Genomic DNA, 144,179 nt, shown 5'->3' on the forward strand with positions numbered 1-144,179 from the left:
ATTTCGACCAGCAGGGGTCCTTTAACGTGCACTCACATCGCACAGTACACAGGCCTCTAGAATTTCGCCTCCATCGAAATAGCTGTTGACATAAATGTCAGGCAGAACACTATACTCCTCAGGCCAATAAAAGATGGTAGCATGAGCATACATTTTATATTCTGTGAATGAAATAAATCAGACTGGCACCTATGTATATGCCTTGTGGGGGTGACCACAAAGAAGTAGTTGCAAAGGAGTAGGCAGCACATGCAGTGTAACTGCGCTTGAGTTTCACATAATAATTAGTGCAAGGCATGGGGAGGACTGCACAATATGTGCAACACAACAAAGTGGGTTATTTAATTTGAATTCACCAAGAAAGCTCTTCAACATTCGTTATTAGAATGGATGTATGAATAGCACGTAAATGCATGGTGGTTGAGAAAATGAGAGGTTCAAACTTTTCTACAAAGCAACCAAGAAAACTACCTGACATTGTCGTGCCACTGGTAATGCTATGCCATCAGAGAACAGCACTGAGTGCTGAAGAGAGTGATGATAGAAATTCTTCGCTGGATGAAAAACATAATGCTGTCTGTGCATGCTCGAAGAAAAATTACGGTAAAAGAGAGAAACTGCAGCTTTTTGAAGAACCGCACAGCAATTCAATTTTAATCCACGTCATGTCAAAGAAGTGAGTCTTACAAACAGCCAGAATGCATGTAACATTTTGCAAAGGCTACTGTAATAAAATACTCATGTGCACTGAGCAATTTCACGCAATTAATCAAATTACGAGCTTTACAGTACACTGCAAGATGACAATGTTTCTCGCAGACACCAATCAAGGTATGACAGTTGTGACCATCCAACGCAAAAATCTCATTTCTCATAACGCGGGGTGGTTTCCTTTTATGACAATGCAAAAATGTTGTCTTCATTGCAGCATTGCAATGTAGTCAGTGAGGCCGAATTTCAAAACTGGCCTCCAGACAAGAGTGCGCAATCTTTCTGAATGCATACACCGCACAATACATAACCAAAGCAATGCGATCCCTATATAGAAAAAATTTAGACCCTCTTGAATCTATGTTAGCAGGCACAAGCGTTTACAGAATAAATTTTGAGTTTCTGAACAAACAAAAAGCGGTGTTCTACATATAGGACGCGAGGCGTATATGCGTTAACTGTGCCTGACCTTCAAAGAATGCGAATGCAAGATATGGAAAGGACTTACTGCCGTGCAACGAAGAAAAGCGGGGGCTATTTAATTTGAATTCCCCAGAAGGTTGCTCAATGTTTCTTATCGGAATGGATGCATGTAACGGCATGAAAATGCAGAGTGGCTGAGAAAAAGAGAGGTTCATTGTTTTCTCCAAAGTAAGCGACAAAACTACCGCCCATTGTCGTGCCACAGGAAATGCAATGCTATTAGACAGAATAGACTTGCTGTGGGAACCAGAACCAAGTGCTGAAGCAAGTGGCAATAAAAATTCTTTCCTGGATGCAAGGCACAATGATGTATGTGGAAGCTCGAAGCAAAATGCTAAAAAAAGAAAACCAGCTACTCGAAGAAAAAGGTAACCAAAGAACTGCACTGCTTTTGAATTTAGTGCACAACATGTCAAGCAAGTTTTACAAACAGCCAGAAGATATTCAACATTTTGTAATCGCAAATGTAATAAAATAATCATCTGCAATTTCACACAACAAACCTAAATTACTAACTTTACAATACACTACAAAATAACAATGTTTTTCATAGGCACCAATCAAAGCACTTTTTCTTTCAGCAGCCACGACCCTTGCAACTAGTTATCATGAACACCTTACAAACAGCCAGAACGTATTCAACAATGTGTAATGGAAACTGGAATAAAATACTTATGTGCACTAAGCAACCTCACAAAAATGACCCAAATTACGTGCGTTACAATACACTACAAGATTACAATGTTTGTCTTAGGCACTAATCACAGTATTTTTGTTTCAGCAGCCATGATCCCTGCAGCTTGTTATCAAGAACACCTTATGTAAAAAAACAAGGCTTGTTCAAGTAACACCAACACAACAAAGAAGCTAGCACAAAATGAAATGGTGACAAACACCTGATATTCTGACAACCACAACAGATAAAAATCGTGTGAATATAATGCTCCACAAATATTATGCCATTTATATCCAGCAGAGATAGTGGCCTGAGAAATGGTGATGTAGATGCTCGTAAACTCTTTATGTTGGCTTTGATACCAAAGTACAGAGAACTGTTCTAAAACGTGCACACTAACACAAGACACATCAATACGAGGTCGGACACTTGCCGTTCGCCAATCATTCCAGCCACTAGCACTGCCAGAATAAACACACTAAGATGAACACAAGAGCAGGTTTTCCTGTCTTGGCACACAAACAGAAATCGGTTCAATGATATTAGTGAGTGAATTTATAATGACGATCACAAAAATACGCCCACTCAGACTGCACGAATAAAAAGAATGGTTGTGCATGTTTTACCCCCTTGAATCTTTTCACTGAAGCAGGCAGATAAATGGCATTAGCAATAGAAATTTAGCGCAGTGGAGACGAAGTAGCGTAGATGTAGACTGGTGTACTGAACGCCGGCTCCGAATGCGCAGTGCCCTGCCTGATTGTAACCATGCCACAACGCGTGCGTAGTCAATTTGCGGTAAACTGGCATACGTCTATGCTATTACGTCTCTGGTATGCTACATCTCTTTGTAATATTGGGAACAATGTTTTTAAAATCTCTCTCCAACGAGAAGTGATGCCATCCACGTATGACCGAGATTTCATTTCCATTCATGCGAGTTTACAAGCATAGCAGGATTACTCTGTGTTCAGGAAATACTTATCGCGAGTGTGTGTCTAGCCTAACGGAACAACAAATGTATTTTCCTGAAAAAACATTAAACGTGAACAAAACATACAAATGTAAAGAAAGACGAAGGTTAGATACCACCACCCATCATAGAGCATTCTGCTAGGATCTCATTAGATCGCACATAAAAAGGTAAATAGGAAAACATATCGACTAAGGGCATTTGAAATCGCTGCTATTCTTTGTGAATCGTCTTTTTGTGGAGTTTTAAATGTTTTCCCTGAGCGAATGTCTTATGGCACAAATCTCATTGGAAGGGCTTTTCGCCCGTATGGGATCTCACATGCCTCGCAAGAATTGAATGTTGTACAAAGGCCATGGGGCACAGCTGGCACTGATACGGCTTTTCACCCGTGTGGGTACGGATGTGTGCCACCAGGCTGCTTCTCTGTGTAAAGCTGCTACCACAGTGGTCACAACGGTAAGGACGCTCACCTGTGTGAGTTCGCTGGTGTTTCACTAAGTTGCTCTGGTGTGCAAAACTGCTATCACAATAGTCACAATGGTAAGGACGCTCGCCTGTGTGAGTGCGCTGGTGTTGCACTAAGGTGCTCTGGCGTGCAAAGCTCCTACCACAGTGCTCACAATGGTAAGAACGTTCACCAGTGTGAGTGCGCTGGTGTGTCTCCAGGTGGGCCTTTTGTGCAAAGCGCTTTCCACAGTCATCACAATGGTATGGGCGGTCCCCAGTATGGACTCGGAGATGCACCACCAGCTGAGATCTTTTTTTGAATCCCTTGCTGCAGTGGGTGCATTCGTGCACCTTCTTTACTGCACGTTTACCCCGGTGGTTACCACTGCCAGAAGGAGTAGATTCCATGCAGTGGCTCACTGGGCGCCTTTGACCAGTTGAATCTTGCACAGGAGGTGCACCATGGTCGCTGTGTGTGACGACTGAACCTGTGTGGTAAAGGAAGAATACTTTCAATCAACAGCAGGAACCAACATTGCAGAGCTCACCTGGAGCTAGGGAAATGAAGATCAATGTACAGGACATAATTAGCAACAGCTGTGGATGTTTATGAAAAGTTTTATTGAATAGGTCGGCCTTAAGAAGAATTCAGGTCTGAAGAAAGATATCCCTAGAATGAATTCTACAAGCAGCTGAAACCATTTCAGCTGCAAAAAATGTCATCCTTGCCAACAAAATAGGGTAGCATTTGAAATTCATTCTAAGCACTTGCATTACTGCCATCATGATAGACGCTGTGCTAAGCCCACCCAAGTGGGCCTAATACCCAACAAATGACAATTAGCTAAGTTTAGCACACTGCCACTTTTGTTTTCTTTATTTGCTCCTTAGGCAGGGTACAAGAGTAAGCAAAAGCTAAAGGTTAAAAACCTGATGAGGCCTTGGACGCCTGCGCAAGTCCTAACATCAATGCATAGAACTCACAGGGGTGACAGTTTGGTCAACAGTTCACATATTCTGGAAAACAACTTTCCAGAATATCAAAGGCAAATATCATCATAATTCACCAGAGCTCTATGAACTGAAGCTTCTGTATCCTTCACACTGCTCTTTGAAAGACAACATTCAGGAACAGATTAATGAAGAAAAAGTGAAGATTATAACCTGATGAGTTTTGTCCAGAAAATACACCGTATTTGCTTCCTCTAATGGTCAAGCCTGCAAGTGAAAGACAGGTTACATCCATAAGACACAGGATTACATGTGAAACAACTCACATGGTGTTATGTGGATGGGACGGTGAAAATAGCATACCATCTCATACAAGTGTTGTGCAAGGTCAGGTAAAATGAGTAGGACAGGCTTAAAAACAATCAAGTTCCAAAGCAAACATTCCAAACTTTTAATTCTGCCTCCAGACGAGAACTATAATTATGCTCATGAAAGGATCAGTTACCTAAAAATATCAGAAAGCTGTTGCAAGCAAACCAACAGCCACATTATAGACCTGTTCGCAAGTACAGTAACTGGCTTCATGGGAAGGACTGTACAAGTCTGCCTACGTAGGCTTAAAAACTAACGAGTGTGAGTTATGGTTACAGACAAAACACATTGGGACAGGATTCCTCCTGTTTTTATAACACCCGTTATACCCTTTGTACAGCACGTAGGAAAAAAAAATTCAGAGCTTGACAACTGGTAAAAAATCGTCAGGAGGCTTGCTTGCAGCCAAGATTACAGCCGCCCACAAGTGTGGCCAACATGCCCAACACGGTGTTTCCCCTGCAGCAGCTCCAAGAGAGGCATTAACCAAACCAGTAGAAGCACATCTGAAACAGCACACTACTGTGTGTCAAGTGCAGTTAGTGCGTGACATATTTACTCGTGTAAGGCCCACGCCTCGAATGTGGGATGAAAAATTGTAATGAGAATGAAAGCTGATGACAACAATAGGTGAGATGGTGAAAGGAAAGCTTTGGCTAAAGAGGGCCATGGCTCAAGGCACTTTCTTCGACACAGGTTGGGGTTAAAGGCCCATTTCCAAGCACTGCACCCAGCACAAGCTAGGGGGAAAACTTGCTTATTGCATCAGTGGTGGGTACCCAGTTCTAGTACTGAGATTACAACCCTGCACTGGCCCGAAAGACGCGGGTTCGATCCCGGCCGCGGCGGCTGAATTTCTTTGGAGGAGAAATTCGAGGCCCGTGTACTGTGCGATGTCAGTGCACGTTAAAGAACCCCAGGTGGTCGAAATTTCCGGTGCCCTCCACTATGGCGTCTCTCATAGCCTTAGTCGCTTTGGGACGTTAAACCCCATAAACGAACGACAACGCTGCACATCCCACATGCGTGGTGCATGCTCCAATGACTATGCCACTGATGCGGGGAGAGTGAACGCAGCAAGACATAAAGAATTAAAGTACAACTTGTCATCACTTATCAGAATCTCAGCAACACTAAATAAGTTTTACAGGCATTTTGTGAGGCATTAAGACCTGCCACGTGTCAGGAACTCACTCCGGCAAAATCAGAAAAAAAGGACAGAAACAGTGTGGTTCTTAGACGAGTAAGTCTGCTACAGCTTGCATTGCCTTGGGCAACACGGCAAAGAGCACTGCATCAATAGGTCAGCACCGCACAAGGTAAACAGGGTCAACAGAGCACAGAGCTATACAGAAACACTGGGGAGGCAAATTTTTTCAAATGGCTTCACATCATAACAAAAGAATTTCCTCCTCAAAGATAATTCAAGGTACATACAATCATCTCGAAATGAAGTCCAGACCTGATAAATTACAAATGCGCACAACAGCACTGAGCACTAGAAAACTAAAATGAACATTGTCACCCCATACAGCCAAATGTCGCCTGCTCTAAAAAGAGCCTCAAAACAGAACGGAAGACGTCAGAATGCAGGCTAAATGCACACAGCAACAAACATAGCTTGGAAAGAGTCAGGAATGCTTCGCACATGACGAAGTGAGGTCAGTCACCTGTGACCAACCACAAGGAATCATAGCGTACTCTTCAGCAAAGCCATAAAAATGCCCATAAATCAGTGAACGGCAGCAGATACGATACCATCTAGAATTCACCACACAATACTGACAGCAGGGTTTCTGCAGAGCCCCAATGTTCATAAGCCCCACCTAGCGGACAGAGCAAAGTGAAACCTGGCGGAGTCACACCGAATGACGACAGCAAGCATTTTGAAAATATGTGTCGCTGTACAGAACAAGAGTCAATATAAAAATTGATGTGTCAATCACACATTCATCAAAAGGGAAATTATTTCATTGCATGCAATATTCACACGATGTTTCTGCTTTAAGTGAAAAACACGAAATAATTTGGTATAAATGAAATAACCAATTTGCACACTTATCACAGCAACCACAATGTCCAGCACAATTACATTGTTTTCTTTCGTGTGATCTCGCACACCGTCTTGCGCAATGACCGTCTCTTCAGTTCCAGAGATCCTGCTTTGATCTCTGAATAATAGAATGGAGTCAGACTCACCCCACTTTGCACCAAAAGTAAAGGCGTCATTTTCTGCCGTTTGTATGTTTAACCGAGCATAATGTCTTGGAACCAATGCCTCTCGTTTATTTAAGATGAGCACCAGCTGCTTATTTTTTTTCGACTCTCCACATCCCAAATGTTAATTGACAAACTGACATGCAACACCCTACAGACACCGGCCCGGCACAGGCCATCTTCCAAAAATATGCGAAATCACCTGAATATAATAACTGCCCTGAAACATACCCCAGTTTCACTCACTGTGTTGTGGAATGCAGGACGACCACTCAGTATCCTCCCATCTCCTATCCAACCCTTTTTATGTGGAGTGCCTGGCTTGGCTAAGATAGCTGGAAGACCAATGTCCTTTGCATGACAGGCATAATCCTCTCTTGGTGCTTGGTTCTGACCGACCAAATATCATGATCCTAATACTTCTACTACTGAGTGCACACCGCAAGAGTACATAGGTAATAGGCTGCGTTCAACTTCAGGTGTTCTCTTCATACCACGACAGAAATGGGAATCTCACCGAGAGCTTAATTTAAACTGGTCAACCATTACACAGCAGTGATTTCTGCTCAACCACTATCGAGTCAAAACGAACAAAAAGAACCTTGTGCCTCGTCAACAACAGGAACAACTGTTAGCGACAACTATGCTGCCACTCGTTATTCCCTCCTTCCTTCTCCTTTAAGCGAGCCTGTTGTGATTACAGGGGAAGGAACCATATTGCTTACGAAACAAGTTCACTAAACAAAATTTTTGTTTTCACGGTAATGCCCACTTTCCTCATTATTAAGATCCCTGTAATTGAAGCAATTACATCGAAACTATTTCCAATCCACTTTGTGATAGACACAAGGTCTCGAAAGCCTTGAAACTCGCCGTCGCGTCGTCTGCATGTGTTTGCTCCACAAATTTTTCCATAGCACTCTGAATCAAACACCTTACATTTCTCATCCGACCCGCATATCTCACCGCACTGCACACCCGTTTCAGATCGCCCGGCCTCTATCGCGCACTGCAACTTTTTCAGGTTCCTTCTTTCCCCGCACCATTGTGGCCTGGAATGCCCTCCCCGCCGATGTTGCCGCCATCACGTGCCCATCTTCATTCTTATCCGCTGTAACCACTTGTATCATAGTGCAATGACATGTATTTATTATTGTTGAATATATTAACCCACCCCTTATGTAATACCCCCTGAAGGGGGTCTTTAAGGTGAATAAAGTGAAGTGAAGTGAAGAATGCACTGAGATCACTGCACATGGATTTTCCAGGTTATAAGCATGAAGCAATGGAGTCATGAAAGGGTGGCAGGCGTGGAACCTTGTACGCATTGGCTTTTCTGTCATGGCCTGCAAAATAACAGAGCAAAGGAGTGTCACTTTGGAATGAACACAAACGCCACAGGCATCGGAACATGTGCGCTTTTGTGTAAACGGCAATGCACAAAAAGCACATTTAACAACACTTTCTGTAGCCTTTCTTCTCTAGACACAAAATGTGAAAGGATATGGATAGGAAATAGAAGAGCAACTTGCAATGTGCTGTTAACTGCGAGTGAAAAAAATTGAAACTGATGTTTTCCACCAGCTGAAATGCAATGTCAGTTACGGTATCTTTAACAATGCTTGTCACTTCGGCCCAGCTGGTCAGGCTAGTTCTCTTGGCAGATCCAGGTGGATTCTCATGAACCTAACTTTGCAGATGCAAATAAGTGAAAGTAAGGTTCTGCCCGTATTCGCAGCAGAGCATTGCTTTCGAAGGTTCATCCTGAGGCACATTTTACCCTGGCCTCGTAATACTGGTCCTCATGTCTGAAAATCGAAACAGAGCACAGTAGACTAAGCAGGAGTCTCCAAAGCCACAACAGCATTGTTGATACGCTTTGTATATAGAGCACATATCATGTAGCAGGCACCTGCCTATTTTAAATGCATCTGCTTGTGTGTGTGGCATGATGCACGTGCAATACAGTAGAGCTCACGTATAACTGCCACAGACACAACAAACAATTGATTGACATGAACAAATGTGGTGCCACCATCAAAGTATGTCTTGGGCAATGGCAATATGTTTCAGATACAACTACGGCCGCATCAGTCGGTTATAGCAAACAAGGAGGTGCCGTTAATACCCCCAAATATGAAGGGGTTGCGCTTCCAGTAAGCGCGCAGATCGAAGAGCATCTCAGCCCTCGCGAGACCGCCCCGGAAAGAGCATGTCGACCTTACAGAGAAATAAAAACGCAGCTTTGAAACCGTAAGTGGACGGCCTACAAGTGCCTGTGCGCTCACCAAATGGGCAGCATCCAAAGTCGAAAAAGAAGAGAGAGAAAGGGAAATTGTTGAAAGCGAACCGTCTCCCCATGGCTACAGCCTCCATGAGGGAACCCAGATAACCACATACAGCCTTTTGACGTATCTAATACAGCACTTGCTGGACATTGTGTATGCCCGATAGATCACCAAATATGTCTGCATAACACTGAGGGGATATCCACAGGATTATCAGAAATGCATCCGTACCTCTAAAATAGTATGTTGTACAGATGTTACGGCTGGACATTTGTCGCATTTAATGGATGTGCACATAGGGCAGTAAGACACCTATAGTGCTTCCTATGCATTGCAACAGATGCCTCATTGGCAGTATATAGATCTTTCCAAAAAGGGCTCCCTGTGCGCTGCCATATTGTTCCCTGGACTGCAGTGGGCACATCGCGCTAGCATGGTGGAAGCGGCGAAACACCTCCTCTCTGGATTGCTGGAAACCGGTTCCCCCGTCGCTTCCACCCTGTTAGCGCGAGGTGCCCACTGCAGTCCAGGGAACATTATGGCAGCGCCCAGGGAGCCCTTTTTGGAAAGGTGTATAGCACCTGGTATCTACCTGAAGCCTGTGTATAAACTGTATTTAGGCTAGCTAATACAGATAGCATGTAGGTTGACTGACAATCGCTGTAGTAAATGTAAACTATAAGATTTGAATAATGTGCAATAATTAGGATCTCAATCCGCTAGTCTAGCTAAGGTAAAGAAAAAATTTACAACAGATATTCATTGTACATCAAGCTTTCCAGAATCTTCGCAGCCGCGTTAAATTAGCATCAATATCTTCATTGTTTAGTAAAATGTCTTACAACAGCATATAACACATTTTAACAGTAAGCAGCAAAACACTCGAAGAAAACCCAAATGGAAAGGGATTGTCTTTAGTGTTTATAAAATGAGCATACGAAATACAGCTACTACACTACAGAAGAACTAAACATCAAAATGGTCACTTAAGTCAGTCAGGTCAATAACTGTGCCTATTGTGTTTGGTAGGTGAGTATATAGAGCACAGCTCTCAGCAAAACACTACTAAAACATGCTAACAGTGGCTACTCTTCCTGTCACAATTAAGACACATAGCACTGTAATAAAAAAGGCATACTCAAAAAGAATACAAAAAGCAAGCAGAGTGCTACTTGAGTTCACTGTGAAATGTGCATACAGCCACTGCAAAAGACTGAACACAGCGATGAGTACTTATATCGGCTGCCGATTAAAAACAAGTCATAATAATAACACAGAAAATGAAACTAAAATGAATATGCACACAGTAGCTTGTAGACCAAAAAAAAACAAATTGCTGTCCCAAAAATACAGCATGAATGAGCAAACAGAAGCTTGGTTAGTAGTTACTTCTTTCAAAATGAATAGCCAAGGAAGTAATGTATATGACAACATCGATGTTAAATGATAAGAGCCGAAACGAAAAGAAACACAAAAATTCAAGTAAATGCGGACAGGCTAGCTTTCCTCCTAGCCAAATGAATAGAAAACAAATGTGTGAAAAGTAACAAATTCACTGTTTACTGTAAGTACAAAACAATCACTTAAGACAAATGCCAAAAGAAATCCAAAGAAACATAATAGCTGTTACTGCTATTTGCAGACAAGGCGCCGCACTGTACAGAAAGGACTAAAACTACTTAAGTGAGTGGAACAGTGACAACTTATGGTAGATAGAAATTGCAGTAAAAAAGCACATTTTCAAAAAAAGAAAAGATGACATGAAATGCTATTCAAGTTAGTTGTGAGGTGTACATAACAGAACCATTGTACACTCGCCGTCAAAAGTAAATCGAACGCGACTTTGTCAAAAAATTTAATTTCTTTAAATCTAAAGCATAATGGTCCATGCTTGTTTGGGCACAGTGCAATTCGCACAATCACAATTGGGCTGCGCATATGTATTCAAGGATGCATGAACTGGGGGCCAATGATTAATTTTTTCCTGAATATTGCCTTCCATTTACTTTTGACGGCACCTGTACATATAAAAGTCCAAATTAATGAGGACTGTATGGCATATTGCTTTGCTCTCTACCATAAGAAATAAATGCTGCGTTGAAGAAAAGAAAGCTGAAATGAATATGCAAGCAGGAGCTTGCAGAGACTAGCAACAGGAGTTGTCATAAATAACTCTAGCATAACACTTCATAAGCAACTTTAGCTGTGTTGGTGGATATTCAATTACCAGCTTATTCAATAACATTTTGTTCTCAGTCCCTGCCAGCCCATTCACTGTGATTTGAATTGTGATGCTAGATTTTTTTGTGACAAGTCCTGTTTCTAGTCTGCCTACAAGCTTTTGCTTGCATACTGTTTCCAGTTTGTTTTTTCACGCATTTATAACTTTTAAAAATATGCAGTCCCGTAAAGACCCCTTGGCGGCTCTTGCTTCAGCAGGTCCTCACAGTACAGCTATACATGGGCCACTCCAATGGGCAACAAAACAGACGAGGCCTTGCAGCTCTTGTTCTGGCTTGAAGTTAGTAGGTTCACTGTTCAGCTGTGCATAGGCCACTCCGCTGGGCAGCAAAAGCGACAAAGAAACTTCAGCGCTGTGCCCAAAATAAATAAAATACCTTAAACTTCTAGCATGCTAAAAATTTAGTTTCCTGAAACTAGCTGTGTGCATCCTATACTGATTACAAATGAACAGAGTCCATGGGCATGCTTGGACTATCTATACAGCATCAACGCTAACTTTTACGCTTTTAGAAATGAACACTGGAGCCTGTTTCCTCTTGTGATATTTCTGTCCTGCTTCCTTTTACAGTTTCCGAATGCCAAATTAATAGTAAAAAATGAGAACACACCACCACTGGTTTCGAATTTTTCAGAATGTCCATTCTCCAGACATCACAAATACAAGACAATCTTTACATCTATGTGGCACTACAGTAGAAAGAAGGTGGGGAAGATTAGATTCTCGACAGCATAAAACGAATTAGCCAATCCAAAAGGAGCCTTAATCTGCTCTAGCAGACACAAACAGCTATCCTCTCCTCCAGCTTGCTCCTTGTTCATTTTATGCCTTAACTCTGAACTTCGCTATAAAATAAAACAGGCAAAATATCTCGCACCAGTTTATAAGCCAGCTATTTTGTAATGGCAGTTTGGCTGAAGTGAATAAACAAATTTTCCACATGGTTATCTGTCACGTAGGCACTCCAACTCATAAAACACTGCAGTAGACTCCAGAAAAGTTGTGCTTCAAAATCAACTCAGTCATGACATAAAACCTTTTTTTTGTTTTAAATTTGCCCGCTTAAATGCAACTGTATTTCAGTTGGGACAGACACTGCAATCATCTAATAAACTGAATGGCTTGCCTTCTGGACTGTCGCAACACATGTAGGCAATCATATGCTTGCACCTAAACAGAATGTTCCAGCAGCTTAAATTTTCAGGTATAAGAGTAAGAGGTATGTGAAAAATTAGGGTGATGGCTAAGCTTCACCTTAACAGTACACAAGATAGCGTCCACACTAGTAGACACTAAGAGCGCCATCACAAGTGCTCCCCCAGTGACCAGTCGTACTAACTGTTTATACCTCATGTGATATGTCATCGCTCCGCAGTACCCCCAGCTGCAAGCACATCTGATGGAAACTTCACACACCATAACAGCCTACTCTCTCCCTGATGGCCTCTGTGAAAAATTTACACTTTCTGAATTTATCAATTTTCAATGTTGAATCCCACCATTGATTAAAATTATTGATGAACAATCTCTATAATCAAACAACGCATACGCCAGCTGGTCGCTCCTGTAACACGCTCAACCGACACCTCTTCATTGCCTTTGTGTGGCATGCCCACCTGGCACACAAAGGGCCTGGGTTTGAGCTGCATTACACGAATTTAACAAACTACCTCTATTTTACGAAATACTCCCAAGAGCAACCTCCTGGCTAATTGAAGTTACATTTGGACCCTCCCCTAACTTCATTTGAAATTTGAGATTTTTTCCAGAGTGATGGAGGGGTTTGCCGGGTTTTCAGCCGAACGAGCTCGTTAACTATAGTGTAAAAAGGCGGATTCTCTACATGTTGAGGCAAAAGTTTTGTAGTCTTAGGTAAGAGACTCCAAGTTCTGACAATAAAAATTGGTTATCACAGTTGCACTAGTACAAAATTCATGGGACACTATCGAAAACTTCCAAGTGGAATCTTCACTGCTATAAAATCAGCACAATAGCAACAGACTGGCGTATGCCCCTTGCATGCAAACTGCATGCTCTGCTAATTTTCGGTTTTTGTTAGAACAGCTGAATGCTCCCTTGCCTAGGCACTAAAATGTTTCCAAAGTTCTATCAGAAAATATCACGCGCCATGTGAAATAGTTGCACTACTTCAGCCCATGCAAAAATATAGCACAAATTTGGCAATAAAATGATAATACACAATGAAAATTTCGAAGCATAGGAAAACAGTGAAATACCTTCCCAAATGCATCTCGATCCCTCGCAGGAGCATGGCGAAGCCAATGCCTGAGGGCAGTCTCAACCACGAATTCACTGCAGTTGTGCACAGCACTCGTGGCAGCTACCAAAGACCACATGAAAATTAATGAGCATACCAAGAATGTCTGCTTCATGTCTGTACATTCAAAAACAGCCACACGTCAATGCTGAGCATTCAATTACAAATTACAAAAACGAAAAGCAAAACGAAACTTTCTAGCGTCAGCCAGAGGTCTACATAGAAAGAGTGGCTGCTTTCGCAGCCCACATCGCAGCCCACATTTCCTGCATTTACGGAGTAACATAAGAAGGCAAGGCAGTATAACATATGTAAAAGACGGCAAAATAAGGGCGCACATAACGGGGAAGAAATAAACTGCAATGAATCGACTGATTACAGATATTGTCACGGCTATACAGTCGGGACAGCCAGGTCACGTTTTACTGAACAGCGCCAGGTAGCAGCGAACTCCCGAGCGGAAGCCGAAGAAGAGACGACGAAGAAGCCCCGCCCGCCACCATGGCTAAGGCTAGCCAGGATGGCGGTTAAGACAGTTCGGCCAGGAGACGGCGCCACGAGAATGTCCAAGAATGTGGCAATATGTACCCTGTTGCAGTCAGAAGGTGTGTGTCCCTTGCAACGGGTCGACGCAAACTGTGCGACTTTCCATAGCTGTAGAAAGAATAATCAAATGAGATTTCCAGGATAAAAAAAGACAGCGTTAGACATCTTATTTCATGGATTACAAAAAGGTGGTTCCTTCTGCATCTGCACTCGACGTTTGGGGGGCACAATTAAAGTGTCCACCAAACATCCGTCTGTGCAGAAAATTATCTTATAAATTTATTTTATGACTAAGTTGTACCTTGCAGCAGTTAGGCGGCACTTCGTTTTCGCAACACACCGATCGAAAATATATGTGGCAAATCACACTTCAATTGAGGTAAAAGAGAATCCAGCATCAAATGGCGGGCTACTTAATCCTCTGCGTGAATTACGGACCGGTGGCTATTTAAGCTGCTAATATTTCCCGCCTTTTCGAGTAATCACGACAAAAGCAAGGAAGGTAATGTGGCTGGCTTCGCGTACGTGATACAGGTTACAATTAAAGACATCCACTCCAAACGGCACCTTCTCTGGAGAGAATATCCTGATATAACACTCGTTGTTTGATGTCTGAGTACCAATCGCTGCAATTGACCATACGACAGAGCAATTAAGCAGCTATCGATTCATTAATTTTGCAAGACTACGCAAACCGTGGCACTTCGATATGGCTCTGGGTATAACAAAGAGCAGTAAAACTTACTGCATCAAACGGGGGGTGACAGAAACTTCCCGCCTTTTCCTCACACGAAGCCAACCTGCACAAAAAAAAATTACCGGGAACTCAGAAGTGCCTTGGAGCAGCTAAACGGCAGTTCGCGTAGCCACGTCCCGTACGACGCACCTCAGGGTGCTCCGGCTGCCAGAGCTGCCACACACACAACCGCCACTACCAGCACAGATTCGCAACAAAGAACGACGGCGTAACGCCAGTGCTACCGCATATCCTCGTCGCTAGCCCTAAATCGACCCGCCGTTACTATGGTTACGAGCTAAAGCCAATAAGCCCCTCTCGCCCCTCGTTACGAGTGTGTTAACTTAACCTACACAAAAACAATTACGCACGACCCCAGATGTAGTTGTACATACACTACTTACCCATAGAGAAAGATATTGGTAAAGAGCGGACACTCCCATAGGGCCCTGCGGCCCATTTGACTGCAGCGCACCAAGCGGGCGGTGCTACTCAGTGCAAAGCAGGAAGCAGTAGGAGTTGTGAAACGACAACCCTATGCTCATTTCTTCAACCTGCAGAGCAACGAGGGTCACTACAAAAAGCGCTTATGTGTAAAAACATAATGGAACACATTGAATGCACTCGATAAATTAGGCGGAACCTAGAGCAATCCTGCAGAGGCTTGCACATTGCTTGTGCACTTAAATCCAGTCCCCCCCACCCTTCAAGTCCTGTGGGCTGACCTTCCATCCTGTGTACTTCTCTGAAAGATTATGTTGAGGCACGTTGGTTCCAAGTTCACCGTATGCTTCAACGCAACATTAACTTTTAAATTTATCAAGTTGTACACCAGAAACTGACGACTGAAAGCGAACTTTGTCTAAATTTCTGTTCACAAATCTCATATGCCAGCATAGACGAATTCTACAATGCATTTTCACAAACTTCTGCCGGCACTCAAGAGAACAAAAATCAAAATCCCCATTGCATTGGAGATGTCGCAGCAAAAAAGCACAAAACCCTTTCTAGATGTGCAGTATCCTCAACCAAAGCAAGAAAGTGGGTCCCAAGTGCTTGCACAAATGTGCATGCCCTTTGCGATGGTACAGTTAAATTTGCAAACACTCTGCCTGGTACATATGCTTTCAGCACCGTAAAATATTGATGAGAACCACTCAATGTATTGTCTTCATCTTTCAACAACTGAGGGCAAATGCAATTCTTTGCATATTTACCAACAAAATATTTTACCGAGAAGCCTGCCACGTAATAGACAACAGAATCCTCAATAACATGAGAGTGCTTATCCACGGATAGCTCTGAAACCTCTTGCAAGGACGGAAAGTCGTCAGCAGGAGCCTGCCCAACATTATCCACTAGAGATGGCCTGCTAACAGAGAATGGTGAACATTCCAGTAGAAGTTCACATCTATCCTCCTCAGATATCCTTGTTTAGAAAGTTTAAACAGTTTCTGAATGCAAATATGCTTTAAACCAGAGATAAACTGGAAAACATTCGGATTCATGTTGCAGCCTTGCTTCTGCCTAATGTGCCTAAACATTCTCCAGCAAATCCTGCCGCAGCCGTCGGGCTAGGAGGTACAAAAAAGTATGATTTTGAGAAAGATCACTCCAAAGAAGCAAAACAGCCTGGATAGTTATCTGCCAGCCCATGATTGTTTGTGGCTGACGCTTGACAGCAAACTTCCACGTTTTTATCCAGTGAAGTTGATCTGGAAGGCAGTGAACAAGTTCGTCATCACCTCTTTTAATCGCATAGCGATATCTTTGCGCTATTGTTTTAGGAGTTGAGCTGTTCAGTGCATCAATAAGTTTATCCATTCTTTTGCAAAACTGCGCTGTAGCCATTCCTGCTGCGGGCAGCTCCCCTGCATATATTAAAGCCATAATGGCCACACTCACTGAAGCACTCAGTACTTGTGCTGCTCTGCTTACTTTCATATTAGAAAACGATTTTTGAAAAATGTGCCGCTCGGTCAGCTTTGGGGCTAAACGCAAGCGCAACTCGTGGGACAAATTGCAGAGGCGCTCAATGTAAGCCCAGTCCGCAACTTCTTCCCCAATTAGCAACTTGTGAGCTTGCACATTATTACGAGTAGTTTTAATGAGATGGGGCAAGTCAAAAGTAAAATATATCCGCTCACCCCTTCTTTCAAAGAAAGGCCTGTCAACCGACACGCCCAGCTGATAACACAAGCTGATGTTTGACGCCCCTTGGTCGCAAACAAGTGCTTTCATTGTCAGTTTCGCTATTTCTTTAAGTTTATGAATAAGGGACATGAGCAATTTACGCATAATAGGTGCTGGTGTTGACAATTGTAAATGCTATTGGCTGAACTCACCTCTTGGAGATTCCATCCACCAGAACAATCAAAGCCGTGTCTGCAATGGTCGATGTCCGCAGATTACCATCATCCACAAAGCCATGAATAACATCCTGACTGGAATCGTAGCACAAGTTTTTTTTCTGTACTATTTCATCGAAGATCAAAGTGCATGCTTGATCTCTTTTATTCCATGTCTGACTTGTCGCTGAGAGCGACTCAATGACCCCAGGAATCACACCTGGTTTCATGTTAACGTTAGCCAACCATCCTCTCAGCGAATGCTGGGTTGGGAAGGTGAAAATGGATGCTAAAAATCTATACGCCCGTGGTCCACAAAAGTTTAGGTGCAACGCAAACTTCTTTAGCCACAAAGGAAATCGTTTGCCTTTGCCCCGTGGCTTTGAACGCACGTGTGCAGTGAGAAGTTTGAACACTTCGTCAGTGACAAATGGCCGGATGACACCTAGTGCCCTCGAAATAGTTGGCGGCAAGCTGTGTTGTGTTGTGCGCAACCTTGCGATGGTCTTGCGGCAGCTCTTCACCTTCGCCTGCAGCCTCCTTATAGTTGCTGTGGCCCTGAACTTGGAATACTGCAGACAATTTGTGTATGCTGAGCCCATTGCAGGATCGCTCCCAAGAACTATAATACAAGAAAAAGGGTAGCAATAAAGTCAGTCTTGGCACAATGCTTTTTAATGGTTCCGTCACAGTAAACATTGCTTGCAGTAAGTGCAACGTATTGCATTACGGTTATTTTTCTATGCGCATAATGCACTCTGCGCGATTCATTCATACAACCCATGTGACTGTCCCGAATATAACTTGTCCCAGAGTAAGATTCCTGCATGTGAAGTAAACGCTTCGAGTGCCACATTATGCATTAAATGCTATTGTTAACACCCCTAGTTTCCTGTGAATGCACAAAAAGACGTTCACTTAAGCACTTGCCGCACATTTGTGTAAAGAGCCGCCTTTTCTTTTTGGATGATGCTGTTACCGACATCAGTAGGAACACGTCAGACAAATGATTTTACCTTATCTGGATGAATACAATGATGGGAGCTTGACGGTTGAAGAGCTATTTAAATTGAACAAAAAAAGGCATTGCTTCAGACGCATGTACCAAAACAGTGAGGGCAAACCTCCGACACTTTAATGCATGCAGCTCCCCACACAGCACCAGCAGCAGTCGCTTCTGTTTCCAGCCACCCAGTTCTTTGCTGTTCTTTGCTGCACTAAATCCTGCCTGCGTCTTCTCTTTCTGACCAAAAGGTACTATGGGAATAAACTTTTTTTATGTACACAGCCACCTTCCTTCCACTTGCGCCCCAAGTCGCAAGCTCACTGAAAACATGGCCTCTCTTACCAGCTTATGAGCCTAATGGCAAAGGTTTGTTTGCCTACCGCGGATAGGTGGGGAAAAAATGAAACTAATAGTTCTCATTATTACATGAGGGGCATTGAAGCGCATTTTGACGTTTTCTGCAGAATACTGCGGCTTGTTTGTCCTTAACGCATGAAATTTAAGATTTTATACAGTGGAAAGTTATGTTTCTGAGGTCTAAAGGGAACACAAGAGCCGAAGACAACGTCATGGAATACACAAATTTGCATTGGCGCATGCAATTCAGGTAGTAACAGTGGTGCTGAGGCAAGCACACATTCCTCTCTGTTCTTGTTTGCAATGCCTCTGTAAGGCATTTCCTGTCATCTCTTGTCATTTGCAGTTAGTGTCCTCCATATTGCAGTTTCACTGAGCGATGGCTGTACTCAGCGTGCCAACCAGCTTGCGGGTCACGGGACCTTGTCCGGCGCATGCCAATTACCTACAGCCTAGGCAAGGTCCAACTCTACTTAGTGACAGGCCAACCATATTAGTACAGAATATTGATGACTTGTCGAAACTACGAAATAGTCGTCTAGCCTAATTTCAGCATGGGAAACACGATGGCGAAAACCAAACTTTACCCAGGCCACCTGAAATATAAACTTTATACATAACAAATATACTATAAAAATTTACTCGAACTGCATATACGAAACATTAAGGAGCATGTGCAAGTACAGAAGTGAGGAACTATGTTTATGTTTACAACAGTTCACAAATCTATCGAGTGAGCTGTACCAGCACTTAAACCATAACTTGAAAACTTTAACATCAGCGCAAAAACGGTGAACAGACAGACGTTCCGTATGATGCAACAAGACACGATAAACATTCAATTCAAAAGTCACACAAAATCAACGCTTCCCTAACTAATTTTAGACTGTCTGTTCTTACAATGGGCAAAAATGATACAGTGTACACTATCCGAAGAATATGTTGCATATGCTACTGAACACTACTACTGAAAATGCTACTAAGCAGCTTTAAAGGAACCAGCACTAACCAACGCAGCTGCTTTCTTGAGGGCTTGCACCGCTTTCAGCCAAGTCAGGAAAGCGGCTGCTGCTTGGGGGATGAAAGCACCCATGATCTGCTACGTCCGTTGTGGTATGGCCATGGTCCACGAGCAGATGCAGCGCTGCAGGCAATGGCAGAAAACATGAGCAAATGTCTCATTTGTACTGCTTTGTCTCAAAGCGAATCAGGCTACGAGAGACATGCTGGTGAATGACTCCGGAAATTCGGACCACCCGTGTGCATTCATGCGTGCTGACATCACACAGTACACAGGGCCTCAAGCATTTTGCCTGCATCGAAATCTGAATGGGATCGAACCCACTCCTTTGAGATCACCAGCCAGGCACCACCAGCCCTGAGCTACCATGGCAACTAATCAATGTTCAGAATGAGTACGGCAGTCATATGAGCGCACATCTGTGAATGCAGAGCCCCTTGCTTGAAAAACAGTGTGGAAAGGCTCAGCAGAAGAGTGAAATTATTGACCACGAAGCAAAACAAAAACTCTCAAGCCAACTGAAGTGAACTGCAGCATAAGGAAAGATACGAACTAGGCACGTATACATTATCTGCTGTATAGCACGTCAGCTTAATTCTTGATTACCTGCTACAATATTTATTTCAGAAATATATATGCTGTGACCAGCTGTCCTTGCAAACCTGGACACACAGAAGGCACAGCCAATTTAGTGAGTCGCGTGTGCCCGGGATCCATAAAGTCCTTTGCTGTGAAGTGGTCAGTGCACATCCGGTACCTGGTGTACACTGAACTGGGCGGTTTTTCCGAAAGGTCACTTCTTCCACTGTATGACACCCATGCTGTCGACCTGCGTACGTGCTTAAGGCACTCCATTACTTCATTGCTGAAACTCTGCTTTGATTTCTATGGGGTTTAACGTCCCAAAACAACTGAGGCTATGAGGGACGCCGTAGCGGAGGTCTCCGGGTAATTTAAACCACCTTGGGTTCTTTAACTTCACTTACATCGCACAGTACACGGGCCTGCAGCATTTCGTCTCCATTTAAATGTCACCGCCATGACCGGGATTGAACCCACGTGTTTCGAGTCAGTAGCCGAGCACCATAACCACTGAGCCACCGCGGTGGCGTCATTGTTTAATGTATAAGCATGAAGTGCTTCACTAGCATCCAAACAAGTCGCCGCAAGTGTTCTTCATAACAGACCATGAGACATTTGGGGAATTTGTACATTGCCCGATTCTAGAAAAGCGCGTCACGGTCATTTATTTTACGCTTATAAACACATTCACAGTTACATCGCTGTGGAAGTAGACGATTGTCTGTATATTAAACTATGACAAATGGCAAGCTGAAAACCCAAAGCACGAAAGACCTGCTGTCCCGTGGGGGCGGAAAAACATGGTTCCTGGCCTCCTGCTCAAGGTGGTCCTGTTGCGGCACCACGGCACTCAGCAGGTGTTGCCGACGGGTGGCATCACCAGAAAAATTCGCAAGTATGGCCATTCACAGTCTCCTTATATCCCAGGTGAATATTTCTTGTTAGGAATCTGCTGGTTTGTGTTGGTTTTAGTTGGTCCCAATAGAAACCTTGCTGGTTTTGTGCTGATCATGTTGGTCCCAACAGCAACACTTGCTGGTTTCAGTTGGTCCCAACTGGGAATCTGCTGCTTTTGTGCTGGGCTAGCTGGTCCCAACCGCAACACTTGCTGGTTTCAGTTGGTCCCAAATGGCAATCTGCTGGTTTGGTGCTCGGCCAGTTGGTACCAACACTTGTTGGTTTCTTTCTGGACCAACTGGGAATTCGATGGTTTCAGCTGGTCGCATAAGCCTTACTGCATTTAGACTAACTCATCCCAGCAACATTTTGTAATGAGCCAAATTATACAAGCTTTAATATAACTGGCATGAAGCTAGCTAACCCTGTGGAACATGTGCTCAGATACACTTAAAATTTTTGCTATTGGCTTGCATGCATTCCCAAGCAACCACAGATATCCGTCGGACGTACGAGCTAGATCCGAACGTCCTTTGCCGAGATCGGACGTCCATCAAACCTACGAACACAATCCGATTTCGGGTATCCATATTCGTACATCCGCCGGACGTACGGACAGTATCCGCTTTTGTATATCCGCATTAGAGACAAGGTGTACGTCCGAGGGATGTACGGTGGAGTATATTCTCAGGATATGAGTATAGAGTTTTTTTTCTAATTTTTTCACACAGCAAATTCGCGCCGTTCGAGTATGTATATGTACAGTTCGCTTTTTTAACCTAAAAAAATTTATTCGCGAAGGAAATTTTGTTAGTTTTATTGACTAGTGTGCGCGAAATTGCGTTAATATCTGCATATCTGTTTTGGAGAAATTTTCATGAGCTGCAGGGTTTGGCTTGAGGACTTTTGTAAATTAGCGCAATTGCCTAGTCATATACTTGCAGTGCAAGGGCCACTGCTGGCAGCAGCAGTGGCAGCTGCTGGCAGTTGGCAGCAGCAGTTGCGGCCGCTTGCACGCATATTGAGCCGTTCCTTTCCGCCTACGCAGGTAACGGAATACAGCTACAAGAAGCTGCCGGCAAGAGAACTTTCGAATGAACCCTGACTGCACCTGTTATCACCAGAGCAAAGCATCAAGTTTCCGCAGCTTCTCCAGCAACGCGCCTGCGCGGGATCCCAAGCCTCACGGTTAAAAGCCCAGCAGGAAGCCCCTTCGCATCAGTTGGCAGCAGCAGTTGCGGCCGCTTGCACGCATATTGAGCCGTTCCTTTCCGCCTACGCAGGTTCGTAATTTTTATATGCTTGTTTTATATACTGTGATAGACATTCTACCTTAGCTGCTGCTGCTGCTGCTGCTGCCACATTTGTGTTGCACAAGCGTTTATCCTATTGTACTTCGGTGCTTCTAAACGTCTATCGCTTGCTATCACGTTCGCTTATCGTTTCGTTTGGCTCCCATTTTGTTGGCAATGTCAGGCAAGCAAGAGCTTGCCAAATTGTTCGAAGAACTTAAGCGTGAATTGAAGAATGAATTTAAAGAACTGCGTGAATGTCTTGAAAGAGACATAAGAAAAGAAATCAGAGAAATGAAGGGGTTCTTGGAACTCGCGAACGAGAATTACGAGGAAATGAAAACGTCAGTCAGTAAGCTGGAAAACGAGAACTCAGAGCTAAAGAACACAGTAGCGGCTCTGCAAAAGGACAGAGAGGCCCTGTTTGTACAACTCAAAGATCATGAAATAAGACTTTTTGTAAAATGAACAGCATACGAGGTGTTTCAACGCAGAAATCAAAGGTGTATCTCTTGTGCCCAAAGAAAACCCTCTAGAAATAACAAGAAAACTTGCAGTGGCCCTAGATGCCCCCTTTGAGGAGGGTGATGTTGAAGCTTGCCACCGGGTTAGGACTGCCAGCAACGACCAAAGCCCTAATATTGTGGTACAGTTCACACACAGGGCTAAGCGTGACTGTTTTCTTGAAAAAGCTAGAAAGAAACGACTGACAACCGAGGACATTGACATAGAATTGCAGCCCAGCACTCCCATTTACATCAATGAGCACTTATGTCCAGCCATGAAACGTTTGTTTGGTGCTGCAAACAGCAAAAAGAAGGAACTCGGCTGGAAATTTGCATGGTGCCGAAATGTCAAGATCTTCACCCGAAAATCTGAAGGCAGCGCCATTGTTCCCATTGCCCACTATGACGATCTGCAAAAGATGACGTAGCAAAAACAAATGTGAAAACTTTGTTGCACTTCGTTGTTTGAGATATGGGTTATCTGCCTTCTGAACTAAAACACCTTATATCAGACAAAAAGCCAGCAATGACCTTCTTCCATCAAAATGTGCGATCTCTAGCAAATAAGACAGATGATTTGGAAATGTTAATCCACAGCTTCGGAATACCAATTACTGCTATAATGTTAACCGAAACTTGGCTAACGCCCACATCGCATAGGTTCCAGCTTTCTGGTTATCAATCCTTTTTCTGTATCCGTCGAGATAAGCGAGGGGGAGGCGTCGCACTTATGCTCAAAGAAGATATAGTTGCTGAACTTATTCACGATTTCACTGACACAACTCCTGATTATGAGGTGCTTACTTTGCAAAACCGGACAAATGTGTTCGGTGTTGTGTACAGACCGCCGTCAGGTGATCCTACCCGCTTTTTTGCTTTTCTTGAAAGGCTCTTTATTTATGTAACGGAAGAAAAAATGAACCTTGTTTTAGGAGGCGACGTCAATTAAACATGCTATCATCATCCCAGGTACAAAAAGATTTCCAGTCTCTAATTACAAGCTCAGGTTTCTTAAACACCATATCTACCGCAACGCGTGTGACTGTTGATAGCGCCTCTTTATTAGATGTGTTCATTTCAAACATTAGTACCGATTCTTTGGAGGCTGATGCCGTTTACACTGACATTAGTGACCATCTGGGTATCATCTTGCTAGTGAATAAAACCTCTCGTGTAACACAGAAAACTAAGAAACCGGTTTATGTTCAGTCTATTACTTCACCACATCTTGAGGCTTTTCGCTGTGCAATCGCCCAGAAAACATGGGAAAGCGTTTACGGAGCACTAGATAGTGACTCTGCCTATTCATCTTTTATAAACATTTTCAAAACTTTATATAATACACACTTCCCACTGAAGAAACTTGCAAGCACATCTAAGGCGCGGAAACCTTGGCTAACTACCGAGCTTCTTGACATGATTAAACATAAACATGCCCTGTATGCACGTTTTGTGAAAAGTCGAGATGCAACGCTTTTTACTGAGTTTAAAAAATTTAGGAACAGCCTGACAAATAAGCTTAGGGCAGCAAAATATTCTTATTTTTTAGGTATATTTAGTAGCCCTGACAATCAACGAAGGGATGTAATTTGGCGAAAATTGAATACGTTATTGCATCCCACCTCGAGTTCAGGTATTCCAGATGTTTTATATTACAATGGACAGCAACTTTCCGGAAACGCATTCCACAAATGTTTAATGAAGTTTTTACCATAGAGCCCTACCACTACGACGATCCCAACCTGAACAACTGTTTGCAGTTTCTCCCAGTTAAAAGGAATGCAACATCACTTTTCCTTGCTCCAACTAGATCACTTGAAGTTTTTTCCTGCATCAGTGCCACAAATAATAGCACGTCACTGGATGCCGATGGTATCCAGATTGGCCCTGTAAAGTATGTGCTCGATATTATCAGCCCGGTCCTTACCCGTATCTATAACATAATATTGTCTACGGGTGTATTCCCCAAGAAAATGCAAATTGCCCGCGTTGTTCCTGTCTTTAAGCGCGGCGATAAGACTGAACTAACTAATTATCGGCCTATTTCAGTCATTCCAGTATTTTCAAAAGGTATCGAGAAAATCATGCACGAAAGATTACTATCATTTTTTAATCGCCACAACCTGCTTCATGACTTTCAGCATGGTTTTAGACAGCACCGCTCTACCGAAACAGCCCTCCTCACTCAAAAAGAAATTATTATAGATGCATTCAGTCGTAAGCACATGGCATTAGGTATATACATTGATTTCTCTAAGGCATTTGATTTGATTAATCATTCTATCCTTCTCAACAAATTCGAAAATTACGGTGTGCGGGGAATAGCGCATGCGCTTTTTAAATCTTACATTTCTTTCAGAGAGCAATTTGTAGATGCCAACAATGCCACTTCCGCAATGAAATCGGTTAATGTTGGTGTGCCGCAAGGAAGCATTTTAGGGCCGCTTTTATTTTTAATCTACGTAAATGACATTATACGCTGCACAGAAAATTCTTCCGTTATTTCTTATGCTGATGACACAACAGTGTTTACCACAGGCAGTTTGTGCAGAGATATTGAAAGCAAGGCCAACAAGACGCTGGCTGATTTAATGGTCTGGGCTGAGGTGAATTGTTTGAAAATAAATCCCACTAAAACAAAAGTAATTTTGTATACGCCTAGAGGTAAATTGTTGACAGAACAGATGGATTTGTTTCTTTGCTCCCAACAGCTAGAGATAGTGGACTCTGTAAATAGTCTTGGAGTACATTTTTCAAAGCATCTTACCTGGAATGAGCATATCGACTACCTCGAATCCAAACTGTCACCTGCCATTGGGGCCATTGCGCGTGTGCGGCGCTTTATCCCTGCTAGAGTGAAACTTGTGCTTTACAATGTTTTAGTGCTATCTCTCATGCAGTACAGTAACATGGTGTGGGGCACAACTGGTGTGACCAATTTGCGCAGGCTACATTTACTGCAGTAAAGAGCCGTGCGTTATATTGCTGATGTACATTACACTTTCTCCCCGAAGCCTCTTTTTTCAAAGTTTGATATTCTTCCTGTGTTTTGTTTATACAATTTTAGGTTGATTGTACGCTATAAAGCTTTCGTTAAATTTTATATGGATTATGCCATTCGTCTTGCAAGACTACAGGTGAACACAAGTGATCGTCAAACCAGATACAAAGAAATATGGTCCGTGCCCACCCCTAGGACATCATACGATGAACAATCTTTATCTCACACGCTGCCCTCATTGCTAAATTTACTAAACCGTGTGGAGTTTGATCCCACCTGTAACCAAAACGACATCGTCAAACACTTTTGCCAACTTGTTTTTTTGCAGGACTAAAATAATTTCATTTTCTTCGCGACAGCTTCTGTTTATACTGTTAATTATTTGTACTGGCATTTTTGTTTGTCTTTCTTTTGTGTTTGCCACTTTCAGTGTGCCTTTGATACTTGTATGTTTTTGTAACTTTGATGTATGACTGGCCGTCATCTTGCTGTTTGCCAACTTGTAAGGGGTCGGGACCTCGTCAAGCTCTCCGAGCTTTTAGTCCCGTACTCCTCCTTGTCAAAGTAAATAAAGGCGATTGATTGATTGATTGATTGAACTTTATTTAATGGTAGGAACCAGTGCTGCGCAATTTTACAGTACATCAATTACTAATTTACATCTAGAAAAGATAAAAATCAGTAGCGACATCGTGTCCGCCGTGGTCAAACGCGATTGAAACCACTAGTAAATTCAAAACTCCCGCCGAACTCCGCTATCATCAGCATCATCATAAATGCAACTTGTAGTCAGCCCAATCCAATCCATCAGCCAGAGAGTGCAGCGGCGTAATCGAAATAGGTCGCGAAGCCGGAGCTCGAATGCGGTCCAGAACCAACTGCTAGCGACATCAAATTAGGGGTGGAACTAAAGCGCCAAAATGAAATGAGTGGACAAACACGACTAGAAGAGGAAAATAATTAGGACATATTTTGTGTTTCAAAAGCATTCAAAAACAATTGCAGTGATTCCTTTTTAAAATGTTTTAGTTATGTGCATTTTGTTAGAAAGTATAGCGCTTCTTTTGTAAAAATTTTATGAGAGCGTTCGCTCAGAGCAGCGGCAATGGCAGAGGGACGATGCCAAGGTTGACGGTGCTCTGATGTCATGCTCTTGTCATATCTTTTGACCATTCTGCTTGCTTTTGTTCGAAACTCGATTCTGCTAGCCCTACTTTTTCCTCGCTGCTTGTTGTTCGAGTTCTTGGTGTGCATCGTTCGTGTACAGTTTCCGCTTTTCCCTTTTGCCAGCGCTTCTGTTTAGTTTCGTTCCGTTGAGTGCGGTTCTGACGCTTTTGCCCCAAAAGGGCATCGGCTGTGGCCATGGCGCCCCCGTACGCAAAAAAGAGGTGTGCGGTTGCACGATGTGCGAGCGATAACCTGTCTGGCGGCGTCACATTTCATCGCTTCAGCGCGACACCATCGACATTCAGCGCGACACCTGAGGTGAGGACGAAGGAAAAAGGCGACACGAGAACTGACTGCCTAAAAATAGCGTTGGTGGTCGGCAGTCATCGTGTCTTCTTTCTTCGTTCTTGTGTCGGGTGTCGCGCTGAAGCGTCGCGGCGTTCAGCAGTTTATTTTTCCCGCCAAGCAGCACGTGACGCTGACGTCACGAATATGACGTCACAAACACGTGACTGACGTCGCGTTTTAGAGCGCAGCTCTTTGGCGTCCGTTCCTGGGTTTCGCGTCGTCGTCGGCGTCGGCCTCGTAACCAGCTCCGCCCCCCTTTTCATCCCCCCAGCGCTATCGGCGTCAGCGGCATCAGTCAGTCGCTGCTATCTCTTCCCTCCTCCCTTTATCGTGTTGTCCGCTTGCTGCGCGCGCTTCTGCCCCCATCGTTTGCCGCTGGGTGTACACGCCGCCCCCCTCCCCCCTCTTCCTGCGAGTCTCCGGTTGTCAAAGCGCCGGCTCGAACTTAATTCCTTTCTTCGCTCCTCCTCCAATGCAACCCCTGTGCGGTGGCAATGAGAGAGCCAGATCGGTGGCCGCGGATCTGTATATGTGCACCGCCCGAGCCGAAATTGCGAATACGTGTGAAAAATAAAAAAAAATTCTGTGATAGCGCATACATGTGTTGCTCGATTTCTTTGCCTCAATCTATCGAAAAGGTGAAACAGCTTATTTGCTGCGCTCAAATTTCGCATTAGGAAGTAACGCAATCGTCGGTAATTTTTCTTTTAATTATGACGTCACTTTTTAGTTGTCCACGCATTTCGAAGACGGCTCTGGCGCGCACCACAAGCCGCCATGTTTTGAACGTATGGGCTTCTATGCAGCCTACGCTACCATAGTACATCTACCTTGGCGTAACGGCGGCGTTGTCAGTTTGCTGCGAAGCGTGGTGCCCCTTTTGAGCTCTGTCACTAGAATGTGTGGCTTTTTTTAGTCTCCGGACGAAAGTGGTGTGTAACTTTAACAATTCGAAGGATGCAGCAAGCGCCTGAAGCCCTCCTGGAACGCTGGAATATCGTACTACACAGACTTCGAATGAAAGAAGGCCTAGTGTGATTGCCTACGGCATGGTCTAGGAGGTAAGTACAGTACACTGCTTGGGAATTACTTTTATGACAATTGAGCAGGATCTGTAACATTCTCTCGCGGGAGAGTTGGAGTCATGTTATGGCTATACTGTGGTGTGGGCTACAGATAGGTTGAGACTTGTGCTACGTCTCTTGCCTCTTTGTGCTGTTGTGGTCTTCGTTAACCTGAATAGCATTGACAAAGTTGCCGAACATTCTTGAAGTTATCATGATCTCTTGCAATTTGGCGCAGGCATAATCTTTTTGTCAGCAGTCCTGACACTGGTTCTTGCTTGAGTCTAGGGAAAGGAGGGCAGAACTTCTCTGAAATTAGAGACTGCATGTAACAGGTGGATTGTAAGGCGGGTGCCATCATGAAAAATGCTCAATTTCCTAGCTCTTGGCCTCTTGCAAGCATAGAATACCTTCTGGTGTCAAGCATGATGACTATGTCGGTGCATCTCTCACCTCTGTGTTATTTTGGGCTTCATTAACGTGAATAATAACAAAGTTGCCAAGCATTTTTGAATGTATCATGGTCTCCTTAGATTTGGTGTGGGCTTGAGTACTAACCTTTTTCTTTTCATTTTTTCCAGAAAGCTGTTCGCTTCCGCTTTATCATGGAAGCAGGAAGATGGGTGTGCGCTCGAAGTTTTACGTCTTATTGAGGAGTTACACACTTCACAGTAAGTCAGGCCTGTGCTGATGTGCAATCACAATAAAATATTCTTGCTGTACTTTCAGTTGCTTTTTCATTTTATTGTCCCGCGGACACGAAGAAAGTATGCATGTGCCATATATGCAAACATCCGAGAAAGATCCGGGAACGGACGTCCGAAATCGATGTCCGTTGGCCAGACAAACATGTCCCTTAGGACGCCTATAGGACGGCCGACGGACGTCCACCGGATGTTCGCGCACGTCCGTCGGCCGTCCGGAACATCCGAAACGGACGGCCATCGGCCGGCTGATGGCTATCTGGTTGCTTGAACCATCCTGTAGGCTAGGGGTTCTGAGCACTAGAACTACCGCTTCAAGCATTTCAAATAGCAATGCTTTTAACACATTGCACCCTTTCCCCTTTCATGGCCAAACTAATATCTGTGTAGCCTTTTTCAACAGTTTTTAAAAATTTTACAGCCACTCTCAACCACTGGAGCCAGGAAAAGGGCGTGGATGTGCAACCAGTGGCAAAAAACATCAATCGAATATTGGCTGAGAAGATACAAGGCGATATAAAATCAGCACAGAAATGTGGGCAAAGAGGCCACGAAGTATGAAGTGATCGCAATGATGAAACACCACAAACGACACAAGATGGAGGGAGGCAACAGCATCGGGCAGTCTTGTGTTGTTGCCGCGCTCCATCTTGTGCCTTTTACGGTTTTTTATGATTACAAAATGCCTTGCCGACTGGCCTGCATGCAGCCTTGCCCTCCACAGTCAAGAAGTGATAAACCATGAGGCAAATAAACAGTCAAATCTGAAGAGTCCCTATTGCTGTCCTGTCCTGCTCCTGAGGAACACGGAATGCATAAATATGCCTCAAAGCAGCAAGTGGCATTCAGTGAGCTGTGTTTGCTTGGCAAAATTCAAAATGGTCAGAGCTAACAAGTGTTTTTGGTACAGCCTATATTCCTCGAACTCTGCACAAAAAAAACTAGCACCGTAAAATGAACAAAAATACCTGAGGCACAACACTGTCTGGAATTTTTCTACTGATCTTGTTTTTCATGCAGATTTGGAGATATATGAGCTGGTTCCATGGCCTGCTGCTGTGCCCAGCAGCAGCTGGTCCCAACTGCTCTTGGGACCATCTGTTCCTGGTCCCAACTGTTGCTGGTCCCAGCTGTATTGGTTCCAACTGTGTTGGGATTCTGCTAAAAAAAACCAGCAGTGTTGGGTCCAGCAGACTCCCAACCAGAAATTTTCAGCCTGGATTGTAACTCTGTAAACAGTGAAAAGGTGCGAAAGCGGCGAGCGAATGAAATTACAAGCGGAGTCAACATGTTTTTGCGAACCTCGCGTGCTGAACGCCGTTGCGCAAAGTACAATACACATACACTACTACACGGCAGATACCAATAAACTTTTTTCAAGCATTTCTACATTCCCGGACATTTTTGTCTACCTTCTAAAACCTAGGTGGACAGCAGAGTACGCGTTTTGTTCGAAAAAAATATTTCGTATACGAACGGCCACAACATGGACTACGAACCACAAGTACACAATGTGTTAGGAGCTCTGAGAAATACTCGGGTGCAACGTATGGTTTAAGAAGCATAGAAAATTAAAATATCGGCGCAACAGTTCTTGGTTTTCAAGCCCTTTAGAGTTTAGAAAGGCCGACGCGTTGCCTTTTTTCGCCGGTTTTCAAAAGCGCATTCCTGTGTTGTCAATGCACGGGTGAAATGTGCGTCTCCACGAGCGCAGATAACGGAGTCTTTCACACGTATACATACATACGTACAAGAGTCAGGTTTTTGAGCTTTTCTTGTGTTATCTCTTTTTTTTCCACCAGTCTTGAAAACTACAGTCCCGTACTTGCTGCGCGGGAACAATCGTCTTCGCCGTTCGCCCACTTTCAAAAAAGTACATTTTATCCTTACACCGACAAATGGCACCCAAAAGAAGTCACATATTGTCGGGGGGCATACAAAAACGTCACGTCCCGAGAAACTCAGCACGAAACCAAGCAAAACTAACCGCTAGGCACAGCGCGTCGGGCCACAGGCCGTGGGCAGGTTTTTTTTTTCTACGCATTGACCGGCGAAGCTGCATCATGCACCATCATTCCTCCCGCCGCTCCCGCCCACGGTGTAGCATGACACAGCGTGCGCGCCCCCTTCACAACTGCGCCGGCGTACTAAGCTAGAGTGCTTGAAATGCAGCGTAATTTTGCATGAAGTGCTTGAAATGTAGCGTACTTTTGCAAAAACAAAACATTCCTTCCTTGACTTTGTCACAAACTGCAATGCCGTGAACAACAGCCGGCAGGCCACAGAGCGAGCGCGCCGCTTCACGAACTGCACCGGCGGCCGGCGCGGCCGCCTAAATTGCTTGCAATGCAGCGTACTTCCACAAATAAACATTACTCACCTTGCCGCCGTCATAAACAGGGGGAGTTCTGCGTCGAAGGGCAAGAGAGACGAAAAAAATTGCGGCCTGCCAGCACGAACGAATACGCCGCACGCTTTCACGCGCACAAAACTGCCCCCACGATGCTCCGTCGTCTGCTGCTCGGATGGGTCTGCCGCCAAGGTAGATGTACTATGGTAGCGTAGGCTCCATAGAAGCCCATACGTTCAAAACATGGCGGCTTGTGGTGCGCAGCCAGCGCCGTCTTCGAAATGCGTGGACAACTAAAAACTGACGTCATAATTAAAAAAAAAACGCGACGTCAAAGTCACGTGTTTTAGTGACGTCATATACGTGACGTCAGCGTCAGGTGCTGCTTGGGGGGAAACAAACTGCTGAACGCCGCGACGCTTCAGCGCGACAGCCGACACGAGAACGAAGAAAGAAGACATGAGTGCCGACCACCAACGCTATTTTTAGGTAGTCAGTTCTCGTTGTGCCCTTTTCCTTCGTCCTCACCTCAGGTGTCGCGCTGAATGTCGCAGGTGTCGCGCTGAAGCGATGAAATGTGACGCCGCCAGACAGGTTATCGCTCGCACATCGTGCAACCGCACACCTCTTTTTTGCGTACGGGGGCGCCATGGCCACAGACGATGCCCTTTGGGGGCAAAAGCGACAGAACCGCACCCAACGGAACGAAACTAAACAGAAGCGCTGGCAAAAGGCAAAAGCGGAAACTGTACACGAACGATGCACACGAAGAACTCGAGCAACAAGCAACGAGGAAAAAGTAGAGCTTGCAGAATCGAGTTTCAAACAAAAGCAAGCAGAATGGTCAAAAGATATGACCAGGGTATTACATCAGAGCACCGTCAACCTTGGCATCGTCCCGCTGCCATTGCCGCTACTCTGAGCGAACGCTGTCATAAATTTTTACTAAGCAAGCGCTATACTTTCTAACAAAATGCACACAACTAAAATATTTTAAAAAGGAATCACTGCAATTGTTTTTGAATGCTTTTGAAACACAAAATATGTCCTAATTATTTTCCTCTTCTAGTCGTGTTTGTCCACTTATTTCATTTTGGCGCTTTAGTTCCACCCCTAATTTGATGTCGCTAGCAGTTGGTTCTGGACCGCATTCGAGCTCCGGCTTCGCGACCTATTTCAATAGGCCTTGCTGCCGCCGCGCCGGCCATCCCCTAGGCGGCAGAGTATCTATTGGAGGAGGAGGATTGCGCGTCATTTCCTGTGGCCAGATTTCGCCGAGTGTCCGCTATTTGCCAATATCTTTCTCTATGACTTACCTTGCAGCTGCTTAAGCGACAGTTCAAGTAGCCACGCAGATCATGTTGTTTGACTGACTGACTGCATGGCCAAGGCCAAGCCCAGCCAAGCCTGTGGCCCGTCACGACTTTTACGCACGTAGTTCCCGTTTCTCTTTCGCTTGCGCGGTTGTCGTCTGCTGCGGCGCCAGCGCGGCGGCGCGGGAGGCGCGGCCGCAATGCGTCACGTGCACAAAACTTTTCTCAAGTACCTTACTTTCGAATACTTCTTAGTATTTAAAATTCAATGCAAAAGGCGGGAGGGCTGTCAAAAATCGCAGTCTCGCAATCTCGGTTTTTCTGCCGCACTTGCAACCGTGCTTGAAACTGAATACAGTTCTCAATATTGACCAAAGGTGGGACGACATTCAGTAAAACCCGCAATTTGGTTCACTTGTCAATGCAAAAGGCGGGAGGACTGTCAAAAATCGCAGTCTCGCAATCACGGTTTTTCTCCCGCACTTGCAACCGTGCTTGAAACTGAATACAGTTCTCAATATTGACCAAAGGTGGCAGGACATTCAGTAAAACCCGCAATTTGGTTCACTTACACTGACATTTTTTTTTTAACTGGAAAGCTTACAAAGAGTGGGAGGCCGCATTGCTCAGCTCAGGTGAAAGGCGAAAGCCTGAGTGCTGCATTCTGCTACGCGATTGTTCACTGCATATTTTGTTGGTGCAATAATTAACTGCCAATTAATGACGCTTAAGCTTCGCCTTTTAGGAGTGGAACGCGACAGCGTGTTGTAGCACTGTCAGGGAGTCTACGGAACACCACCACTCGTTCGGCGCGATGCGTTGCCCTTTGAACGCAACGCTTTTTGAGGAAAGGAAATGGGGCTGTAATTCTCTTTCATCTCGGTGTACACCTGAGCCGCACCGTACAGGAAGGGAGGAAGTGTGAGTGAAAGAAGAAAGAGGGGCCGTAATTAACAAAATGAAAATTGTATTTGAGGAAAGGAAAATACTCATTAACTGTGTCACATATCTCAGTAGACACTAGTCGAAAATTGTATTTGAGGATAGGAAGTTGCGCAGTAACTGTCTCACATATTTCGGTGGACACCCGTCAAATTTCGCGCGCGGTGACGTCACGACAACTTGGGTCAATCTGAAACGCGGACAAATACGCCTTGCTCGTCGGTGAATTGGTTTTTGAGGAAAGGAAATGTATCTGTCTCTCATATCTCGGTGGACACCTAAACCTCGCCGTAACGGGAAGGGAGGAAGATGAGAGTGAACGAAGACACCGTATTCACTAGACGCACCTTTGTTCATTCCAAAGCATCGAGCTGGCATGGCGGAGTATACTTCCAGACGCGATAGCGGACGGTCGCAGAATCATGGGCTCCCACGGAGCGGCGATAGCGTCCGTTGGCGGCCGCAGAAACAGGTTTGCCAGCGACGCTGATAAGGACTACGAGGTCGTTCTGCCTACCCTGCCCACCGGAGGTGTTGTTTTAAACACGGTTTTTCTGCACGGTGACGTGCGTGTGCGACCCTACCGGGTCGAAGACTTCAGAGACGCCCTCGCAAACGTTGGTGAGCTCCCCGACGTCGTGGTGTTGGGGGCGTACCAGATAAACCACGTGTGGGCGGTGACCTTCAGCGGCGCTGACGCCGCAAAGAAACTGGCCGCCATGAAGGAGCTGGAAGTTAAGGGACGCCGCTGCATCGTCTTCGACCCAGAAGACCACCAGGTGAAGCTGCGCCTACACTGGGTGCTACACGGCGTCGCCGACGAGGACATCCGGACAGCTTTCGCGGCGTTCGGCAACGTGACCGAGGTCACCCGGGAGCGTTGGCACGTCGCCGGCATGAAGGAGAAGGGGTCCACCACGAGGACCGTGCTGCTTAAGATGAAGCCTGGCATGAAGGTGGACGACCAGCCCCACCAGGTTCGTATCGCAGGCGAGTTGGCTCTAGTGGTGGTGCCCGGTCGGCCGATGCAGTACCTGCGCTGCGGCGGCACGGGGCACGTGCGCCGTGATTGCAAGGTGCCCAGGTGCTCGAAGTGCTGACGCTATGGACACTCCGAGGCTGACTGCGTGCGCAGTCAGCCTCGGAGTGTCCATAGCGTCAGCACTTCGGTGCGCAGTCGGCTACCGGGCGTGTAGCGGCGAGCGACTCCGCAGAGCTCATGGACGTCGTCGAAGCGGAGGAAGCAGGCAGCGGCATCGACGACACGGGCAAAACGGCGGGGGTTGAGCCTGCTGTTTCGAGCAGCAACACCGACGCTGCTGGCGCACAGGAGAGCGGGTCGCCAACTACAGACCCATCTTCGACGCCTGTGGAGACGCCCGAAGTTGGAGCAAGCCCGCCAGCGCACGTGGACGCAGAAACAAAGGCGGCCAGCGATAACCACAACGAGAAGGTCCACGCCCGCATGAACACCGGCGTGACTACCCCTGCTAAGCGTCCGCACGCCGAGACCAAGGCCGACGGGGAAAAGGCAGCAGAGCCCAGCGTCGAGGAACCGCCTGCAAAGACGCCGCAAGCACGACGGGCCAGTCGGCGGCCGCGGTCAAAGGTTCCGGCTTAGAAGTGTGGCGGCGACAAGGCGCCTCCTGACCAGGAGCACGTGCTCGCGCCGGATGACACCGGCGGCGACGGCATCGTCTAGCGATATGCTAGGCATGGGAGGTAAGCACCATGCTTTCGGTCTCTTCTTCCTAAGTTAAAATGGCTTCTGCGACTTCGTTTAAAGTCGCCACCCTAAACGTCAGAGGCCTGGCAGGTAAAGAAAACAAAGCCAGCTGTACCGACTTATAACGGAGCAAGATATTGATATACTGGCAGTGCAGGAGACTAAAGTCGACGGTGAGGTAGAGACCGGGAGCATGGTGCGACATTTCACGTCTAGATATTTTGCTGTTGTTAGCCATGCGGTGGGCACATCGGCTGGTTGTATGCTGTTTGTTAAGAAGTTGCCGGGGCTAGTGGTACACGGTCATCATTCGTGCTTGTCGGGTCGATACGTGTCGATAGATGTTTCGCTGTACAACACTGACTGGCGCAGTGTTTGCCTGTACGCACCTAATGCGGTTGATGGCCGAGCCGCGTTTTTTAAAAGTGTCGAAGAACGGCTTCGCACGGACAGACAGCTCGTTGTTATGGGCGATTACAACTGTGTCCTTAGTGCGCGCGACAGATCAAGCGTCCGAAGTTTGCGAGATAAGAGCACTCAAGTGTTGTTACGAATGATTGCTAACTGCAACCTCGAAGATGTGGCTGAGTGTCTTGAAGGAGCGCGTGCTGTAAAGTACACACGATTGGAGGGCTCAAGTCACGCACGGCTAGACCTCATTTATGCATACGCGGATACTGTACCTAATGCAATAGTTATGTAGTACTGCCGGTTTCTTTTAGAGCGCAGCTCTTTGGCGTCCGTTCCTGGGTTTCGCGTCGTCGTCGGCCTCGTAACCAGCTTCGCCCTCCTTTCATCCCCCCAGCGCTAGCAGCGACCGGTGCAGCGCTGGATGCCGCTGACGCCGCTAGAGAGTCAAGATAACGTGACTGCATAGAACACCGTCGCCGCCATGCAGAAAGAGGAGGAAAGGGTCCCCCCCCCCATGTTCTTGTGTGGCGGATAGGGTGCTCTTCAGTTGCCGACGCGCCGGTTATTTCACGTAGGCCCCGGCACGTCGACGAATACGTGACCACCTTCCCACGGCTAGACCTGGTTCTTAGCGCTGCGGAGGCGAGGGTATCATATTGTTTGTGTCGGCATCGGCGGCGTTGTCCCTGAAACCAACTCCGCAGCTGGGGTTGACTCACTATCGGCGTCAGCGTCATCAGTCAGTCGCTGCTATCTCTTCCCTCCTCCCTTTATCGTGTTGTCCGCTTGCTGCGCGCGCTTCTGCCCCCATCGTTTGCCGCTGGGTGTACACGCCGCCCCCTCTTCCTGCGAAAATAAAAAAAAAATTCTGTGATAGCGCATACATGTGTTGCTCGATTTCTTTGCCTCAATCTATCGAAAAGGTGAAACAGCTTATTTGCTGCGCTCAAATTTCACATTAGGAAGTAACGTAATCGTCGGTAATATTTTTCTGATCACTGTTTCGTTCAATGCTGCATAGGAATCGTTAAGAAGGGGAATGGTTTTTCGTGGGAAATGTGGAAGTTAAACGACAAGCTACTTCAGGACGAATTTTATAACCGAGCTGTAAGGGAAGAAATAGCAAAAATAGAACTAAGTAGCAACATTAGGATTTGGCAGCAGTGGGAGCTCACTAAATAAACTTTAAAATTTAAAGCCATAGAAAGAGCCACCTGTATACGTCATGAGGAAAAAAAATAGGAAATGGAGCTAAAGGCACTGCTTCAGAAGATGATAAAACAGGAATGCCGAGCGCCTGGTAAATGGATAGAAGAAATAAGAAAAATCAAACAACAGCTAGAGCTTATCGAAGAAGAACGTTATCGGGGAGCATTGGTGAGGGCAAGGGCAGAAGACATGGCTGCAGGGGAAGCGCCAACGAAACGAGCGCTTGGTTTAAAAAAGGCCCGTGCCGAAAGAAATCACATTAACGAATAGAATGCGGAGGTGTTTTAAAAACGGACATCGACCACATCAAAGCAGCTTTTTTCGAGCATTACCAGGCGCTCTTCGCATAGATATATCCGGTAGATGCTATCACATTTAAGGAGGCGTTTCTAGCCGAGATGCCGCGTCTGGACGACAAAACTAAAGAAAGATTAGAGCAGGAGATAACTCAAGGGGAAGTTGCGCAAGCAATAGACAGTTTGAACCCAGGTAAGTCGCCTGGACCCGACGGGTTCAGCGCAGCATTCAACAAAGAATTTAAACTTGTAATTTCCCCGATCTTGAAGGTTATCTTTAATGAAGCTTTTAAAATAGAAGCACTGCCTCCATCCTATGGTTCGTCCCATACTGTGGTGATTCCCAAAACGGACGACATAGACAGATTACGATTGGTAACAGCATACTGACCGATAGCACTCACGAACGTCGAGTACAAAATTTACATGAAGGTTCTGGCGCGAAGGTTGCAGACCGTGATTCATTACTTAGTTGGTCCGCATCAGACCTGCGGGATTAAAGGGCCGTCTATTTTTACAAATATTCACGTTGCGCGCAGTGTCTTAGAATGCTGTGATGACACTAGTGGCCAGGTGGCAATTCTCCACATCGATTTAGAAAGGTATTTGACTGCGTCGCCCACGAACTTTTGTTTGCAGTATTGGGCCATGTTAATGTTGGTTCTGTTATTCGCGATGGTGGGGCCCTGGCGTACCGGAACTGCACGACGAGATTGATCGTTAACAATAGTCTGGGGGCCCCCATTGGCGTGCAGCGTTCGGTGCGCCAGGGCTGTCCCCTCAGCCCCCTTTTATTTTGTATTTATGTGGAGACACTTTGTTCAAAGATACTCAAAAACAGGAGTATAAACGGATTCAGTTTGCAAGCAGCTGAAGTTAAGCTCTTAGCGTACGCTGATGACATTGCAGTGTTTGCCGTGGAAGAGGGAGGCATAAGCGAAGCAGTTAAATGTGTACGCGATTTCAGCCAAGCTACGGGAAGCGGGGTTAACTGGTCGAAGTGCCTCGGGCTGTGGCATGGCGGGTGGGCGTCTACGCCTGAACGGTTCGCCAGTGTGCCTTGGACGACGACACCAGATAAGTACAGTCGAGCGCGATTTGAAGGTTATCGTGCGAGCGTCGACCGGGAACATGAACAGCGCCATGGCCCAGAATTCTCTGCCGAGGCGAGGGAGGTATCAGGCAAACTTCCCTCACTCTTTTGCTGTTCCTTCAGCAGCCGTCACTCCCTGCTGGGCAATCAGTTTCATTTTTTTTTTCTGCGAACAGGCAGTGATTGTAGTGCGCACGACGTATTCTTCGGTATTATCTGAAATTGGACGCTACGAAGCTCTATCTAGCCTATGTAGCGTTGTTGCTGCTGAGCCAGGAAGAATGGGTGACCAAGACCAAGATACGAGGTAACCAAGACCACACTTTATCGCAAGAAATGGAAAGCTTAGAATAGAGGGAAAGGGCGGTGGGTTTGTCGCGGGGGTGATGGTTTTCATATGGAACAGCGAACGAGGGAGGGAGGAGTGCGAAATCATGATTTTTTCTGTTCCAAAACCGGCCGCCAGGTGCCTGGAGTGCTAGGCTGTTCGACGCTCGCGCGATAACCTGCGATAACCTTCAAATCGCGCTCGACTGTACTTGGGCGTTCCGCTCGATGCGTACCGTGACAGCGAACAGTATCGGACAGGGCAGGTCAAAGAGATACTGGAGAGAGCGGAGAAGTGGAAAGGGACGACCTTGTCAATTTTTGCCAGAGCCACTGTTTGCAACCTGTTCTTCATCAGCAGGCTTTGGTACGTCATGCAGGTGTTGCAGTGTTCACGGTTAAGCATTCAAAAGCTGCACAGAATTTTCGCCGTCTTCATCTGGTCGCCTGACTGGGAGCGCTGCAGCCGGACCAAACTGTTCAGACGGGTACAGGAAGTTGGGCTGGGACTGGGCCATTTGTTTCTTCGACAGCTGGTGAATCGTTTCTTGTTTTTTCGGGACACAAGAGACCCGTTTTTGTGCACCGTATGCCAAGTTAGGCTGCGGAGCCTGCTGCCGGAGTACGTAGTCGGAACTGCTGAGGTTTACAGTAGGGTCAGCGGTTTTTACCAGGAAATCGTTGCCAGTGTAAGGTTTCTTTCCGCGCGGTTTTCGAATGACTTTCTGTCCACTGTGAAACGAAAGAAACTGTACCGTGCTTTGTGCGATGTAGTTTTCTCCGTGCCCTTGTACAGGGTCTTGTACAGAGGAGGCCCAGGCAAAGATGTTTTAAAGAGAGTGAAAAAAATGCAGGTGCCGCCAGGAACAAAAACCTTCTTTTTTAAGCTGCACACCGGAACCTTACCGGTTAAAAATATTTTAGAGGGAAAGGAGTTCTTTTCACCCTGGGGATCTCACTGTTTGATTTGCAGGAAGCCGGAAACAATAGACCATGTTTTTTTTTACTGTTGGGAAGGGGTTTATTTTTGGGATGTGTTGCAGCGAACCTTAAAGAATTTCCGCTAGACCCGTACGGCATTCGGTACTTATCTGTTGAAAATGAGGATGGGGTGCCTTTCGACTTAATAATGTTGACAGGCCTCCACTGTATATGGAGCTCCAGAATGGCAGGCTACCATTGTGACCGAGACGCAAGACCTGCCACGATTTACTTTCGCGAAAATATGGACATGTTTCTGGCCATTCAGAGGGCAGCTGCGGACCCTCCGGAGTGGCTCAAACTAGAGCCGCTCTGTACATTGCCTGAATTTTAATTAGACGAAGCCAGATTCTTGCTGGCTGACCACGAGTCGTATGTACATAGCGTTTATTGTGTTTTGTTGATTGTTTGTTTTGTCCAATTTTCTTTGCAAAATCCAAGCAATAAAGAAACAAAAAGCTGGCATGGCGGAGTGGTAGTGTGCTCGATTCTTACTCCAGATACCTGGGTTCGATTCCCAAGCTCGGCAAATTTCTTACTGGATTTTATTTATTTATCTGGTCTGACTAGAAAGGTTTGACTAATTGGTGAAGTAGGGAATTAATTAAACTCAGTCAAACTTACTTGGAGCATTACTAAACGATCCATTTAATTTGTTGCATGGTTAGTAGCCAAAGTACAATTGGCCCCGTTTGAAATTCGCGCACAGAGACGTCACGACCGTTTCGACCAATTGAAAAGCGTGACATTTCTGTCGACAGCTCCTGCTTACAACGATGAGGCAATAAAGGCTTCCGCCTTAAAAGCGCGCTTCGATCGCGGAGGCGACGTCGTGATGGCACCGCCGCGGCTTGCGACGGCGCGAGTCGGTCGCCCTTCTCTTCGGCGTGACGTCACAAAGCACCTGTTGCACTCCTAGCGGAGAGCGCAGGCGTTAGGCGCCGGTGTTGGTGGCACCCCCGCGCCACGCCAAAGGCTGAAAGTGCAAGTAGTAAAGCTTTCGCTTTAAAAGATTTTTATGCGAAGCATATTACAATAGGTAACCCAAGCACTTCGTGACGGTTACACGCCGTGCACGCCACGTGACATAATGACGTCACGACAGATGAGAGACGGGGCTCCAACTCGTGCCGTCGCTGCGGTTGCGCGCCGTGCAGACCACGTGGTATGGTGACGTCCCACCACGTGACACAGTGACGTCACGACAGATGAGAGACGGGGTTCCAACTTGTGCCGTCGCTGCGGTTGCACGCCGTGCAGACCACGTGGTATGGTGACGTCACACCACGTGACACAATGACGTCACGACAGATGAGAGACGGGGCTCCAACTTGTGCCGTCGCTGCGGTTGCACGCCGTGTGAATCACGTGGTATGGTGACGTCACACTCCCGCGCATTTCGAACGCGCGTTCACACTCGGTGTAGGTGAAACGCTCGCTCCACCGGGCAGGCGGACGCGGCTTCCGTGGCAATACAGGCGCTCACCCAACGCGCGTCTCGGGGTTAGTCGGCGTTCCGCTGTAGCCATGCCGTTGTCTTCCCCCACGACGAAGGCTTCTAGTGGTTGCATTAAAATGACCAAGTATTCAACCAAGGAAAGCCATGTATTACCAAGCCTAGCCATCAATATGCTTCGCATCTGACTAGGCTTAACGTTAGCTAAGCGTCAGCCATTTTTTTTTTTCATGTAGACATGGAATGACTCATACGATGGCGATCTGCGAAAAGTGGCTCGCAAGACGGTTCAAAAGCACGTCTCTTGCCCAAACCCGATCAACCGTGAAGAACGTATCCAAAAGCGTCGGCTTTGTAATCAATCTGTGGTTCCAGTCGGGTTCGGTTATTATCTGGATAATGCGTAGCGCTGAGCTGAGCAGAGATGTATATATATGTGCGATATTGACGAGGCATATATCATGCTTTGTGTGGCAAGTTTGGTCGGCCACGAGTAGCCAGACATTGCACATCCCATGCTCGTGTTTCGTGTATGTGCGGAAGATGTACAACATCATGGCATATGCTACATACCATGGATGTCTGCCATGAAGTGACACATACTGGTAACGTTCAGTGGACGTTATATTTAGACATAGACATTTGGATCTATCTGGTACGAGGTTTCTGGTTAACTGGGATGTTGAAGTTGGGCGGAAGCTGGAAAACGCTAGATTGGATTGGATTGAAAAAACGTTTATTGTCAGCACTGAGCCCTAGTGGGCATTATACTAGGTGGCTTCGAGCCCATGGCTCTTGGCGACCTTGTGAGCCCACTCAGTGGCCCGGACTTGCCTCAACGGGTCTGAGCTGGCCAGTATAGCCTCCCACCGCTCTAGAGAAGGTACTGGTACTAGGTCCGCCGGTGACGGCGCCTTTTTGCAGCTCCATAAAATGTGGTCACATCCGGCTATCTCGCCGCATTGTTTGCAAGTAGCGTTGTATTGTGTTGGATACATGTGTGCTAGTCTCGACGGGCTAAAGAAGGCTTGTAGAAAACGCTAGAAGACGGGAAAGCTGGTGACCGCTGCTGCCGGCGGCGCGATGAAAATGCAGAACGCCGCCGCCTGCCTGCAGCATGGAGCCGACGGCCCACGTGCGAGAAACTCATGCGCCGAGAAAGATGCCGGGTTTACCGTTTCCTTCGGCTGTTCGAATGAAACTGCTGTTTCATCTCTCAAAACGACGAGTGCAAGAGCAAAACCTTCTCTCCCCGCAGCTTGTGGCGCGAGTGAGAGAGAAAAGAGAGTGAGGAGTCGATTTTTATTACTTGTCGAAAGTCATTGGTCCCGAAAACGTTATACCCAGTTACCTTTCTGGGACCAAAATGTATAATTCGTCTTTGTTGCCGCTTAAAACTCTCGAAAAACATGTCTAGACCTTTAGTGGGAGCACTGCCTTTTCGCTTTTATTTCTATGTCTTGCCTCCTTGGTCCGGAAACGTTTGATAAATGCTGTACTGGGGCTGGGACATTCCATCCTTTTTGGGCGCACATGGGGAGGTCCGTTGCTTGTTGGGCACGATTACGAAACCATAGGTTGGCAACGTCTGTGAGGTAGAAGAGGACGTTGCTAAACTTAACAGAATCGTCCCACCGATTGTAAGTGCTGACGCGCTCGTATGAGGCCAGCCAGTCGTCGACGTCGTGGTCGTCTGTACCACTGAATGGAGAAGGGTCGCGCTGGTGTTGCACCCCGGAAGAGACGGTGGCTCTGATGGGCGGCGATGGCTGAGTTGGAGCGTCTGGCATGGTGGGTGGGGCGAGTAAAGTTCCGCTCCGAAGTTCCGGGTTGAGGACCGGGACGGAGATAGAGGCACCTCCACCAAGTGTAAAGGTGCTTCTTCAAAGCGCAGGTCGGTGGTCGTTGACTGAAGAGCGTCACTAACAGCACACTGCCAGGCATCACTCAGGATCCAGCACTGCACTTAGTCGACCTCTTTGTTGTACCTCAACGCGATCCTTGCATAGGAAAAGTTTAGACCCTCTTGAACCTACTTTAGCAGCCGCAAGCTTTCACAGAAGGAACTTTGAGTTTCTGCACCAAAAAAGCGGTGTTCTACATATAGTATGCAAGGCGTATATGGGTTAACCGTGCTTGAGCTTCAAAGAATGCCAGTGCAAGACATGGAAAGGACTTCACAACGTGCAACGAAGAAACGGTGGGGCTATTCAATTTGAATTCCCCGAAAAGGTTGCTCAATGTTTCTTATCAGAATGTACGTATGTAGTGGCATGTAAATGCACAGTGGCTGAGAAAAAGAGGTTTAAAGTCTTGTCTAAAGCAACCGATGAAACTACCACCCACTGTCGCGCCACAGGAAATGCAATGCCATAAGACAAGATAGCCTTGCTGTGGGTACCAGCATCAAGTGCTGAAGCACGTGACGATAAAAATTATTTCCTGGATGCAAGGCACAATCATGTCTATGGATACTCGAAGCAACACTAAAAAAACAAGGAAACATCAGCTATTACAAGAGGCAGGCTAACCAGTGAAATGCACTGCTTTTGAATTTAGTGCGCAATACGTCAAGTTTTACAAACAGGCCCAATGTATTCAACATTTGATAATGGCTACTTTAATAACATACTCATGTGAAATCCACACAACCTAAATTGCCAACTTTACAATACACTACAAAACAGCAATGTTTTTCATAGGAACCAATCGCAGCACTGCTTGTTTCAACAGCCAAGACATTTGCAGCTTGTTATCATGAACACCTTATGCAAAAAAATAAGGATTTTTCAAGTAACACTTTACACAACACAGAAAATAGCACATAATGAAATGGTCACAAACAGCTGATATTCTCTCAACCAAAACAGATTAAAAATGGTGCGGACATAATGCTCCACAAGTATTACGCCATTTATATCCAGCAGAGATAGCACTCTGAGAAATGGTGATGTAGATGTTCATGAACTCTTTATTGGCTTTCATACCAAAGAACAGCAAACTGTTATAAAGCCTGCAGACTAACACAACAGACATCAATATAAGGTTGTATACCTGCCTCCCACCACTCTTTCCTGCCATCAGTACTGCTGGACTAAACACACAAAGATTAGCAGCAGAGCAGGTTTTCCTGTGTTGTCATACAAACACAGATAAGATAGGTTCAATGATATTAACGAGCGAATTTACAATGAACGTCACAAAAATACACCCACACAGACTGCATGAATAAAAAGAATATTTGTGTATGTTTTACCTCGCCAAATGTCTTCATGGAGTCAGGCTGAAAAATCGCACCAGCAACAGAGATTTAGCGTAGCGGAGGCGTAGTAGTGTGAACTTATACTGGTTTACTGAAGGCCGGCTCCAAAAGGGTGGTGACCCCGCCTGGCTGCACCTATTCTACTGCGCGTGCGTGGACAATTAGCAGTAAACCAGCATACATCTATGCTATTAGGTCTCCGGTATGCTAAATCTGTCTCTAATATTGGGTACAAAGTTTTTAAACTCTCCCTCCAACAAGTAGTGATGCAATCCTTGTATCACCATGATTTTATTTGCGTTCGACTTTACAAGCACAGCAGGCTCACTCTTCATGTTCAGCAAATACTTAGAGCGAGTGTGCGTCTAGTCTAAGGGAACAACAAATGTTGTTTTCTGAAAACTCCGTAAAGGGAATAAAACTTACAAATGTAAATAATGATGAATGTTAGCTACCAACACCTTTCATAGGAAATTCAGCTAGAATCTCGTTAGCTTGCATATACAAAGATAGCTAGGAAAACATATTGACTAAGGGCATCTCAAACCACTACTATTTTTTGTGAATCGCCTGTTTGTGACGTCCTAAATTTTGCGCGTGAGCGAACGTCTCTTAGAAAAATTTACATTGGTAGGGCTTTTCGCCCCTTTGGGATCTAACATGACCCTCAAGACTTGAACGTATTGCAAATGCCATGGGGCACAGCTGGCACTGATACGGCTTTTCACCCGTGTGGGTACGGATGTGTGCCACCAGGTGACTCCTCTGTGTAAAGCTGCTATCACAACAGTCGCAACGGTAAGGACGCTCGCTTGTGTGAGTGCGCAGGTGTTTCACTAAGATGCTCTGGTGTGCAAAGCTACTATCACAATAGTCACAATGGTAAGTACGCTCGCCTGTGTGAGTGCGCTGGTGTTGCACTAAGGTGCTCTGGTGTGCAAAGCTCCTACGCCAGTGGTCACAACGGTAAGAATGTTCACCAGTGTGAGTGCGCTGGTGTGACTCCAGGTGGGCCTTTTGTGCAAAGCTCTTTCCACAATCGTTACAATGGTATGGGCGGTCACCAGTATAAACTCGGAGATGCATTACTAGCTGAGATCTATTTTTGAATCCCTTGGTGCAGTGGGTGCATTCGTACAGCTTCTTTCCTACAGGTTTACCCCTGTGGTTACCACTTCCAGAAGGAGCAGATTCCATGCAGTGGCCCACTAGGCGGCTTTGACCAGTTGAATCTTGCACAGGAAGAGCGCGATGTGGAGTCTCTCTGAAGATTGAACCTGCATTATAATGGCAGAATACTTTCAATAAAATACAGGAACCGACATAGCACAGCTCACCTGGAGCTAAGGATATAAAGATCAAAGTGGAGGACATACTCATCAAAAGCTGCGGATGTTTATGAAAGGTTTTATTCAATAGGTTAGCCTTAAGGAGAATTCAGACCTGAAGATATCCCTAGTTTGAATTGAGCATGCAGTTCAAAACATTCCAGCTGCAAAAAATGTTATCATTGCCAACAAAATAGGGTAGCCTTCGAAATAAATCCAAAGCACTTGCATTACTGGCATCATGACACAGTCCTAAGCCACCCCAAGTGGGCCTAATAACTAAACAAATGGCAGTTAGCTATGTTTAGCACACAGCATACTGCCATTTTGTTTCCTTTATTTGCTCCTTAAACAGGGTATAAGAGGAAGCGAAAGCTAGTGGCTAAAAATATTATGAGGCCTTGGACCCCTGTACAAGTGTTAACATCAATGCATAGAACTCACGGGGGTGACAGTTTGGTCAACAGTTCACATATTATGGAAACAACTTTCCAGCATATCAAAGGCAAATATCATCATAATTCAGTACAGTTCTATGAACTGAAGCTTCTGTATCCTTCATACTGCTCTTTGAAAGACAACCATCAGGAACAGATTAATGAAGAAAATTTGCAGATTCTAATGATGTGTTTTGTCCAGAAAATACACCATATTTACAGCCTCTGGTGGTCAAGCCTGCATGTGAAAGACAGGTTATATCCATGAGACACAGGATTACATGTACAACAACTCACATGGTGTTATGTGGATGAGACGGTGAAAATAGAATACAATCTATAACAACAGTTGTGCTAGATCATGTGAATTCAGTGGGCCAGGGCTAAAAACAATCGAGTTCCAAACTTTCAATTCTGAACGCAGATGAGAAGATATAATTATGCTCATAAAAAATCAGTTACCAAAAAAAAAATCAGAAACCTGTTGCAAGCAAATCAACAGCCATTTCATAGACCTGTTAGCTTGCACAGTAACTGTCTTCATGGAAAGGACTATACAAGTCTGCCTACGCAGCCTTAAGAACTAACGAGTGTCAGTTATGATTACAGACAGAACACATTAGTACAGGATTCTTTTTTTTCTGGTAGACTTCTTGCAATCTTCTACAGCACACACTAAAAAAACTTTAAGAGCATAACTGGTAAAAAAATTGCCAGGAGGCTTGCTTGCAGCCAAGATTACAGCTACCCACGAGTGTGGCCAGCATGTCCAACAGGGTGTTTCCCATGCAGCAGCTCTAAGAGCGCCATTAACCAAATCTGTAGAAGCACATCTAAAACAGCACATTACGGCGTGTCAAGTGCAGTTAGAGCATCCCAGGCAGCACAAAATGTCGGGCCCTTGCGGGTCCCTTATGGGCAAAAGGGGCAGGGCCAGCCCATCTAAAACCCCTATTGGACCCCTGTGGAGAGCATGTGGGCAAGCCCAAATGGGGCTAGCCCCTGTTAATTCTGCATGGGTCCCACGTAGGTATTGCAGGGGCTAACCAAGTCCACATACCCCCATCAGGTCTGCATCGGTCCCTTGCAGGCTTCTTGAGGGCATATAAGAAAGCAGATGTGGGCTCCATGCTGGAAAGCCCAAGTAAGGTAGCCCGCACAAAAGCCCCGTTGGTCCCTAACCGGCTGTGATGGGGCTGGCAAGCATGCGAGCCTGCATGCTACCCACATCGGTCCTTTGTCACGTACTTGAGGGCAGATTGAACCGAAATGTGGGCATTTTGACGGTACTGTTTGGGCAAGCCGAAATGGGGCTGCCTACCCAAAACTGCTCTTAGACCTACCTCAGCTATGCTGGCATGCAGCCCATCTTGGGCAATGTAAATGTGGGCTCCATGTAGAAAATATGTTGGCAAGCCCAAATGAGGCTGCCCACACAAAGCTGCTGTTGGACCAACAAAGGGCGTAGAGGGGCTGGAAAGCTGTATGCTTGCATGCTTCCCACATTGGTCCCTAGTTGGGTGCTTGAGGGCAAAACGCCTGCCAAGCCCAAGCGAGGCTGCCCACACAAAATTGCTGTTGGACCTACATCGGGTGTAGTGGGGCTGAAAAGCTGTATATGCCTGCATTCTTCCCACGCCGGTCCCTAGTCAAGTATTTGAGGGCAGATACAAACAAAATACGGGCTCTGTTTGGGAGAATTCTTACCAAGCCCACATAGGGCTGACCAAAAAGACATTTCTTTTTACATCAGGCATAAGGGCAAACAAGTGGGTAAGCTGCATGCATTATGAGTATCTTCAGCCCGCACTAAACAATAAACCACAACAAATGCAAATAGGGCTGTCTGCACAAACTCTTACTTCTGCTGGTTTGGAGTGGCAGGAAGGTGGGATGTCTGCGTGGATAATTTTACTGCAAGCAGCAGTAACACAGAACAAACTCAATGTCACTCGCCGCCGCGGTGGCTCAGTTGCTATGGTGCTCGGCTGCTGACCCGAAAGACGCGGGTTCGATCCCGGCCGCGGCGGCTAGAATTTCTTTGGAGGAGAAATTCTAGAGGCCCGTGTACTGTGCGATGTCAGTGCACGTTAAAGAACCCCAGGTGGTCGAAATTTCCGGAGCCCCCCACTACGGCGTCTCTCATAGCCTTAGTCGCTTTGGGACGTTAAACCCCATAAAGCAAACCAAACCATCAATGTCACTCTTTCTTGCTATGCATGGTGTCCGTGGTTTTTAGCTGTCATTATAAAACTAAATTCAGATTACGCTTTATCATGCCTATTCTTTCTATATATATACACATTGAGCACTCTTGATTCAAATTTTGTTATAGCCAGTGCATCTTATATCTCAATCAATTAAGAGGACAAGTGGTTCCAGTAAATGTGCTGAAAAATGTGAGATATATATGTAAACTATATATTTTGTAGGTGGCCCTGACAAAAGTACAGGGCTAAGCTGGAGGTTTGGCAGTGATGGTGGCATTAAATGAGGGCTAAAAGAAGCTTCCTAGAAGTGAGATCATATAAGTTTATGAAATGTATGTAGGTAAGGCACACAGCACATGTAGACCACATGGCAGGAAATGTGGCCGATGCGTAAGTAGTGGTAGCAGATGGGCCGTCCGTCCGAGGTGCACCATTCTGAAGGATTACAGAAGGGGCAGTGCACAGGGAAGGGCTGAATGGCAGCAGCAGCAGCAATAATTGGTGTGGCGTGTGGGGAACGGGGTTGTTCAGGCCCGCGTTTGCAAACTCCTGGTGAACAACTGCTTTAATAGGGCAATAGTGGATTCAGTGGGCTCAGGAGAGAAGGAAACTGGGGTCATAGCCTCTAGTTTCCTTCGAACTATCCCGGTCACATTTGCTAGGCGCAAAGACTGGTCAGTATAGGTGTCCTTGCACAAAGATGTAGCAGCTGTGGTGGAAAGTTCGTCAAAACGAGGATCAGTTCGGCGGTGTTTGGTTTGTTCAATCTGTCTTTGCACCTGGAGAACGGAGTCAACGGTGGTGCAGTCTTTGCAGAGCAGAAGATTAAATGCGTCTCCGCGATCCCCTTCAGGATATGGCGCACCTTGGCGGTCTCTGAAATGGCACTGTCCCCGATACGTACGCCTCTGTGGTTGACTGTGCTCGACCAAGAAAATCTTTTTTTGCACTGAGCTAGCGTCCAATTGGCTTTCCAAATAAGTCTTTCAGCTTCTGCTTAAAAATATCCCAGGATGTTATGTCGTCCACATAGGTCTCGAACCAGATGTCTGCTATTTGGCCAGGTAGAAAATCATGTCGGCAAGCATCATCTTTGTAATCACCTTACAACAGCCATCGTTAACCACCGTTCAAGCGCACACCCCTCATGTAATGTCCCAGCTGGGGGCCCTAGAGGTTCTAATAATAAAAAAAAAAGTTACAGTAGCATCCTAGCAGTTGTGTTTGCTTATCGCTAGTACATGGGGAGCCAGTCGTCGACACCGACTTCATCGGTGCCACAAAATGTGCCCGGTTCCTGAGGCTGCGCCATGGCAACAGTTGGCGTTATTGTTACCGCTGTGGATGAGGATGTGCATGGTGGCATAGTTACAAAAATAAACTGGCGGCCACTTCGGAGTTGTGGGCCGAGATAGTTTTACCCCGCACACTCCACCAAACTTTTACGGGGTATTCCCGAGCGCCAAGTGCCACTTTGCAGTCAGCAACACCTCCCAGACATCAGTGCACACCAGCTCCAATCGTCATTCTTCCACACACCATCCAAACACCCGTGTCATCTTACGACATCTTGGCTGCAGCTGTAACAATATTTATTAATCTTGAGTGCAATACATGAAACTTTCTCCAGGAAAACAATAATTTTCTGGGGCTCATTCATGGCAACACTTTATTGTGATTTCATGTTCGAGAATTCAAGTTGTTAGGGATGGTCACGGCTGTTAATGTGGGTTGCATGCAGCTGTTTGAAATTGCATGGTGAAGCTAAGGATAGCAAATGACGAGACCTGCACTTTACTAGTTGCTTTAGAGGCAGCCAGTACCATCACAGCACATGAACTACCTGGACCAAAGTAGCAGTAAAAAATTTTATGGTACTAGTGCGAGTGCAGTCAAATCAAACAGACTTTTGGTGACCGTAGAGGCAATATTAAATTTGGGACAGATGTAGTCTAGGTTAAGGTGTTTTACTATATGTGGCAGGCAAAAATGTATGCCTGTGAATTTGATGCTCTTGATGCTATAAAGCACAGCAAGCTTTGCAGTGCCATCTAATGCAAGAGCACACATGGCAGCGACTAGCAGTTGTGGTTTGTGGTGCTGTTATGCCCCTTATGCTCTACAAGCAATGCAGCCTTGGATGGTAAGCAACCTTTTGTACTCAGTCCTGCAGCAAGTATCAGTGTAAATTTAAATGAAGACTGGAATGACCAGCAACTTTTTTGCCAAGTGATTCACCGAGTTCTACTACCACACAAAGAACAACACAATTACTTGCACTTGACAACGGTACGGTGCACCACTTGCTTGCTTCCCCGACATCAGTGACCATGATCTAGTTCCACTGAATGCAACATGCAAGATCAATCATCACACATGGGAGTCAGTTATGTGCTGAAAGTGCCTTGTAGGCAACATGTCAGTGAATACTGATAGCATTTGACAGACTATGTGGCAATGTCTCAGCCACAATATCTGCAAGATGCCTTTCAAGAAGTACAAACAAACCTGGTTACACTGTGTATCACAAACTACTTCTACTCAGCAGGTTGTTTACAGGCTTGAAAATGGCAGAGAATATTGCTGAATGCCCACATAATCTCACTGAAGAAATTGTGACAATGTACCATTGATGCACTGCCAGCTTGACAAAATATTGCTTAGAAGACTAAGCGGACAATGATGCAAACCTAGAGCCGTTCGCTCACGAACACAAAGGATGAGCATTTTATGGGCTCCTGCTGAATCTCATGAAGACAATGTTGAGAAGGCTGGTTTATCACTGGCTGCCGAGTTCCAAGCATGGTTATTTATTTATTTATTTAGAGATACTGTCAATCCACTGGGGATTTTAACAGGAAGGGCGCTGGAACAAGGCACATCAAAGTATAAACTACAACAACGTCATGAATAATGGACACAAAGAGTGAACAAGAAGAAGGATTGAAGGGCAATTAAACGACTACAGTGTCGCACTTAATTAAGGTTCAATACATAAAAGTCACGGGTAGAGAAATAGGATCGTCGGATTGTACATTTTAGTTCAAGACAAGATAACATAATCAATACATGGGATATATATGACATTAGAAACGAACAAGCACTGGTAAGAAAAATAGCAAGGCAATAAAAAGGAAGTTGTCAACAAAGGTTCAGAATTCAAGTGTGTTTACGAGTGAAGAAAATTTTCTACTGACTGAGTGAAGATATCTAGTGATGTGCTGCGGGTAATGGAGAGGTCAAGGGTGTTCCATTCTCTTATTGCAAGTGGAAAAAAGGAGTATTTCAGGCAGTCAGTACGAAATGTGTGCTCTTTTAATGTTACTGAATGTCTGTGACATGTAGGTCTTGTCTCTGGGGCCATCAGGTACCTAGTTTTATCAAGGTTAAGCTGATTATGGAGTAACTAGTAAAGTAATTTTAGTCGTGCAAGTTTAGCTCTATTTTCCAGAGTGAGAATGCCGGCTGTCTGGAGTAGTTCGGTGGGTGAGTCAGTAGGCCTGTATTTGTTAAACATAAATCTTACTGCCTTTCTTTGGATAGCTTCTAATTTTCCTATGCTTGTAAAGCAGCTTGTTGACAGTAAGGGTAAGGATCACCTGGCTACATGATAAAGCCTCTTTTGAAAACGAAGTCCTGTTAATGGTGGACTGTTTCTAATGAAACAGAGTCCACATCTGTCTGACTATTTTGCTGCGGAAAGACCACAACTAACATCAGGTATAAAGAACATAATCAGTGGGACCATTAGGTTAGATATAACTGTGTTGGCCAAAACAAAAAGAAGCAGGCAGGACACAAAGCACACAACCCAAATCACACAAAAGATAGAAAAATATATATTAAAACAAAAATGGAAGCAACACACAGTAAATTTGTGTCACACCAAATTCAGAAACAAGCAATGTGCGCCCAAAAAGTGTACACAACTCTGAAATAAACACACAAACCGTGGTGCAATCAACCCACTAAAGCACCAGTCTTATAAACATAAAAGACAAAAATGCAAAATCTTGGTCACTCTAAGGCACATATCTTGCAGGAAAGTAATTCTCTAGAGTGGTACAATAAAGGTCTAGTTGCTGGCATTGTGCAGGAAAGTAAATAAAGTTAACTGCCAACTACAATGGCATTAATAGTTTATATGACAGTGCGACACATTTGTCACACAAGCTTCAAATGCTAGCATATGGACAGCGCTGCACATAAATATCACATTTTCACATGCTAAGCACCAATGAGCTATGAAACAAGCCATGGGTTTATTAAGACCGGGATGGAGGACTGAAAGCAGCTGGGTCCGCTTGCCGAGCACGAGACACCACCAACCTCCTTCCCATCTTCGGCTTAAGCAGCAACGCCGACCATGTAGAATAGGAATAGGTAGAATAGGCCTTGTCATGGGCGTCACACTTCCCCCTACACAGCCGAAGCCCGCTGGGCGAGTTAAGAAGCGCCGCGCGAATGGTAGGGCTTCAGCCGGGCAACGTGAGCGACTTCAGTTCGCGCTGAACGACGTCCGCTTGCCGTGAGACGAGCTATGCGGTAATTGAGCTCGCTAAATTGCTCAACAATGACATAGCGCCCATCGTAGTGGCACAGCAGCTTCTGAGACAATCCTCACTTTCTGATAGGCCGCCACAACAAGACCAAATCACCAGGCCTGTAAGTGATGTGACGGAAGCGGGCATCGTAGCGCACTTTGGACCGATCTTGGGAGGCGAGAACACGAAGACGAGCAAGGCGTCGGGCTTCTTCGGCGAGACAGAGTGTCTCAGCGATGGAGGGATCTTCAGGAAGCTCGTCAGAAAATGGTAGTATGGTGTCCAGGGTGTAGCGTGGGGGCCAAGCATAAAGTAAAAAGAAGGGGCTGTAGCCAGTAGTCTCATGGCGCGCGGTATTGAACACGTACGTGATGAACGGCAGGACGCTGTCCCAATTCTTGTGCCTTGAATCAACATACACTGACAGCATGTTGGTGATCGTGCGGTTCGTGCGCTCAGTGAGTCCATTCGTCTGGGGATGGTAAGGCGAGGAATGGGGAAAATGCGATGCGCAGGAACGGAGAAGTTGCTCCACGACACCAGCGGTGAACTGCCGACCACGGTCACTGATGATAACCTTTGGAGGTCCATGACGTAGAACTATGAATCGTAGCCGAAAAGAGGACACATGATACGCTGTAGCTGCGGGTAGGGCTGCCGTTTCACAATAACGAGTAAGGTAATCGACACAAACCACTATCCAGCGGTTCTCATGATAGGATTTCGGAAACGGGCCAAGGAGATCTATGCCCACTTGCTCGAATGGTGCTGCGGACGGTGTCACAGAGTGAAGCTGACCAGATGCTAGGCTAGTAGGTCGCTTGTATTGTTGACACTGGGTGCAGCTGGCGATGTACCGCTCAGTCGTGGCCCGTATTTTCGGCCAATAGAAGCGTGCCTAAGTACGGTGCAGCATCCGTGCTGAACCAAGATGTCCAGATGTAGGGTCATCGTGCATGGCTTGCAAAACAGAGTTGTACAGGCTCTTCGGGACTACCAGCAGGAAGCGGTGGCCCGTAGAAGAACAGTTTTTCTTCCACAGAAGACCATCCCGCACACAAAAGTGGCTGACATTGGAAGGATCTTCAGCTGCCGCAAGGAGAGACCATAGGGTTAAATCTTTCTGCTGTTCCGCTTTGAACGTTGCGACATCAGGAAAAGCAGATGACGCTGACGTGACGCAGTGGTCCAAAGTAGCGATGGTAGACTCAGACTCGGGAAGGGGCAGCCTCGAAAGACAGTCCGCGTCAGCGTGACGGCGACCACTCTTGTAAACGACTGTGTAATCGAACTCTTGCAGCCGGAGAGCACACCGTGCAAGGCGCCCGCATGGGTCACGAAGGTTAACGAGCCAGCTGAGGCCATGATGGTCGGTGACGACGGTGAACGGTCGTCCGTACAGATAGGAACGGAAACGTGGTGGTGTAGGGGTAAGCTGGAGGTGGAGTCACGCTTCTGTCTGATGCCGGTGAACTATTCCGCATTTGTGCAGGCCATCGGTTGTCGACATCAGGCGGGTAGGACGGGCGCCGAGAAGGTACAGGTTGGTAATCATGCCGCGGAGGATAGCCTGAGGAGCCGCAACGCGATGGTTGGCGGCGGGGACAAAATCGTGAGATGTGACCGGGCTGACCGCAGCGGTAACAGACAAGAGAGGGACCAGGAGCACGTTGAGCCGGCAAGTAGTCTTCGTGCCTAGTATTGGGCCAAATGTTCTCGTCGTATGTGGCCGACGGATGTTGGTAAAAGCGGGGCCGGTGCTCTGGAGGCGATCGCGATATGTTGCTCGGCCGCAGCTGTCGGGGCACCCGGTGGTCCTCAAAGTCCGCTGCGTTAACTGCGGTTGGCAGAGGAGGGCGCGTGGGATACCCAGAAGAAAGCACTGAAGAATTCCGAGTGAGTTCCAGCGACCTGGTCAACTCTTCGCACACGATCTGGCGGATCGTGGAAGCCAGATCACACGACGATGTTGTGTCTACGGCTGCCACCGTTGTCACACCGGCCAAACGTCCGAATTTCAGTGTGATGCGACGCATCTTCAATGTCTCAAACGTGCGGCAGTGCTGGATGACGTCAGACATGGAATCTAGACTTGCTTTGCCGATAAGAAAATTGTAAATGTCTTCTGCAAACCCTTTAAGTAGGTGGCCAACTTTATCCTTTTCTGTCATGCCAGGAGAGACGACCTTGCATAACTTTATGATTTCTTCAATTGTAGGGGTGCGTTTATTAGGCGTCCTCAAGAGACCGAACCGCCGTGCAGGATCTGGCAGCGTAGACGGGTGTAGCCAGCACCAAGAGAGCGGGGCAACTTCGTCGTCGTCAGGTGCAGCGTAGTGTCGGCGCATAACTTCGTCGTCGTCAGGTGCAGCGTAGTCTCGGCGCATGGCGGTAGCGGAACCTGTCAGAGTTAGCACACTACAGTTTCCCCCGGGTGAAAAGGAGCCAGCCTGGCGTCTTAAGGGGAAGGAAGAACAGAGGGGTCGTAGTACGGCTTCAGTCGGTTGACGTGGACGGTTTGGCGGCCACGGCGACGCAAGTCCGCAGCGGGTGCAACAGGCTCAACAATGTAATTGACCTGAGAGGTTTGCTTGAGAACCCGGTAGGGACCATAATACCGATGCAGCAGTTTCCGCGAAAGGCCGGGAGTTATGGGAGGCACCCAGAGCCACACAAGGGAGTCGGCAGGGTAGGAGGTAGAGGCCGCGGAAGTGTCGCGGTCACGTTTTTGCTGCCACTGGGTCTGCGTGGTAAACGAGCGAGCAAGCTGGCGGCATTCTTCGGCGTACCTGGCAGCGTCGGACAGTGGCGTGAACTCGGAAATGTCGGGTCGGTAGCAAAGAAGAGTATCCATCGTGCAGGGGGGCTCGCAGCCGTACAGAAGAAAGAAGGGAGAGAATCCAGTGGTGGTTTGTGTCGCAGTGTTATATGCGTAGGTGACGAAGGGAACAACTTGGTCCCAGTTGGAGTGGTTGGCGTCGACGTACATGGACAGCACGTCACTGAGGGTTCGGTTGAAACGCTCGGTCAGGCCGTTGGTCTGAGGGTGGTAAGACGAAGCGGTTCGATGGATAATGCGGCATTCCTTGAGGAGGGCCTCAAGAGCGTCAGACAGGAATACGCGTCCACGGTCGCTGAGCAGTTCTTGAGGAGCACCATGGCGAGGAATCAGGTTCTTTAGAAGAAAGGAAGCCACGTCGCGGGCGGACGCAGATGGTAATAGAGACGTTTCAGCATAACGTGTGAGATGATCCACGGCCACGATAATCCAGCGGTGACCAGCGGGAGTGGGAGGGAGGGGGCCGTAGAGGTCTATGCCAATGCGGTCAAACGGGCGGGCAGGGCAGGGTAACGGCTGCAGTGGAGCAGGCGAGGTGTGAGGCGGACATTTACGCCGTTCACAGGATGGGCAAGATCGCACAAAGTGGCGAACAAAGCGGTACATGCCACGCCAGTAGAATCGGAGACGCAGATGCGTATAGGTTTTTAACACGCTGCCGTGGGCACACTGGGGGTCCGCATGGAAAGCGGCGCAAATGTCGGTGCGTAGATGGCGGGGGATCACTAGGAGCCATTTGCGTTCGTCGAACAGGTAATTGCGACGATAGAGGAGACCGTCCCAAATAGAAAAGTGACGGGCTTGACGTAAGAGGGAACGGGACGAATTATCAGTCGTAGGACTCGAAAGGAAGTTATTAAGAGTGGCGACCCAAGGGTCTTTCCACTGCTCGGTGGACATGTCGGCAGTGGCAAGCGAGGACAAGTCGTAAGCAGACACAGGAGCAGGCGATGAAGCACTAGGTAGCGGCGAGCGGGAAAGAGCGTCCGCGTCATTATGCTTGAGGCCAGAGCGGTAAATGACATGAATGTCATACTCCTGCAGTCGCAGAGCCCAGCGAGCTAGGCGCCCTGACGGGTCTTTGAGAGAGGCCAGCCAGCACAGGGCATGGTGGTCGGTTACTATACAGAACGGGCGACCGTAGACATAGGGACGAAATTTTCCAATGGCCCAAATGATGGCCAAACATTCTCGTTTGGTAACAGAATAGTTGGCCTCCGCTTTGCTCAAGGTCCGACTGGCGTAGGCGACCACATATTCACGGAAGCCAGGTTTGCGTTAGGTGAGAACGGCACCAGTCCAATACCACTGGCGTCAGTGTGGATCTCAGTAGGCGCAGTCGGGTCAAAGTGGCGCAGGATGGGAGGCGAAACCAAAAGGCGGCGCAAGGTGTCGAAGGCATCATCGCAAGCAGGCGTCCAAGCGGAGAGGCTGGAGCTGCCGGCGAGTAGCTGTGTCAGGGGAGCGATGATCGAGGCGAAATTCAAGATGAAGCGACGGAAGTAAGAGCAAAGGCCAACGAAGCTACGGAGCTGCTTCAGTGAGGTGGGCTTCGGAAATTCGGCAACTGCACGAAGTTTGGCGGGGTCCGGAAGAATGCCGTCTTTAGAGACTACGTGTCCTCAAATGGTGAGTTGTCGGGCAGCAATGCGGCACTTTTTCAAATTCATCTGGAGCCCAGCGTTAGTAAGACAAGTCAGAACGCGCTCGAGGCGGATGAGATGAGAAGAAAAGTCCGCAGAAAAGACGACGATGTCATCGAGATAGCAAAGACAACTCTCCCACTTGAGTCCACTAAGGATAGTGTCCATCAGGCGTTCGAAAGTTGCCGGGGCGTTGCAAAGGCCAAACGGCATGACGTTGAACTCGTATAAGCCGTCAGGTGCTATGAAGGCAGTTTTTGAGTGATCAGCGTCAGCCATGGGCACCTGCCAGTAGCCTGACCTCAAATCCAGCGAGGAGAAATACTCAGCTCCCTGCAAGCAGTCCAGGGCGTCATCGATTCGTGGCAGGGGATAGACGTCCTTGCGTGTGATGTTGTTGAGCCGGCGGTAATCAACACAGAACCTGATGGAACCATCTTTCTTTTTTACCAACACAACAGGGGACGCCCAGGGACTGTGGGAGGGCTGTATGACACCCCGACAGAGCATGTCGTCCACGTGATCAGAAATGACGTGGCGCTCAGAAGCCGAGACACGATAGGGGCGCTGGCGAAGAGGGGCGTGTGTACCGGTGTCGATGGTGTGCGCAACGACAGACGTACGGCCCAAGGCAGTCTGAGGAAGATCGAAAGAAGAACTGAAGCGCTGCAGGAGGGCGACGAGTTGATCACGTAGCGCGGGTGGAAGGTCGGCGTCAATGGCACGGTGGAAGACGTCGGAGGGCGGTGGATCATTCTTAACATCACAGGAGCTGAGCACATCGACATCGAAGGAAGCGGTGGTGTCAAGAATAGGGTAGGGAAGGCAGGAATCAAGTTCTTCAACACGCCCGAGGCATTCACCTCGGAGCACTGCTGACGGGCACGAAGATGGGTTCAAGACGTAAATTGCACTTTGTCCATGGTCGATCGTCAGAACAGCAAAGGGAAGCAGGAGGCAGGGACGGCGGGAAGCGGTTTCGGAAGGCGTGAAGAAAACAGTTGAATGAGGGACACCGGCACAGGAGAGGGGTACGAGGGCAGCAGAAAACGGAGGAATGTCGGTATCAGTCGCGACCACAAGTTTGGCAGACTGTGTAGGTACGTTGCAAAAGGGAGCGTCACACAGCGGAGAAAAGGCGATTTCAGCTCGAGCGCAGTCAATAACGGCACAATGAGTCAAAAGGAAGTCACATCCCAGGATGATGTCGTGTGAGCAGTGAGACAGCACAATAAACTCGATGGTGTACAAAACATCTTGAATGAGGACACGGGCCGTACATGCGGCTGAGGGATGAATGCGCTGTGATGAGGCAGTGCGAAGCGAAAAGTCAGAAAGTGGGGTAGTCACTTTGCGGAGTTGGCGGCAGAGAGCTTCACTTATGACAGATACTGCAGCGCCCGTGTCGACGAGGGCGAGAACCTTGGCACCTTCCACGAACACTACAATTACATTAGCGGGACGACACGGAGGACTTGAGGAGTTCGAAACAAGCGCAGTTCTTGCCCCCGGAACTGCGGCTGTTAATTTCCCTCAAGCGCGGAGCTAGAACGTCGCAGCATCGGAGAAGGGGAACGGCGTCGAGGGGAAGGCGATCGGCAAGTGGTGTAAATTTGGCGATCAGGGGAAACAAAGCGGGGACCAGGTGGCCGTCTCGGCGAGGATAGTTTGGCATCGTACGGGTAGGAGCGCAGATCAGGTCGAGAAGGCGGAAGGCGCTGGCGGCAAAGCCGCGCGACATGGCCGGGCAGACCACAGGCGTAACAGATGGGTCGGTTGTCCACAGTACGCCAGGGATTCGTAGGATGTGGGCGAACCCTTGAGAATGGAGCTTGAGACGGGGGCTCAGACGGCGGCGGAGGACGGAAAGAAGGGGCGGCCTGGTAGGAATCGGGTGCCGGCGTATGCCGTGGCCTGGCCACCGCTTGGGCGTACGTCAGGGGTGCTGTCACAGGCGGGAGCACAGGGCTGGACGGTAGCAGATCAGCGACTTGGTCTTGCACGACACGGCGAATAATAGGAGCCAAAGACGGGGTCGAGTCAGGAACTTGGCGGGCGGGGTCTTGAAAATGGGATATCAGGGACAGCTGGCGAGCGACCTCTTCACGAACAAAGGCTTTGATTTGGTTGAGAAGAGGGGAGTCCTCAGGAGTAGTACCGCCCAGGGCCAGTGTGGAGAGGGCTTCGTCGCAGACACCGGCACGCCGTGTAGAAGCGCGCTGCTTGCGGAGCTCGTCGTAGCTCTGGCAAAGCTTAATAACCTCACTGACGGTGGTGGGATTTTTCGCGAGGAGCATCTGAAATGCGCCGTCAGCGATGCCTTTGAGGATATGGTGGATCTTGTCCGCTTCTGGCATGGCGGCGTTGACACGTTTGCAGAGGTCAACGATGTCCTCAATGTAACTTGTGAAGGTCTCGTCAGTGCGTTGAGCGCGGTCCCGTAAGCGCTGTTCGGCACGGAGCTTGCGCATCGCAGGGCGGCCGAACACTTCCGCAAAGCTCTTCTTAAATACGGGCCAAGTGGGTAGGTCCGCCTCATGGTTTCGAAACCAGAGGTTCGCCACGTCCGTGAGATAAAAGATGACGTTACTCAGCTTGACAGTGTCGTCCCACTTGTTATAGCTGCTCACTCACTCATACGATGACAACCAGTTGTCAACATCATGGTCGGCAGTGCCACTGAAGAGGGCAGGGTCACGCTGCCGGATGACGCCAGAACAAATGACGGTGGTTGAACTGGCCGCCGGTGTTGGGGCCGTCTCATCTGGCATGGTTGACACAGGCGGCAGCGTACGGCTCCGGAGTTCCAGGTTGGTAGGGGATGTACCCAGCACCTCCACCAATTGTAGGGGTGCGTTTATTAGGCGTCCTCAAGAGACCGAACCGCCGTGCAGGATCTGGCAGCGTAGACGGGCGTAGCCAGCACCAAGAGAGCGGGGCAACTTCGTCGTCGTCAGGCGCAGCGTAGTGTCGGCGCATAACTTCGTCGTCGTCAGGCGCAGCGCAGTGTCGGCGCATGGCGGTAGCGGAACCTGTCACAGTTGGCACACTACACAATGTACTTTGTACAGGTCTCTCCGGGAAGCTGAGCCCTTTGCGCAAGCGCTTGTTCAGCCCGCTTCTTCTTCGTGACAGAGTCGCCGAAACACTTCTTTAGCTCATCTACAAAGCGATCCCATGTCGTAAATGAATCCTCGTGGTTGTCATACCACGTTAGGGCCGTGTCGGTCAGGGAAAAGACGACGTTGGCAAGTCCGGGCACAAGAGTTCCACTTATTGTAGCGGCTCACCCATTGGTAGTGGGTAAGCCATTCATCCACGTCTTCGCTGGTTGAGCCTGCGAACGGCCGTGGCTCCAGGAAATGCTGCCATGAACTGCTGGGCACAGACCTCAGAGCGTCGCCGTCCAGGGACATCATGAGCACAGAAGGCGGCAGACCAACAATGCGACGACTCCGGCGAGGTTGCAGCAGAGGATCCGTCTTCTCTAGAGAGAGGGGAACCAGTATACCCAGCACCTCCACCAAGATGTTACGTCCAGGGTTTATTAAGACCGGGACAGAGGACTGAAAGCAGCTGGGTCCGCTTGCCGAGCACGAGACACCACCAACCTCCTTCTCCTCATCTTTGGCTTAGGCCGCAACGCCGACCATGTAGAATAGGAATAGGTAGAATACGCCTTGTCATGGGCGTCACAATATTGTTACGTTGCCCGAAAGGTTAGTCACAAGCAAGGGCGACCGGAGCGCAGAGCGAACAACACAGGAGACACCGAACACTAGCGCGCGCACACCAGTCAGGCACTTCCTTCTCATCGTCTTCTGTGAATATCCGTTGCATGGCCCCCTGTCCGGAAAAGCACCGTCACGGTGTACTGGATGACGTTGAGGGGCATGGCGAGAGGTAGGGTTTCAGGCGAGAGACGTGGACGATATCACGTTGAAGGTGGCGGGAGGAAGCGTGCTGGAAGGCCGGAGCGATCTCGTAAGTGACAGCGGTTACCTGGCGCAGGACACGGTACGGGCCAACATAACGGGACAGAAGTTTTTCGGAGAGGCCGACGCGGCGAGATGGGGACCAAAGCAAGACGAGGGAGCCAGGAGAGAAAGAGACTGTGCGGTGACGGCGGTTGTAGAACTCCTGCTGGGAGGCCTGCGAGGCGAGAAGTCGGGAGCGTGCAAGTTGACGGGCGTAGTCAGCACGGGCAATGGCGTCTTGGGCGTATTCAGAGGATGGAGCAGTAGGAGTAGGCAGTAGCGTGTCCAAAGGCAATTGTGGCTCGCGGCCGTATAAAAGGTAAAAAGGGGAGTAACCGGCAGTATCATGGTGGGAGGAGTTGTATGCGAAGGTAACATACGGGAGAGCGAGGTCCCAGTCGCGGTTATCGGGGGAAACGTACATAGCGAGCATATCGGTCAGAGTGCGGATGAGACGCTCAGTAAGTCCGTTTGTCTGCGGGTGATAGGCGGTGGTGAGCTTGTGCTTAGTAGAGCAGGACCGAAGAATGTCGTAGACAACCTTGGACAGAAAGCAGCGGCCGCGGTCTGTAAGAAGTTGGCGGGGAGCACCATGGTGCAATATGAGGTCGTATAGCAAAAAGTCCGCAACATCTGTAGCTGTACTGGTTGGCAGTGCCTGCGTGATCGCATAACGGGTGGCGTAGTCCGTGGCAACTGCAACCCATCTGTTGCCGGAGGTGGACTGTGGAAACGGACCCAGAAGATCCAAGCCGACGCGATGGAAAGGTTCTGGGCGCACGTCAATAGGTTGAAGTGTGCCAGCTGGGAGAGTAGCAGGGCGTTTCCGGCGCTGGCACTCATCACAGGCTGCAACATAGCGGCGTACGGAGCGGAACAGGCCGGGCCAAAAGAAGCGACGTCGCGCACGGTCGTATGTACGCGATACACCCAAGTGGCCAGCAGTGGGGAGATCATGGAGTTCATGAAGGATAGCAGGACGAAGGTGCTTGGGGACAACGAGTAGAAGGTTGGGGCCATCCGGATTGAGGCTGCGGCGATACAAGATTCCGTCAGAGAGCACAAAGCGCCGCATCGAGGGATCAGACGGTGTAGAATTGAGGCGGTCGAAAATTGAGCGCAAATCGTCATCGCGGCGCTGTTCTTCTCCCATGTTGGCAAGGACAGAGATAGAAAACAGATCGGCTTCGGTGGCAGTGCCAAACAAGTCACACTGGCCAATGGGGTAGCGGGAGAGGCAGTCGGCGTCTTGGTGTAACCTGCCAGACTTGTAAGTCACGGTGTAATCATACTCTTGCAGACGCAATGCCCATCTCCCAAGCCGCCCTGCAGGGTCCTTCAGAGAGGAGAGCCAACATAGCGCATGGTGGTCGGTTTTAACCGTAAAAGGGCGGCTGTATAAATAAGGACGGAATTTGCCAACTGCCCAGACAAGGGCTAAGCACTCACGTTCTGTTATGGTGTAATTGCGCTCGGGCGCAGAAAGAAGGCGGCTGGCATAGGCGATGACACGGTCCAGACCGGATTGTCGCTGAGACAGCACAGCGCCGATGCCGTAGCCACTGGCGTCAGTACGGACTTCGGTGGGGGCCGCAACATCAAAGTGCGCCAAAACTGGTGTGGTGGTCAGCTTGGCGATCAAAGTGGAGAAGGCTCGTTCTTGGTCAGGTCCCAAGACGAAGGTGGCGTCTTTCTTCAATAGGTCGGTGAGGGGACGGGCGAGGTCGGCGAAGCCCTGAATGAATCGACGGAAGTACGAGCAGAGCCCCAAGAAGCTTCGGACGTTGTGGCAAGATCGGGGAAGGGGAAAGTCTTTCACGGCCCGGATCTTATCGGGATCAGGGTGAACCCCCTGGAAATCAACGATATGGCCCAAAATAGTGATCTGACGTCTCGCGAAACGGCACTTCGAGGAGTTAAGCTGTAGGCTGGCACGACGAAAGAGGGAAAGAATCTGGGAAAGGTCTTCGAGGTGGGATGAAAATGTAGGCGAAAATACAACGACGTCGTCCAGATAACACAGGCACGTGGTCCACTTAAATCCCTGCAAAAGGGCGTCCATCATGCGCTCAAATGTGGCTGGCGCGTTGCATAGGCCAAAAGGCATTACTTTGAACTGATATAGGCCATCAGGGGTCACAAAAGCGGTTTTCTCACGGTCCTTCTCATCAACAGCAATTTGCCAGTAGCCGGAACGAAGATCTATGGAGGAGAAGAATTTGGCTGCGTGTAGGCAGTCAAGGGCGTTGTCAATACGCGGCAGAGGATAGACGTCTTTTTTAGTTATCTTATTGAGGTGTCGATAATCAATGCAAAACCGCCAGGAGCCGTCCTTTTTCTTCACTAGTACCACTGGAGAGGCCCAGGGACTGTGGGATGGTTCGATTATGTTCTTGGCAAGCATTTTTGTGACCTCGTTGTTTATGAACTTGCGCTCGGCGTGGGAGACACGGTAGGGCCTGCGGCGAATGGGAGGGGCATCGCCGGTGTCAATGCGGTGCGTCACAGCGAGAGTTTGGCCCAGTGAGGTGTTGTAGAGGTCAAAAATGTCGGAGAACGACTGGAGAAGGTCACGAAGCTGAGAAGTTTGGTCGGGGCGGAGATCGGTGGGCATCATGGTCGTGAATGCGTCCGAGGTCAGCGGAGTGGACCGCGGTGGGTCTGGGGGGTCGCGATCACAGGGCACTGGGCGAGTGGGGACAACGTAGCGACGCACATGCCGGCTGGAAGCAGCTGTGAGGAGAAGCCGAAGTTCAAGAAAGGTAGAGACAGGTTGTTGGCTGTGACGGTGGCGATGGTATGGGGCAGGACAACACTGCGGGTCAGTGCGAGGTCAAGGACTGGCGCAACGATGTAGTCACCATCGGGAACAGGGCGAGAAGATGTGAGGGAAACGAAAGATAAGGCTTGAGGGGGCAGGTGGGCATAGTCGGGGCAGGTCAACCGGAGCGACGAGTCGATGGGGTCAGGATCGAGTTGGGGAAGCTCAAGGTGAAGGACACCCTGCGAGCAGTCAATCAGGGCAGAATGATCCGACAAAAAGTCTAAACCGAGAATGAGGTCATGGGCGCATGTGGTAAGGACGGTGAACTGAACCGGCGTACTGTGGTCTCCGATGGTCACGCGAGCGGTGCACAGTCCCTCGACAGCAGGCATGGCACCATCCGCGACGCGCACACGGGACGTTGCAGGCGTAAGGACTTTCCGTAGGCGACGGCGGAGGTCAGCACTCATCACGGAAATATGGGCACCGGTGTCAATAAGGGCGCGCACAGGAACACCGTCAACTGTAACGTCTAGCAGATTGGGTCGAGTCGTCAGTAGAGGGTTTGAGGTCCGGGTCGTTGATGCAGCGTCACCTCCGGGAGCTGCATCACTTAGTTTTCCCGATGAGAGGGGCGGTAGGACGCAGCAGTCGAAACACGAGGCGACTGCGGTGAGCGTGAGCGGCGGGCTAGCGGCGAAGGCGAACGGGAGGACTGTCGTGGAGGTTGATCGGCGGCCTCAGACGTCTCGGATGGGCGGCGGGGTGAAAAGCGGCGAGTGTAGTTTGAACGGTAGTAGGAGGCGTCTCGCGGGGGTGACGTCCAGGGGCTGCGGCAGTGGCGGGCAATGTGGCCGACCCGAGAGCATTGAAAACAGATTGGGCGGTCGTCTGGCGTGCGCCACTCATTCGGATCGCGGTAACGCCGTGGTGAATAATAGGTGGGACGGAAAGGGACTGGAGGTGGTTGCTGTGGGGATGAGTTTCCGATGGCGCACAAAGCCGGAGGGAGGTTGAGGTGGGCGAGTTCTTGCCGCACGACAGCCTGAATAAGCGACACGGAAGGCAGGTGGTGTGGTCGATGATGTTACCACAGGGGCTAGGGCTTCGAGTTCACGGTGAACAATTCTTGTCACTGTGTCGGTGACAGGAGGAGACTCTGAGGGCACTTGAGTTTGAAGTCGTTGGTCCTGGCAAGAAGATGTAGCGGCTGTGTTTGGAAGTCGGGAAAACTGTTGAGAAATGCGACGGCTTTTGACTTGTTCGAATCGATGGCACTCTTTGATAATGCTGTCAACAGTTGTGCAGTCTTTGCAAACGAGCAGATGAAAGGCATCGTCAGCAATGCCTTTCAGCACGTGGCCCACCTTGTCGGACTCGGTCATGGTGGCATCGACTTTGTGGCAAAGTGCCAATACGTCCTGTATATAGGCCACGTAACTTTCCGTCGACGACTGCGTACGAGAAGCAAGCTGTTTTTTCGCAGTGGTCTGCCTATCGTCAAGTCTTCCGAAGAGTGCTCGCAATTTCTCTTTGAATATATCCCAACTGGTAAGTTCTTCTTCGTTGGTTTCAAACCACACCCTCGCCGTTCCATTCAGATAGAAAATGACGTTAGCAAGCATTAACGTTTGATCCCACCGGTTATATGCGCTTACTCTTTCGTAAAGGCTTAACCAGTCATCGACATCGGTGCCGTCGTTTCCCGAAAAAGTACCGGGGTCACGGGACGAAGCCATGACCACGAAAGGAGCAGCAGAAGTGGTCGGCGACTCGCTGGGTGGGGCCATGATGGTAGTAGCGCCGGTTTGACGACCGCTTCGGAGCTCCGTGGTACTGGGGACGATACCCGACACGCTCCACCAAAGATGTTACGTTGCCCGAAAGGTTAGTCACAAGCAAGGGCGACCGGAGCGCAGAGCGAACAACACAGGAGACACCGAACACTAGCGCGCGCACTCCAGTCAGGCACTTCCTTCTCATCGTCTTCTGTGAATATCCGTTGCAATATCTTTCTTTAGTAGGCTTGCTTTATGTTCTTTGCATATTTAAAAGTACTGAGTTTTACCCCGCCGTGGTAGTGCAGTGGTTATGCCGCTCGGCTACTGTGCCCGAGGATGTGCGATCGAATCCCGGCTGTGGCGGTTGCTTTTCGATAAATGCGAAAAGCAAGGCGCCTGTGTGCTGTGCGATGTCAGTGCGCGTTAAAGAACCCTAGGTGATCAAAATTACTCCGTAGACCTCCACAACGGCATCTGTCAGCCCGAGTCGCTTTGGGACATTAAACACCATAAACCAAACCAGAACCATTCTAAGAGAGTTAACTGCTGAGCTAGTCTGTGTTGCACTGAATGCCCTGCAATTATGGAAGAACCCCACGCCATCATAATTCAATAACACTTTTTGTCTGAGAGGAACCATATAACGTGCAAACTTAGGCACCCTTAATTTTTTAACCATGGTGAATGAGAGAAAACACTACAAAACCTGATTTCCATGGAAGTTTCACACATTTAGAAGAGAAAAATTCTGCAGGCCACTTCTTCAGTTCCCGCGACACTCCTTCAGTACGAAAAATCTGCAGCTTTTCAGAAGGTGTGGGGATCGTGTAAAAACTTCCAACCTGAATGTGTTGATGGCCAAAGATGAGCTCGGGTGTTACTTCTGTCACACTTACAATGTGATCGTTTTTCAGCAGACAGCATGAGTCTTTCTCAACACCAGTTTTCAGTGATGAGACATCTGTTGCCAGCACACACTGTGGGGGTCCTACTGAGGAATGGGCCAGCTCAGAGAGCCTGCGACTGACCTGTTCAAGTGGCTTGCTGCTTGTTCTCAGAAGTGCTTTTAACTGGCCCAAACTGTTCTCGAAGGGAAATGCACTCACTCTGTCCAGTGGGCCATACAAAAGGCAATCATCTGCAATGTGGCACATCATATGCACATTATAAACTAAGAACTGTGGACCATAAAGTGAGGCCGCTTGCTGAGCAAAGTACTGAAGGAGCCGTGAAGCGTAGTTGTTCATTTCAATGCACAGCACTTGGTGCAGCAAAATGCGCATGGCAACATGTAAACAGAGGAAGTGCTGGTAGCAGTCTTTTTGCAGCAGGTCACGCAACAAAACAGGACCAGTGTAAAGCAAGAATGCCCTAAATTCAACGGCCTTCCACCTCTCCAGCTCGTCGAGAGACCTTGGTTGCCGAGCAAATTCAGTAGGCAGCTTACTCGCCTCCAATTTTGCACTCAAAATTCTTCTTTGTTGTGCTCCAAGACGGTGGGGCAATGGTCCTGAGATCCATGTGTGCAAGAGCTTGCGGACAACTCCTAAACACACTGAATGCATATAGTCAACAGGAAACTGTTTTACCATGTCAATGCGGAGTTCAGTAAGTGGACTCACTCCATGGTGGTGGCCAGGGTCTGTCATAGCTCGAAATGAACCATCGGTTCTGTGCTGAAAGGCAGCGCATATCGGAAACGTCTGCCGACGGTCAACTCGTTCACCTTTTTGACTGCAGCGATCGCAACCGTAAAATCCCATGTGTCCTTTTATGCACTTGACATATGACCTAGCTGGTGCATCGCATATTATGGCAGTTACCGAGATGCTATAATGTGTTCCATGAACATCTATCCCTGACACCTCTAGGTCCTTCATTTCATCAATAAAGGGCTGCAGAAAGTCCTCAATGCTAGTTGGTTTTTTTTTGTCACAGTGAACAGCAACGACAAATGGTCTGTTCTGTACACAATTTGATACACGACAAAGCACAACCCAAAAGCTGACAGAAGAACTTTTGAAGATAGGAAGGCCATCTATATTTACATGAAGTTCAATGCTGGGGCTCTGTTGAGGGCGGAGGCCTAATCTCACGCGATTTTCAATTTGTGGCTTCAAGCCAAAATATACGACATTTCCTCGCACATTTGCTTTTCTCTCTGTTTTCAGGAGAGTCCTTGCGTCACTTGGCATTGGATGACCAAGCCTCTGGAAAAGCGAGCAGAGATCATTGATGGCCGAGTGCGTCAACGAGTGTTTGAGAGCAATTTCCCTCAGTTCATCACGAACGTTAACACGTGAACCACTTGCTACTGGGCCAGAGGCGTCAGTGACAGCATCCGAATCAGTGAGCTCTTCAGCGACCAAGGCACGTTCTTCGTCACAGTCTTCGGAGAAATTCTCAGAGGTGCTTACTGAGCCAGAACTTTCAAAGTCATATTCCTGAGCAGACTGCTCTGCCAGATATGGACTTCTCTGGAAGTCTACGCGTGCGCCTGAACGGTCAGCCGGTTCAATGTCACGCCCGGTAGCCTCGCGCATAGTGGATGTTTCTGATCCATTTTCGTCATGTGAAATGTCACGAAAAAAGTCAGTGACCTCTCGCTGCAATCGCCGGTATTTTTCCCACTTACTCATGATTTCCGCATGCTCTGCAGCCGCAAAGGCTTAAACCAGCTTGTGAACTCCGGCCACCAACACAACCACCCGTCTGCGATGTCAGTCACGGCGCACTGCAGTGCACTCAGTACACACACTAAACACTCACTAAAATACTGTACAAAACAGGGCGATGCACTATACCGCGCACTGAAAACACTTTATCACACACTAGAGATGAGACACCACGCAAAAGACAAAACAGATAAACAACAGCAACACAATAAAACTACGGTTGGGGATTGGATTGAATTGGATTGGATTGAAGACCTCATACTCAAAAGTATGAGGCCTTCATTTCTCTAAAAGCTACTTTAAATAGAAATTACGAAAAAAAAACGCTGATATCGAAAAGCGGGTGTTAAAGAGGCTATCAGGACTCACAGCTTTCGCTCTATCACTATATGTTCAAGTCATATGCTCAAACCCGCACAATTTTTGTGCACTTTCACACAATGGCCGCATTTGTTTTTCCAGTCCCGGACTACTTGCTGGCAGGTCTCGGCTTCCGCTCGGACAGGAAAAGCGTCATGGTCACATGACATACTTGCCATAGGCATGCCATAGGCTGCTTTCGAACTCGCCGCCAGAGCCGGGCTCCCCCTCGGTTACCGTACAAGGACGCTGCCATCTGCTAGCAGACGATGCAAGCCACGGCCACCACGACGCCGAAGCAACGCCGTGCGCTCGATCATGATACTGAGTCGATTTAAAGACTGTACTGTCAGCTTAGCGTAGGTGCATTACAGAACTCAGCTTCGGAGGTATGCTCGCCGCTACTGCTTGCGGCGAAGTTCGCACAAAGTAGCCCAACTCGTTGCGGATAGGCAGATAGACGAAAGCCTTCGCAAAAATGTTGACAACAAGCTCTATAGCTGCTCCAGTATACGAGTGGTTCACCTGCGATGCTTTCAGGTAAGCGTACAGACAGCATGTCGCAAAACAAGCGAACGAGAACCTCTTGACGACACGAGCAAACAATACGCGCTCGCAGCTTCGAACGCGCGTCCGTATGCGGTGGATTTCAAGAAAATAAACGAAGATGCAAGAACAAAAAGTCTTGCGATGGCTCAGAGAGCAGCTACGGAGCTCATTTGAAGGTTTAACGCATGATATCGACCTCCAGGAACACGAAAAGTACTCAAAATGCACACGGAGTCTAACTCAATATGGCTGCCAGCGCGGCGCGCAGCTGTCGTCTGCTGCCTTCTCAGCAGCCCGCGGACTGCCATAGGCTAAAAACGAACGCGTTGCTATGGCGATGCAGGCAGGTGGGCGGAGCTTTCGGGCTGCCCGAGAAAAACAAATACCGGACTCGAGTCCGCAAGTAGTCCCGGACAGTCCGGGACTGAAAAACAAATGCGCCCAATGATAACCCTTTGGCGTGTTGCGGAAATAAACGCACGCCGTAGAATGCTTCTCCCAGCTAAACGGGCGTATTGTTCGAGCTCAAATTTGGCACAGAAATCGAATTTGGTCGGCAGAATTGTTTCATGCTACATCTGTTTGAGTTACTTGCCTGAATCAATCAAAAAAAGTCGTATAATCGCATCGAATCGCAACGATGACTGGATGAATCGTGAGGCAGATCGAGTGAGTTAATTAATTGTGAGTCTAATTGAGTGAGTTCGCAATTTCGGTAATCCCGATCATGTGTGAATATATATTAGATTAGATTTGAGGGAGCCGGCAAGCTGACCAAAATTTTGTTAGTGAGCCGAGCGCGGGCATTCTCGACATTGCCGAGGTATATTGTGCACAGTCGTCCACATGCGTGTATGTGCCCACTAAAACGACGAACGTACGTCATCACTCTTAATTAACAATAATAACAACAACAGTAATAATGTTTCATTAAGCATTCATTGCAGTGGCCCAGCCATGCTTAAAAAGGTAGTATTGCCACGACGGTTTGCTGACCCTGACCTAGGACCCTATTAATTAAGGTATAGTACGTGAGATGTGAGGTGAGGAAAAGATTAGATATGTGAGAGCTAGAGGATGAGATGTGGGGATGAGGAAAGAAAGGGGACCGAAAGAGAATAGAACTATGCACGGCAACCATAATTTGAGCCGCCTTCGATTCACCAGAACCATTTCAGGCGGTGGAAAAGACCGGGCGATGGTAACAGGCAACTGTAGCCGTAGAGACCACGGAGGAGCAAGGTATATAATAAGGGAGTAATTACTCATTGGCATCCACCCGAGCGCAGCCATACGGCTACAAAGGAAAGCTATACAGCTATCTCAGAAACTTCGTAGTTAAAGAAAAATTCGTCCTGGTCCGGGGTTCGAACCCAGGACCACCGCTACACCGGAGCAGTCGCTCTACCAATTGAGCTAACCAGGACGGCAAGCTTATGGTAGGGCGAGATGGAATTGATCAATAACTCGAAGTGGGAACAGTGTTGGTCAAATGTTTTTCCGTCCTGGTTAGCTCAATTGGTAGAGCGACTGCTCCGGTGTAGCGGTGGTCCTGGGTTCGAACCCCGGACCAGGACGAATTTTTCTTTAACTACGAAGTTTCTGAGAAAGCTGTATAGCTTTCCTTTGTAGCCGTATGGCTGCACTCGGGTGGATGCCAATGAGTAATTACTCCCTTATTACAAATCTACTCCACCTTGGGGGATTCCCCTAAAAACATTTGACCAACACTGTTCCCACTTCGAGTTATTGATCAATTCGATCTCGCCCTACCATAAGCTTGCCGTCCTGGTTAGCTCAATTGGTAGAGTGACTGCTCCGGTGTAGCGGTGGTCCTGGGTTCGAACCCCGGACCAGGACGAATTTTTCTTTAACTACGAAGTTTCTGAGAAAGCTGTATAGCTTTCCTTTGCAGCCGTATGGCTGCGCTCGGGTGGATGCCAATGAGTAATTACTCCCTTATTACAAATCTACTCCACCTTGGGGGATTCCCCTAAAACATTTGACCAGTAGCAAGATATCAACACAAAACTTAACGCAAAATGCAACTAGTAGTTTTTAATGTGTTATCCTGGCTCAGTGTTCAACACAGGAGCAAAATAACTGGTTAAAGTCCCGGCGCGACATGACTATAGCTTTGGTTTCCGAATAAAAAAAAAACGAGTGTGTTTTCGCGGTCAACTAAAAGTGCCAAGGCGACACACGGAGTAACGTCCCGTAATTTGCTGGCATTTATCGTACGAAAGAGTCCATTCTCTATTGTTCGTGGCGTGCAGTGCGGCGAGAAGCGATATGTACTCACAGTGCTCTGCAACTTTATCGTAGCCATCTTGGGAAATTTTCCCGCCTCGACCGGTGGGAAAATTTTCCAAGACGATTACGATAAAGTTGCAGAACACTATTTAGGTGGCACCTGGAGGGTCTAGTTTGCTTAGTTTTTTTTTTGCTTGTTGCATGTTAAAAAACAATACGACCGTTGTCTTCCCAGTACGCGTCTGCACGTTAAAAAAAAAATACTAGTAATGAATGTTTCGGTCGCAAGAGGACGCTTTCAACTGTTTGGCTTCAACCCTAGGGTTGAACCCTAGGTAGGCCCTAGGGTTTAAAGATAACAATGGTCATGTAAATAAATCTGCAGTGGAAGTCAGCAAAAAGCGATTGGAGGATTGGTGGCTGAAAAGCAGAGATGTGGCATAAGGTTAGAATTGTAGGAAACTGTAGGTAAAGATGACGGCGATTCTTAATAAGAATTGCCAACACACTAAACAAAAAAAAAATAAAAAAGAAAGAAAAGTTGAGTTTGGTGGCAATTGCCACCACCCCGTTTCAAAGGGGGCGCTCCTATCCATCCATCCTTCAACGTCTGCTGTTTTGTTTGTGTTTATTGATGTCAGAGGAGGCGCTGCGCTGGGTTACCCATCGACCATCGAAAACCTAGCCCTTTTCCGAGAAGCTCACAAGTAGCAAAAGTGAGCCAAAATCGAATCGGCAGCAGCGGTTGCGTCCGATGGATTACGCTCTTAAAACGGGTGGGCGCCGACACATACCGACACCCGATACAGGGAATGGTGAATAGATAATCATCATCATCATCATCATCACCTCGCAACTGTACCCTCGCAGCACCTCCTCATCCTCTCCCTCATCTTGCCAAAGCCAAAGCCACCAAAGCCAACGCGGCATTCCCGCCTTTTTTTGCCGTCGAGAGTCAGCGTGCGCTGCGTCGTAGACAGTCGTGTGCTGCATTACGCGTTCCCGCGTTTGCCGTCGACAGCCAACGTGCTCTGCATTATGGATCGCCATTTGAACGACCGGTAAGTACTCTTCTTGTCCTACTTAAATCTAACTTGTTCGAGCTTCTCTGCAGTTCAAGTCGATGGCACCCGTTCCACGTGTTGAAATGAAAGGCTGTTACTGCTGCCCGCGAATGCTTTGTTTGCGCAGCTACGTACAGGTTCGAGCAAAATAAAATGTGCATTATTGGCTGCAAACATTTTTTTCGCTTTCCCCAGCTGAAATTGCCATCTATTTGGAATGCGCCTGCAGTTAGTGGATGCTTGCCAAATGGGCAAGCACACACGACTAGCACCACTTCGCGCGCTGCCTCGACGTCGGCAGAATGCAACTGCTGGGCTTGTGCGTTGATGTTTTCTCCGGGTGGATTTTGGCAGCTTCGCCGAATTTGAGCTCGAGCTCGGATTTTTTTGTAAGAATGAGCAGTAGTACGAGCGGTGCTCTGAGTGATTCGGCTGGTATGATCACACATGGGCTACTTTAAGCTTACAAATAGGGCTGCTAATTGAATTGAATCAAACCTTCGACTGTCTTTATGTAGGGTGCGTTTTAGACTTGTGGGCGCTTTGTTGAATATTACTTGGCGTCTGTACTGAAATGCGAACCTAGCGAAAACAAACCAAGGCGTGCGCATAGGTGCCGCGCCTCTTCGATCGGTAGTCAAATTGGTCAAATCCCCTTGACTTGCGCGGGCTGACGCGTTTTTGACAGTCTTATAGGCCACATCTTTCAAATGTACACGCCTTCGCCGCCACTGAGGATGGCAGAAGAAAGCGCAAGAATTCACAAACAAAACAAGACCAAGAGGCGGCGCTCAGTTCGGCGGGAGAGGAATGGCGCGCGCGCGAAGTTTGGGAATTTTCGGCGCTTGCTCGCTGCTCCGCGGCCGCCGCCGCTTGTTATATAATTAATTTCGAGTATTTCTGCGCCGAGTTGGGCATTGATAACTACAGGAAGGGTAGTTTATAAGACATACTACCGGAATATATAATCTTCCAAAATTCGACTTTTTCACGATTTTTTGATTTTCAAAGGTCGCGTCCCCCTTAAACATATGGTTCTAGGAATGTCAGCATGGTACTGGCTACCACTTCTTTTTTCTTTTTTAATGACTGTGATGCATGCCGTAATGAACCCAAGCTGCTGTGAATGTAAAAATGTGCTTTGCCAGCCACTAAACTTTCAGCTCCCATAAGCGTATCTGTGGTGTTTGAGATGTAGCAGATGTGGTGTAATGGGTCTTTGGGTTCAACTTTCCTCTGCTCATTGATGCAATGGCACAAATTAAGCAGAAGTCTGGCTTAAATTGTCTGCATATTTATGTTATAGCTGGTCTAAGTTAAGGATGGGCATATCACATTCAAGACACAATGAAGTGCTCGCAAAATTTTATGCCTTTGTTTACTCTCTGCACAGGAAAAGAAAGCGGGCGCGACACGACCGCATGTACTGTGTGGTTTTGTTCACAAATGAGAAGGACTCCGTCGGGGCAGTGCCAGTTCGCTGGCTGAGCAAAAGCACAACAAGGTGCATGTGGCCCCCAAAAGGCACTGGGCCTCATGCTGTGGAGCAGATGGCCCGCAATATGCTGAAGCCTGGCCCTGATTGGCAACGGTGTCCCTGCAGGGTGCTGGGTTATGCAGGTATGAGCAGCTCCTTTATTCACAATATACTTATACTTACTGTCCTAAACCTCGCTACACTAATACTTACTTGCCTGTTTTGGCAAGAAACTAAGCTTATTGATTTTCTGACTAGCACAAGCAGCAAAAAATGGTGGCAGCATATCGTAAAGCACACAGGATAAAATTTACAATGTTGGTTTATCTGGTTGACATATTTCTCCACAAATACATGCAAGACATTTAAAGGTTCGGTGAGATTTGAGTACTGCTAAAAATTTGCTCCTAGTTAAGGCTTGCACAAAAATTTAAATTTGTAGATGACCAGTTATGAGAGATGACCTGTGTGTAAATGTTTTCTTGTAATATTGTTTTATCTTGCATGTATAGCTTATGTCGCTCTAGTCTATGCAGCTGGTGAAGCTGTGCCCAGTACCCTGTGCACCTGGTTTAGTCACCTTAATTCTTTTACAAAACAGACACTTACGCTGATGCCAAAAGAAAAATGGAAATCGCGGAGCAGACTTCGCACATTGAGTCTGGCAGCTCATGTGAAGATTTTCCGTCACCAAAAAGGCACGGTGAGTTCACCATTAGGATTTAAACTGTTGTTATGTGAAGTTAAGTTAATGCTTTGTTCCTGAAAGTGCACAAATAAAAAGATTAATTGGCCTTTAATTGCAATTAAACCAATTAAGACTGTGAGAGCACTGTTTGTCATGGTTTGGCATGGTTTGCTTCTCTGTTTAGCATTGAGAGACACATAGATGTGGCCAAAGTGTGTCTTCCCCAAAATGGAAATTGGCCGATTTTGAGGAAAGGAAAGGTGCGCTGTGTGTCTGGATGGATGCCTTCTACAGTAAGAGCATGCAATTGGTTAGTAAGAGCATCTCATTTTAACTGTCCCGCAAGGGCATGTGACATGTCTCAGGTTGGCGTGACACAAGTAATGGTCTGCTGCAGCGCTGCTTGGTTTTGTATTTGGTGAGAGCGCCAGCCCCGTGGCAGTCACTGCATCAGCTTGTGATAATTTTCGGTGCTGACATTTACACCTCTATCCACCAATAAAGATTTGGAGATGTTTTCAATTTGGTCACAAAATATGTCAAGGGTTGCATATAAATGAACAGTGCCAGTTGGGAGCTGCTCGGCTCTGCTGAAAATCTGAACAATGTGAGATTTTGAGATAAGCGATTTTGAGTTACAGCTTTACTGAACTACTCTCGGTGCTCGTTTGGCATAGTGTTTTTTCTAAAATGGCTTGTATTAACCACGTAGGCAAAATAAAGTGGAATAGGAAGCTTCTAGAGATGTGCAATACCATTTGTACCACTGAAAGACAAAAAAACGATGCAACAACGTCTGCGATTTAACGAAGTTTTTCCCGAATGTACGCCTTCATTATATTGAGGTTCAACTGTACTGCATTATACTGTGAGGGTTGAGATTTGCTCACAGGCCTTGCAGGGCTCCGAAAGGAGCTAATCGCGGTTAAGATTGTGCTGAGAGGTAATATTGCATTTGGGTATTTGTTTCAGTTCCAGATTTACAGCTTCGCATGCCTCGGGTTGAGGACGGTAAGTGCACTTCTCTTTCTTTTACATGGTGAAGTACAATATTAATATGCAACTCCTGGGGTTTTATGAACATCACATTTTTTGGCGTCTCTTTACATGTGCACAAGTGTTTTTCGCTATACAAAGTGGGACTGTTTTAAAACTACAAAAATAGCAAACTAAAATTCACTGTGGCCAGTCACAATGCGTTTCATACACTCATAACATCACAAACGTATGAAAACACTAACATGCACTGAATGTCTCAAAGAAAGGTTCTAAATGATGTGTTAATTGAAGGGACACAAAAGAGTCTGTCTAATTCAAAATTCTGCTGATGGATGGAAATGGACCCATATGCAATCAATGAAAGTATTTTTTGACAATTACATTTGTAGGACCATTGAAATCAATGATTAGGAATATACTGTCACTCTTCCTCGTTTACACGTAATGTGCGGTGGCAGCAGAGGGCAGCAAACACCAGCTGCATGAATTCAGCACTGTGGTCTCTTGTTTCTGCAGCTCTGGCAGTCACTCACTCCTGTGCATCTGCCATTCAACTGAGCCTACGATAGGCTGCAACAGTTTCCACTTTTCTCGGCTCGGTCAACAAGCTTACTAAAAGCAGTGTGAATCTAAATAATGTGGGGGGCTTACGCCGGTGGTCTGCACACCCTTGTGCTGTACTATTTACTCGCCAATGAATAAGCTAGTAACATAGTCATTTGTGGCTTTGGAAGAGGGTATTTTTATATTCTGTTTTGCAACGCATATAACTTCCATGGCAGAGCTTGCAGGTGATGTGTCAGTTGCGGTGTTCTTGAATTATGCTGTACGGGTGGCAGGGGCTCAAGGGCCACTTTAGCAGCATGTTCTTCCATGAGAAAAGCTTTACCAGCGGCACACTGGACCGAAGTTCTAATGTCATGGCTGTAATGCCCAAATGCATGCAGCAGCCACAACTGCTGTGTGGGCAGGGCTGTGGGACACATTTTTCAAGAGTTGAAGGAGCTCTAAACAGCTAGTTTATACTGTTTCACTGTACAATTCCAGCAAATTTTTTTCCAAGCAATGTTTAGAAGCGAAGTTGTTTGCAATCAAAGTTTGAAATTCCGTGCCTTCGTGGCATTCCTCCTTTTGATGTTTTTGGCATGCGCAATGGCTGGAGCTCTTCCTTGGGTCCCGTGCCCACCTTTGGTGGTTTTGTGCGTTTGCTTTTTTAGTTGTCTCTGCAAACAGGAACTTCTGTTCTAGCGTGGCCAGGCATGGTGGTCATCTGCTTCATGCATGCAGTTTTTGGCTGTGGCTCTTATTCCTGTGCCAAACATTCCAGGTGTTAACCTTGTGTATGATTTCGTGTTATAAATGCAAAAGTGGCGAAGGCCACTTGAGCCGCCAGCGCGAGAGCGGAAGTGCAAAATGGAAATCTTTAAAAAAACATTCTCATGTACTAAACATCCATAATTTTCTTTTGTGCTAACTGAAAATTAGTATTACTACTTCTCATGTGCAATAGATATGTGATGCATGCTTGCAGCTGACAAGTAGCCATTAAAAGCCGTCGATACATAGTAGTGTTGCACAGAGAGAAAGAGTGAATGCAAAAGTCAAAGGGGAGAGCCTTTCAAACTTAGAATGCGATTGTGGGCTGTGTTCTCCGGGTAGAGGTGTAGTATTTTGCTCTAATGTTTATTACAACACGATTAAGCAAGTGCGGTATATTATAACCCAAGCACAGGTGATTTAGGGCCCATTTAATGATATTGCATATAGTTCTGGCCGATTTGTACCGTCTTTGCCAAAAGTAACCAGGCTGCGTGCTTCGCTTCTGAGTTGGGTGGTAGAGACTTCATACCACTTATGAAGCATTAAATCTATGGAAAGTAAAGGCGAGATGCTGTCCTCACTTCTAAACAAGTTGTTACCTTCTGGGAATCCATGTTGGCTTTAGAATACAAGCGAGAAGCAAAACATGCAGCCTGGTTACTTTTGGCAAAGACGGTACATGATCTTTATGTTCTGACCTCATTTTTTTTAATAAGCTCTTTAGCACCCTTGCACTGTGCTTTTTGTACTGGTGAAACCATTTCTTGCTTTTTACTACCATTCTTTGCAGACTTAGCAGAGTATGCACACGAGAGTAGTGCAGAGGTCCTTTCAGCTGGTGGCCCCAGGGACCGAGCTTCACCCATGCCTACGACAAGCATCACCAGTAGTGAAGTCCGTCATGAGGCTGTCCGGGATGTAGTGCGGACTATGGATGTCCCCAGCGCACACAGTCTGCACGACGAAAGTGAGGACCTGTTGGGTTTCTGGATGTTGATGTCATTTAATTATACATTGGTCAGCATTGAGAACTGTCACAGGTGCTGAATAACTTATCATTTGAAATATATATAATATCATGTCGTAATAACCCCTTCCAATGAATATTTGAATGTAGCTCTCAAATCTGGCATGCTTTTTAATCTTCCTAGCTCTGCTAATGGGCACTGTGCAGGAGCAACTCGCGCCGCAATGCGTGCACCCCTCGAGGCGGGAAGGGAGCTCTGTTCGGGAAGGGTGTGCCCAGCCGCACTGTGGAGACGCTGCGGTTCTGCTGTGCGTGGTTCATATTCGCTGTTCGTTCCTTGTATTCGTGGCATTATAAGGTCACAAATGAATTCCTGGGTTGCAGTTTTTTTGGTCGTTTGGTTTCATACATTTTCACTTGCCTGATAGAGTGCTTTTGACACCCGAAATAAGATTAATGAAGCAAAGTGACGCGAAGCTTGGATAGCTGCCATCCAACGAGCAGTGAGCTGGCAATCATGTCTGGATCTGCTGCTTCCAGATTTTCCACACGGCGTCCTTCCCAATAGAGGGCACACTCCCTGTTCCTGCGTTCGCAGTCTTTCTCACATCAAAAAAAAGAAAGAAAGGAAGAAATCTGGCAACTCATAGGCATCTGCAATATCTGGAGCCAATTGCCATGCCCAACAAAAGGAATGCGCATGTACTAGGACCACCATGTGCACCCTGTGGGCCGCGCTCGTGGACACAGTTGATCATTGCGTAATCTTTATTTAATCTATCCTGTGGTCTATATTTCCTTGTCTACTGTAGCTTGCATGAGGACCGGTGCAGTGCAGAGATAACTAATGAAAATGTAGCGCTTTTACTGCATATTTACTGTTTGCGTTTTTTGCGCTTAGTTTTGCAAATTTGTCTTGGTTACTTTTTTTTTTGCTTTCAATAATTTTTCTTCCCTCTAGCTCACTCCTTTTTCCCTTCCATGTGCTGCCGCCGCTTTCCTTCTGGGCAGTTTTCTTTGTCCTTACTTATTCGTGGGTGCTCTGAATAAATGAGCATTCTTTACACACCATCCTACTCCAAACAGGAGGTCGAGTGGCTCGCTGCCACCTGTTACATTCCCCATCCTAGCTTAATTTGGTGGCAGAAGACTTGGAAGTACGGTCAAAGAACTAGCATTAAAGTTCGGATTTGAGGTAGGACTTTCTTTCAATGAAAAGGAAAAGTAGGCATCTACATCCTTTCATGACTTTTCTCACCACTTGAAAACTTTAAAAGCATTGAGCAATGGGCCTGCAATAAGCTTTGAGAGCTTTATGACCTACCTGACAAAGGAAAAATGCATGTGTATTAGAAACCGTAGATCACTTTTTGTGCTGTGCTCTAATGGAAGTTTTCCATGCTCATAGCTGGGTTGTTGTATCAGCGACCGTGTGCATGAGCATTGCATGGACAGAGTGATCAGTGTGAATCTGCCATCCTTTCCTTTATCATCGAGAAAAGTGCCAACTGCCTCACCAGAAAGATAGCCAAAGCTTATCAAAAGTCTTCTGCTTAATAACAGCTGCCTGTGGCTTGCCAAGCCCCAGTAATCGTTTTTGGGTCTTCAGGTTTTGCGCATTGCGATCATGTTTGTTTATTCTTTTTTCATGCCTTTTTCTCCTTTCTTGGCTCTTACTTCATTCACTCCTATTCTTTTCCCACACTTGTTTCATCCTTCTCCGCCGCTAAATCCCCCGCAGTGTTCCTTTATTTTTATTTTTTCCTTAGCCAGTCCCACATGAAGAATTTGAGGCTGGCTTTCTGTGAAACTGCACCGCATGTGGAAGGAGGAGGGTTCACAATTTTTTTTTAATTTCCTACCTTGTTATCATGTTTTTTATCCCCTCCTCTTTGTTATTTTGCTTGGCCTTTCCAAACTGCGCGTGCTTTTCCATCTGTCTTCTTCCATTTTCATGTTTTCAGCCTAGAAATAAATGCCCAGCAGGCAGACAGGGCTTGTCAGTGTCTCTCAGTCTTGCGCCTTGTGGTGCCTGCATTGTTCATGCTTCGCTATGTCACTCCAGCTAGCCCAAACTGTCAATGTTCCGCTGTGCAGACCCCAATTACTTTCCTACAGCCGCCTTTTTCAGGCGGGCGACCTGCCCAGGTGGCCGCGTCTATCCTTGAAAAACTCCGGTGCCCATTCGTGGCGGTGCCTGTTCACCGCGAGTGCTGCCCCGTGTGCTTCTGCATGGGGCCCACAGCTTCATTTTCTGGAGATTCATTCACAATATACATTCAGATAGATTGAACAAAGTGGAAGGCTGACAAGCTCTTTTCACTTAATTACAGTGCATTTTTGGAAGTGAAGAGTGCCTAATATTAAATATTCCTTGGTATACCTTGCACAGCAGCAGCAACGATGGCCAGTGCCGTTTTTTTACCATATACAGTAAAAGCTCACTAATTTGATATCGGAGGATATATTTATTTTGTAAAAGACTGACCAATGGTTGCTTTTTGATAAGAAGCGTGGAACAGTGACCATTGTTTCCTATTTTCAACCCCTGCGTCCTTCATGGTGTGACACATTAGTGGTGGTGTCCTCTCACAAGTGCCAGTATCGGGTGGGAGGAGGCTGCACTGAACAATGCGCCAATAGCACTTGGCGAACGCATACTATTGGCACGATAAAATAACTGCAGATGGAGGTGAAGGTGGTGAAGGCATGGTGAACCTTCCTTCATCTGTTACACCCTGCATTGTCTCTCTATCAGGTCTAAGGGGATTATACTTTAGAATCTCTCAGTGCCATTGGTTGCAGAAGGGTTCTTTAGGGAGTAAAATCCACCATTTTTTTCGAGCTGTAGCCGGCTATAAGAGTATACTATGTAAACGCCGCTGAAGCCTGTAACATTCAACTAGGTCAGTGAAACTGCTGGAAGGGCAACTTAGAAAACCTATGATCTGTGCTTCAACCATAATGTTTTAAACTTCCTTGATATCTCATTTACTCTTCTACTGAAAACCTGAACTAAAGTTGGCAGCTCTCTGAATTATCGCTTGACACTTTTAAAAAAGTTTGGTTCAATTTTGCAGGTCGACACTTAAAGACCCACGGTGTGTCGCAAACCAACGTAAGTACTCTTGTATCCTCTTACAATGATTTAATCGGCACTCATTTGCATCCTTGAAATACATGGAATTTAACTAAAAAGCTGTTGTTGAGATCCTTGATAACCTTGGAATTTGTGGGTCCTTGAAAACTGTTGAGTTTATGATTTGAAAAGGAGTTTGTGTGTGTTTTTGTAAATACCATACTTTCACGATTCTAAGCACCCCCTCCCAACTTGGCAAAAGAAAATTTGGACAGAAAGTTTGCATGTGAATCTAAGCACCCCCTTTTTTGAGAGGAAAAGAACGTAGACAAGGCTTCTATCATGCTTGCTCACTCAATCGAACTGGAGTCTGAGACCCGAGTTCGTGCAGTGTCCACGGCGCGGTATCCACTTGTGTTGCTGCGCTCCGACACTACATGACAGCTAGTGGCGCAGGATGGCAGAAGCCGGCTGAAAATGACCCCTAGTGCTCTTTCAGCGTGTTGCCACATGGACCTCGTAATGGCAGCCATTTGGCTATGTCAGCAGGCTTTGCGGGTGCTGTGGGCCCACATTTGCCTTATTTAATGTCAGCTGTTCGGCATCCATAACGAAAGTCAGATAAGTTTGAAGAGGGCTGTCATAGCTTGAAATTCAAGCGCAGTGCAATTGCGTTTTAGGAAGATGTTTGCTAATTTTTTTTGCCAAATGAATTGTTACTGCTTGCATCCATCTTGGCAAGATATTGATGCAAAAAAAGGGGGGTAGATTTTTTTATCTCCTCCCTCACTTTAATCACTGCTATCGAGAAAAAGGTTACTTAGCGTCGAGTAAATACAGTACAGTCAAATCTCGATGTGACCGATATGGGACCGCACAAAATTATTTATTTTAATATATCGTTGCAATGAAAAATCTGCGATTATAAGCCAGTGGTCAAACGTAGGTATGAAAATGACGTACCTTGGCAGTGGGCACGTGTGTAGACCAGCAAAACCTCAAGTGAAAATGTTGCACTAACTCCAAAGCTGATTTATTTGAAGAAATCCATTATTTTCCTCTGCCACGTGTGCCGCCGCAGTGGCTCAGTGGCTATGGTGCTCGGCTGCTGACCCGAAAGACGCGGGTTCGATCCCGGCCGCGGCGGCTGAATTTATTTGGAGGAGAAATTCTAGAGGCCCGTGTGCTGTGCGATGTCAGTGCACGTTAAAGAACCCCAGGTGGTCGAAATTTCCGGAGCCCTTCACTACGGCGTCTCTCATAGCCTTAGTCGCTTTGGGACGTTAAACCCCCATAAACCAACTAAACCAACCATCTTCTGCCGCGTGCAGCAAACACGACCGCGCACTACATTACACCACTACAGCACATACACCTTCCACTTTCCGGAACACCTCATCGCATGCATATTTGCACTGAGCGATGAAAATACGGACTTTGTCCATATGCAAAAAAAAACCAGAAACGTCAGTTCTCTATGACCCCATCTTCAATGCTCCCTGAAGTTTGAAAATCTTGTCTTGGTCTTTCATAATGATCGCGGCATTCGATGGGGCAATGCTAGCTGTCTGTAGAGGCCGAATCGCTTTTTCCCTGCGTCGATTTCTTGCAGGGAAAGCAGCTGTGTTCATATCTTCTTGGCATTTCGCTGGCTAATATCATCGCCTATATCGCACAAACTTCGCCATAAAATAATCTGTGGCAAAAAAAAATACCGTCCCGCACGCACGAACACACGAACGACCGACCCGCGTACGACACACAACACAGGAAAAAAAACGCAGGCAGCTAAGCCTGCTGGCTACTGCGTAATAAACCATAGCTTCATGGTGGCGCTAGGAGCTGGTACTAGATGTGCTGATGATGATAGCTACGGCCCACGGACCATACACACAGAAACGGCAGTTTCTGTTTCACGCGACAGTTGCAAGCTGCGGCGCTGTTAATTTTAGCCGAATTCGTAATACTGATATTCCAAAATTCTAGAAGAAGAAGTAAAATACGTTTGTTATTCTGAAATATACGCTATTTTGAAATTCGTAATTCTGAAATAGTTTTACATTGAAAACAGCAAATCTGCCGGGGATTCTTAAAAAATTCGTTAATTTGAAAAATTCGTTAATGTGTTCGTAGTAACGAGATTTCACTGTAGATGTAATGTAAGTAAGGAAGAGAGCAGAGCGGGTCAGTGAACAAATGCAGGTTAATAATAGGCTAGTCAAAAGAAAGAGGCAGGGAATGTAGTTGACGGTTAAAGGTAGCGAAGTAGGTTGCAAGATAAGGCATGTGTAGGAGACAGCAGGAAACCAGGTGTCTAGGTGGGATTAGCCAGTTTGCAGGAATCGAAGTGCATGAGCTGACACATGGCCAGGTTAATTGGAAGGATATGGGAGAGTCCTTTGCCCTGCAATGGGTAGTCAGGCTAATGATGATATTTAGTAAAGATGAATGTTTCATTTTTGCACTTCATGTGATTTTCCCCAGGCATGAACCACCGGGTTGTACAGCTACTAATGGAAATCCGGGCTGACATTAAGGAGCTGAAAGGAAACTACGCAGCTGCGTATAGTGAAGACCCATGTCAAGAAATCGGGCCGGCAACCTCTGTTGAGGTACTCAAAGAAATCGAGGAGGAGCTTGCAGATCCCGACAAACGAACCTTTCTGGTAAGCTCCCTGTGGTAGCCATGAAGACAAGCTGGCGTTGTTGCAAAATTTGTCGTTGGCATTGTGAGCTAGAAATCACTTGCAAGGTGCTGGAAGCTGGTAGCTTGCATGGCTGGCCAATGATTTTTTTGTGCAACTGGTTTGTTCAACTTAACGGGACAGCATGATATCAGAAAGTTGCGGGGAGCTGCCAGTTCGGGTTGTTCATGTGAGGTGGAAAGATACAATCGGAATAAGAATCAACCTTCCAGTTCTCTAGGATGTCGAGTCAAGCATACTACTCCTAGGTTAAGAAGGCACGACCATACAGCTTGATTAAACCAGTGCTTTATATGTTGGGTTGTCACCTGCATTACAGTGCAGTCCACTTATAACGATACCAGATATATTGATGTCAGCAAGACGTGGTCAGTCGTAGCATGCATATGGTGGACAGTGAGGTCACTATCTTGCGTCCTCAGACTCCCTTCAGTGGCAGCGGGCATTGTTTGCAGCCGGTAGCTGGGGTACTGTCGCGATGGATGCATCATGCCTACATTGTTTCCAACAGATGGGCTAGCAAAACACTGTTTTCAGCATACAAAATGCATAGCTGTCTGCATCATTTTTATTTTACCAATTTAATGTAAAAACAATGCATTCACCAGTGCCTGTTGGCTAGTTTGCTTGTGCAAATCTGGTACTTCTGTATTCCCAACTGGCTCATGTGCCAAAAAAATATTGATCGGTTCTGAAGTTTTTGTTAATGCGGAACAAAAAGAACGCTCGCTGTTGAGAGGCGGCAAATGTAATGATCTCTATGGGCGTTCACCAGGGCTGCCAGATTCTTTGTTGCTGCTGGAATTTCATTCTTGAGGGCTTTCATTGCTGAGGTTTCAACTGCACTTCGATGCAGTGATGCTTACTGAAGGTGGAGTGGAGAGCAGCAGTTTTATTGGCCTGATTGTTGCCAGGAGCCTTCATCATCATTGCATCCTAGCAAATATAGTAATATCCTATTGTCATTTCTTAATGTCATTGAGTAATATTAGTGTTAGCAGAGTTGTTATTGCAAAGCATCTTTATATGCCAAAACCGAAAAGTACAAGGGACTCCGCTGTATCAATTGTGCAGCTAGCAAGGTAATTCTTGTAATTTTTCTTTCAGACGAAAAAGCTTGGTTTGATTGGCGGAACGACTCCGGATGAGGCTACACGCCTCATAATGAAGACGTTCATCAAAACACCAGTGGCCCTGGAATACACGTTGGAGGGGCGAAGAGACAAGCCAGCCTTCAAGGACCTAAGGCTGTACAATGTGATTGTTGGTATGTTTCTGTTTTACACTAATTTTATATGTAACTGACCACATTTTTAGTCCTTGTGCCTGACTCAAGGACCTAAGGCTCTACAATGTGATTGTTGGTATGTTTCTGTTTTACACTAATTTTATATGTAACTGACCACATTTTTAGTCCTTGTGCCTGACTTCGGGCGTTATGCTTACATGTGTACTGGCAGTCTACAGTTTGAGTGCATCAAGAGCAAATTGTACTGATACAGTGCGATAAATGTATTAGGTTCGTTCAATAGGTGAATTGAACGAACCTATTAGTGTGATGTTTAGTTTGGTAGGTCTTAGTATCTCGCAAATATTCAAAAATATTCTGGCATAACCTTCTTTGTTTAGATGTTAAGTGCCAATGAAGTTTTATACCTTGAAAATAAAAGTACATTTTGCTATTGGCAGCTGCATAGCTGTTTTGATGCATTGGGGCATTCTTTTCAAATGCTAATAAGATGAGTGCTCTTCCAGCTGTCTGAATCGATTGTGTCATAAATGAGATTTATGTGATTTCAGCTGCTGTCCAGCGCCGGATTCCGGATGCGGATGTGGCAGTAATCAATAACCGCATCGCCGGGTATTTGAGAGGGGCCCGGGACCGGGATGGCGGCCGCAGGGCCAGGATGAAGTAGCACAGTAGGATGTCCTGCAGACAGTGTTTCTTTTTTTCTTGAAATAAAATATGTTAATTTGCATTTTGATGGCTTTGTGTACCTCATCTGTGGGCTGAAGTGGCATAGCAAAATACGTCACTTGCTCACAGAATCTGACATTCCAGTTAACTATTACAGTTTATCTGAATATCATTGCCGCCACTTGCCTGTCCCTGTTCAGGGGCTTAAGCCAACCTAAGAAACAGTAGTGGCTGCCCAAGATAGCCCGTTGTGGATCCCTTTAAGGCAGCCCACCTGAACCTGCTGTGGGCCCCATTGAGGAAACCTACATAGGCTGCCCACATCAACCTGCTGTAGGACCGACTTAGGCTGCCGATGTAGGCAGCCCACATCAACCTGCTGTGGGCCCCATTGAGGAAACCTACATAGGCTGCCCACATCAACCTGCTGTAGGACCGACTTAGGCTGCCAATATAGGCAGCCCACATCAATCTGTTGAGGGACCCGTTTAGGCTGCCGATGTAGGCAGCCCACCTACTTTCGCTGTTGGACCGATTCAGACGTGCCTCACTTGGGCTGCCCCGATCGGTCCAAAGTGGGACCAATGGGGTAGCTTGGTGGGCTGCCCTCTTTTGGCCTACCGGGGCCCGAGTTGCAGAGCCTGCGTTGGCCCGACAAACATTGCCCTCATCGGGCCCACTAGGGCCCGCACATGATAGCCCACATTGTGCTACTTGGGATACCATATTTACTCGCGTAAGGCCCACAACTCCAATATGGGATGAAAAATTGGAGGAAAAAAAGAGAAGGAACTGTCATGACCGAGTTTGCAATGCGCTACTCTGAAAGATGTTTAAGATGACAGGCTTTTCTAACACCATGGATGGCAAGGAAAAAAACCATCTATCTGGTGAGCTCTTTGGACAGTAACTATAGTGAAAGCTGATGATGACAATAGATGGTGAAAGTGCAGCTTTGGCTAAAGAGGGCCATGGCTCAAGGCACTTTCTTTGACACGATGGGGTTAAAGGCCCATTTCCAAGCACTTCACCCAGCAAAAGCCAGTGGGAAAACTTGTGTATTGCATCACTGGTGGGTACCCAGTTCTAGTACTGAGATTCCAACCCTGCACATCCTACATGCGTGGTGCATCCTTAAATGACTATGCCACTGCTGCAGGGAGAGTGAATGCAGCAAGAAATAAAGAATAAAAGTATCACTTGTCATCACCTATATTCCAAACAGAATAGCAGCAACTCTAAATCAGTTTTACAGGCATTTTATGATGCTTGAACACCTGACACGTGTAAGGACCTCACTCTGGCAAAACCAGAAAAGAAAAGAAAAAAACAGTGGGAGACTAAGACGAGTGAATCTGGAAAACTTTGCATTGCCTTGGGCAACAAGGTAAAGAGCACAGAATCTATAGGTAAACACAGGACAGGGTCAACCGGGAAGTACAGGGTCAATAGGTTCAATAGAGCAGAGAGCTATACAGAAACATTGGGCAGGCAAATTTTCTCAAATGTTTTCACATCATAATAAAAGAATTTCCTCCCCAAAGATAAATCAAGGCCGGTACAATGATCATGAATCAAAGTCCACGCATGATGAATTACATGTGTGCAGAACAGAATTTGGTATCATAAAACTAAACTAAAACATTCTCACGATACACCCCATACAGCCAAATGTTGCCTGCTCTTAGAAGAGCCTAAAAACGGAATGGCAAATGTCCGAATGCAAGCGAAATGCACACAGCAGCAAACGTAGTTTCGACATAGGAATGCTTCGCACATGACGAAGTGAGGTCAGTCACGTCTGACCAACCACAATTAATCATTGCGCACTCTTCAGCAAAGCCATAAAAATGCCCATAAACCATTGAACAGCGGCAAACATGATACCATGAATTCGCCACACAATACTGTCAGAACAGATTTCGCAGAGCCCCAAGAGTTCATAAAGCCCCAACTAGTGGACAAATCAAGAATGTAACCTGGTGGAATCACATTGAATGACATAAGCAAGCATTTGGAAATATCTGAGGCTATACAGCGAAAGAATCAATATAAAGATTGATACGTGAATCACACACGCACCAAAAGACAAATTATTTTAATGCTTGCGATATTCACCCTGGATGTTCCTGCGTTAAAAGAAAAACACGAAAGATTATCTCATCAATGAAATAATCTACTCCCACACTTATCAGAGCAACCACAAATATCCAGCTTAATTACACATTATTCTCTTTCATGTGATCTCGCACATCCTTTCGCAATCACCATCACTTGAGTTACAAAGATCCTGCTTCGATTTCTGAATGATAGGATGGAGTCTGAATCACCCCATTTTTCATCAAAAATAAAGGTGTCATTTTCTCCCGTTTCTATTTTTAACCGAGCATAGTGGTTTCGAACCAATGCCTCTCCTTTATTTAAGATGAGCACCAGCTGCTTATTTTTTTACAATTCTCGAAGTCACAAATTTATTTGACAAATGGACATGCAACGTCCTACAGGCACCGGCACAGACTTTCTTCTGAAAATATACAAAATCACCTGAATGTTATAACTGCCCTGAAACATATGACTATTTCATTAATGGTCTTGTGGAATGCAGGACAACCATTCAGTATCCTCCCATCCCCTATCCAGGTGGTCGAAATTTCCGCAGCCCTTCACTACGGCGTCTCTCATCGCCTTAGTCGCTTTGGGACGTTAAACCCCATAAATCAACCAACCAACCAACCCTATCCACCCCTTTTTCGTGGAGTGCCTGGCTTGTCTAAGATAGCTGGAAAGACCACTGGCTCTTGCACGACAGGCATAAATCTTTCTTGGTGCTTGGTTTTGAGTGACCAGCTATGATGCTTCTAATACTTTTACTACTGAGTGCACACCCAAAAGTACATAGGCCACAAGCTGCGTTCGACGTGCTCTACGTGGTCAGGTGTTAAGTTTGTACCACGACAGAAATGGGAATCTAACCAAGAGCTTATTTTAAACTGGTCAACCATCGCACACAAATGGTTTCTGCTCAGTGACTATCAAGCCAAAACGAACAACGAGAACCCAGTGCCTTCTCAGCCTCAGTAACAACTCTTAGAGACCACCATGCAGCTAACCGTTATTCCCTCCTTCCTTCTCTTTTCGGCAAGCCTGTTGACATTTCTGTGGAAAGAATTAGATTGTTTACGAAACGAGTTCACCAAATGAAATTTTTATTTTCAAAGTGATGCCCATTTTCCTCACTATTAAGATCCCTGTAATTGAAGCAATTACATCAAAACTATTTCCAATCCACTTTGTGATAGACACAATGCACTGAGATCACTGCACATGCAATTTTTCCAGGTTATAAGCATGAAGCAATGGAATCATGAAAGGGTGGCAGGCGTGGAACCTTGTACGCATTGGCTTTTCTGTAATGGCCTGCAAAATAAAAGAGAGCAAAGGAGTGTCACTTTGGAATGAACACAAACTCAAACTCAACATGTGCGCTTTTGTGTAGACGGCAATGCACAAAAAGCACATCTAACAGCACTTTCTGTAGCATGTCTTCTCTAGACACAAAATGTGAAAGGATATGGATAGGAAAAAAGAAGAGCAACTTGCAATGTGCTGTTAACTGCGAGTGAAAAAATTTGAAACTGATGTTTTCCACCAGTTAAAATGCAATGTCAGTTGTGGTGCCTTTAACAATGCTTGTCATTTCGGCCCAGCTGGTCGGGTTAGTTATCTTGTAAAAGCCAGGTGGATTCTCATGAACATAACTTTGCACATGCAAATAAGTGAAAGTAAGGTTCTGCCCGTGTTCGCAGCAGTACATTGCTTTCGGAGGTTGTTCCTCAGGCACATTTTACCCTGGCCTCGTAATACTGGTCCTCATGTCTGAAAATCGAAACAGAGCACAGTAGACTAAGCAGGAGTCTGCAAAGCCACAACAGCATTGTTTATACGCTTTGTATATAGAGCACATATCATGTAGCAGACCCTAGCCTGTTTTAAAAGTATCTGCTTGTGTCTGTGGCATGATGCACGTGCAATACAGTAGAGCTCACTTATAACTGCCACAGACACAACAAACAATTGATTGACATGAACAGGTGCGGTGCCATCGTCAAAGTATGTCTTGAGCGATGGCAATATGTTTCAGATATAACAAACACCTTTGGCCGCATCACTCGGTTATAGCAAACAAGGAGGTGCCATTAATCAACCTGAATATGAAGAGGTCGTGCTTCCAGTAAGCGCGGAGATCGAAGCGCGTCTCAGCCCTCGTGAGACCGCCCGGAAAGAGCATGTCGACCTTGCAAAGAAATGAAAATGCAACTTTGTAACCGTAAGCTGACGGCCTAGAAGGGCCTGTGCGCTCACAGAAAGGGCAGCATCCAAAGTCGAAAAAGAAGCGTGACAAAGAGAAATTGTTGAAAGCGAACCTGCTCCCCATGCCTACAGCCTCCGTGAGGGATGCTCCCGAAGGAAAATAGGCCTGCAATGGGACATTGCAGGCAACTACTGCAAGCGGACACATGATAATGGTTTCATCGAGAACTTTTGCCACTTAAGCGAGGCTTGTTTACACTCTTTTTTTCTAATTTTCTCTACCTTTCTCATGATGCCGATAGCAAATGTCTAGAAATAAAATTAAAAAAGAAACAAAGAGCAGTGATTTGAGATGTTTGAACACCTTGCTGTTCATGTTGGTCACGTGATACGCTTCACCTGCCCAGTCCACCGGTCCATTTTTTCAGCTGCTACCACACGCAGGCAGCGTCAGAGAGCGGACAGTGCAGCTGATACATTCTGTGCCACGCGTGCTACGCTACTTTAGTCGCTGCATGGGCATACGGACTACAGATCAAACTCTTGAAAACACACGTGATCAGATGCATGGAGACCTGTGGCAACGCGTCATTGATGCATTGCTGGCCAGATGTTTCCTCGCAGGACAACATTCTGGCGGACCACAACATAGCGTAGCTCGTGTGCACTGACGAAACTGTTGAACGCAAATTAAAAGAATTCCCCTACCGCTAGTAATCCAATTAATGCGGTCAGTCCGTCACCACATGCCGTGGATGCTTCAACTGTGATTTTTTAATGCGATACCGTTAAGGAGCCAGTGTCGCAGAAAAACCAGCATTGTTATTGGTGTCGTAGGCCAAGAGCGAAAAAGCTACGAATATTCTCCAAAGATGCAACGTAGGTGGCAGATGAGCCAACTGAGTCACATGACTTTGCGATGTTATCACAGCCTCTCGACCAGATTGTGATCAAACTGGCCGCCGTGGCAGTAGGCATTTAAGTAAATGCTTGCTCGTGAGAGATTACTGGTCATGGGAGGTTACACACACACATATATAGTGGCAGAAAAATATGAACAGATTACCAGCCATGGAGGTGATATGAAGCTGTGAAATAAACTTTGAATACTGATACACCGGCGCTTCTGGCTTTGTAGAAATTTTATATGCTATCTCAGAATTTCATTTATGATGAGTGATCAGAGGCTTACCATGTTTTGTGCGAACGTATGTGGCTGCAGAAATTTCAGCGGATAACTGGGGCTTCCAACATTAAGGTTTTCAAAACATGCTACTGCAAGGCTTGCAGGTTACAATGTGACCCTGTGCTTTTCCACAAAAACATTTTTTCTATTGGCCTATAGTCGCCATCGTGACGTATGAAAACACAGTACGTAGGCCAGAAAGATGTTCTCCATTGTCACTTTGGAGGTATTACTAAACATAAAAATATGGCAGCACTGATGGATGACAACCAACCAGCCAAACCAAATTCAAAAGAGTGTTCTGGTCTGGTTTTAAAGGGTTTAACGACCCTAAAACGGCTCAGGCTTTGAAGGACACCGCAGAGGAGAGTTCTGGATAATTTTGACCACCTGGCGTTCTATAACATGCACTGACAATGCACAGTACACAGGCTTCTAGAATCTCGCTGCCATAGAAATGCGACCGCCGCGGCCGGGATTGAACTAATGTTTTTCGGGTCGGCAGCTAAGCGCCATAACCAATGAGCCACTGTGTTGGCTAATAGATTAGTTTCAATCTGGTAAGTAACAAACATGCATGACAAACAATAAGATTTGCTCAACCAGAAAAAGATTTCCTAAGCTGCAATTACAAGCTGAATATCCAACTGCACTGCAAAGACAACTCCTGTCTTACTTTTATACAATCTTTTCACCTGATACTTCCAAGCACAAATGTTATGCCAACTAACTGACAAAAAAGCAGATATGAAATCAATACAATGATAGTTAGAATTAGAAGGGGCATAATGACAATTAAGGAAGGAAATTTTGGAAACAAAGAGGAGATATCGCGTAACTTGCAAGGAACTCTTACAAAAGCACACATTGGCTAACGAGCCATCAGACTCCAACAAACATAATAATAAAAAAACTGCACAGCACATCACAGAAATTGGAGGAATACAGCGTAGGACACCAAAAAAAGCCTTGAATGTTAAAAAAACACACGAATTCAAAGCTTACAAATAAGGGACTGTAGATAAACAAAACTAGGTGCGGTGGCACTTGCCACAGGCTTGATACAAAGGGGATGCCAACAGTGATTTATTTATCTAGGGGAGATATCTTGGTGTGTGGTACAAAGACATGTCCCTCAATACATTGTTTTACAGGACAGGAGCATCAAGCTGTGGGTCGGCATCAGTTGGCAGCAGTTCCTCTGGCATGTTCTTCCCCTGGCGACTGGTGCTCCTCCAATGCCTGCAAAACGAGATAACATGTACAGCACACACACACACAAACGAGAAACGACACCAGCATTGCTCTACAATGCAGGCAGTGCTGTATTTTAAATCAGACCATTTAGTGCAATGCTAGGGTAACATGCACTTTTCATTCTTGGGTGGCGGCGATTAGGACCTGAAAAAAGGTTTTTATACTTGCATGCCATACCAGCATTCAGAAGGGTAGAAAATTGGGCGAGTCGGTAACTTTGATTCTTGGTATGTGAGGTAGCGCAAAATGGGACAAGGGACAGAGAAAGGCGCACATAACACAGGCGCTATGTTGTGCTGTGTTCGTCTTTCTCTGTCCCTTGTCCCGTTTTGCACTACCTCACATACCATGAACCATACCAGCATGCAGAGGGTGACCACCTGTATATACAAAAAAAAAACCTGCTGAGATGCAGAAACTGCTGGCTGTTTGCACAAGTTGTTGGCGTAAACTGCTGGCTACAGGAACCGCCTTTTTGGATATGGTCTGGCAGCTTGCACAAGTCACCACAGTGCACCGTGAACGCTATTCATAAATACCACCGAATAAACTAATCGTAGCAGTTTCCACGTGATTACGGACAGAGGAGAACGCATACATCGATCGCCACAAACTTTCTGTGTTTGCTAAAGCCCGCTACAAGAGAAATAAGGCGTGGAAAGCTCACTGGCGACCGAGTGAGTGACACGGTCAAGGTAGAAGACACACACGTAATGTATTTAGATAGTTTAACGTCAGTTACAATCCTGTAACCTGTTGCGTTTACTTGCCTGCAGATGCAAGTGTTGAAATAGCAGGTTTAAAGGAATAACTCCGGCTGGTTTCTCTGAAGAAAATTTGTCCGGTATTGCGGTTATACATTTCTGAGGATTTAATGTTACGTAAGGCGTTAATAAGGAATCCTGAATTTTTCGTGACTCCGCGGTGTCATTTTGGGACACGCCCGCAAAGACGGACCATGTCTTAACACGCGCACGCTGCAAAAGTGCCGTTCACCGGGTTGCACGAAGTTATCCTTGTTCTGTAGGCACATAGATTTCCTTCTGCAAAGCTGCTGCTTCTCACAGACTGACAACACGCAAACACGAAAATGTAAAGCATTGACGAACTTGCACAACTGGCAAAACACGAAAAGTACGAAAAGTGTGCGATTGTTGATGCCACCTGCGATGCAACTATCGCCATCATACATCTTACTGCATGGTTGGCGTGGGCACATTTTTATACGATTGAACATTTGAGGACCATGTAGACAGCCTAAATTAACTATATCTTATGGCGCTGCAAAGTTTCATTCGTTCACAAGGTATAGTTGATTGAAAACTGGCCGTCCATGATGACAGTTGTGACCTTGTAGCGCAAGCGAAGAAAAACCGAAACTACACTGTTTCGATGGAGGCGGAACGCAAGGCGCCTGTTGTTGTTGTTGTTGCGATTGAGGGGACTACCAGGAGGTACTCAGTTTCAGTCGGGCCGTAGTTTTTTTTTTAGTGGGCTCCGTCACGTAAGCAAAACGATGAGTCCGGGCGGAGGCTGAGCAGTTCCTTCGAGGTACTCAATGAGAGGCAACAGTCGGCAGTCGACCCTCTGCTGTTGGGCAGCGTGGATGTGTTGACAGCGCCGAAGAAAGCAGATTTGTCTTCGGACTCATTCGGTGGGCACGGAAGAGATACTCAGCACCCTATAATTCTGACCTGAATTACCCATCGTGGGTAATTACCCATCGTGGGAACTCCTTGAACCGAAGGCTCCAGCAAGCAAGCCGCGCTGATGGATCTACCAACACAAGGTGTGATCATAGCTCACGACTCGAAACGGGGGGCCGTACAGGTACGGACGAAATTTCTTGACTGCCCACACAATAGTCAGACACTCCTTTTCCGTGGTGCAATAGTTCGCTTCCGAACGGGACAATGTGTGACTTGAATATGCGATCACGCGTTCTACATAGTCTTGCCCCTCCACAATCACCGCACCGAGGCCAACATTGCTGGCCCATGTGTGCAGTTTAGTTTCGGCCTCCTCGTCGAAGTAGCCAATGATAGGCGTAGATTGGAGGCGGGCCTGAAATTCTGCGTAGGCTTTTTCCTGAGCCGGGCCCCAGAAGAAGGGTTGCGGCGTCTTTTTTCAGGCTAGCTGGCGGCTCTGCGATCTTGGAAAAGCTTTGAACGAACCTCCGATAATAAGCGCAGAGCCCCAGAAAACGACTCAAGCTTCGTTTATCTATTGGCTGAGGGAATTCATCAAACGGTGGCCGTCTTTGCTAGGTTGGGGTAACGCCTTGAACGGTCACGATCTGGCCGAGAAACTTGAGCTCCCTAAATGCCAATTGGCACTTTCTAGGCATGAGAGACCGAACTGAGCAAAGAATGGCCTGGAACACAGCGCGCAAACGCTTCAGGTGCTCCACGAACGTGTTGGAGAAAATCACATCGTCGAGACACACAAGGCAAGACTGCCACTACAGGTCAGATAGCACAGTGTCTATCATGCATTGAAACGTTCCAGGGGCTGAAGACAAGCTCAAAGGAAGCACCTTAAACTCATACAATCCATTACGAGTAACGAAGGCAGTCTTTTCTTGGTCACATTCGTCGAACTCGATTTGCTCATAAGCGCTACGCAAGTCGAATGACGAAATATAGGTGGCGTGGCGTAGGCGGTCTAAGGAGTCATCAGTGCGCGGCACCGGAAAGACATCCTTTTTGGTAACGTTGTTGATACGTCTGTAATCGACGCAGAATTATAAGCTGCCGTCTTTCTTTGCGAAGAGAACAAGAGGTGATGCCAAGGGGCTCGTCTATAGTTGTATGGCGCTGTCGTCGAGGATTTCGGCAACTTGGCGGCGGATGGCATCAAGTTCTTTTCACGAAGCAGCTAAGGAGGCTGACAGAGCGGTCTTTGGTCACTAACGACGATAATGTGATGCTGTGTGGTATGCGTCCGGCGAACCTAGGGGGCTGACGCAAAACAGTCGCGGAAAGAGTCCATAAGGCTGTCCTCGCGGCGTTTCTCATTGGCCAGAAGGTACGGGATCACGTCGGGCTTCATGGCTGTTGCCGTGCCCTGTTCCACGGTTCCGGGATTCGTTGTGGTGGGTAAGGCACATTGGCCGGCATGCACGCCAAGTTCTTCAAAATGAGCAATCACCTTTTTTATGCGAAGCATATTACTAGAGCTACACTACAGCCCGTCGAGCGCGGCGGTGGAGCTACCATTGACCTTTAGCGTGACCACGTGACACCAACGTGACAACATGACGTCACAGCAGAGGAGAGATGGGCTGCCGGCTCGCGCGGTCGGCCGCGGCGGTGGAGGCTCCGCATCAGAGGCGCGGCGGCTGACCACGTGACAACATGACGTCACAGCAGAGGAGAGATGGGCTGCCGGCTCGCGCGGTCGGCCGCGGCGGTGGAGGCTCCACATCAGAGGCGCTGCCTGCTGCTGCTGGGGGTACATCAATACAGTCTATAGGGAATGGTGGCGGTGGTGGAATAACTAAGGGTGTTTCCAATGTACTTTCCATGGGTGCCAAGAATGCTGTTGTAGGCGGTGCTGGGGCAGCGGTTGTACACTCTGCATTGAATTCACCGATGATCCTGTATATAGCTGCCACGGCAATCCTTGCTACACTTCTAGTGGTTGTATTAAAATGACCAAGTATTCAACCAAGGAAAGCCATGTATTACCAAGCCTAGCCATCAATATGCTTCGCATCTGACTAGGCTTAACCTTAGCTAAGCCTCAGCCATTTTTTCGTTAAATGTTGGGGTTCGCAACTAAAGTTGCTCACTAAAAGCTCGGTACGCCATGAACAAGGTCGACAAGGGTGCGAGCAACGCCAGCTTGCAGACACAATAGCAGCGACATCGGCAACATCAATGAATTTCTCTCGAACCGAACAGTTAGGCTCAATGTCGGAGAACTAAATTCGAAATGGACGCGACTGGGAAGTAGGGCCAAACCGCAAGGGCGAGTGGGGTACTCTCCCCATTGCTCTTCACCATTGCCCTAGTGGGACTATCGAGTAGGCTGGACAGCATATGGGGTGCCAAGCACGCGCTGTATGCTGACGAAATTACGATTTGGACCTCCGGAGGGTCAACTTGGAGCATGACGGAAAGACCAGAATGTCCTGCCTTTACCGTGCAACGATACGCTTATGGCTATGGACTCCAATGCGCACCGAACAAATCGGAATTACTAATGTTTAGGAAGAAAGGAGACTCTGACCGTGTAGTAGTATTTTGAGGGGAGGAGCGCAAGTTAAAGAGAGGCCACTTGCGAAAATCTTAGGTCTGTTAATAGACGCCAAGGACAACAACCTGGAATTGATTAGGTGATTGCTGGCAACCGAGAATAATTAGTAGGGCATCAAACCATAAGCATGGACTCAAAAAAAAAGGAGCCAAAATGTTAATGCACGCTTTTATTGTCAGCAGGATCGCTTACAGAGCCCCTTATCAGAAATGAAACAAAAGTGAAAAGAGGATGGACGTCATAATACGCAAAGTATATAAAAGAGCACTTGGTATCCCGGTCAACGCAGGAACAGAAAGATTACTACAACTGGGCATTCACAATATTGTAGGTGAAATTACTGAAGCGCATTCGATATCGCACAGTATACTGCTATCAGCAAACAGAGCAGGAAGGGAGGTACTCGATAGGCTAGGGCTACCATGCATTTGGTCTACGGAGGACAAAGAGGACTTGGGAGATTAGCTCAGAAGCAAGATCGAGCTGCAGGCAATTTCGAGAAATATGCACACCGAATATCACAAGAAAAGGAGAAACGCTAGGGCGAACTCCATCAGGAGAAAATGGGGTGCGATGGAAGAGCCAATTTACGTGGACGCACCGGGTCATCAGTTCCTCCCTGTCCTCATAAGTAATGCGCTGGCGGAATGTGGCTCACAGAGCTGAACGAAAAACAGCGTCGGCTATCACTCATCCTGCAGCAGTTCGGGACATAGAAGGGCGATAAGCCACATTCAAGTCCAGGTACACTTGCAGGGAAGGCAATGCGGCAGGCAGAAAAAAAAAGGACTCTAAAGCAATACTTTTATTTGCATAACTAGTTCTGTTCAGAGATCTTGGCACCAGCCGTAGAGGCAAGTGCTATAATAAATGATCAGCTTTTCTCGAGGGTGTCGAAGAACATACTGTACAGTCGCGGGTAAAAAGATTAGCTCACATGACGGAACACCAGAGCGCCGGAATGACAACGCGTGGCGCTGCGGGTGGCGAAGAGGCTGATAACGAGAGTGCCGGGCCGTTCCCATTCTACAGTATTAGGGGGGGTTCAGCGGACTGCCACGGACAGCAGAATTACTGGCTAAAAGCAGCGCTATCATCTATTGTTCCCGCGAGTTCCTTTTGACCAACCATCGCGGACATACAGTAATAAAAAGTAATAAAACAGTAATAAAAAGAATCCATCTTTGCTCATGATAACCGAGCCAAAATAAATGCTGCAAGCACAGTCACGTAGGGTCGGCACTTCGACGCTCGGGCAGTGCACGCTTGATAAAGCTTACATCCTGCCGTCCCCCCCCCCCCCCCCCCCCCATCTTAGGCTGCAAACATGGAAACGGCCCGTTAGGTAGGTCTGCGTACCGCAGCGCCGCGTGGTGAGATATACGAATTCTGATCCCCAGTGATCTGTGCTAAAATTTTTTGCTCGCGACTGTACAACAAATATACATCCCTGCTGTCTGCTGGTATATTCCAAAATTCAGTGGTGTGACGTTTTAAACGTTACCTTGAGATTATTTGAGGAGGTTAAAAATTTACGGATGATTTGCCTATGTGTTGCGGCGAAAAATAAAACAAGACATTAGAGCACCGGTGATGCATAAAGCTAGACTAAACAAAAAAATTTGGAAAAGCCAGTACATGACTTACACAATGTGAATGGTCCCAGGTTCTCTACATTCCATGCCGCTGCTTTACACAAAGAAGGATGGGTAAGATATTCTGTAATTGCGCTCGCACGTATGTAACCGTACCACTTCCTACGCAGACTGCGTTTCTCGCTAAGAATTGTTAGGTTTGTTTGATTGAGAAGCCTTCTATGGAATTTGAAATTTCATCATCATCGTAGGCATCTATTTTTCTTAATGGCCCTTCGGTTGGGGCATTACTTAAAGGGGGGGGGGGGGTAAAGGAAGATCCATAACATTAGAATAGTTGTTCACAGGCAAGCAATTCCCGAGACGATAAGAGTGCAGGAAATTTAGGCAGTAAGGTTTTTACAGGACAGCTGCAGGAGGGGCGTGTTCGCTTGAGCGGTTCTTATCGCATTCTCTCACTGTATATATGCAGGCAACTTTCTCGCACGAAACTTAGCAGAAATTACATAGTGGAAGCATGCTGCGTAGCGAGATATATGCCCACTACCGTACATTAAGTCGAAAAAAGCGTCATCGACGCTAATAAACGAGCATACTAATATCATGGTACGAACAGCAACGAGTGCTGCACGACCTGAGGCAACAAATCCTATTATCCTTCACTCTATTAGCTCCACTTCTTCGGATATGACGCCGGAAGTCCGTATAAGTATCTTGAGAAACAGGCTAGATAAATATAGCGGGTATTTATCAAGGACAAGGCAGATTGTGGGCCACGTGCTGCATGTAAGATGACATATTGCTCAAACCTTGAAAGCCCTTTGCGCGCCATGACTCTAAGTTTTCTGGGAAATCAGATAGTCTTTTGTATAATAAGCAATCACTTCGACGTTATGTAACCGTGCTTTTTGCGCCGCTCTTTAAAGATTTACAGCCTATCGTGCATAACGCAACTTCTGCTTCGCGTCATTGCCTACTAGCGTTTTATGACGAAGCTGGGGACAGATATCATCTGCATCAAGAAACCATTTTGCAATTAGTCTTGCCTCGACATTTAATTTTTTTTTCAATTTGCTGCGGGCCGTTCTAAGTATATTAGCATGCTTCCATCATGTAATAACGCCTTTGGAGTCTTGGGGCTCACTCTTGCGAGCCACCTTCAAAGTAAATGCACCACAGAATGCTTTCTATATCTCTGTGCATCATTATCTTACAGGAAGCTGGCGGTGTGACGGCTTTCCCATTCTACGAAGATAATCCTCGCCATTTCAGAGTGCAATTCGCCCAAGACGTGAGTTAAGCGCTGTTCTCAATAGATTGGTTACAAAGTCTTCCACAGTGCGCACCGCTATTTGCTCGACTAGAAATCTCGTGCAGAGCACCAGTACGAATCGGGCCACAGCCGTTTTCCCAGTGTAGGATACCTGAAGGTATTTGCATTAAATACTCCCGTACATCCGGTACAAATTGTAGATGACATAGTAAAATTTGTCCATAAATATAAGTACCTTGGCATAATCATGCCAAGGGACATGATGGAAATGGGACAAGCATGAAAATGGGAGAAGCATATAGCATACGTAACATCCAAAGCATTTTCCGCGCTTTGCTCATTAAGGCACTCCATCAATTTAGCCTCACCCGATGAAAATTGCTTGCTTATACATCCCTCGTGCGACCAATCTTAGAATACAGCATAATATGATGGTTTCCGCACACAAATAATTTAATTACCAAATTAGAAAACATACAACGCAAGGCAATTAGGTTCGTCTATAACAAGTATCGCCGCCAGGAGTCACCATGCGAAATTCGTACCCAGGCTGGCCTCAGCACTATTAGTAATCGCGCCAAGCATAGACTTCTGAAATATATTTATCTTCTCTTGTCTGGAGCCTTTGGAATCCACAGTGAGAGTTACATCTGCCGCTCAGCTCACCGCAGCACTAGAACACAAGACTCCAAGCATTTAATCAAATACCGGGCACACAGCAAGACTTTTATGTATTCGTTTTTCCCCCAAGCAGTCCGCGAATGGAATGCCTTACATGATGAGGTGGTCAAGTGCCCGTCCCTGGAAAGTTTTCTTTCCCAGATATCAACTGTGCCCTGACTGCAGAATGTTCTCCATTTGTTACTTTTGCCCTCCTGCAAATTTTTTCGGACTTATGATCTCTGTCTGTAGTTTTGTTTCCTCTGTTCCGCTGTGCCAATTAGAACTGTATAACAATCAATGAAGTGTACTTTGTCTTACTGTCGTTTTTCTCCCCTTGTATAATATGCCCCAATCCTGCAACAGCCTCGGGAAGAGGCTAGCAGTAAGTACTAAATAAATAAAATAAAATAAATACTGCTTTACCAAGCGTACAGGAGTCTACATGAAGTAGAAACAACAAAATGATCTTGAACACAACTAGTCTCCTCAAAGACATACAACAGGAAACGTGAAATGAACATTGATAGGATTCGTCTGGAAACTTTTCACAGGATTGGAAAAAAAAACAAATGAGCTTCAGTGGCTTACTTTGCCGCGTTCTTATTCCTGAGCAGCAAGCGCACCAGATATTCTTAAACGCCACCACTACTTTGGGTAGTTTACACTCTACTCAACTGGATTCACAACTTCACATCCCAAGAATCGTAGAGATGGAGTGTAGCTGGGGATCCTGAATCTTAAACACGGTCTCTTTTAGGCTGCGGTACTAGGATCACAAGACTAAATTCTTTTATTGTACAATTCTTGCTTTAAAAATGCAGAAGTTATGATGCGAATGCACATGCAACATGCGCTTTATTAATTTTTCATCCTTATATATACTGAAGATGCATGTGTTAGTTAAGTGCCTATTGTGCGCATTGTGTTTGGGTTCTATTCACCCGTAATCTTCCATTTGGGCAGTTTAAATTTTCGAAAGAATTTTTAAGGCGTTTCGGGCGTCTTTTGGAGCCGAAATGATCTCGCTTTCCCAAAAATGACGTTCTCTTCCAACTACTCCAGGTAATAATCGCCTGAAATAATTCTGCAACGGGCTGCAACGTACTGTGTAAATAATGCTTAACACGATTAGTTGTTCCCATGTCTCCTTAGAACCTTTACTCAAGCCATGCTAATTGTTGCAAGTAGTCGCATTCTGTATCTGTCCTCGCTTCGGCGAGCGCGGCTTCGGCCGCTCATCTGTTTTTTCAGCAGCGTCCGCTCCGGCGGACGCAGTTGTTGCTGCTGCGACGAGCGTCTTTTCTTTCATTTTTCTCTTTCCTCTTATCTTTCAACTCTCCTCTATCTGCACGTGGCAGCGGTGGTGGCTTGGCTCGAGCCATTAGGCAGGCCCGTGCAATTTCCTTTTCATCCTTCTCTCAGTCGCAACAGCAACAACAGCGCGTAGCGCATGAAGGCACTTTCTGAAAACAATGTCTCCTGCTTCTCCATAACTTCCAAACTGTCCTTCAACTGCACGTATTTGGACTATCTACCTACTGCCCAGTTCCTGCCTGTGGCATTGAGCTTAACCATCAAAGCTGGATACTGATGATTTAACAGGAAGTTGCTAATTGAATTTTTTTTATTTGGGAACACCTGTTGATCTAAACAGATGGAAAAACGTTATATGTAGTCAGTTTACAAGCACAAGTGGCAGACCGCAAGAAGAGTGACGTATTTACTTCGGAACGCGTTACGGTGCTAGCGTAGACGAATTCCGCCCGTCTACTCCGCTCAATACAAACAAAACTGCACCGACGTCAATGAAGTAGGGGTCCATTGAATTGGGGAGATGGTTTTGGTTTTTTGAGGAAAGGGAATGGCGCAGTATCGGTATCAGCCGCCGCGGTGGCTCAGTGGTTATGGTGCTCGGCTGCTGACCCAAAAGACGCAGGTTCGATCCCGGCCACGGCGGTTGAAATTTCTATGAAAGAGAAATTCTAGAGGCCCGTGTACTGTGAGATGTCAGTGCCCGTTAAAGAACCTCAGGTGGTCGAAATTGCCGGAGCCCTTCACTACGGCGTCTCTCATAGCCCCAGTCGCTTTGGGACGTTAAACCCTATAAACCAGAACAAACATAAATCGGCGGAGACCTGGGCGGACACCTGAACCGCGCCGTTAGGAAAGGGAGAAAGGTGGGAGCGAAAGAAGAAAGGGAGAAAGTGGTGCCGTAGTGGAGGTCTCCGGAATAATTTCGACCACCTGGGGACCTTTAACGTGCGCTGACATCGCACAGCACACGGGCGCCTCTTGCGTTTCGCCTCCACCGAAACGCGGCCGCCGCGGTCGGGTTCGAACCCGGGTACTCCGGCTCGGTAGACGAGCATCTTACCGCTGAGCCACCACGGTGATTGTTAGGTCAGTATCAAGTTATTTAGTGTGATTCATAAGGTGAAACTGGAAGAGCGATCTTTGGTTGTTCGTTTATGGATAAATATAATTTACGGGGATGTATTTCGCCCTTGTGCTCCCGTAAGTCAGAAATGGAATTGAAGGTTGAGAGATTGCAATAGGTCTATCGCATAGATTTCTTATGAAATAATTTTTTATGCTAGTTTTGGAATGCCTTCAGCATAACATGCAGGCAGACTTGTCCATCAGCCTATTTAGTGTCTGCTGGCGAAGTTGGCCTATAGGAGTAGTGCCTTGCAAAGTTTATTGCTTAAGAAGCCTTGCTTTCAACATGCAGATGAAAAAGTGCCTAACCGCTAATAAAAGAGCACCTTATCAGCGAGCATTGACCCTAAACAACAGCATCTTGCGATTTCGTCTAATATTCGTGCTGACATTTGGTCAAAACACAATCTGAACAACTTTGTCGCTGTTTTGGAGGGTATAGAAGCTACCGCAAAATAAAAGTACAGTACTAGGCAATTTCTGCGCTCGCCACCAGTTTAGTGTCCGGATATTCGGTGCCAGGTGACGGACGCAAATCAGCGCGAAATGGAGTTTTAACAAAGGACTCGCTAAGGTAGCGTTTCCAAGTCTTTTCTTACGACACTTCTTCCCCATATTCTCTCAGTGTGTCCAGATTCACATGCCTTTGTATTTACAGGCAAAACAAAGTAGCAATACCCTTTCTGTAGTGCCGACGCGATCTGCCGTGCGCAAGGGGGTGGAACATATTCCTGATATTAGTAGGAAACGTTTCCATTTTTGCATAACTCGCAAGATTTCTGTGTGAGTTTTTACATAACTTGTCGAAACTGTGCGTAAATTTATTTAACCTAAATATATTATGTTTCTTCGTCATTTCGGAGCGCCATATTGTTATGATGCGGACAAATATTACACGATATCTTAGTGACTGTGATGGCTCAGTGGTTATAGTGGTCGGCTGCTGATTCTAATGGCGCATGTTTCAACTCGGGCGCGGCGGTCGCATATCGATGCATGCGAAATGCTGAAGGCTCGTGTATTATAGCCGGAGTCTTAGTAGCTATGGGGCGATAACCCCGCAAACAACTATCTAACCTTATTATATCATGTCAGACACTGCAAAAATAATTATGTAAGAATGCTCAATTGGGCAACATGCTTCCCAGTACATACACTGTCCTCGATTCCATCTCACAGGAGTTACAGAAGTAATATTCGTCAGGAGGCAAACAAGAAGTGACCTACTGGTCCCAAGCACAATGTGCCAAGCGATAAAAGTCATACGGCACATTCACGGCAACAAATTCGAAGTCTTAGTTGCCTACACTCCGGTCCCAAATGCTTCAAAAGCACTGTAAGTACTCAACTCATTTATAACTTCTTATTGTTCTTTCCAAAACATATATTCTAAGAATCTTTCCGTGCACTAATATTTTGTCTTTTCCTAATAGCGAAGTGTTTTACAATGTGATGACTATCTCAACAGTCCCGCGGCATCCACAGCCGAATGTCTTGAGCTATCAGACAGTGAAAGGTAAGGCATTAGTTCCCGCTGTAAGAACAATAAACGACCACAAATCAGGTGTATACGTGTTTTATTATACGAACATGAATGTTATACAGCGGTAAATAAAAGGGGCGTTTATAGTCGCCTTTAAAAAATACAGTTACCATGTGCCGCGCAAAACAAAGACTGATTGCTACGGAACATCTGGTCTCGATTCTTCTCGACATTCCGAATCTTCTTTTCTAGCTTCAAAACACTGTAGCGTGACCGAAGACGAGTACAAAAATGAACAGAAGGAACACCATGAGTGCTCACTTTTTAGTATGGCGACTAAGAGGCCTATTTGGGGAAGTATTAAGCCGAGTTAATTTCATTGGTTAAAGATATTATTCCACTAAAGAAATGCTCCTTCAACTTGTTGTATCGAGTGCGTTGCGACTCCAGTTTTTCTGTAGTCACTTGATTTTAAACGAAACAAATTTCGTGTGCTATAGGACAACGGGCGAACGCAACTGCGGCGCCGACGGGGGGCGCCTCTCGCGGCGAGGAACGCGCATGCTGTAGGATAAGCTCGCCCCAACGCGAGCTCCAACGGCCGCAGTCTGATCGCGGCGGCGGGTGATGCTGCGTTCTCAGTTTGATAAGACTGCCGATTTTAAGCGCAAATCATGGGATTGTCGACTGTGCAGGCATGCACATGTTATATTTCACCGTGAACTCGCTTTAGCCGCTCCAACCGCTTAATAGCGCATATCAGGCAGCAAACGTTGCATCGCGCGCACTAGTGTTTGTCAATTAGTGTAAAATTAATACTATGAAAAAAAAACTGAATGCATCAACAATACATATTGGTTCAGCACACGCCACTGGAGAATATAGAGCAAGTACTTGCGGTGCGAAAGGAAATGAAAAGATCAACCTGGCGTACTACCGCTCGGCTGTGTTCTATGAGCGACACTTTTCACTGTGACGTCTGACTAGTGCAACGCTAAATTTTTGTGCAAGAGAAAGTTTTTAGAAGTACATTGTTCGGAGCCCACCTGGCGCAGTTACTGCGCAATTACAAAGCTGATATTCGCTGATCTGCGAACAAGGCACACATGGCGGGCACTGCTACTGCCGAACCTGTTTCTAAATGCCGCCGCGGTGGCTCAGTGGCTATGGTGCTCGGCTGCTGACCCAAAAGACGCGGGTTCGATCCCGGCCGCGGCGGCTAGAATTTCTTTGGAGGAGAAATTCTAGAGGCCCGTGTGCTGTGCGATGTCAGTGCACGTTAAAGAACCCCAGGTGGTCGAAATTTCCGGAGCCCTTCACTACGGCGTCTCTCATAGCCTTAGTCGCTTTGGGACGTTAAATCCCACAAAAAAAAAACCTGTTTTTACATAAAGCTTTCTAGTCAGCGCAAAGTGCCCTCAAGAGTGTTTACATGAATCATTGAAAAACTTTGGGAGCGCGCTGAGGAATTATGAAAATAAAGATAGAGTCAACGGTTTCTCGCATCATGCCACAACGTCCTCTTTCAAATGACTTCAAAGAGCATTATTACTTTACTACCGGTCTGGCACACTCGATCGAAAGATACCACCACCTTTTTCAGTGGTCTCAAAAAATTTTAAAAATTCGCTTTTTGGAGTCAAAATTTGGCTTCGGCGGCATGGTATTCTTAGTGTTGGAGACACGAGAAAACTAGTGCCTCGTCTTCAGTTGAAAGCTTTTCAATTAATTTTAACTTGTAGCGTGCCATCGTGGTCCGGCAACCGAAGACGACGACTGTCCCAGTACGCCTGCCAAGCACGCGCAGACTGGATTTTCATGGCTGCTTAACTGCAAGGCCGGCGCAGCGCTGTTCTGTCCCAGCCTGGCTGAGCGCGTCCAGCCGAATATATTTGTGGGGACCTGACGATGACTGGTGCCCACGATTCGTCTCCACAAATTTGGTGACTCCGGACTTCGCGTCTTCGTTCTCAGCTCCTGCCCTGCGCTTTGCATCAGCCGCTTCGCTAGGCCTGCCACTACCCGGATCTCGAGACCCCGCCTACCTTCCATCGTGTAAGCCCTGGCCGTGGATCCCTCCACCCATTTACCGTCTCGGTCGCCTCACACGCTGCCACTTCATGAGTCCGCGGTCTCCGCCCTCAAGCTCCCCGACTTCTAGTCATCGGACACGGAACTTTGGTTCCTCACCATCGAGGCCTTGTTCCGCCAGCACCGCATCACGTCACAGGTGACCGTGTTCGACCATGTCATTGGTGCGCTCACGCCTGCTACTGCTGCGGTTGTTCGCGACGTCCTGCGCTCTCCGCCTGTCGATCGCCCATACGATCATCTCAAACCTATGCTCATCCAGAGAACTACTGAAACGGAGCCGCGTCGGCTGCAGCAGCTCCTTACCTCAGAAGAGCTCGGAGATCGCAAACCTACCGAGCTGTTGCGTCGCATGACCGCCCAGGCTGGAGACTTGGCTACTTCCCACGACAGCGCGCTCCTGCGGGAACTCTTCCTGCTGCGCCTGCCTCCGCAGGTGCGCATGATCCTGAGCGCGTCTTCGTCTCAGACCCTGGTATCCCTGGCTACGCTGGCGGATAAGATCATGGACGTCAGCTTTCCCTCTGTTGCAACACTTCATCGCCCTCCTGCCCCTCAGCTATCGAGCCCAGCTCCTGACGATTGCTATACCCGTCTCATTGCTACTCATGAGGAGCTAGCCCGGCAGGTGGCGCAGCTTACAGCGGAAGTTGGAGCCCTTCGTGCTCGCCGGCCGCATTCGTCGTCTCCACTCCGCCTAGCAGCCCCAGTTTTTCTGACAATCGTTCTCCGCACCCGACGACCCTTTGCTGGTTCCACCGCCGATACGGCTCTCGCGCACGCCACTGCCGCCAGCCCTGCTCCTTCGCGGGAAACGGTCCGGCCGAACACTGAAGGCGGCCGGTGTTCTCGGCCTGCGATCCAGTCGCCTTTTCCACGTCACTGATCGTGTAACCAAAGTCCGCTACCTCATCGACACTGGTGCCGAGATCTGTGTTCTTCCGCCTACGTTGGCTGAGCGGCGGCGTCCTTTACACTCTCCTCCTCTGACCGCAGTCAACGGATCCACCATGCGGACATACGGCCAGAAGTCGGTAACGCTTGACCTCGGACTCCGCCGTACCTTTCGCTGGGTATTTTTTATCGCGGACGTGCGCACGCATATCATCGGCGCCGACTTTCTATGGCACTACAGGCTCCTAGTTGACATGCGGCAAAACAGAATACTGGATTCAGAAACAAGCCTAGTCGTACAAGGCGTCTCTTGCCGCGCTCCACCACTCCGGCTCCTCCAGGCGCACAGCACCGTTTCCGACCCTTGGTCCAGCATCCTTGCTGAGTTTCCAGATGTCTTCCGACCCCCGTCCCTCCAAGCGCCAGTCGCTCACAACGTGACATCATATTGTGACGACTGGGCCTCTCGTGTTTGCTCGCGCTCGTCGCCTCACACCGGATCGCCTCGCTGTCGCCAAACAGGAATTTGAGCATATGCTAGAGCTTGGCTTCATCCGCCCCTCCTCCAGACCTTGGGCGTCGCCTCTCCACATGGTGCCCCAAAAGACCGGCAACTGGCGGCCGTGTGGCGATTACCGGGCCCTCAACAAGGCCACAGTCCCTGACCGCTTCCGATTCCCCACATCCAAGATCTTACACCGGCTCTACATGGCTGCACAGTCTTCAGCAAAGTCGATCTTGTGAAAGCATATCATCAGATTCCTGTGGAACCGTCGGATATCCCGAAGGCCGCCATTATTACACCTTTTGGCATGTTTGAATATCTGAGGATGCCTTTCGGTCTTCGCAACGCGGCCCAGACTTTTCAGCGTTTCGTTGACCAAGTCCTACGCGGTTTGACGTGCTGCTTTGCCTATCTTGACGACATTCTCGTCTTCAGCCCTACGGCGGAGGCCCACAAGCTCCACCTGCGTCAAGTGCTCGAAAGACTCAGCCGCTTTGGTCTCGTGGTCAACGGACCGAAAAGCGAGTTCGGCGTTGCTGAGTTGGACTTTCTAGGCCATCGCGTCAACGCCCATGGCATTCGTCCCTTGCAGGCCCGTGTCACCGCCATCAGTCAGTTTCCCCGGCACACCACCACCCGACAACTGCGCGAATTTCTTGGCCTCGCCAACTATTATCGGCGCTTCATTCCTCGCTGCGCTGCAATACTGCAGCCTCTCCACAACCTTCTCTTGGGCCACAGCAAGCCGACCGCTCTTGTTGCTTGGACCGATGCCGCTGACCGCGCATTCAGCGGCATCAAAGCAGCCATTGCCGGAGCGACGCTGCTGGTTCATCCTAAATGTGACGCGCCCACGTCCGTCATGGTTGATGCATCGGACACTGCTGTCGGCGCGGTCTTGCAAGAGTTCGTCGCTTGTGTTTGGCAGCTAATTGCCTTCTTTTCCAAGAAGCTTGCGCCCCCTGAACGCAGCTACAGCACCTTCGGCCGAGAGCTACTAGCAATATATTCAGTCGTGAAGCACTTCCGACATTTCAAAATTTCGAAAAAGCGATTACGTTCGGCGCTGTGGCTCGAAAAAATTTTGCTCCTTGTGCGTGGCCAGCGCGTTTTAAAAGATCCCCAGGTGGTTGAAATTTGCCCGGAAACCTCCACTGTGGCCCCTGTTTACATCTTTCTTCTTTTCTTCTTTCATTCGTTCCTTTATCCTTTCCCTTACGGCTCGGTTAAGGTGTCTACCGAGATATGTGAGAGTTTACTGTGTTATTTCCTTTCCCCAAAACTATTTCCACAATTTTTCTAGTTACCTGCACTGGAGGGGCTGCTTTGCCTGCACGCTTTGGAATGCGCATGTATTTTCGCACGATGCAGCAAAGATTTGTACAGGCATAGCAGCTAGGGTAATCGCGTTTTTGAAATTCTAAAAACTGATATTGCTATTACTAACGACCGGCTACGAATTTCTCATTGCACCCAGTTGCCTCTCTGTGATAGTCACAGGTTAGTTATTGGAAATCAGTCAGGCAGTTTTCTACTTAAGACAGTTCACCGGCTTTGATCGGCCAAAGCTTGTAAGACTATGACGCAAAAGCGATATTTTCACCCCGAAAAGCCTATCTTTAAAAATTTTTGACACTCTTCCCTGAAACATCTCGTATATCTTTCCTCTCCTCCCAGGTAAAAATATCCTGAGTGTTTGAACTGGTTTATGGAAGTTTGTTCCATCTGGTATAAACTGGGACGTCGCTCCTCAGACAATTCGATTACGTAAGATATTTTTATTTAAAAAGGTTGTTTTTTAAGAACACTACGACAACGGTATGCGAAGTCTCAGAATCAACCGTTAACTGCCACCTGCCAGGGTAGCAGGGTGGGTGGGGACTTTAATGTTGATAGAAAGGCAAGCGGGAATTTCTTACCACTTATGTGGGAGAACATCCCGTTCCTCTCTTTCATAACACTCCCGAGGCTGTGATAACCTCGCGAAATACTTGCGCAGACCTCGTCTTTGAGAACCAGGCATTGGCGCAGCAAGCCGAGCATATATCCAACTATTTCTCCGTCCACAAAGCTTCCTTCATGACGATCAATCAGCTGATGAGCTGCGCCCAAATTTCGCATTAATAAATAACGTCATCATCACCAATTTTTTGTTATCCTTATGCTCAACAACCACCCAATGCTTTGATCACGTTCTTATACCTGCATAAATTTCTTAGGCTCGCGGTTTGCTGGTTCGCCAGCAAAACTTCAGGCCTTGAACAAAACACGCGACAGCTGCATCATGGTCGCATTTTTTTGCTTGTCGGCACTGCAGCCGCAAGTCGCCTCATTTAGGCACTTTCTACCGTAAAATCCTCCACTACGTCAACTATGACCATGCGGCAAGTGCGGACAAGCAAAACAGCCAGAACCTAACCCAAAAATCTACAATCAGTAGCGTTTATAATTTAGCACGGCGGGGTGTTGACCGTCCAGGGCGTCACCTCAGGCGCCTGAGACTACTTCTTATTTCATTTATTTATTATTTGTTCATTTGTAGATTCTGCAATCCCAAAACAGTGATTTTAGCAGTTGTAAAAGTGTGGTTTAAATGATTTCATGTACCGAAAAATTGCACTGAATACTAGTTATACGATAGAAAGCCCTAAGAACACACAAGGCACAGCGGGGCTCGACATCAACAAATAAATAAAAAGTCAAATTATCCCGCACAGGGTTGCAGGAGCGCACTATTAAATAATACAGGAAACAGTAAACTTGATAAAAATGCAGGTAATGTATGCGTGTCGTGCTTATATAAGGGCGCATCGATTTTTAAATGTCTTTGTGCGAAAAGAATTAAAGAATTACAACTGAGAATTCGACCGCTTTCAGTACAAAGTTGTAAAAACTATGATTCGCTTGATTTCTCTCACTTTAGTTTCGGGCTGCGCTAGCTTGTCTACTACGCGGGCTGTATTGCCGAAGCGATCCGGCAATACTTTCTCCGCTTGTCACTTGGTGGCGATGGCGTCTAAGCGATTGCGGTGGCTCCTATCGAAGGCCCATTGCCCCATATTGTTTCTTTAAGGCGGTATAATGAGACTCCAGTTTATGTCATTCCCTGGTTTGCTTCACTTTTCTGCCACTGCGATGCCAACTGCGTGATTAGAGATGGTCCCAACGTTAAATTCCAAAGAAGACCACAAAATATTCCGTCCTATTGCTCTGTTGTTAGCCATGTTTTAGCATAATGCGATGAGTGTCGCACTCTTGTTATCCGGAAGGTCGAGCCACGGGAACAGAATGCATCTGCCAAAGTTAAGCCGGGAAGCATGACGCAGGACTTACCTATTACTTCGCGCAGGAACATAATGAGGAGAGAACAAATCTTTCGGCGCAAGTACCTCGGCTTGCAAAAGAAAGAATCTGAGAAAGAACAGGGTTTATGGAAAATGAAGCAGCCTTGACCGGCTGGAGAAACGCTACAGAACAATTCACATCAGATGTCGACGGTAATTTATAAATTGGGGGTTCTACGTTTGGAAGTGGGTAATGAGCTATGAGTCACGGCGTAGTCACTTCAGACCATCTGGGTTCTTTAATGTTCGATAGCGTCCCGCGGACGTTTCTGTGTTGCGCCTTCATTTGATATACGGCCTCCTTGCCGGGATCACACCCGTGATCTCGGGATGTGTAACCGAACGCCTAAGCCACTGATTAACCGCAGTGGGTCGAGCTTTTGCACTCGTGCGAGAAAGTAGCAGCAGTCTGTCCTTCATTTTGTACTCAATTACTGCAACCTTGTTCAATATTAAGCAGACGCAAGCGGTAACCAATCAGGGCAAATGCTCTATATAAACAGACCTGTAACACAGAAATCGCGAAACACACCGCTGCCTTTGGTTCTGGTTTTCTTTAAAGCACGCCCCTACTCATGAATGAACTGAAGGTGAATTTTAAGGCAGAGTCCTTAAAATATTGGAGGTGGCTTCTTCCACGTAGTCGCTTGACTTCATGTAGCAGAATTAGTAGATTATGATGTAGCATGTAGTAGTATCATGTAGCATGTAGTAGATTATGATAGCAGAATATTCATGGTTGTGCAATGTGATATAGCCAGAGATGGTCATCTTAACAATGGTACCATCTTAGTAACGGACCCATAACAGTACCATACTGCTCCCAAAAATACATGCATCCGAAAGCTGATTTGCTCAGTGTTCCCAATGAGCACTAATCAAAAGGATCGCTTACAACAAACCTGCTTGTGACGGCACGGGCATTACCTGAAAACAGATTCGAAGCTGATTTTCATTAACTTGTTTCCAGGGGAAAATCGCATTCGAAATGCTGCTCTCTTAAAGCGATGCTTTGTATTGCGCGTCTTTCCGACAAAATAAAAGTATCAGAAACGCTTTCAAGAGAACAGTCCCGTGTGCATAAACGCCCGGACTAAGCATGGTGTTTAACTAACAGCTCACATACTTGTCTGGGAGACATAACAACGACATTCGGATCGCAGGCTTCAAAATCACACGTAGGCCTGACAGTTGAAAAAGGGGCCCCTGCTGGCTAATGCTTTCCTTGATTGTATTCTCCTTGGTTAGAAAATAAAAAGTAAAGTACCCTTGGACAAAATATACAACACTAACCAAGGACATGGTACGTAAACTCGCAGCAAATTCGTCATAGAGATGTCACGCTGAAATATCCCGTAGTATGCGGGACTAATAAAAAAATAAAAAAATTTCGCTGTTTCTTAATATGCCCCGTCTCTAGCCTGTTTGAAGTTGTTTTTTAGGCAGTTTCAAAAAATGACACGCTTGATTATTACGCTTAGTTTGGAGGATTTAGTTTCCTAGGGACATCTTTGTTTTGTAGTAGAACCTAAACGGTAATTATTGACCGTGATGTTCTTGAAACCTCACGAAGAGAGCATAAACGAGGTTTCATGAAAAACGCGGAGTGTTGTGTCATTTTTTTTCTTATGCACAATATAGGTGGAGCAATGTATTCTTTCAAGATCTTGTATGCTGACCACTTCAATGGTTGCTTTATCCTGGTTTCTTACAATAAGCATCACAGAAGAGGTGAGTTTAATCCACGACGGTTTTAGCACCGGCCAGTAAAAGTCTCCCGACTCAGTTCATTTTCATCGACATTACAAATTTCCTAATATTTACAAACTGCTCTTAAAATACTTATAACCGAATTGTTGTATTGCCATCTTCTCCTCTTGGTTAGATCATGCCGGGAGCCGTACCGTTGATAGAGCCTGAACAAAGTAAAAAAGTTATTTCAACTCTTTCACCGAACTTCGACTACATTTTGCCAAAAGATCAATTCATTTTATCCACTTAGCATCCACGGTCGTGTTTTTCAGGTGGGAGCGTAACCGTGAGTTCGGAAACGCCAATAGCCTTGTTATATATCCGCAATAAGGTGCGACAAGGAAAGCTTTTCAACGTAACAAAGTACCTGACTATCGCTGCATACGTTTTAACACATGCGACTTCATTCAAACTGTAGCAAGCAGGATCATTTCTTTTTTTATACATAAGCTGTGCTATCTGCTTTTGCGTTCGGCAAGCCAGTGGAACGCGCAAGGAGCCACACCTTCGTGTGGCGCATGCTACAAGTGTCGCTGCTGAAATCGACCTAAGTACCGAATGCTGCGATCAGGAAACAGGTCTTGTACACGTCGAATCAATATGAGTGAACACATGACCTCTTCGCCTCCGCGTTTCTCAAAGCACTGCGACCGACAGCCGACGAGAATGGGAGGCACCAGGGCCATGTCTGGAAAGAACACCCGGCTTTGCTTCATGGACATGCGTCTTTGCTGGCGATTCGTGCCATCTCTCAGCGACTGCGGTCCACGAAGTCTGGAGGCCATGCGCTCCCGTGTTTCCTATGAAATTGCTTCTAGCTGTACATATGAATGAATAAGTCCAAACGATGACTCCGTAGAACTATCTAGTCGCTGAAGAGTGAAAACCTGTTCAACAAAACCTTCGCAACGTTACCCCAGGCGCTGAAGTTTGCCTTACTATTGCGCAGTTCGCAATGTTTTCTTCTTACTTCCAGTTAGTTCATCGCTTACTTCTACAGCAGCCGCATGTGCACCGCCGTAATTATGAGGTACGGATGAAGCAGAGCACAATGTAGGTTAAACAGGAAGGAATGTAGTATACATATCAACTATAGGAACACAAATGACGAAAGCAATGCAAAACTGGGGTTTAACGTCCCAAAGCGACTTAGACTATGGGGGACGCCGTGCGCAGTGCTTCGGAAAATTTCGACCACCTCTGCAACGTACACTGACATTGCACAGCACTGGAGCCTCAACTATTTCGCCTTCATAGAAAGGCGACGCGGTGGCCGGTATGGAACCCGCGTCTTTCGGGTCATCAGCAGCAGCCAGGCCACCATAGCAATTGCACCACCGCGGCGGCCGAATAACCAGTTAAGAAACAAGAAAGCAGAAGGAGCGAAGTCGCTCACCACTATAGAGCAATTTCCAACAACTTAAAGGTTAAAGGTTATGAAGATAAAATCTAAATTAATTGTAGAGGAGGAAAAAATGCTGTTAAGCGCTCTGAATAGGCATTAGGCAAAATGGAAGGACGGCGATAGATATCTGCTCGAAAAACTATCGCAGTGGCTCAATAGTTCAGGCGTAGGGCTAACAAGGTCATGCTGGCGGGGTCAAATGCTGCCTTCTGTTGCCGCGTTACAAATTTAGAGGCGAAATACCAAAACTATCGTGTGGTTTGCAAAGGCAGGGTGCGTCACCTAACACTGTGAGCTCAAACTCATCCGGGTTTCGCGCTATGGCGTCTCTCATAGCAGACGAGCAACTTTATGATGTTAAATTCCGCACATTTAACTATGCCTGGCTTTTTTTGAATTCCCGGATGTAATAAAAGGATCCCTTTTACATGACCAACACATTTCAGATTGATCTTTTTCGCCGCCATTTTTTAATCTGTTTAAGCAGCTAATAAAACTTAGCGTTTCATTAAATGAAGTTCATGTTTGAAGAAATATCTCACAACGAAAAATATCAAACAAAAATAAACAACTCCCAATTTAAATTAAAGCCCAAGCTTGGGCGGCGCGTAAAGCTGAATGTTTGCGGTTCCGTAGTTTTGACTCGATATGTGGAGCCGGAAATTTGGACATTTAAGTATCCATGATCGTGCCGAGCTGCCCACTTGCGTGAGCTTTTTGAGAGCGTGTGTACTATTTGCTAACTCGCTGCACACTTGCACTAATGACCCTAAATCGACGTGCAGTGTTTCGAGCACAGCGTCCCATCTGGGCATCTTCCATGGCCTCGTAGCGCTTACATTTACTTATCCAAACATTCAACCTAATGGGGACGAAAAGATCATCGCAAGGAAATCTTTCAAAATTCAGTGGAACGCCAATAAAAATTTACCAATGTTTCATTGTACTTCAACAACAGCTCATTTCGCCATCGTGCGTTTCACGCACCTGCTGCAAAGCCATCCACGGAGCGCAATGCATGTCACGGTTCCGCCTCGCCGTTGGATGTGGAAGGTATGTCCACGCCAGTGAAGTTCGCGGTGCTGTACATCGTTTGCCGCATCCGGTTCGCGTTAGTGGAATGCCCATTACGTTCTTTCTCTTGGGCCCTCCGCACAACCGCAGAGAAAGGGTGAACTCAACCCAGCGGGTTACGGGGGGCGCCGGATAGCGGAGGATTACGGGAAAGGTCAAACTCCCTTCAGGGAGGGATTCATTAGGTCGCATACTGTGTGCACGTGCGTGCGGTGAGGCGGACCCGCGTCACAGTGCGTGGCTTTTGTCAAATGTCTGCAGCGGCGTGCGTTGACAGCTTGAAGCGCGGTCAACAGGATATTGCCACGCTAGCGGCAGGCATGAGGAGCGACGATGCTGAACAGATGGGTTGAAGTGACTGTCCTTGAACTTGGGTCAACCGGACGTTGGGAAAGTGAGTGTTCGCAATGCTCGCAGCAGGAAAGCATAATTATCCGAAATCGTGATGGTAGAAAATGTATATATGTGTACGTTGTCGCGATGAGTTACCTTCTTTCCCCAATCATTGGTTGGTTGTGTTATCCTTTCCGAATTGTTTATTGGTGATGTTTTCCTTTCCCCAATAAGTTCTTGGGTGGATGTTTGTGCAGTACCTGATTGGTTATTTTCCCCACCGAGGGCGGGGACGTAAGGTATAAAACCAGCTGTTTCGGCAGGACCGAAGGCTGGTTTCGTCACGTAGAACTACGAGCCAGTCGCGTGTAAATATGTTTTCTCCTTGCTTGCATCTTTCTTTATGCTTTTAGTTGTTATAAGAAGTTAACCTCTCCAGAAGTGTCTTCTTGCAATGTGATTGAGCAATCCGAATCTGCAAGACGTCAAGCATCCTTCAGTAATCATTATCATCAACCCAATTTCCCTCTACGAGATCCAAGAGAGGGAATATCAACTGGCGCAGTCAAGACAGGATTTCAACTGGCGCAGCCGTAGAGGGGACTTTAACTACGCCGTTCATCAAGCCACCACTAATGCAGACGCGGTGACAGTTTGCTCACGTGGAGTCCGACCTGGACCGTTCATTTCTCAGCGCTTGACTTCTGACCCTGTGATAACGCTCCCTGCAGCTCTTGCCAATATGGTGCTAATAGGTGTCCATGAAAGCATTATGCACTGCTTGTGGAGTTAGTGAAATAATATCTGTTCCAGCCCATAGAGAATGCATGTTTCTTCATCTGTGCTTGATTTTTAGTAATGTGGGTTGCGCGGCCATAACGAAACGTTTGCTTTCTTTTTTTCGCACGACACTATTTTCAGCAAATGTTTTTGAGCATGACATTCTATGTCAAAGCCTTGAAAATAGAACAATTTTTTTTCAACTAGAACGGCTCAGGCGATGCAGGCTGCAATGGCTTAATGAAGAGAAACTGTTATCATTCCGAGCTATGCAGTATTTTCTGGTTTGGTTTACGGGGGTTCAACGTCCCAAAGCAACTGAGAGTGTGGGGAACACAGTAGTGAAGGGCTCAAGAAATTTCGACCACCTGGGGTTCTTTAACGTGCACTGACATCGCACAGTACACGAGCCTCTGGAATTTCGCTTCCATCGAAATTCGACCGCTGTGGCCAGCATTGCACCCGTGTCTTTCGGGTCAGCAGCCGAGAGCCACAACTACTGAGCCGCCGCTTGGACGCAGTGTTTTCTAATATCAAACATATCCGGGCGGTGTACATTGGTAAGCGCGACATTCTGCCACTTTGAGTAGCTTTTTTCTGCCAGGTCAACTGACTCAATATCTATTAGTGCTCATTTATTGCCCATGTTTTCCCAGTTAGTTTGTTAGTTTTCCCAGTCAAAAATTATCTTATAAGTTTATAAGTTTATAGTTTATCTTATAATTATCTTATTATCTTATAAGTTTTGATGAGGTGCAAACTGCATTCTAGGTGCGACGAAACTTCGGTCCGTGTTTAAAAATCGTAGGGTGCTCGAAAATAATCGAAAGCGTTCTACGACATTACGTATTACCATGCATAGTCTTGCTTCACCTCCTAGCAACACTCAAATAATTAAATTTTTCCACAGCTTGCCGGCTTCTCCAGACGAGCAGCACGGTGGATAGACGCATTCCCTTCATGTGCCTGAGAGTCTACAATGAGAATTGCCCTCAACCTAGTGTTGAAATTTACCTGCCAATTTGTCGGCAGGTATTCGCGTATAATAAAGGGCCGAGAAGATGAGCCTCTAATTGATATGGCGTGCTTCTTCACGTGATGTACAGAGAATAAAACCTGTGTAAAAATGCCTCATTATTTTTCGCACCCACGTTCAATGACCTTATAATTGCACAAATGGGGTAATAGAAGTCTACTGTATTTTTGGAGGGACCATATTGTAGATTTCTCAAGGGCAGAAGTGCGAGGAATGGAATAGAAATAAATGCAATATTACTAAATAATAACAGTCATAAGATATAGGCACCAAATGTGTAGGAGGGTAAACTTTATTTATTAAGAAAAATAAAACCTTTTCCTGAGGCGCTGGTCAGCCCATTCTCAGTAAATTTTATGCAGGCCACTCTTCTTTCGGTGCTGCTAGGGCTATCTTCTAAGATTTCATTTTTCAATCAAGAGGTTTCAGGCACCAATTCAGCGTAAAACCTGGCGTTCTGCCTTCACTGTCCGTTTTGAGGGGGAAATTAGCTGCCGACTAGAGTTCAGACGTGTGTGTGGTGGTTGCTTAATTGAACCTTGGTGATATGATAAGGAATTAAGTAAACTGTACACGTGGTAATATGCGAAATAGAAGTTTTCATAATTAAGTTAACGAAAGTGCAGTAGAGAGTAATGTGTTCGTCCGTTAACATGTAGTTTAGCTGGTTGGTTGGTTTATGGGGTTTAACGTCCAAAAGCGACTCAGGCTATGAGAGACGCCGTAGCGGAGGGCTCCGAAAATTTCGACCACCTGGGGTTCTTTAACGTGCACTGACATCGCACAGTACACGGGCCTCTAGAATTTCTCCTCCAAAGAAATTCAACCGCCGCGGCCGGGATCGAACCCGCGTCTTTCGGTTCAGCAGCCGAGCACCATAACAACTGAGCCGCCGCGCTGGGATATAGTTTAGCGATATGTGAATAAGTGCAGTGGACCAAAGCGATGGTAGTGAGGTACAAGTTAAAGTAATTAAGTCAAAGAAACTTAATAAGAAGAGTGTCCTTAAACCTGTAGTTTGGTATTTGCTAACGTGGAGGGGAGAGGAATGTAGGGACGTGATAACCAGTGAGATAGTATTTAGAAGAACTAATTGAAGTTGAGTGTACAGCGGCGTCACGTGACAGTATTTTTGACCTCGGCTTGTAACGCCCTGGGAGGTCCTTGATTTCGCGCATGGAGCATCACGAAGGTGCATTTCACCCCGCCGACGGTTTATGCGCGGTGCCTCCTACGCCGGAAAGTTAAACGACATCGCGCGTGACGTCAGCCAGTTGAGTGGTGGATTAATTGTCGCGTATACATGTGTTGCCGGCGGTTCGCTGTGAATCGTGTGCCGTGTACTTGTGCTGGATCGTTGTGTGAGTCGTGTGCTTGGCCGTTGTAGACGAAGCCTATGTTGGTCATTCCCTCAGGCAGACCAAGACAGTGAGTTGTTCATCCTTGGGAACTAGCCGTGCTCGGGTCAAGGTGGGTTCACGCGACGGACCATTGGCCTGCAGACCAGGTGTCATGTGGTGCACCACTTCATCTCCATGAGGTTCACGCCTTGCCAATCATGTTGATAAATGCCGCACCGCGAACGTCTGTGTGAACGCTTGGCTAAGTTGAGGATCGTAGCCGCTGGCCGTAACTAGGCCTGCCCAGGGCCTTCTTTCCCTTGTTCGGACAGCGGACCTCGCGGAGCGCAAAAGTACTTTATGTGACGCTTGGCCCACGAGCGAATGATATGGCATGTAATTCGTCTTTACGGAAGCAGGTGTGGTCCGAGCGAATGCTTGAACTAAAAAGCGCGGCAACTCGGCTGACATGGATGCGTAATAGCTGTTAATGATCGTCCGTAAGAGCTCCGACTGGGTCCGTCTCCGATACCAGGCTTCTTGCTCGCAGCGGGCCAGGGACGCTACACAGTTTGGGATTCCATCCCGCTGCGGGCCAGTGGCAGCCACTCTGCAGTCCGGACGTGGCCCGCGATCCGCGGGCCGGGATCGAACCTACGTATTTCGGGTCAGCAACCCAGCGCCTTAGCTACCAAGGCGCCACGGCCGCCTTTTATCAAGTAAGGAGTTTTGTGTAATGCAGGAAATATTTGACTTTAATGCCCCTGAGTGGCTGATCAGCTGTGACTTCTGCTGAACCGAAATTAGCGTGTTCGTGAATTACCGCGCTACACTTGAATATTCTTTAGAAGAAAAACTTCAATTAAATTACATTTTTGGTTGTTTTTTGTAGTTGAACATCCCGAAGCGACTAATGCTATGAGGGGCGCTGTAGTGGGGGGCTCCGAATAATTTCGACCACTCTAGCTCTTTTGATGCGCATTCACATCTAAGAGCACATTGGCCTCCAGATTTTGGCCTTCATCGAAATGCGGCCGCCGAGCTCGGCATCGAACTCGCGTCTTTCGGGTCAGCAGCCGCATACCATAGCGTACTATATTAGATTTTGGATTATGGCAAGGAACCCGGGCGTACTCTAAAATAATTCAACGCCACCCAGTGAAGCGTGTCTATTTTACCAATTATTGGCGTACTGTGAAAAAGCACATACACCAATTATTCTGTATTTCTTTTCTGACAGCTTGCCGGCTTCTTCAGACAAGCAGCGAGGTAGATCAACGAATCCTATTTATGTGCGATAGTCTACAAAGAGAAAAGAGGCTCCAATAATTTTGCGACATGCCTTGGATGTCAAAGCACGCCGCTCCACGAATATTGTCCGGCAAGAATTTCTTTGGTGAATACAAGGGGGGTACTGCGCACAAAAAGACAAGGACAAGAAGATAACACAACAAGCGCAGACTCGCGACTAACTTTATTTGAAAACACGACACTCCTTTTATAGTTTCAAAACTGTCACATCACACACATGATGAAACCAAAAACCTGTCTTCATTGTGATACAGTTTGAGAGAAGAGTCACTTACGCAATCTTTATCCTTCTGTTTATCAATCTTTATCCTTCTGGCGCGGAAGGCATCTGATGAGGACCAGGAGCGGTGCCTACTAGATGGTGTTGACAGCCTTCTACGGACTGCTGCTAAGCCTCGGAGGTCTGCGAGTGGGAGCACTTCACGCCTCAAGACATCAGTAAAAGAAGTTGTCTCTTTCTTCAAAGACAACGGCTTGGCCCTTCTGCAAGCTGATAAAGAGGGACGCTTCGTCGTCCTGCCTTCGGGGATGTTTGGTGAAAAAGCTGCTCAAGCAGTCGAGAAGAACTTTGTTCGGAAGAAGGTGAAACCGTCAAAGGTAAAGACCCAAGCTTCTGTGCTGTGCAAGGACCTTGCTTTAGATAAATTGTCGAGAGCAGTTATTAACTCCAAGCGCGATAGCTTAGAACTGTTTTTCACTGTAAAAACACATAAGGTTGACAAGCCCTTTAGGTGCATAGTAAGTGAAAAAGGTACTTGGCAGCGTGAAGTAAGTGTGTTTATTCAAAAGTGTCTGAAATTGGTGGTAGTGGAAGACCCATTCTTAACTAGGAACTCGGATGATATTGTCGCCTACCTACAGGATGCTCCGCCTGTAGGCTACGCCTTTTCAATTGACGTTGAAAACCTGTTCTTTTCAATACCCCACGATGCCCTGTTTTGCGCCGTCAGGTCTTGTATTGAAGATAGGGGTGTAATAGCTTTTCAGAATGCCTGCGGTATAACGCTGAACAATTTTATGTCTTTACTTGAGTTTTATCTTGGTTCTACCTTTGTATCTTTTAACGATCAGGTCCTTGTTCAGCGCAAAGGAATTTGCATTGGTTCCTGTGTGGCACCTGTACTAGCTGACATCTTGTCCAGCATTGACCGTGATTTGGTGCGCTATTTTGACGATGAGACTACTCTGAAAATATTTAGGTATGTTGATGACTATTTAGTGTTTCTTAAAGATCGACCTGGCGCGACGCACACTGTGATTGTGGAAGAATTTTTATCGATTTTCAGACAACATGGGAAGGGTCTAACCTTTACTCACGAGTTACCGGAACATGACAAGCTGCAGTTTTTAGATATTAACCTGACTATAACACCAGATCACGTTTGCTGGATGTACTTACCACGTGCACGGAAAGACCTGTTGCCGTTCAGGTCAGCACATTCCAAGAATGTTAAACGGGCTATCGGAACCTATTGCCTGCAGGGCGCCTTGTCTAAGTCTTGCGCTCACCTGGTGCACGAGAGCCTCAATAATCAGGTAATTAGGATGACGAAGGCTGGTTTTCCTGCTTCAATCATTGTTCCAGTGGCAGAGAAGCTTCTGGGCAAACTGAAAAATAGGACGTGCCGGGATAGTGGCCGTTCTGAGGAAATGAGGCCAGCGGTTCTACCGTATATTCACAGAATTTCCCACAACTTGAAGAACGTGGCGAAACGGTACGGCGTGCCGGTAGTTTTTACCGCCCCATGCAAGTTGGCCTCATTGTGCCCTCAGGTCATGTCCGTAGGGAAGAGGAGAGCAGATTGCGAGAAGCGTCATGCCACTCGTTTTTTCAGGTGCCAGACGGGTGTCGTTTACCAGATTCCCCTCACCTGTGGCAGGGTATACATCGGTCAGACAGGCCGATTTCTGAATGAGCGCTTAAGAGAACACCAGCTTTCCATGAAATCAGGGACAGGGTCGAATTTACCCCTGCATTGTGGCGCATGCCCGGATGCTACGCGCAATAACCCTTGCCTGCCTTTGCTGACAGATACAAAAGTTTTGAGGAGGAGCCCTGACCAGGTGGCGCGTGAGTTGGCGGAGGCATTTTGCATCAAACAGAAGGATAAAGATTGCGTGTGTGATGTGACAGTTTTGAAACTATAAAAGTAGTGTCGTGTTTTCAAATAAAGTTAGTCGCGAGTCTGCGCTTGTTGTGTTATCTTCTTGTCCTTGTCTTTTGTGCGCAGTACCCCCCTTGTATTCACCATGATTGACCGACTAGCCCAACAACGTACGCTTTTAAAGAATTTCTTTAATGCCATTTGTAGAAGATTAGTTACCTCTAGTCAAAAATGTAATTTCAGCATCTTCGCGCCTTTCCCTGTCCTCTCGTCATTTTTTTCACGCTTGAAGGTCAGCGCTCCTCCCCTGGCCCCACCTCCGGAGGGCGGAGCTTCCTGAACTGCTGCAGCTACGCCGCTTATTGACCGGTGCCGTGGTAGCTGCCTGACGTCTGAAAGGATCTAACCATAGCCACCTCTCAGCTTGTATACAGAGGTGCGTGGATCAGAGGAGTGTGCGAGCATAAAAAAAGTCGCCAAGAATGGCTCCCCAACTTTAATGCGTAATTGTGGGTCCTCTGCTGAGTGCAGAAGTGTATTGCTTGGCTTAGGTTCTCATGGCATCGCAGTGCAGTGATTGAGTCAGTTGATGTGCTCTACTGAGAAGGTGTTTCAGAGCCCCTTTACTACAATATGTTCGAAATGCAGTTTCAGTACATACTTTTCGCTAAGCATGCTATTGGCAGATTCAGCTGAATAAAAGAAAAAAAAGCGGACATCAATACCGTCATCACGTTGGCGCGGCAGCATTGCCAAGATGCATCGCTCAAACTCCTTCTTGTTCGCCATGCAAGTTACGCTTAATTTGCTGCTGACCTTCTGCATGTAATTCGTCAACACAGTTGTTCTGGGTGCGCGTGATCCTGGGACATGGCGGCCCGCAAACCCGTCCTTGTTCGCCATTCAGGTAAGGAAGCGCTTCGGCAAATCCTTTCGTAGCAGCAATGTCTCTCTACTTTTACTTCCGTGCCCACAGCCTTTGCTTCAATGTTTCTGTGATCTGTCGGTTGTTTCTTGGCAATCCTTGTAGCTTCTAGCAGGGAATGTTGAGACGGCACGATGATATTAGACTTGAGGAGCAACTCAGACTGACTGTGAATGACATCCATGAGAAAAAAAATCAATAGAAAACTGTAAGCAGTCAAAAGCTAGCAGCAGTTGATGAAAAGCTGGGGAAAATTGGCTAAATGGAAAAACAGGTCTTGGAATGCGTACAAAGGGTTGACAAACTAGATCTGGTTCTATGCTCTACTAAAATAGTCAATGAATTACATAACAGAGGGTGTAGGTCTAATCTTGTCGTATATGGTCTTCAGGAGCATGAAAATAAAACGCACCAAGGTCTGATTGATGCTCTTGCAAAATTTTTTTAAGATAAGATAGAAATAAAACTGCTCTCATCGAAACAATCCACCCTGTTGAGCGAAAGCAAGCGACTGACAATCCCAAGCACAGAGCTGATATTCTAAAGTTGGTTTAATCCCGATATAAAGGCATTGCAAGCAATAATTGCTGAAAGCTAAGGAGAACGGAATAATAAATTAGTAATAATGTTTTACGTACATTAAGGCAAGTTAGAAAATTATGGGGAAAGGACTAAAAACCATCGCGACCAGAAAGACGAATATTTCTTCATATACATCTGGGATGATGAAACGAAAAAATTACGCAGTGGAAATTGCAAAAAACAAAAGCACTGTCGACGGACCAGCCAGGTGAAATGGAAACCACCATCGACCCTAACTGTTCTCACTGTTGCCGGCATTCACAGAGTAACCACCTGTGCGATGCTGCACCGAGTGAAATTTTTCTATCTCGTCATGCATAACAAGGATAAAGTGGATTCTGGCGCCAACATTTCCGTTTACAATTTCTGAAAAACCCATCTTGTGCATCACGTCGCACTCCAAGGATATCTGTTAGCTAATAATACATACACTCTTTCGTTTATCTCGCGAGCTGGAATGTTTCAGCCTGGATGGTGGTCGCAGAGCCCACTATCGACAAATTTGTTGCACTTGCTGTCCAAGCTGTGCTCACAGCAACGAGTAAGTGAAGCCTTCATTATGGTGTGAATATAAGATCATGAATCTGACCCGGTCAAGTGGTTTAAACTAAAACTACATTGAGATTGTAAGTTCATTTAAAATTACAGGGTTGTTTTTACTAGCCATTTACTCTCGGACAGAATGTAGACTATGCAGTTCAACATATGCGTGTCACTGGCGTGTAGTATCGTCACTCATATTATTTCAACTCCAATCCAACTAGTTCTGGTAAGTCTGTTGATTCTCCCACCATTGTAATTGTGGACTCCTATGCGGTACGTCACTCTGAACTAGCCTCCAGACACTTCATCCTTGCTTCTTTAACTACGTAAGTTACTAGTGCTTAAACTTCGAGAACGCGGGAAATGGCGGAGTGTTTTTACGTGCTTTCCTGTATGACGGTAATGACATCTGCACGTCGAGAGAGGGACCGAGGATCACGTCCCTCTGCTAGGCACATCTCTGTGCAGGCGATCTGGCGGGCCCAGCGGGTGGGTCGCAGCGTATTTCGATGATTGATTCAGAGAGCACTTCTTAAATAATTTTCAGGAAGGGTCACTGTTTCTTCCACACCGGCGCTTTCACCCGCTTGACTTGCTCTGCTCCACGCGCCTGTCGCCCGTCGCTGCCAGCCTGCTTCTCGCTATAGGCCTACAATCGGAGTAGTCCCCGTACACAGACTTCTTGAATCAATCTTGCCCCTGCAAAACCCGGGCCTATTCTTCAGCGTCGAACTCTTCGGGCGTTACAGACTTCCTGAACGGAGTACTCCATTGTCTTCAGCCTCATAAAGGCCCGCAACCACAAGTCACAGCACCGGAGCCCGGTTCCGCCGGCGTCGGTTCGGCCTAATGATGCACGAAAGATTGTTGTTCACGGCAGTTGTAATGCTAATGCAGACAACATTTGCCTGAATAGATAAAATATTTACTTTGACTTTTAACATATGATTCATAAGCGTAAATTTCCATTATTTTTCATGCCGTGAAAGCCTCTACTGTAAAGCGCTTTTTCATGGCTGCAACACATTGTGAACCAGGAGGAGGAGGAATTATTGATACTTGTAGTGCACTAGGACTTATAGCCGCCATTCCCGCATTTGGGCTTGTGTGTTTGTCTGTCTCAAGCCTGCTTTGTGGCAGGCTGCCCACCTGCCCACCGTGCAAGGCGGCAGCCCATTTAATCGCGAGTGGCTGCCCTGGAAGAGCAACCTGGGCCGCAACCCGACCCAAGCCACCCAAGTCCCGCCGATGGCAACACCTGCAATAGCACCTGCTGCCTTGTGGCATTGCGGCACTGCTGGCCTGCCCACTGGCTACACCTTGGCAAGTAAGCCACCCGGTGGGCAGGGGAGCAGTGGAGCAGCGCCCCAGGTTCTCGCCTGGTTACCACCGGCTTCACCTCGGGTGGTAAGCTACTCGGTCGATGGTGGGCATGCCCTCTTCTAACTTTTGCATGAACGAACAACCAGCTTAACTTAGCACAGCAGGGCAGCACCGAAACACATCATTCTTGCGCACATATTCCAATTGGCAAGGCAGAAATTTGGGCGAGTTGGTAGTATTCATGATTTTGTTCACAGTGCAACAAGAACGGGAAAAACTCTGCCTCTCCCGTAACCGAGAGTAGAGTAAGCATGAAATGTTTACGGGCCTAATGTCATCTCGGTGGACACCCGAACCGCACCGTACAGGAAGGGAGGAACGCCACCACCCGTTCAGCGCGATGCCTTGCCATTTGGTTTTTTGAGGAAAGGAAATGGCGCAGTAATTCTCTGCCATCTCGGTGGACACCCGAACCGCACCGTAAAGCAAGGGAGGAACGCCACCACCCGTTCGGCGCGATGCCTTGCCCTTTGAACGCAGCGCTTCTCCCCCGGGCCCCTGTGCACCTGCGCAGCTTTGCTTCGATGCGCGAAGCCCCTAAGAGATCACGTACGACAACGAAGTGTACGTGGCATTTATGTGCTTTTTGCAGGCGTTATTAGAAATCGGAAATTATAATTCCGTGCATTATCAAACGCACAGCGCGACTGATATCTTGATAAACATTGAGAAGGCACTGGCAGCAGTTATTTTTTGTGACTCGTTTGGAGACCAACCGTTGCTTGCATGCCGGTCGCGTAGGAGGGCTTAGAGAGTCTCGTTAAATCTCGTTAAGTCTCGTACGGTGCCCGGATGTTCTCGTTTCAGAGCCCGGATGACTGGAATTCAGTGCCCGGATGACTCGATTTCAGTGCCCGGATGACTCGATTTCAGTGCCCGGATGACTCGATTTCAGTGCCCGGATGACTCCATTTCAGTGCCCGGATGACTCGATTTCAGTGCCCGGATGACTCCATTTCAGTGCCCGGATGACTCGATTTCAGTGCCCGGATGAGTGGATTTCAATGCCCGGATGAGTGGATTTCAATGCCCGGATGAGTGGATCTCGGTCTCGGCGTGACGTCACCACACTGCCGACAACGGGGGCTAAAAGCATTTCATGCTTAAAACGAAAGACGAAAGAGTAACACAAACAAGCGCTGACACAAGTCAGCGCTTGTTTGTGTTGCTCTTTCGTCTTTCCCGTTCTTGTTGCGCTGTGAACAAAATCATGAATATCCCAATTGGCCTAATTACCCAAATCGGCTAACATTTTAAGCATGAAATGCTTTTAGCTCCCGTTGTCGGCAGTGTGGTGACGTCCCGCCGAGACCGAGAGCCATCATCCGGGCACTGAAATCCACTCATCCGGGCACTGAAATCCAGTCATCCGGGCACTGAATTCCAGTCATCCGGGCACTGAAATCCACTCATCCGGGCACTGAAATCCACTCATATTCCAGTCATCCGGGAACTGAAATCCACTCATCCGGGCACTGAAATCCACTCATCCGGGCACTGAATTCCAGTCATCCGGGCTCTGAAACGAGAACATCCGGGCACCGTACGAGACTTAACGAGATTTAACGAGACTCTCTAAGCCCTCCTACGCGATCGGCATGCAAGCGCCGGTTGGTCTCCAAACAAGACAAAAAATAACTGCTGCCAGTGCCTTCTCAATGTTTATCAAGATATCAGTGGAGCTGTGGGTTTGATAATGCACGGAATTATAATTTCCGATTTCTAATAACGCGTGCAAAAAGCACATAAATGCCACGTTACACTTCGTTGTCATACGTGATCTCTTAGGGGCTTCGCGCATCGAAGCAAAGCCGCGCAGGCGCACAGGGGCCCGGGGGAGAAGCGCTGCGTTCAAAGGGCAAGGCATCGCGCCGAACGGGTGGTGGCGTTCCTCCCTTCCTTTACGGTGCGGTTCGGGTGTCCACCGAGATGGCAGAGAATTACTGCGCCATTTCCTTTCCTCAAAAAACCAAATGGCAAGGCATCGCGCTGAACGGGTGGTGGCGTTCCTCCCTTCCTGTACGGTGCGGTTCGGGTGTCCACCGAGATGACATTAGGCCCGTAAACATTTCATGCTTACTCCACTCTCGTTTACGGGAGAGGCAGGGATTTTTTTTTGTTAGGTCGGTGCGTAAATGGTCCACACTCTATCCTAGCGGTAATCTCCGTCCAGGTCGCCATCGGCGTTCGCAATCCGGTGCGTCCGCCTAATAAGCAATTGCTGATTTTTCGGAACTGGGCTCAAGAGATACGCCTCCTAAGAGGCGATGGGTAGGGGGATGTTTGGTTGGTGTTGCGATGGGTCGGGGCAATCCCATAGGGTGTGGACAAGGTCGAATCTAGGGTTTTTTTATATTAGGCAGCGTCTAGGATATTTAGGGGGGTTGAATGGGCGTTTGTGGTAGAGGTTGAGGAAAATGCGCTTCTGAAGCAGGGGTCAGCCTGTGGCATCCAATATGATTAATTATATGTTGATTCATGGAAGTGTTCATTTGCAATATTCGTAGTGCTTCCGTATGAGTGCGTATATTAGAGACCTTTTGGGTGGTGGTACAGGGAAATTATCCTCTAATTGGTTTCTAAATCGCTAGCCAGATGTCTTGGTGATTAATCGTTATTACTGCATTGAGCGTAGGCATACAAACGAGCAACCTTTGCTTTGTACAGACCCAATTTCACTTCTCACTAGAATGATATTTTTTCCTGACTTGAAGCTTAAGATTTAGCATTTGTGTGCCGTGGGAAGTGTTCTTCTCTCATGTCTGTATTGTTCAAGTATGAGTGTGCCTGTTAAAGGTTATGTAGGTGGGGCGTTGATTCGCTTTTCTCAAGCTTGTAAATTCATCTTTAGTTGATCGCACAGCCTCATTCCTAGGCTCTCCAATTAGCCCTTATTTCGCAGCGGCGGAACTGCACTTGTCACAAGAAGGATGTTTTTTCTGACATGATGATGTAAAATAAAAATACAGGCATAAACACATAAATGTTCGGCGCATATTCTAACTGACGCACATGATGAAAGACTAAATAAGGCACGTGGAATACTCGTTGTCAAATTAATCATAAGACGAAGTTTCATGCCACGTCAACGGACGGAGGGCTTTTTGAAGTAGGGCTTTATTATATAAACGCGATGACTGCGATACCTTAAGGTTGGCACCGCCTCGTAAAGAAGTAGACCGAACGATGCTTGCTGTATCAGTTGCTATCTATATGGTAACAGGAGTTTTAGGCGCTCCAGAGTTTCTTTTCTACGAAGATGATCCTCGGCATCACAGAATGCACTTTGCAAAATCTGTGAGTTTGAAGGTTTTCGATTATTTTTATACTTATGTTCATATTTGTGTAAGGTTGCTTTCTCGAAGAAACACCAGCTAAATTGCAGGATTACAGGACCAGCTTCTAAAAACCAGGATTACAGGACCAGGATCTAAGGACCAGCTTAGATAACGAGACCCATGGACAGTGCTTACAGAACAGAGAGACGTGCAGGAGTGGTGGCGAAGAAATGCTTGGGCAATCAGGAGCACCAGAATGCAAGTTTTAGCACCAACCTCCAGGAAACAATGTAAGCGGCGAAGAAATAAGGTGGTGGACGATCAGATTCAAGCGGTCGCAGAAGCAAAGAAAGTGGGGTCCATGATATTGAACGCCGCAGACATTTGAGCCGACCGGCAGCTGTACAAAGCGGCGATGAAGCAAGAAAAGAGCAATTAAGCGTATGCGGAGATCATGGTGAGCCAGGCAGTGAGTCAATGAACGAACGGAACAGAATATTTGGAACTTTGCGAAAGTTCGGTCGAATAACAAAGCATATCCAGCACATCAAGAAGGTGAATGCAGTAAGTGGACAATGGTTGTGAAACCGGAAAGAATTAGAAAGCCGATAGCACTTCACGCAGAATAAATGCAGCTACTCTGAATGTAGATCCCCGATTTCGAGGTTAACGCAAGGTATCACGAGAGCAGAACTGGAACAAGCTTTGATGAGAATTTAACGTAGAATGGCTGCCGCACTAGCTGAGACCCATGTTAAAGTTTGTAAACGAATTAGAAGCGCAGTTGCCGAACAGCGCATCGCAACTGTTTACAAACGTTAACAAAGGTGAACAAGTTCCCGTTTTTTCCATTGCGAATAATAACTCGAATTTACCTGCTGCGATTTTTGCATGATCCAGTGAAGATTGAATCTCAAATTTCTATCATATGTGTGGCTCGACGCGCAGCTACCTCCTTTTGTGCCCCTGACTTTTATAACTTTTTGCGCGGCTCTTCGGCGGTTCGCATGAGGGGGGGGGAGGGGGGGGGGGAGGGGGGGCGCATGCTGGCTGGCTACCCAGCCGTCACACCCGCACGCACCGATTGCCCTAGTCGCGTGTCCGGGCGCACTTGGCCGGCGTTTAGCTGCAATTTCAATGCTGCGCTAACTGTTAACTAGGCAGTGTGAAAGCTGACGTTGAGGAAAAAGGCTGCGCGCCTGCCGTGAGAACAAGCGAGACATACGTTTTTTTTTTCATTTTTATGCTACGCTCCTACATATCTCCTCATCGACCTTGAGGCCGCCAGTACAGACTGTGAGTATGGCAGACAGTGAGGCAATAATAAAGCTTATACGGCTAATACCTGTCAGTGGTAACGAGGAGTATGAGCGCGATCGGGGGTAGCGAGAGGTACTTACGACTCTCACGGATGACGTCTGCTTTTCGAGGCCCTACCCAGGAGCCTACCTTCAACGAATCAGTGCACGGCATGGGCCCTACGCTCATCAGGCCTCTTTCCGCCTGGCCGTTATCCTTCATTTCCGGAACCCAACCCCATGAGAGATGCTTCTGACCATACAAGCTGACGAACCCCTTCAACTGATTTACCTTGCCAGTCTAGAGGCGGACTACAATCTGCGCTAGTAGATTGGGAAGCCCTCCAGGGAAGGGTCTCTATTTTGAAATAATGTTCAGTCGGGCCCTATCTTTCTCTCGCCTCTCCCTTACACTACGTTCATAAAAAAGACAAGAAGTGCGAAGCAATGGCTATACGACCGGGCTGGTCACGTGACCACGCGTGGTATCATTGTTAAGTGACCACGCGGTCATGGCGTAATAGTTATCATGCAGCTATGCATCTTTAGTAAGCCATCACCAGCGCAGTAGGCGTCATCGTCACGACCGCTTCATTGCCATACCTCGAGACCTACAGAGATACGGGAACCATGGCGTTAACAATTAGGGCAATAAATACAAAACTTCGGGCGAAGGAAAGAAGTCCTGGTACAATAAAGTATACCCCTTCTATTTCAGGAGGCAGCAACTAACATTTATAAATAGCTTCGTGTGGTAAAAGGGGCCATTGCGACCAGGTAATCCCAATTTAATCGTGTTAACTACTGTGTTGGTTTAACAAAATACAAATATTCCGTTTTTCAGCTGTAGTGGTACTCACGTGATTGAAATTAGGGTAGCTGGCCATGACTACTGAAGAGATATTTCTCACACTATTTAGAAAGCGGGCGTTCACTGTCCGCACAGCGATGTCCACGAAACCGCGTCGCTCCGCGGCCCACATGTTCGCTAACTTTCTCTGACCCGCGTGCGGTATACGAGCGCCGCGTCGCCCGCCGCTGCTCACTGCTCCTGTGCAACTCGGGAATAGAACGTCATATCTCACGTGGGCCGCAGAGCAACGTTCACTGGTATACGTCGCTTGCGCGCAAAATGAGCGCGTGACTTCCGAAAGAGGCGAGCAATGACCACATTTTTTTTAGCCACTGATACAAGAGTAGTTGCTTCCAAATTCTAACAACAAATGTCTCATTTCCCTGTACCACGCTGACTAATCCTCTTACCTGAGTTTTGCAGGTTCACCCAGCGCCAACCCCCCGTCGCAGCCCCTTCAAAGCCTTTGTTCATTACACACCCTCGGGATATCAGTTTTCCCACTAATGCAGCTTAACGAATCAAGATTCACCTCCCTCCCCTTCCTGACACGCATCCCCTCTCACACCACTTTCCTTCCCCACCCCCGGGGCCTTCCTCCTCGGAGCGAAGGCCCTATTTAATCCCTGCCAATGATGAACGCTTTGCCCAGACGAAGACAAGTCCCCTTGTCGAAACGTTGGCTCAAGCAACCTGAGGTTTTCCCCTCCCTTGTTCATTTTGTGATCGCCAAGGACCATCTACCACACCCTCTCTCTACCATGGACTATTAGTAATGGTTACCTGTAAAACTAATTGCAAAAAGGTGTGCATTTCTATGGTTTAAAATACTACTTGTTAGATTTTGGTTAACCAGCTTACAAGTGCACATGATTCACGCGTTTCTAGCGTCCGCTAACGCCTGCATTGTTTTGTCACAAAAGGCGTGTTCTTGCTTCAAATGCTTCTTTTTAAACTTAGTGGCGGGCTTCCCTAAAACACACTGTTTATTTTGGCGTAAGATAATAAAGTGACAAATACTGGATCTTCATAAACTGATTCCGAACAGCATTCAGAACAGAACAAGAGTGGATTCAAACTACGCTTTTTCATTAACAACAACCCTCTCCCGGTTAAGTGAATGGTTTTATCGTATTATGTCTCTTGGTCCCACAGAACGCCCTTGACATTGATAGCTAATCCGCGGTGTTAACATACAACGCTTGCAAAAGATATCTCTCTAATCACCTGGAAACTCACTGAAAGCACCAGGAGGTGCATCAAGCTATGCTACCGCTCTCAGATGATGGTAGCTATTTTATACTCTGTTTGCATCTGGGCTTAAAGTCACTCATACGAATAGATGGAAAACTATATCCAAGCGTGCGCAGCCTACGGGAATGAGCAACTGGGATTGGTGTTGCCAAAAAAAATGGTAAATAAACCTTGGAAAAAGTGGCCTGTAAACAAAAATAAACGGTACAGTGTTCGTGCTGTGACAGTATTTCACTTTGTCTTGCGGTGCGGTTTTCCCAGTGTGCTTAATCATACCAGCCTGCGAAGTCGAGTGGACGAAACAGCGTTGATAATAAGTTCTTCAGATGTGAGCCGTACCAGCAAAAAAACCGAAGAAATTGTGTTAAAGCATTTGGCATTTGTCAAAGTAAATCTTTGCGGCCGCTATATCTACACTTATTGAAGAGGCAGTGGCCCTTAGGAGAATTTAAGCATTTTTTATTGATTAACTGGGTTTTCGCCCGTTAATTCATCTCTGAACACAGGTTTTTATTTCATATTTTCACCGGCTATGGTTACTCTTTGCGGAAACATGTCGACGATGATATTAATTTGAGCTTGAGGTATAACCATTATGCTCCAACTAATATCAAAAAGCACCAAGTGTTGCGAACATTTATAGAGTTTGTTCTTCCAGCTGACAGATGGCAATGAGATGCTGTGGGTGACATTGCAGAGCAGAGGCTCGAGATTATTATCTGCCGCTCCTTGCCAAGCGATACAAAAGTCGCGGCCAATCAGTCACAACCAATTCCGATATATGGTTTACTCTACACCACCTTTAACTGGGAAGGGAGCTCTGTGAGTACTGAAGAGTTTCTTTTTTTTCTCTTTTGAGTCAAAGAAAAACGGTTAATTTTGAAGTCTTCACATTCCTCCTGTTTTCATCCTTTATTACCAGCGGAAAGTTTTCTGCAGTATTGACTACTTCGAAAACTACGTCCCACTATTATGAGAACACCATTAGTTATCCGACCACTAACGGTGAGTAAATTTTTCAGTATGCCTAGCTTGACAACTTGACGCATACGGGCATTCATTAAGAAGAAATGCACAAATTAAACAGGATTAACCTTATACACACAAGGCTGACGGGACGCACGGTGTTGCCGGATGAGATAAGAAATAAAAATAGTTGAAAGTAACATTTGTCCACTTAGTCTTATGTGGTGTATTTACATTAGGTTATCGCAATTTGTTCCTCATAGAAATTAGGTAAACGGTTTGCCATTACTACCTAAGCACAGTAACCGCTACCTAAAGCGCTCCTCAGCAGATTCACATATGTCGAAAAAAATAGAGCTGTTTTTTTTACTTCTTGAGCGGTCTTAAAGGAACTGTATGCCATTGGGTAACGATAAAGGCACCAACAAAGAAAACAGTTACGCTTTATTTACCATGCGTCTAACGCGCCGAACACAGGAAGGGATTTTATACCTCTGCACGCTGTGAAAATTTTTCATTCACTTCATGTGTTTCAGTCTCTCGTCTTGTGCATCTAGACATGCAGATGTTTTCGGGCAGTACGTTTGTGGGCACAGTTCCAAGCGCATACTCACGACGATCAAGCCACTGCGTGTTACAGGGCACTCATCTACCGCCTGCCTGCAGCACACGGGAGGCGTTTCAAAGTTGTCGGCCCGCCATTCACCGCACGCTAACTCGATGACGGCATATCTGGCACGACATCGAGGCTCCAAGGCGGGCTCCGGGGGCATAATGATATCATGATTACTGATCACTGCGCGTCCTACCCGAAAATGACAGAGATAGCGCTCCACGATTTCGCCTGCAGCCACAGACAAACCACAGCATCAGTTCCGGGGAACGTCCCATAAAGGCCGATTCACACGACGGACCGTTCGCCCGCGGCCCGCGCACTACGTGTGCTTACGTCAGCACTTTGAGAGGCGCGCTAGATGCATGGATGGATGGCGGCCGACAGCGCGCCCCTCAATGTGCTGACACATGCACACGTAGTGCGCGGGCCGCGGGCGAACGGTCCGTCGTGTGAATCGGCCTTAAAGGCCGATTCACACGACGGACCGTTCGTCCGCGGCCCGCGCAGTACGTGTGCATACGTCAGCACTTTGAGAGGCGCGCTAGATGCATGGATGGATGGCGGCCGACAGCGCGCCCCTCAATGTGCTGACGCAAGCACACGTAGTGCGCGGGCCGCGGGCGAACGGTCCATCGTGTGAATCGGCCTTAATCAGCACCCCCTCCCCCTGCAATATTGCCCTCGCGTGCTTCGTCTGAGAAAAAGAAAATTATCTCCTTTCACTGCTACAAAAAAAAGACAAATAGCAGGCCCCATCGGACGTTGCACCAGAAACCAGAAGAACTTTATTCCTGAAAAACTTCTTATCAGGTGATAACGTGCTTGTCCGGCGCTTAAAAATGTTTACGTCTCGGCCGATGGGACCAGCTGCGCTCGTTTTCCTGTGCTCAAAAAGCTGTAGTGATAGCTCTGCTCATCTGACTATTTGCATTTATTCAAAAAACTAATATTGGACCAAATTTTCATACTTTTTTATATTTGTGTTCTTTATGTGAATCCACTTTAGGTTTTTTCGTGCTTTTATACGGTGTGGTATCGTATGTTGTTTTAACAGGAGAAATTTGCACCTTGACTATGATAGACAGCGCAGCGGCGCGCTCTGGAAAAATTCGAGACACCTGGAATTCCTTAACGTGCATGTTCAGCCCAATAACACATGGGTAGAATTAAATAGTGTGTTATTTATTTTAAAAGAGTTAGCTGCTGTGCTAGTTGCTTGTCACACCTAATAAAAGAATTCAAGAGCCAAGGCGTACAACACTTGTTTGGTGTACGCCATGGCGCTACAGTTCTTTTAATAAGATTTGTCGTTGATATTTTTGCATTATAAATTTCTAAACCCTTCCCGCAAAAGCAGTTTGATTTTTATGAGTGTCTTTCCAGCTGGATGATATTACATACACAATCATCGCAAAACCAAAGCACCAGCATTTGTAAAATGTACAGTCGGGGACAAAAGTCTCCGGACCACGTGTTCCTCAAACGAAGCTTATAACTCTACTGTCGTACAGCGGCTGGAGACCGAACTTCTGGAGATGAATGAACAAAAATTTACCTTTCATCTCCACAAGTGTGGTCTCCAGCCGCCGATTAATAGCAGAGCTATCGGCTTCGTTAGAGGAACACGTGGTCCGGAGACTTTTGTCCCCGACTGTGCATTGACCATCTCTGATATGTACTTATTTCTCATAAAAATAATTTCACACTCACAGAACACTGATTTTACCCATCGGTCTCGGAAACATCTGAGAATCTACATACCTTCAAATTAAGATTCTCAGACCTCATCTATACACTCGAAAGACATCCACAGGACATCCACAGCAGAAGACAAGCCAGGACGGGCGCAGACATTCAAATGAGGTTTATTCGAAGAGCAAGCAAGCCTGCAATGTACTGCCAGCACAGGCTAAAAACGGTTTTAAAAGCAGATATGAGAAAAGGCCAAATCAAGACATCACACGTTAGAGGCAACGCACTTCAATGTCATAAAATTTGATCGAACCGTCCCTTACAGCCTCTAGCTCTCGACTTCCACTAAACCACCACAGTGGACGAGGCAATTTGTGATTGCGCTATACGGCACCTATATACGAGAAACTACGCAAAGCCCGAAGGCAACTCTCATATATTGAAGATAAGAAAATACCCATGGTATATTTCGTCCATCGCGCTTTTTCTGGATGTCATTCCTGGATCTGTATTCAGATATGACGGAAACACTGAAAACAAAGTTTGCGGCGCTCTACGGAATTCATTAGCAAGCATCCACGTAGCACACTGTTTTTTCTTATTGAGTTTTATTTTGAGCACTAAATGCTTGAGCTCAGCATCACCTTTTTCGAGGGTCACAAAACATTCAGCAGAAACTATGCATTGAACGAGGAGTAAAAAATAGAGTTTACACTCTTTTTAAAAATAAAAATTTTAGGTGGCCGACCAATTCTTTATAAAATCTTGTTTGCTGACCTACCACGTGGCTGCTACATCCTGGTTGCTACAGGGATGAAACGTGAAAGAAGTGAGTTGAACATTTCCCAAATTATATGGGGTGGATAGAACTATATGCAGCCCTTCAGGTTTAGCGGCCTTGAGAGCATGTGGCTGTCTCCTGTGAATATGTTTGACATGTGGTTGTGCTGTACATGTAGTTTTCTCCATTTTTTTTTCTCTCGTGCCCACAGCTTGAACACTGTACTCAGGCGTCACACAGAGGGTACACAGAATAATATGAACACACGTTTGTATCTACTGTATACTACTTTATTGCGAAAGAAGGAGTTGAAATGAAAAATATTACAGAAACATTACCAATTTCAGATCATACCTCGAAAGCGCCCTCCATCAACGCTTCGGGCCACTCAATATTCGAGAAAAAATAGGGGATAATTTAATATTGTTATTTATTACTGTCATTGAATTCTAAATGTCTCATTGCTGGAATAGAGCGCTTTCTACTTTAACCAATAAAGCGTTTGGACTTATTTATTTACAACGACAGCAGTTCTGTGCGAGGACAGGCAGCGCGCGCGTGTGTGTGCACGTTTCTACATCCCCGAGTGGGAGACCAGAGCTGCGTGAATACGGAAGGCTGAAGACGGCTGTTGATAGGCGAAAGGAAAACCACCATAACTGCATTGCTCTGGGTGCAAACCTCAATCACATCATGAGAGAAATTATGAAAACATAGTGAGAAAGGCGCTGTCATTGAGACGTTCAACGGCAAGCGGCGTTCCTTTCTGCGTTCTTTTACTCTGTAGACCACGTTGCGAAGCTGTTAACTGAAGGGGGGTCGGAAATCCGGGATTTCATCCTTTGTTCTGGAGCTCAGCACCTGCACCCTATTTTAAACCAAAAGCACCCGTGGGCTCTGCATTGACAGTGCATGTTAAATATCCCAAGTTGTCATTTCAGAGCGCTCTAGTCCGCCAGCACAGTTTATCTCTTTATTATTTATTCCCATTTTCCTCCATTTTCTCAAGGTGCGGTTAAGGTGACCACAGAGAGGCGACACTACAAGTGCATCGTCTCCTATGCTGATAATCAACTTATTTTTTTTTGTTGTTTGAAAACCTGCCATGGTGGCATCCGCAACGTTGGTAGAAAGCCGGGTTCTTGCCCTATCCTGATGCACAACAGCTAGACGCCCTAGACCACAATGTCATGGCAGCGATAACAAATTGGGCAGCAGGCTTTAGTTCCAAATCCTCGTGTTCAGCAGCCGAAAGCTGCAGGAGACGCTGTGACGGTGTTAGCAAGTTATGAATTCACATGTCTAACACGAATACAAAACAATCCAGAAAACCATAGGGATCGACTTGGTCTTTGGAAAGAACCGTTTTAATGTGGGCAGGCTAAATTTACCTAAACGCGTAAGTTGCCGAAATCATCGAATAGTTTTGAGGACTAAGTTTTCTGGTAGTTGTAGTGCATATTATGCATGCAGCATTGGAGGTAAAATACACAAGAGCAAGGTCCCAGGCTAGTTGATACTAGGAGAACAGAAGATACTTAGATACCTAGAATAACAGAGATGGAACCAAGACGACGGACGAAAGGAAGCAGTGACACATGCGCTATCACATGACGTTGTTCTTCTATGTGGGCAAAAGAGCGCGCAGTTACTCAGCTGTAGCTGCTGTTATTTTGCAAGGTACTACCAAGAAAGCAGCAACGTTTTTTATAGTGAAAGCATATGCTGCCTTTATTATTTTGCCAGTGTACTGGCTGAGATCTCCTATTCTGGAAAGCTGAGGGTGGTGCTCCAACGCAATGATGTTTTACAAGGGGCGCTGACAACCGGTCGTTGTCCATGAAATGGCATGCATGGCCAGTTGCAAAGTCCCGGTCCCTGTCATGCAAGACCTCTGTACTCTACCGTTCAGGGCCCTGTATTTTGCCGTTTACCCGTGATATAGAATACATTGAGATGACAAAACTCATTAGGTGTCTCCATAAAGAATAAAAACCTCGTTAGTGCCTCGCGAAGAAGATGAAACGAATGCAGAGTCGGGACAATTCAGCACCACCTATTGCTCAAAGCATTAGCGTTAGCTCTGTGACGGCACGGTTGCCGTCAGTCCTCAACTCGGTGCTCGGCAGTCGTGCAGGAGGTTTTTGATACACTCAGCTATTCAAAGAAAGGTGGAAGCAGTTCTCACGTGATAAACCAGTTATAACTAGTAAACGGAGCTCTTCCTTCCAGAGCAGAGTTTTGATGTGTGCGTCAGCATTTTATTAACTTGCAGTGTTCTTGGAGAAATATTTTCAATACTAGAATATTTTAAGGTACTCATATGAAATTATAGAAGGCAGTTCGTCCCATGCGTAGCAGAATCTTTCTCTTGAAGTTTTTGTATCGCACGCAAGGAGCACTTAAGACTGTCATAAAAAAGCAGTGGAGGATGATTCTGACTATAGAGAAAATGTTAATAGGAAAAATGCAAGCCTGCAGACGGGAGATACGCGGATATATTGAGTGTTGTAGTGAAATCTCCCAAAGTATTAAAATATTGCGTTCATGAACCCTTACCGGGCGAAATATGTTTTCGTCCAGAATGGCCGGGTATGATTCGTTCTTTGCCTTGTACACTCGGTACCTGGTTGCTGATACATTTGAGATTCCCACTAACCTAGGGCTTGTGTTTCCGACAGCACGTCTGCTGCTCAGGCTGATAACCCTAATGATTCTTTGTAGGTGTTTATGCAAATACTAGAACCCACTCCTTTAATCATACTCATAAAAATACCTTGCGTGTGTGCATGCAATATAAAACCATTCAAACAAAAGTAATTCTGTATTATTGATGCATAATACTGCGTTCTTTATTCGTGCGTCTTCAAAATAGAGAAGTATAATTTTCTGTTTCGCAGCTTGCCGACTTCTCCGGACACAGAGCACGGTGGGAAAGCCACTTCCAACCGACTGCGAAAGAATCTACATTCAAAACTGCCCTCGTCAAAGTATTGAAATTTACAAGCCAGCCTGCCAGCGGGTGTTCTCATTAAATGTGGGCCGAAGAAGCTGAACTATCCACTTATCGCATGGCGGGCGGCGTCACGAAATATTCAAGACACAGAAATATGCAAATAAAGTAACGATTGCATTCTACTGTATATAGGTCAAAATATTTCTCTTTTATTTTTTTTAACAAAGCTTTTTGTTCTCTACCCACCTTTATATCGGTCTGCTAAATATCTTCCGGCTTGAAGTTGAGTACAGTGTCCGGTAGATGAGACAGTTGCTACAGAGAATATAAAGGGCTCTTCCTATCGAAGAATGTCGCTTGACTTGAATAGTGTAGCAACGAGTTATGTCTGCTTCGGATGTGCCGAACATGAGTTCTTACGTGTCTGTTCTGATTTGTGCATATTTCCTGCAAGCGAGATGCATATGTTTCTCTTTGTGCTGATAATGAGGCCACATCTGTGACAGGGCTGTCTCTCGTGACTTCATGCGTGCTGCATAGGAGTAACATTTGCCTAATATGTTTGCATACGCGCTGCACACGAGCGCTGAGTGTCACAAATGTGTGCATATGTTGTGCCTACGAGCTCACGTGCACAACGTTATGTAGGAAATAATTTTTGGCACACATCTACCCATCGAAAATCGACACACGGGAGCTGATACAAGTTCACATGTGCATTATATCTACTAGATGCCAACGCCCATTAGAAAACTCCTATGATCTAAATTAATGCGCAGCCATTCGTGTCCCTCATAGGCCATGTGTCGCTGCGGGAAATTATGCCCCACAGGTTTCATTTTTTTTTGTGAACTAGAAGCTGCCACATCTAAATTTATATCGGCTGATGCGGGGCTCATGTATAAATATGCACGTGTTTCGCATGAGCCGCTGGAGCCACGCTATTTTTTATGTAATCATAGACAAAAGTTTACGAGATGCAAATTAGAGAAAAAATTATCTCTGAGTGGCCTTGCTAGCTAGTCAGCTCGCCATGCAGCCCATGGCAGGCACAATCCTCTTCATAATGTTTAGCATTTGTGGCTGTCCGAAGGGCAATTTTTTTGAAGAAACAGCACAATCCCGACTTCTACCCGTGACTGGACAACCAGCACGTTTTCTAAACAAGTACTATAAGATCCCAAAACAATAATATCTAAATTACAAAAATTATTCTGCAACATAATCAAGCACTCACTCTGCCACAATATGCACCTAATACACCCACACAATGCCATATTTGTTGTATTGTCATATACCAGCGGCGAACTTTCCAGAACAAGATGCCAGCTTAACAAAAAGCTTTCAGTGCCTCAAAAAAGGAGAGAAAAAGCAACGCAGACTTCTATTCCAGCTAAAACGGTCGCCAGTGTTAAATAAACTACTATGCAACAGCTAGAGCTCTACCATACTTTCGAATACATATACAGTGAATCGCAATTGGGATCGTGGAACTGCCGTCGGCGTCATTGTTAGGTTGTATTTAGGTCATGTGTGGTGCCCCCTCAGGGTCTATGACGTGGTATAAAGCCGCAATAAATTTATTGGGCCTACCATTTATAGTGCCACAGCACGACATTTCAGTTTGAAAGTACATAATATAGGATAATCTGTAAGCTCATAACCTTTGACCTACAAATCAGTTTTAGCTTGTTTATCAGAAATGGTACATTGGACGTGAATGTTTCCACAAGATGTGCACGGTGTTTGTGCACGGCCGCGGCAAAACCCATACCTGAGATGACCTGGCTCGATATCTGCGGGTTTGCAATATAAGAGACACATAGTCTTCAGGAACTGCTGGCAACATACGCTTAAAAAGAGCAGGAGGTATAGTAGATGGCAAGTGTAAATTTGTTGTACACCAATTTTCCGAAATTGTCGACAATAAACATGCCACAGAATTCACATAGAAAATGCAAACTGCTAATGGATCTGAGTTTCTCTACCAGTAAACTAATACAAAACAGCTTAAAAACAAATCTTGTAGATCCATTCTTGCAGAATGCTTACCTACACGCATCAGCCCTTTCTTCCACAAGCCTGAGCGTAATCTTGTCAGTTAGCTTCTTGCATGAAAATGCAACAAGTAAAATTTCAAAGCAGGAAGCACTTCACCAACTGCTAGCAGCATCTCCTGCCTTTTTGCAGAGCTCCTCCGATAATAAGGATCATGACATATTTAAACAAATCTAATTTCGCCTACACAGGCAACATTTAAACTCAAAAACCAGTAAAGCCACCTGCCAGAAAAAAGTCAATGTGCAAATAGGTTTATGCGGTTTAACGTCCCAAAGCGACTGAGGCTACATACAAAGTGATTAATAAAACAATGCAACTTGTGCAAAGTTAAACTCGAGAGAGAGTACAGTACACAGGCAATATTGCACCTAAAGTGCACTAACACAAGAGAGAGATAAACAAACAAAACACAATTTATTCACCGGGCACTGCGACAATCCGACGACCAGACGTCCACGACGATGGCGTCCCGCAGACTGGCGCACGTTGTCTCGTTGCTCCGTGGCTGGCCGAGTGGTGTTTTCCCCGGGAGTCGAACGGGCGCGCTTCTCCGAAGTTTAAACGGCGGTCCGGAATAATCTGACAGCGGTGAACGCCCTTCTTATATAGGCTTGGTCCGCGTCTGTTTGTTCTACGCGCCAAAGTAGGCGCTCACATACACGTAGTGTCGGCTGTGCAGACTTTCTTCCTTTCTCACGTCGGCGGCGCGTCCTCATTGGTCAAAAGCCGGGAGACGCTCTCGAAGGTTCTAGCGTGGGGCCGTCGCCGACGTCCGAGTGCAGAGGAGGAAGACATGTCTTGCGCAATGCTGCCCCCTTTCCCCCGGTTAGCAGTAGAAGCGACTCGGACGTTCGAGAGAAATCGGCGACATGGGTGACTCATTCCCTCCCCGCACGCCGTGTCGGTGAGCGGTGGTGGAGGTGGCAGCAACGCACAGCAGGTTAGGGGCTCAGCGGGGGTTCCCTTTTCCCACGTTATACGACCGCGCCCGCGAGATGCGTCCGCGCGGCGCTGTTTTCCTTTCCTTGTTTCAAACATTCGCCGAATTTTGTGACATCTTGCAACACAGACACCCTAGGAAGTGACGATTCCAAACATGATATTACAGCAACGTTAAAGGAAGGCATCTGTCTAACTCTGCCAAAGAAGTATGTACACCGCTCGTATTCAGCCCTGTCTATCTTATCCAATAACTTTCTCGCTCAGCATATTGTGCTGACCAGGTATGTTTGGTAGGGCAACCGACAGCTGCGATTTGCGAGCCGCAGTAGCCCACTCAATGATTTGGTAAGCGCAACATTTGCCGCTATTACTAGCTTCGTAATTGAACGTTCCTGCTCGAAAACAAAATGTGAGTGGGCCTATAATCAACGGAAGTTGCACGCAGCTTGCGCCACGTGTGTGCATTAGTTAACATTAAAAGCACACAGCGTTCGCTGTACTGTCGTGTATTTTTCCCGGCTGAAAACAAGCCGTAGGAAGTGATCTGTAATGAAGTACTGGTATCCAGCTTTACACCTACAAGCAATCTCACGAAGCATTAACAATACTTAATTTGTACAAATGAAGCACATTAATTTCAACCTGAATAGGTGCATAGGCTTGATATGCATATTAAAAATTGTCATAAATCATCTTGAGTAAAAATAAAATTAGCTGAAATTCAGAAGCTACTGTGAGTGACGCCTCATGGCGGCATTTAAAATTTCGCTGCTCTCACGCACCTGCAGCATAAAAGCTGCCTTTAGGGGAGTCGTTCATGCTGCAACGAACGCTCTGTGTACAATAAACACGAAAAATAGGCATTTTAATGAGCTAACACTAGGCAAGGCAAATCTGATTTGGGTGCATTGTTGACGAAGCAGTGAAAAGCTTGTCATGCCGAACTACGGATATGACCTCGGAGAGCGCTTGGTACTTGGATGGGAGAATATCAAGACACAACTGCATGCAGTAGAGCAGCCGCCAATTCTCCATTTAGGTGCCTTCCAGCAATGTTTCCAGGAGTGGGGAGGCAAACGCGTGAGGTATTGTGGTGGCTTAATGATCAGGAAGCGCTTGTGTAGGACAAATGAGATTACCTTGCCTTCCTGCAAACAGAGTGGAAGATTCCGTTTAGTACTCCCGCAACTGGGGTGAAGACATCAGGGCATAGGTATGTGAAATAGTCATAACAGGCAAGCTAAAAAACGTAAGAACACAGACGAATCAATTGAAACTGCTCTCCTATATAGCTTCACAATCGAATGCTGAATTATTCAAGCCAGTGGTCGGCTAACTATCGTCTAACGATGACGATTAAACAGGCAATATACTACGCGGTACAGAACAATACCAAATACAAGAATGATAATAGTCCTATAGGTTATGGCCTTTTTTAACCCATTTAATGGCG

The 144,179-nt window shown here is 46.8% G+C and overlaps 4 protein-coding genes and 2 pseudogenes across 4 annotated transcripts; 4 read left to right on the plus strand and 2 right to left on the minus strand.

Annotated features, from left to right (window-relative positions):
- Window positions 1-17,873, minus strand: part of LOC149328186 (uncharacterized) — a 145,326-nt pseudogene extending 127,453 nt beyond the window's left edge.
- Window positions 3,057-5,346, minus strand: LOC149328191 (uncharacterized; annotated as a pseudogene).
- Window positions 17,874-35,040: 17,167 nt separating the features above from the next.
- LOC149328192 (uncharacterized) lies at window positions 35,041-100,059 on the plus strand. Its single transcript, XM_089558923.1, has 2 exons — window positions 35,041-35,543; window positions 99,985-100,059. The coding sequence occupies exon 1, from the start codon at window positions 35,041-35,043 to the stop codon at window positions 35,440-35,442; it is 402 nt and encodes a 133-aa protein (XP_089415049.1). The 3' UTR covers window positions 35,443-35,543; window positions 99,985-100,059.
- LOC149328193 (uncharacterized) lies at window positions 72,905-80,426 on the plus strand. The gene is made up of 6 exons (XM_089558924.1): window positions 72,905-73,003; window positions 74,400-74,626; window positions 75,085-75,186; window positions 76,144-76,182; window positions 78,281-78,457; window positions 80,422-80,426. The coding sequence occupies exons 1-6, from the start codon at window positions 72,981-72,983 to the stop codon at window positions 80,424-80,426; spliced, it is 573 nt and encodes a 190-aa protein (XP_089415050.1). The 5' UTR covers window positions 72,905-72,980.
- Window positions 84,027-86,296, plus strand: LOC149328194 (uncharacterized). The gene is made up of 3 exons (XM_089559656.1): window positions 84,027-84,202; window positions 85,349-85,508; window positions 86,042-86,296. The coding sequence occupies exons 1-3, from the start codon at window positions 84,050-84,052 to the stop codon at window positions 86,155-86,157; spliced, it is 429 nt and encodes a 142-aa protein (XP_089415782.1). The 5' UTR covers window positions 84,027-84,049; the 3' UTR covers window positions 86,158-86,296.
- On the plus strand, window positions 95,963-108,276 carry LOC149328195 (uncharacterized). Its single transcript, XM_089558925.1, has 3 exons — window positions 95,963-96,007; window positions 106,788-107,228; window positions 108,181-108,276. The coding sequence occupies exons 1-3, from the start codon at window positions 95,963-95,965 to the stop codon at window positions 108,274-108,276; spliced, it is 582 nt and encodes a 193-aa protein (XP_089415051.1).
- The last annotated feature ends 35,903 nt before the right edge of the window (window positions 108,277-144,179 follow it).

Source organism: Amblyomma mixtum, chromosome 9 (genome assembly GCF_055824585.1).
Source record: "Amblyomma mixtum isolate Tamu chromosome 9, ASM5582458v1, whole genome shotgun sequence".
NCBI classification, from domain to species: domain Eukaryota; kingdom Metazoa; phylum Arthropoda; class Arachnida; order Ixodida; family Ixodidae; genus Amblyomma; species Amblyomma mixtum.

Bases quoted from the DNA above. Each gene is read 5' to 3' on its own strand.
- LOC149328192 (XM_089558923.1), top strand. From the start codon at position 35,041: ATGGACGTCGTCGAAGCGGAGGAAGCAGGCAGCGGCATCGACGACACG.
- LOC149328193 (XM_089558924.1), top strand. From the start codon at position 72,981: ATGGATCGCCATTTGAACGACCG. The intron at 73,004-74,399 runs GTAAGTACTCTT...CTCTCTGCACAG, and splicing joins GATCGCCATTTGAACGACCG to GAAAAGAAAGCGGGCGCGAC. The intron at 76,183-78,280 runs GTAAGTGCACTT...CATTCTTTGCAG, and splicing joins CATGCCTCGGGTTGAGGACG to ACTTAGCAGAGTATGCACAC.
- LOC149328194 (XM_089559656.1), top strand. From the start codon at position 84,050: ATGGAAATCCGGGCTGACATTAAGGAGCTGAAAGGAAACTACGCAGCT. The intron at 84,203-85,348 runs GTAAGCTCCCTG...TTTTTCTTTCAG, and splicing joins CCGACAAACGAACCTTTCTG to ACGAAAAAGCTTGGTTTGAT. The intron at 85,509-86,041 runs GTATGTTTCTGT...ATGTGATTTCAG, and splicing joins GCTGTACAATGTGATTGTTG to CTGCTGTCCAGCGCCGGATT.
- LOC149328195 (XM_089558925.1), top strand. From the start codon at position 95,963: ATGGCTGTTGCCGTGCCCTGTTCCACGGTTCCGGGATTCGTTGTG. The intron at 96,008-106,787 runs GTGGGTAAGGCA...CCCGACTTCTAG, and splicing joins CGGTTCCGGGATTCGTTGTG to TCATCGGACACGGAACTTTG. The intron at 107,229-108,180 runs GTCAGCTTTCCC...CCCCTCCTCCAG, and splicing joins TGGCGGATAAGATCATGGAC to ACCTTGGGCGTCGCCTCTCC.